At 42.4% G+C, this 141958-nt stretch overlaps 4 protein-coding genes and 1 long non-coding RNA gene across 55 annotated transcripts; 3 read left to right on the forward strand and 2 right to left on the reverse strand.

The window, feature by feature from the left end:
• The first annotated feature begins 10723 nt into the window (after positions 1-10723).
• Positions 10724-85581, forward strand: cast (calpastatin). 44 transcript variants are annotated; one of them, XM_071336451.1, is made up of 50 exons: positions 10724-10863; positions 13021-13110; positions 53973-54038; positions 58907-59056; positions 59480-59563; positions 62420-62548; positions 63381-63503; positions 64281-64325; positions 64431-64532; positions 64649-64729; positions 65285-65320; positions 66185-66271; positions 66465-66545; positions 66951-67028; positions 67711-67791; positions 68190-68267; positions 68541-68609; positions 68919-69041; positions 69640-69684; positions 69888-70016; positions 70851-70973; positions 71751-71795; positions 71901-72002; positions 72119-72199; positions 72755-72790; positions 73658-73744; positions 73938-74018; positions 74424-74501; positions 74775-74843; positions 75153-75275; positions 75874-75918; positions 76122-76250; positions 77192-77314; positions 77913-77957; positions 78161-78289; positions 79152-79265; positions 80131-80208; positions 80482-80550; positions 80799-80903; positions 81079-81195; positions 81324-81437; positions 81648-81737; positions 81842-81946; positions 82197-82289; positions 82589-82633; positions 82788-82904; positions 83144-83230; positions 83727-83756; positions 83875-83981; positions 84418-85581. In XM_071336451.1, exons 1-49 carry the CDS (start codon positions 10816-10818, stop codon positions 83971-83973), a joined length of 4284 nt encoding a protein of 1427 aa, XP_071192552.1. In that variant the 5' UTR covers positions 10724-10815; the 3' UTR covers positions 83974-83981; positions 84418-85581. The 44 variants fall into 44 exon arrangements, with proteins under 44 accessions (XP_071192552.1, XP_071192582.1, XP_071192571.1 ...); XM_071336470.1 differs by lacking the exon at positions 10724-10863 and adding an exon at positions 11313-11431; XM_071336452.1 differs by lacking the exon at positions 10724-10863 and adding an exon at positions 11510-11657.
• A 2778-nt stretch (positions 85582-88359) lies between these two features.
• LOC139536186 (putative nuclease HARBI1) lies at positions 88360-92080 on the reverse strand. Of its 7 annotated transcripts, XM_071336503.1 has the most exons (11): positions 91704-92080; positions 91338-91408; positions 91074-91250; positions 90922-90983; positions 90753-90839; positions 90624-90665; positions 90382-90555; positions 90267-90302; positions 89614-90168; positions 89221-89332; positions 88360-89126 (listed from the first exon to the last, which is right to left on the reverse strand). In XM_071336503.1, exons 1-8 carry the CDS (start codon positions 91859-91861, stop codon positions 90267-90269), a joined length of 807 nt encoding a protein of 268 aa, XP_071192604.1. In that variant the 5' UTR covers positions 91862-92080; the 3' UTR covers positions 88360-89126; positions 89221-89332; positions 89614-90168. The 7 variants fall into 7 exon arrangements, with proteins under 7 accessions (XP_071192604.1, XP_071192603.1, XP_071192599.1 ...); XM_071336502.1 differs by having other exon boundaries at positions 90267-90555; XM_071336498.1 differs by adding an exon at positions 89429-89544 and having other exon boundaries at positions 90382-90665; positions 91338-92080.
• A 2617-nt stretch (positions 92081-94697) lies between these two features.
• Positions 94698-96762, forward strand: LOC139536189 (progonadoliberin-2-like). The gene is made up of 4 exons (XM_071336506.1): positions 94698-94896; positions 95828-95973; positions 96078-96161; positions 96488-96762. Exons 2-4 carry the CDS (start codon positions 95836-95838, stop codon positions 96524-96526), a joined length of 261 nt encoding a protein of 86 aa, XP_071192607.1. The 5' UTR covers positions 94698-94896; positions 95828-95835; the 3' UTR covers positions 96527-96762.
• A 939-nt stretch (positions 96763-97701) lies between these two features.
• zmat1 (zinc finger matrin-type 1) lies at positions 97702-106132 on the forward strand. 2 transcript variants are annotated; one of them, XM_071336504.1, is made up of 7 exons: positions 97702-97865; positions 100335-100438; positions 100992-101066; positions 101692-101839; positions 103712-103981; positions 104195-104285; positions 104434-106132. In XM_071336504.1, exons 1-7 carry the CDS (start codon positions 97724-97726, stop codon positions 105452-105454), a joined length of 1851 nt encoding a protein of 616 aa, XP_071192605.1. In that variant the 5' UTR covers positions 97702-97723; the 3' UTR covers positions 105455-106132. The 2 variants fall into 2 exon arrangements, with proteins under 2 accessions (XP_071192605.1, XP_071192606.1); XM_071336505.1 differs by having other exon boundaries at positions 100338-100438.
• Positions 106133-134439: 28307 nt separating this feature from the next.
• On the reverse strand, positions 134440-135636 carry LOC139535247 (uncharacterized). Its single transcript, XR_011667093.1, has 3 exons — positions 135547-135636; positions 135037-135070; positions 134440-134718 (listed from the first exon to the last, which is right to left on the reverse strand). It is a non-coding gene; the product is annotated as an uncharacterized lncRNA (long non-coding RNA).
• Positions 135637-141958: the final 6322 nt, after the last annotated feature.

Genomic DNA, 141958 nt, shown 5'->3' on the forward strand with positions numbered 1-141958 from the left:
ATACGCCGTCTGAACTGCCCGTCTGCCCAGCGGCGCCTGAACTGCCCGTCTGCCCAGCGGCGCCTGAACTGCCCGTCTGCCCAGCGGCGCCTGAACTGCCCGTCTGCCCAGCGGCGCCTGAACTGCCCGTCTGCCCAGCAGCGCCTGAACTGCCCGTCTGCCATACGCCGTCTGAACTGTCCGTCTGCCATGAGCCTGTAAAGCCGCCCGTCTGCCATGAGCCTGCAAAGCCGCCCGTCTGCCATGAGCCTACAGAGCCGTCCGCCAGACAGGAGCCGCTAGAGCCGTCCGCCAGACAGGAGCCGCTAGAGCCTTCCGCCAGACCGGATCAGCCAGAGCCTTCCGCCAGACCGGATCAGCCAGAGCCTGCCGCCAGACCGGACCGTCCAGAGCCGTCAGCGAGCCATGACCGTCCAGAGCCGTCAGCGAGCCATGACCGTCCAGAGCCGTCAGCGAGCCATGACCGTCCAGAGCCGTCAGCGAGCCATGACCGTCCAGAGCCGTCAGCCAGCCATGACCGTCCAGAGCCGTCAGCCAGCCATGACCGTCCAGAGCCGTCAGCCAGCCAAGAGCGTACAGAGCCAGCCAGCCAGGATCCGCCAGTCATTCTGGTGTTGCCCCTCATTCTGGTGTTGCCCCTCATTCTGGTGTTGCCCCTCATTCCGGTGTTGCCCCTCATTCCGGTGCTGCTCCTTATCCTGATGATTCCCCTTAATTTAGGTGGGGTTATTTGGAGGGTGGGCATTGTGAGGGGGATAAAGAAGCGGGGATTGATTATGGTGGGGTGGGGCCCTCAGCCTGAGCCACCACCGTGGTCAGATGCCCACCCAGACCCTCCCCTGAACTTTGTGCTGGTGCGCCCGGAGTTCGCACCTTAGGGGGGGGGGGTTATGTCACGTTCCTGACCTATTTCTGTTAGTTTGTTGTATGTGTTAGTTGGTCAGGACGTGAGTTTGGGTGGGCATTCTATGTTGTCTGTTTCTATGTTGGTTTAAGGGTTGCCTGGTATGGCTCTCAATTAGAGGCAGGTGTTTGGCGTTCCTCTAATTGAGAGTCATATTTAGGTAGGTTGTTTCACAGTGTTCGTTGTGGGTGGTTGTCTTCCGTGTCAGTGTTTTGTCGCACCATACGGGACTGTTCGGTTTGTTTGTTCATGTCATTTATGTGTAGGCTATTTTCCCTGTTCGTGCGTTCTTCGTGTTTATGTGAGTTCGTCGTCCAGGTCTGTCTACACCGTTTGTTGTTTTGTTAGTTTTAGTCAAGTTCGTGTTTTCGTGTTTTCTTTAATAAATTATGTGTTCACAACCCGCTGCGCCTTGGTTCCATCACTACTCCTCCTTTTCGATTGAAGAGGAGGAGGACCGCCGTTACACACACAGGACTGTTTTGAGGTATGTCACGTTTGTTGTTTTGTAGTTTGTAGTGTTTTCTTGTTATTTACATTAAACATGTACAATTACCAATCCGCATCTTGGTCCGATCCATGCTCCTCCTCGTCTGAGGAGGAGAACGACTTTGACAGCCATTACACCCTCACTGGCCAATCAGAACGTGCTCCATGGCTAAATATGTGGTTGCTTCAAGTTGTGTATTTCTAGTTTTTATGTGTTGCCTTGGAATCAACTCCAATTCCAATGTTAGTCCTTTATAGTTTGTTAAACAATTTGCAAAATGTACACCCATCCCATCTTGGCTAAATATGTTAACTTGAACCAGTTTGAAGTCAACATTGTTCTAAGTATTTGCATGGCTTCAATGTAGAAATATATACAGTACTAGACAAAAGTTTGGACACACCTACTCATTCAAGGGTTTTTCTTTATTTTTACTATTTTCTAGATTGTAGAATAATAGTGAAATAACACATATGGAATCATGTAGTAAGCAAAAAAGTGTTAAACGAATCAAAAATATTTGTTATATTTTAGATTCTTCAAGGTAGCCAATATCTGCCTTGATGACAGCTTTGCACACTCTTGGCATTCTCTCAACCAGATTCCCCTGGAATGCTTTTCCAACAGTCTTGAAGGAGTTCCCACATATGCTGAGCACTTGTTGGCTGCTTTTCCTTCACCTTGCAGTCCAACTCATCCCAAACCATCTCAATTGGTTTGAGGTCAGGTGATTGGGGAAACCAGGTCATCTGATGCAGCACTCCATCACTCTCCTTCTTGATCAAATAGCCCTTACATAGCCTGGAGGTGGGTTGGGTCATTGTCCTGTCGAAAAACAAATGATAGTACCACAAAGCGCAAAGCAGATGGGATGGCGTATCACTGCAGAATGATGTGGTAGCCATGCTGGTTAAGTGTGCCTTGAATTCTAAATAAATCACAGACAGTGTCACCAGCAAAGCACCCCCACACATCACACCTCCTCCTCCATGCTTCACGGTGGGAACCACACATGCGGAGATCATCCGTTCACCTACTCTGCGTCTCACAAAGACACAACGGATGGAACCAAAAATCAAAAATTTGGACTCATCAGACCAAAGGACAGATTTCCTGTGACCAGGCTATAGACATAGTTTCAGGCTTTTATTTTGAAAAATGAGCGAGATTTTTCAAAAGTAGTCAGGTGTCCTCTGATTAGTTCCTGCGCGCGAGAGGGTAGCTCTCCATTTTCTTTTTCTCTCTTATTGAATAGGTTACGGTCCGGTTGAAATATTATCGATTATGTTTGTTAAAAACAACCTGAGGATTGATTATAAAAAACATTTGACATGTTTCTACGAGCATTACGGATACTTTTTGGAATTTTTGTCGAACGGAACGAGGCTTTGGTTTTCTGAACATAACACGCAACCCAAATGGCGTTTTTTTTGTTATAAAAGTAATATTTATCGAACAAAAAGAACATTTGTTGGTAAACTGGGAGTCTCGTGAGTGCAAACATCTGAAGATTATCAAAGGTAAGCGATTCATTTTATTGCTTTTCTGACTTTCGTGACCAAGCTAACCAAGCTAATATAAGGCTAACTGTTCTAGCATTGATTGATACACTCACAAAAGCTTAGATTTCTTTCGCTGCAAAGCATATTTTCAAAATCTGACACGATAGGTGGATTAACAACAAGCTAAGCTGTGTTTTGGTATATTTCACTTGTGATTGCATGATTATAAATATTTTTTGTAATATTTTTGAATCTGATACGTTTGGGAATTTTCTTCTGCCTTTCAGGACCGGAACGAGGCTGTAGTTTTCTGAACATAACTCGCAACCCAAATGGCGTTTTTTTGTTATAAAAGTAATATTTATCGAACAAAAATAACATTTATTGTGTAACTGGGAGTCTCGTGAGTGCAAACATCCGAAGATTATCAAAGGTAAGCGATTCATTTTATTGCTTTTCTAACTTTCGTGACCATGCTAATTTGGGGCTAGCTGTTCTAGCATTGATTGATACACTCACAAAAGCTTGGATTTCTTTCTCTGTAAAGCACATTTTCAAAATCTGACATGATAGGTGGATTAACAACAAGCTAAGCTGTGTTTTGGTATATTTCACTTGTGATTGCATGATTATAAATATTTTTAGTAATATTTTGCGCCCTGCAATTCAGCGGTTGTTTAGGAAAATGATCCCGTAAAAGGGATCCGTAGCGCAGCGAAGTTAACCAATTTAATTATAACAAAGCAAACACTCTGTCCGTTTCTAAGAATTTGTAAGATCCTTATTTGCATAAAATAGACAAAGACCAGCCACCAAATTAATCAATAGTGTTTAGAGAGAGAGCTCTGACGTGCATGTACAAAACCGTTATTTTTATCCCTTCTATTACTAACGCACATACATACACACTAATCTGGATTATCTCCTGAAGTCTCACCACAGTTTATTACCACTTAGCTGACAGTTCCAGTCCCCCCACAGATACGGAAAACCTAGAGGGGCTTTTGCTGTCTTCCCTTATCTCCACAGAGTTATAGCTTAGTCGGTTCAAACATAGGTTAATGATCCACTTAGTTTTCTTTAGGTACACACAGACATTCCTTTCTCCCCCTGTACATGCTACATAACCTCTAATCCTAATGGTTAAGTTTCTGGGTAGAATTATTTAATCATTTATCTTAAACCTTGATAAAATATCTTAACAAGCATTTATTTGGGCTGCAATTTCTGAGGCTGGTAACTCTAATTAACTTATCCTCTGCAGCAGAGATAATTCTGGTTCTTCCTTTCCTGTGGCGGCCCTCATGAGAGCCAGTTTCATCATAGCGCTTGATTGTTTTTGCGAGTGTTTTAGGGAGCGTTTGACAGTGATGAGGAGTGGTCGTTTGACCGCAGACCCATTACGGACGCAGGCAATGAGGCAGTGATCACTGAGATTCTGGTTGAAGTCAGCAGAGGTGTATTTAGAGGGCAGGTTGGTCAGGATGATATCTATGAGTGCCCGTGTTTATGGATTTGGGGTTGTACCTGGTAGGTTCATTGATAATTTGTGTGAGATTGAGGGCATCTAGCTTAGATTGTAGGACTGCCGGGATGTTAAGCATGTCCCAGTTTAGGTCACCTAACAGTACGAGCTCTGAAGATAGATGGGGTGCAATCAAATCACATAGTGTGTCCAGGGCACAGCTATATCATAAAATCACCAGGATAAAAAGAAAACCCATTACTGTTGAACCAGCCTTCTTTATAGTAGGCCTAGGGTAAGGGTAGCCTATGGAGGGATTTTGTTTTTAAAAATGGGAAATGGGAAACAAGCAATTGTTACAGGAAAAGAACTTCTAAATACGAGGTTTACCGGTATTCACCGAGGTTCTCATCTCGTTTCATGATGGGCATGGAAACATGTAGCCGACATCATGGAGGGGGTTTTCAGGTCCTCCAATGCATGTAATATAGGCCTGCCAACAATACATACTGTAGATAAAAAGTGCTAAAAAAATGACATTCATTTGTGTTAAAAAAATTAAGAAATAAAAGTAACAAATAATTAAAAAGCAGCAGTAAAATAACAATAGCGAGGCTATATACAGGGGGTACTGGTACAGAGTCAATATGCGGGGGCACCGTTTAGTCGAGGTAATTAAGGTAATATGTACATGTAGGAAGAGTTATTAAAGTGACTATGCATAGATAATAATAGAGAGTAAAATCAGTGTAAGTGGGGTGGGGGGGGGCAATGCAAATAGTCTGGGTAGCCATTTGATTAGATGTTCAGGAATCTTATGGCTTGGGGTTAGAAGCTGTTTAGAAGCCTCTTGGACCTAGACCTGGCTTAATTCTATAATTGAGAATGTCAATAAGCATTTTTCTACGGCTGGCCATGCTTTCCACCTGGCTACCCCTACCCCGGTCAACAGCCCTGCACTCCCCACAGCAACTTGCCCAAGCCTCCCCCATTTCTCCTTCACCCAAATCCAGATAGCTGATGTTCTTAAGAAATATTATTTGTCCAGTTCAAGGTGAATAATCCCTGTTCTGATGTCCAGAAGCTCTTTTCGGTCATAACAGACGGTAGCAGCAACATTATGTACAAGATAAGTTATAAACAATGCGAGAAAAACTAACATCATAACACTGTTGGTTAAGAGCCCATAAAACGGCAGCCATCTTTTTAAATAATATAGGCTATAGGTGTCACGCTCTGGCCATAGAGAGGCTTTTATTCTCTATTTTGGTTAGGCCAGGGTGTGACTAGGGTGGGCATTCTAGTTTCTTTATTTCTATGTTTTCTGTTTCTATGTTTTGGCCGGGTATGGTTCTCAATCAGGGACAGCTGCCTATCGTTGTCTCTGATTGGGAATCATACTTAGGCAGCCTGTTTTGCCACCTTAGTTGTGGGTAGTTGTCTGTGTTAGTGGCCTGTATAGCCCTAGTCAGCTTCACGGTCGTTTCCTTTGTTATTTGTTTTGTTGGCGACATTTATTTAATAAAGAAATGATATTCGACATAGCACCACATGGTTTAACAGATACATTGACATATGAAGACAAGCCTGACCTCTCCCCTCTCTGGGCCCCAAGTGACTAAGCCCTAGCTGAGAAGGGAAAATGCACTGCCAACCCTATAGTCCAAAGGGAACCATTCTAATGGCAAGTATCTCACAAGCATATGATGAAAATAACATCTTATCTATCTATGTTACCTAACTAATTATGATTCTGCCACGACACAGGGTCCATCTGTAACTGTCCCTGTGCAATGATGTAACCCAGGAAGGACAGAGGAAGCATGAAACTCACATTTCAGCCGTTGGACAGCCGATGGAGAACGTGTTGCTGGTGAGCCTCAGGGTCCTTTTAAAGAAATCAGAATGTCATCCACATAGACAAAAAAAAAAGTCCAATCACATCCCTCAGAATTTCATTAACCAGGCTCTGGAAAACAGCAGGATCGTTAGTGAGACCAAAAGGCATGACCAAATACACAAGAGCAGACTCAGACGAGGAGATTGGGATAAGGTATCCAAGGTTATTGATTGAAAAGCAGGGGAAAGATTGGGTGCAGGCCAGGGGAAGCTTGGGCGGGTTGCAGGAAGCCAGGTTCTGAGGCTGATGCTGGAGCAAGGGGAGTTGGGGCTGGGTAAGTTCGTCTGTAGCGGAATCCAAGGAAGCAGTGGAGTGGGTGTTCTGGGCAGGGTGGCAGAACTGAAGAGACATGGGGCTGGACACAGGGACCAGAGTGGACGGAACTGTAGCGGAGCGAAACCAGCGTCAGGCAAAGGCAACCAGGCTCTATGCATGAGCCAATGGCTAAAACGCAGACTAACTGAGCAGAGGCTACAATCTGGCAGCGTGGAAGTGGCAGTATTTGTAGAGGTCTTGATTATGGAACAGGTTGCAGCTGGTGGAGATCTGCTCTGACTCCAGTACACCTGTCTCCGCCCACAAAATCACACACACAGAGAGAGGGAGAGAGCACTGGAGGAGTGTCGGCAGGTCAAGGAGACACAGGATGAGCAGTAGAGGGCGTGGCAGGAGCAGATGTAAATGAGAATGTGTATATTATTTCATGCCTTAAGAAATAGGCCTATTAATTGATGATTGGTTGTAAATGGTATGGTCCAGGTGGGATGTTCCGAGCTATTTAAACATAGTAATTTCTGTCTTGATGAGATAGGTGTAATGCCGCGTTCACATGCTAGTTGGAACAAGGAAACTCTAACATTTTCGACTTGGAAACTCATTGTAGAAACATGAGCTCAGAGTTTTCCACTTGAAAGTACCAGAATCAACAAATAGGAAGCTCTACGCAAATAACTTACGTTAATTTTAGTTCTGAGGTTCTAAATTTCCGATAGCACATGAATGCAGCATAATGCTGTGTTCAAGACAATTCAGAAACTCTGAAATTTCTGACTTGGAAATTTGTTGTAGCAAGATTAACTTTACCACTTGGAAAATATCAGAATCGACCAACAGGAAGCTCTACACAAAATAACGTACACACATTTTTACTCAGAGGTTCCGAGTTTCCGACTTGTCTTGAAAGCACCATAAGGTTGGCATACTGCTGGTTTAGTTTAGTCATTATTGAGGCCTGGTTATTATGAGCTTAACTTATTATTTGCTTTACTTTCAGTTTACCTGTACAGTCCATATCATGTTTGTTGTGAACTACTGTTCACTGTAAATATACAGTGAACACTTTACCATCTTTTCTGCTTCTCACAGAAACCATCTACGCTAAGAGCAACTCCCTGCTTATCACTGAAACCTTCTCCGCTAAGAGCACCTCCCTGCTTATCACTGAAACTTTCTCCGCTAAGAGCACCTCCCTGTTTATCACTGAAACCTTCTCCGCTAAGAGCACCTCCCTGCTTATCACTGAAACCTTCTCCGCTAAGAGCACTTCCTTCACAGCCAGAAAGCTCACCACACATAAGCTATCACAGAGGTGGGGAGTGAATCATGCCAGTAAGGAAGCAGTGGATGGTTAGATGGTCAAGATAGAGGTTGCGTTCCTGGCCGACTACACGCATTGCATCAACCAATGGTTATGTGCCACGTTATTGAATGGGTAGTCGGGCCTCAGATTGCTATATCATATGTGATTATCTGATATGTTAAACACCTATCTGGCATGTGTCAGAAACAAATACAAATGTGTCTGTAATGTAGTCAGCTAAGAACGTGACCAGAAAAAGGGGCATGTTGGGGATTTAGCCAGGACACTTCATACTCTGTAATACCTCGGTTGAACATTTCATCTGAAGGATGTGTACAGCCACAAGTAATTTATGTGTTGTCATTAACTTGTTATGTTTGTTCCTTATATAATGACAAACCGGGGCGTAGGTTTAACTACTTTTAATGAACATATACTTCAGCTAGAACACTCCATGTTTAGCCATGCAAGACATTCTTTAACCATCTCACCCGCCCGCATAGCCTGCTGGGTAACGTAGTCTAAATGTTATTAACACATAACAACACAAACTGACACAATATTATAACAAGTTATGTTATAACAGAGGTTGTGCAATTCTTATGACAGGACTGTGAAGGAACAGTGGGTTCTGAAGAGCGACCATATCTCACAGACGGTATCCCTCAGGTGAAAAGAAATTTGAGGCGGCAGGTAGCCTAGTGTTGAGTGTTGGGCCATTAACCGAAAGGTTGGTGGATTGAATCCCTGCGCTGGCAAGGTCAAAATATGTCTTTCTGCCACTGAACAAGGCAGTTAACCCACTGTTCCTAGGCCATCATTGTAAATAAGAATTTGTTCTTAAACTGACTTGCCTAGTTAAATAAAAGTTAAATAAAAAATAAAAAAGAGATTCATCGTCATAATTTCTCCTGCAAGCTCACGTGCACACACAGACACACACATCTGATCCCTGGGTCACACATTGATGTTCACACACTCGCTGGTGACGCATGTTTCTCTCTCTTGTCTGAACACCAGGGGGTCGGGCGGTATAAATGTTGTTTTATATTGAGCACCATATGCTCATGTGATTTTTCACGTTTTACTGATATTATATAGACATTTATAAGCAATTTTTCCATGTTCCAAATGAGGAGCATTTAAGCAAATGGACAAACGCTATGAAATGTCTGTAGGGTTAAATCAGTAACACCATTGCAGTAATTGGCCAAATTAAGACCTAAACAGTGTTTTGGGTGAAAATGGTAAGAATATTAGCATTGAAACAAATAAAAGTAGAACAGTTAAATGGTCAAATTGCACCACCCCCTGGACAAAACTCCCATGCTGCTACCTGTGGAAGCATCGCTATACCTGCAGCCAATTACTGTCTTTTATCCGTATACCTAGGACTATCAGTCTAACATCTTAGCCATTACACCAAGGGTGTTATTGAGTTGTGAATTCAAAGTTATATTTGTGAAAAGGCTTTTGTAGGCTACCCAAATGAAGTCGTACGTAAGACACAACACCCCTTACGGAAGCTTTATCGTAGGTGTTTGGGTTGAGAATATAACGATTAATTTGTGAATTTAGATCAAATGTGTGGGAATATCCATGATGAGACATCCCCGCGCCAACCAGTATCATTGAATACCACCAGGTGGCATAACCGATAGAACTCCTACTGGGAGCGTCATCAAAACAATCGTGGTGGTGACTACGTACGGGGTGTGGCTTCTCACTCTGGTCTGAAAGACTGTAAAAGCTCCAAGAGTATGTTTACAACCGAGAGAACTTCTCTTTCCATTTAGTAGCCTAAGCGAAAGAAAGAAAAATCCACAATCTAGATAAAAGACAACTGACTATTAGACCAACAATACACTAGTGAAGCTGTCAACATGTGATTGCATGAAGAGCATATATGTAGAGCCACATCAGTTGTTTGATAGATCAGATATATGTTCCCATATAAATGTTTTATTTTATTTATTTATTTAACCTGGCAAGTCAGTTAAGAACAAATTCGTATTTACAATGACGGCCTACACCGGCCAAACCCAGACGACGCTGGGCCAATTGTGTACCGCCCAATTACAGCCAGTTGTAATACAGCCTGGATTCGAACCAGGGTGTCTGTAGTGACAACTCAAGCACTGAGATGCAGTGCCTTATACCGCTGCGCCACTCGGGACCCCAAATGTAACCCATGCTTGAGGATTTGGCTTTGACCCTTCCCTGTCTTACTTTTTTACTCCACCAAATACATGATTGGGATGTGGTTTCAAATTAGGCTACTGTGTATGTGTTATGGGTGGTTTGTTGAGCTATTACAGTTACTGGGGAACTACAGCAAGGAAGGGTCATATTTGATAAGAAACTAAAGACAAAAGCCTCAGTTTCGTAAAGCATTAATGAGCAGTTGAAGCCTGTTTCGGTAAAAAGCTGGGGAATGGGGCCGGAGAAATGTAACTACTCTCAAATTCATAGACAGAGCTATGGATGCAATGACTGACCATCCATGATAGCAAACTTATAGTTCTACCATGTTTTGAGGCTATATAGTGTTTGTTTACATTTACTTTGTTTACAAACATTGAAGTAAAACAAGCGTATATTTGGGGTTTTGATGGAGTACTACAGTTGAACTAAGCTCATGAGGCATTTATATTCTTCAAGAATCAATGGGTCATATCATTACTTTATAAGTAAAAAAATGGATGTAATAAATGGATATTGCCCCTTTAAGCACTTAAACCCCCTGATTTACTCTCACACACACACACACACACACACACACTGATTTAATTTGAGCAAATAGATTTTGTCATAGGCAACGTAGCAAAAACATTGGTGAAGAAATAGTTCTTGGCGGGAGGGGCAAGTACTTTCCCACCAGAGGGGAAGATTTGACTCATTCTGTTCACAGAAGTATATCTGTTGGGCCACCGTTAACCTTTGGCAATAAAAAATAAGATATTTGCGTTCCAGCAATGCCGCACAAAAAGAGAAGCCATGCCCATCATAAAAAGTCACAGGAGGTGAGTTTTCCGTTTAAAATTATTGTTGCAGGTTAGGCTACTTTTTGAGTCAACTTTTTAAAATGAAGAGACCTAGACCTAGAGGTTACCATAACTGTGCAATCGACAAAGCAACGTTCCAACACATGCATGCGTTTGGATGCAGGAATGTCCGACGATTAAGCGCGAGTTTTGCCTCAATTGGCGTCATCTAACTCGTAGCCAGGTAGAGGTCATTGTTACAAAAACTTACTTTGAGAAACGATTTACTGATATCTTTATGGAAAATGGAATAGGCTATATTACAAGAATCTGGCTTTGTTTGAGGCTTTTTAAAAAACGCGCTTTTGCATTACGCACGAATTGCGCAACCCCAAACACGTATTGTGGTTTTGGATGAAAGGCTGTGAATGCAGTTCAACACTCGACTGTCAATTGGTTATGCGGAAACGCTAGACTCTTTGGTTTAACTTATCTAAAAAGACAAAGCTATATGCCGTAGAATGCAAACCAGCTATATGCCGTAGAATGCAAACCTAGCAGTCTCTTGACATCACCACAACCGCCCCATATAGACACTTCGTTTAGGGTAAGATCGTTATCAGTCTACTGTAACATTGTTTGAACATAAGGGAGTGGTTATGTTCCTGAAACGCATGGGAAATAATTATTCTTAAAAAAGACACGGAAAACAGGCTAGACTAGAGGCTACACATGTTGGGACAGAGGTATCCGTAGGCTATAGTCGATTCTTCTCATCTTAACTGCTTCTCACCGTTTTTCCCATGGCGTATGCTGCCTATTGGATGAGCCTTGTGAGTATATGGCTATTAGCCAGCTATTTCTCATTCAACGTCTAAATTAACATAACATCCTTCAGGCAGTAAGATATCTGGGCATGTGCATCACCATCTGAGGCAGCATTATTTTAGACACTTAAAATAGTTCCACTGTTGGAAACAAAACAGACATTCCAACTATTGTCTTGGTAAAGTTGATGTATTAGTTTACAATGAGTAGTAGAATACACAAGAAGCCTATTGATGTGAAATGAATGACATGTTATGTAGCATAAAAAAGGGTTGGGACACATTTCTTGGCAGGCTAAAACATTATTTAATAGGGTGTGTGACTGTTTAAACATTAGATATGATCAAATACACATTCAGCTGCTGGCACCATTGCTTGGACTTTTACAGGTATGGAGAGACATTGGTGTTGATCACTCGATTACCTTTAACTCTTATTTGGATAAAGCATTACAGTATATCCAGTCTCTGAACATCTCCTGAGTGTGCAAGGTCAAGTTGAGACAGATTCATTATTGGTTATTTACATCTTCACTTGCGTATATTGGCACATAAGGAGATAATTTGTGTTAATAAAGGTTAAATAAAAAATAATTTGTGACACCAATATGGCAGTTACATACCACCATCTGAATTTTGATTGAACTTTTTACAGTATAATTTGACAGGGCTATGTTAGTTGGTTTGAAGTTGGCTGTTATGACAGGTCTCACTCTCAGAATATAATAAATGGGTATAATAATAATAACAATAATAATATTAATAATAAATGGCATTTAGCAGATGCTTTTATGCGAAGAGACTTAGTCATGCATGCATAGATTTTTTGTATGGGTGGCCCCAGCAGGAATCAAACCGACGATCCTGGCTTTCAAAGAAAATGGAGCATTACTTCATTGGCTTCATAACAATTATGGCTTTACTAAAAGTTAGGGACTTTACTGTAATACCAAAACAATGCTAGTAACCTATCAGACAACAATAGGTGGAGATGACCACTTCCTTCCCAGACCCAGGTGGTTTTCTGTGGCTGTAACGGAATGCTTGGGTAGATAGCCAACAACAACAGCAGACCGTAGAACTTTCCAATGGTGCAGTTAGTTATTGTATTTCAATTTGAATTTCAACAATCTTCATATAATTGGAATTTAATTGGAATTAAACTGTTTGGACTGTTTGAATGGAATTGTAAAAACATTTAATCTGTGAAATTCAATTGAATTCAATATTTGTACAATTCCCAGTTAATAGAATTAATGCACTTCGTATCAAAAATGTATTTCAGGGATTTGTTTTAAATCATTTCAACTTGTATTTATATATTTCCAGTATAGCTTTCTGAACAGGGACATGTGTGTGTCTTTTGCAGCAGAGAACAGCTCCTAGTACCACACATGGAGAGCAGCAGGTGGATGACAGGCCCTATAATACTCGAGCTGCTGCAGCCTCTAAGGCTCAGGTAAGACCCTTCTAAACAATGTTCACATCATGGTGCGGATACACATGCCAATTACCACTGTTAGTGCAGATGTGGTGCACTCAACTACACTAATGTGATGAATAACTGACTGAGAACTAAAGACCTACAGTGTTGTGAAAAAGTTGTCACACGGAGCGGAACAGGTGAACCCAACAGCAGACTCAGACGAGGAGACTGGGATGAGGTAACCAAGGTATTTATTGAAACACAGGGGAAAGATTGAGTGCAGGCCAGGGGAAGCTCAGGCGGGTTGCCGGAAACCAGGTGCGAAGGCTGAGGCTGGAGCGAGAGGTGTTGGACCACGGTAAGCAGGTCCGGAGTGGAAGGACTGACGACAAGTCGGACTGGAGACAGGGACCAATGTCAGAGCGGGCAGAACTGTAGCGGAGCGGAAAACAGCATCAGGCAAGGAAAACCAGGAACAACCGGCTAGAAACATGGACTGACTGAGCAGAGATTACGATCTGGCAGTATGGAAGAGGCAGGACTATGTAGTATATGTAGAGGTCTTGATTAGGGAACAGGTTGCAGCTGGTGGGGATCTGCTCTGACTCCAGCACGCCTGTCTCCGCACGCACGCACGCACGCACGCACGCACGCACACACACACACACACACACACACACACACACACACACACACACACACACACACACACACACACACACACACACACACACACACACACACACACACACACACACACAGAGAGCGGCAGAGGGAGAGAGCACTGGGGGAGTGGCGGCAGGTCAAGGAGACACAGGATAAGCAGTAGAGGGCATTGCAGGAGCAGATGTGACAGGACAGTGAAGCATTTTTTGTTCTTTTGGCTGTAAACTTATGGGACCAAATACTACATTTTTTACTACTTTAATACACATAGGTTAATTTGTCCCAATACTTTTGCTCCTATAAAATGGGGGACCATGAACAAAAAGAGCAACAAATTTGAAGTTTTGGAATGGCCTAGTCAAAGACAAGACCTAATCCCGATTGAGATGTTGTGGCAGGACTTGAAACGAGTATTTCATGCTTGGAAACTCACAAATATCACTGAGTTAAAGCAGTTCTGCATGGATGAGTCAGACAAAATCCTCCACAGCGACGTGAGAGACGGATCAACAACTACAGGAAGAGTTTGGTGGGAGTTAAAAGTGGCACAACCAGTTAGTTATTGAGTGTAAGGGGGCAATTACTTTTTCACACAGGGGCATTGGGTGTTGCATAACTTTGTTTATGAAATAAATGAAATAATTATGCAATTGTTGTGTTATTTGTTCACTCAGGCTCCCTTTATATTAGGTTTTGGTTGAAGATCTGAATTTCAGTATCAAAAATATGCAAAAGTAGAGAAAATTAGAAAAGGGGCAAATACTTTTTCACAGACCTGTACAGTATGTTAGCCTGGGAGTCAACAGCCAGACTTTAACTCTGGAGACTTTATCGCCCTCGAGTGGGGTAAAGAAGCATGTTCTCAGTTACAAGAATGAGTGGGGCAACAGGTGGTCATGCAGGCTGCTAATTTCACCATCCACTTGACTGGATCCCTTTCTTTAGCCATCTCAGTGATTTGGTTTCACAAGGCTCTCTGGGACTTGTTTTTTTGGATGTTACTTCTGTAAAAGTTGTTAGTCTAAAGTTGTTATCAAAAACTATTATACTGAACACAAATATAAACGCAACATGCAACAATTTTAAAGATTTTGTTGAGTTACAGTTCATATAAGGAAATCAGTCAATCTAAATAAATAAATTAGGCCCTAATCTATGGATTTCACATGACTGGGCATGGGCGCAACCATGGGTGGGCCTGGGAGGGCATAGGACGACCGACTGGGGAGCCAGGCCCAGCCAATCAGAATGAGTTTTCCCCTACAAAAGGGCTTTATTACAGACAGAAATAATCCTGTATACATCTGTATTCATTTCTAGCTGAAGGGACTAATGAGGGGACCAGGGGACTTATGACATAGCGTTTGGCAGTGGTTCCAGGTCTGGTGACACGAGCAGTATGGGACTGTGATGAACGACATGTATCTAAATATAGTGAGGAGCCCCACTTCACCCGGGACTCCAGTTACACAGACAGAAACACAAAGCCCAGGCCAAGGGAACACAGCCCAGTACAGATGTTGGGTCTTAATTTGATCACTCTTTTGTCACAGATATTTTTCTGCGCATCAGGAAATTCAAATGAGCTTGAAAACCTACTGTTTTCTTTCCGTGCAGGGGCAGTCGAGTCACTCGGACAAGTGCCAGCTGGTTAAAAAAAGCACAAGACAGATTATTAATACATGTTCTACTGCTATTGCTGGCCTATAGGTCATGTTACAACAACATTCCAATCTACACAAATGTATCTGAAATGCATCCATACACATTAATATGTGGTGTTTTATATAGCTAAATAACACAAGATAGATATTGGTCTCCACTACGACATACAGATGTCAAGTTTATCCAAAATGCAGCCGTACAGCAGGCTACACCGAAACTATAGCCTACCGTAGCCTATCAAAACAAATTACACACAGGCCTATAATATCAGATGTTAGACAAGATGACATTGAGAATAGTGAGGTAGCCTATGGAATGGAGCGCAATGCCGCATGAAAGAGTTGCTTTGAAAAATAACAAAATTGACTTGACTTAGTTACACATTTAAAATATGGACAGTACAAGGATATTTTACCCCGATCTTGATAAGAAATTACCATACCAGACACTTTTATTTTAAAGACAGTTGTATTTAATGGATAACATATATAGGAAACAAATAAAATAATAACAGTAGGCTACACCAACATTAGTTTCATTCATACAATGTGTTGGGTAAATTGCCACAGTGGATTTGCCCTGGTAAACAAGGAAATACTTTATTTATATTGTAAGGAATGCTTGTCAAATAGATAAATCATCCTTAGTCTGTTCCAAAATAACTAAGTTGTTCCGATGATAATACCAACCAGAGGGCGAACATATCGACCGATCTAAGATAGCGTATGTTATTACGCTAATGTCGGGAAGGAAGCTCTCCTGGGTTACGGCAGTTTGGGAGCAACAATCCGCCATTTGTTGTCATCTAGAGAATTTCATGGCAGAAGTGACGAAGGTATTCGAGTATCCGGGAGAGAGGCGGCCAGTAAACTTCTTGAATTACATCAACTCCCGTAGTGTGGCAGACTACGAGGTTGATTTTCGCACGTTGGCCGTCGAGAGTGCCTGGAATCCGGAGTCTCTTTTCCATACCTTTCTTCACGGATTATCTGAGGTGGTAAAAGATGAGCTAGCTGCTCGGAACTACCGGTGGACCTCGATTCCCTCATTGCCCTCACCATTAGAATTGATGGACGCCTAAGGGAACGCAGGAGTGAGAGGTCTGGTCTCGGGCACACTAGTTAATCCGCAGTGGCTCGCTCACCTCTGAGGGAACCCGGAAGTCCCCGAGGATGGGTGTTTCCGAGAGGATCCGAAGCCACCCATGCTCCCTCGAGAATCATCGACGACGGGTGAGTCGGATACACCAGAACCTATGCAACTGGGAGGAGCTAGATTATCGCCTAGGGAACGTTCACGTAGGCTAAGCTCCAGCAGTTGTCTGTTCTGCGGGGCATTTCATTGCTACCTGTCCAGTGAGGAGACCTAGATCATTAGTAGGTACAAGTACTCTGGTGAGTCAGACTGGGAATTCCCCAATGAATCACCCCCCCCTTTTGCTGTTCTGCTGTGGGGAGACGAGTCAAAATCTTTTCGGGTGATCATTGACTCTGGGGCTGATGAGAGTTTCATGGATGCTACCCTGATATCTGAGCTAGGTATTCCCACTCAACCCCTTTCCGTTCCCATGGGTGCCAGAGCACTGGACGGCCGTTCCATTGGCAGAGTCATGCCGTTTGGACTCACTAACGCTCCTGCTGTCTTCCAGGCATGTTGAATCGGTTTGTTTTTGTATACCTCGATGACATCCTGGTTTTCTCCCATTCTGCCCAGGAACATGTTCTTCAGTGCCTTCTGGAGAACCAGTTGTTTGTTAAAATGGAGAAGTGTGAGTTCCACCGCTCCACAATCACTTTTCTGGGAACATCTCTGAATGGAATGTTCAGATGGATCTGGAAAAAGTGAGCTGTGGTGGATTGGCCCCAACCCACGGCCAGGGTACAGCAACAGCGGTTTCTGGCGTTTCTCATTTTTACCGCCATTTCATTCGGGGCTACAGCAACCTTGCGGCTCCCCTCTCTGCACTCACCTCTCCCAAGGTACCGTTCACATGGTCCCCAGCAGCAAACAAGGCTTTTGTCTATTTGAAGCAACGATCCACCACTGCCCTCATCCATCCGGATCCGACCAGTCAGTTTGTGGTGGAGGTTGACGCTTCCGACGTGGGAGTAGGGCCCGTTCTTTCCCAGCGATCTGTCCAGGACCAAAAGCTTCATGTCCTATCGTCTCAACTCGGCGGAGAGGAACTATGACGTTGACAACTGGGAACTCCTAGCAGTAAAGATGGCCCTGGAGGAGTGGAGGTATTGGGTGGAAGGGAACATCCATTTTTGGTTTGGACTGACCACAAGAATTTGGAATATCGCAGCCAAGCGCATTAACTCTAGGCAGGCCTGGTGGGCTCTGTTATTCACTAAGTTTAATTTCACCATCTCCTACCGCCCAGGGTCCAAAAATGTGAAGCCGGACGCCCTTTCCCGCCTGTACAGTTCCGCTGCCACACCCTCGGAATCAGAGACCAATCTCCCTGCCTCATGTTTGGCGGCTGCGGTTGTCTGGGGTATTAAGGCTCTGTTTCGCAAAGCACAACATTCCCAGCCGGACTCTGGGGAGGCCCGGCTAACCGGATGTTCGTTCCTGATTCGGTCCCAAGTCCTGGAATGGGCTCACTCCTCCAGGCTTACCTGTCATCCTGGTGCTTGTCGTACCCTGGCTTTTCTCCGACAGCGCTTCTGGTGGCCCACCATGGCTTCTGATGTCTCGGCCTTTGTCGCCGCATGCATGGTGTGTGCCCAAAGCAAGACTCTGCGGCAAGCTCCGTCTGGTCTCCGTCAGACACTTCCTGTTCCTCATCACCCCTGGTCCCATATTTCCCTGGATTTTGTCACCGGGCTTCCTCCGTCAGATGGCAACACCCCAATCCTGATGGTGGTTGACAGGTTCTCCAAGGCCGCCCATTTTATCCCTCTTCCTAAATTACCTTCCGCCAAGGAGACGGCCCAGCTCATGGTGCAGCACGTCTTCCGAATCCATGGACTCCCGGTCGACATTGTCTCAGATCGGGGTCCTCAGTTTTCGTCCCGATTCTGGAAGGCGTTCTGCACCCTTATCAGGTTGTCGGCCAGCAAGTCCTCCGGGTTTCATCCCCAGTCCAACGGCCAATCGGTGCGAGCTAATCAAGATATGGAGATGACACTCCGGTGTCTTGTTGCCAGTAACCCCACCGCCTCAAGTCAGCAACTGGTCTGGGTGGAATATGCCAGGAACACTCTCCCCTGCTCGGCTACTGGACTGTCCCCCTTCGAATGCTCCATGGGATATCAGCCCCTGCTCTTCCCAGAGCAATAAGCGGAGGTCAACATACCTTCAGCCCAGATGTTCGTCTGTCGCTGTCGGCGTACCTGGAAAAGAGCTTGGGTGGCTCTTATCAAGACAACCTCCAGGTATCGTCGACAAGCAGACCGCCACCGGACTCTGGCTCCTCGCTGTCGGGCAGAGGGTATGGTTGTCTTGTTCAGTTATGGGTAAGTGGACTGGAGGCAGGGCATGAAAGGGATAACAAATCCAGTTGTTTGTGTCATCCGTTTTGGGAAAGTACCTGCGTAATTGCGCACACAACTCACTAAGGTGCTTCGCTTTATCACAATTGACATTGTCCATAAGGTTGAGTTCATTTGCACACAAAAAATCATACAATGATGGAAAGACCTGTGTGTTGTCCTTGTTAATGCAGACAGAGAAGAGCTCCAACTTCTTAATCATAGCCTCAATTTTGTCCCGCACATTGAATATAGTTGTGGAAAGTCCCTGTCATCCTAGATTCGGAACATTCAGGCGAGAAAAATCATCACTCAGATAGGCCAGTCGTATGAGAAACTCGTCATCATGCAAGCAGTCAGACAAGTGAAAATTACGGTCAGTAAAAAAAACTTTAAGCCTCTCTCGCAATTCCCAAAAAACGTGTCAATACTTTGCCACTTGATAACCAGCGCACTTCTGTATGTTGTAAAAGCGTTATGTGGTCGCTGCCCATATCATTGCATAGTGCAGAAAATACATGAGAGTTCAGGGGCCTTGCTTTAACAAAGTTAAACCTTTTCACTGTAGTGTCCAAAACGTCTTTCAAGCTGTCAGGCATTCCCTTGGCAGCAAGAGCCTCTCGGTGGATTTGCTTGCACGCACGTTACCACTCCACTATGTCTCCCTGTCTTGGCTTTTGCGCCATCAGTACAGATACTAACATGAGCAGCAGCTACGTTTGACTACATACAGACCGTGAGTGGAATTCCTGCGAAAGAGTAAAGGTTAATGTGATTGGATGTTAATTATTTGACTAGGCTACCTGTATTTGACATTGTGTTGTTATTTCGCTGAACACTAGATGGTTTAATTTTATTTTTGGCAGTGAAATGAGGCTACTCAGGTGAGAAAAAAACCTCACTCAAATGTATAGCCCCGTTGGAAAATATAAATGGACTGTTTGAAAATGTGAAGGAAAAAAAAAATGTTAAAAAAATGTTAGAGCTGCAATCTGACTTTGTTGCCGTACAGAAAGCCCTGGTTGGTTTAGAAGTTGTACTTAATGCGGGCAAGACTAAAAACATGTTGTTCTGTAATTCTTGCAAAAATGTTTCAGATGGACTACATATTTATTCATTAGATGGTTCTCCCATCGATTGGGTTCCCGCCTATAAATATCTCGGCATTTGGATTGACAAAGACTTTATGTAAAAATAAAATACAGATGAGCTAGTTATTAATAAGCTAATAATTCAAGTGGGGATTTTTTTTTTAAAGAGATCTTACCTGTCCCTAAATAGCAGGAAGCAAAATTTACAGTCAACTTTCCTGCTAGTTCTTGACTATAGTGACACCATTTATCAGATTGCAGCAGCCTTAAACCTTTGGAATCCATCTGCCATAGCGCCCTTCACTTTATCACAGGTGAAAGTTTTAATACTCAACACTACATCCTGTATTAAAAGGTTGGCTGGTCCTCATTAAAGTCCCGTAGATCACTTCATTATTCCCTTTTTGTTTACAGAGCTCTACTACACAAGCTTCCGACTTACCTAACTTCTCTGTTAAGATATAAAAGATACCAAACCCGTTCACAAGGTTGGTTAACTCTTGAGGTTCCTCGGGTCTCCACTGAACTAGGTAAATCCGTTTTAAAGCACCTAATTTCTGGAACCAACTAAAAAATACATTTCAATTGGATGTTCTGGTGCCACTCTGACAATTTAAAATATAGATTGGGGACCTTCTAATTGAGGAATGTAATTGTTTTTGTTGAATATTTGTGTTGTCATGTATTTTAATTGTTTTTATATTGTATTTGATTTGACATTTTTTATAAGAAATTGTGTAGGCAAGGCTCCCTTGTGAAAGAGACCCTGGTCTCAATGGTGACTCCCTGCTTAAATGAAAAAAAAAAACAGGTTCCAGTATGGCTATGTTGTTCCCCTAGGTGCAACAGCTGGTTTTACAGGCTTGGTGATCTTACACAACAAATCTTTAAAGGTGTGTCTGAAAGCGTGAGTGTGCTTGATGATGTGTGGATAAGACAAGTCTGGAATGTGTGTTTGTGTGTCTCAGTGTCTATCTATGTATGTTTGAATATGTAAGCTGTAAGAGTAGTGAGGCCACATTTTGATGCAACTGGTGGCAGAAGTGGGATCTGCAATAGCAACAGGTGCCTCCAGGATCTAAAATGGTTACTCTGGCTGCATTTAGACAGGCATCCCAATTCTGATCTTTCTTTCACTAATTGGTCTTTTGACCAATTAGATCAGCTATGAAAAAGACCTGATGTGAAATTATCTGATGTTATTGGTCAAAAGACCAATTATTGGAGGAAAAAAACAATTGTGTATAAAACCCTGGATGACTGACAGGGGGCGCTGTATTGAAGCCACCACGCAGTGATCTTGGCACTCCTCAATTGTAAAAAAATATTTTGGAAGCTATAGAAATGCATTTATTAATGTCTACATTCGTTTTTGACAGTCTTTTTTATATTAGACACCTTAATGCACACTTTTAAATTATATTATGTGAGCTAAAGTATTTTTGTTGTTGAGAGTACTGTTACTGTTCCCACTACAACAACAAAAATACAGGTACATTTATCTTTGAAACATTTAATTTAAATACTGTAGAATTCCATTAATTCCTCTCAATGGCCAATGCATACTATTCAGAGTTTATATACGTCATTGGTCTAAACCCAGCCTATGTGTTTACATACTGTATCTATTGCCTGACCAATGCACTGAAGATATAATTCACTGCTTGGTTCGTTCAATATCATTTTACAGATACCATAGAGTTCTTTCACAATCTCAGTCATCTGGTCTTACTCCGTTTCTCACACTCAGTGTCCTGAGGTATATGGGAGTGGCGTGGGTTCGAGGTACCTATTGACTAAGGTGCCTCGTGGTCAGTATTAGAACTGCTCCTAGTAGTTTAATACTGAGACTACACCTAGCTAGTAGTTTAATACTGAGACTACACCTAGCTAGTAGTTTAATACGGAGACTACACCTAGCTAGTAGTTTAATACGGAGACTACACCTAGCTAGTAGTTTAATACGGAGACTACACCTAGCTAGTAGTTTAATACGGAGACTACACCTAGCTAGTAGTTTAATACTGAGACTACACCTAGATAGTAGTTTAATACGGAGACTACACCTAGCTAGTAGTTTAATACTGAGACTACACCTAGCTAGTAGTTTAATACTGAGACTACACCTAGCTAGTAGTTTAATACTGAGACTACACCTAGCTAGTAGTTTAATATGGAGACTACACCTAGCTAGTAGTTTAATACGGAGACTACACCTAGATAGTAGTTTAATACGGAGACTACACCTAGATAGTAGTTTAATACGGAGACTACACCTAGCTAGTAGTTTAATACGGAGACTACACCTAGCTAGTAGTTTAATACGGAGACTACACCTAGCTAGTAGTTTAATACTGAGACTACACCTAGATAGTAGTTTAATACGGAGACTACACCTAGCTAGTAGTTTAATACGGAGACTACACCTAGCTAGCAGTTTAATACGGAGACTACACCTAGCTAGTAGTTTAATACGGAGACTACACCTAGCTAGTAGTTTAATACGGAGACTACACCTAGCTAGTAGTTTAATACTGAGACTACACCTAGCTAGTAGTTTAATACGGAGACTACACCTAGCTAGTAGTTTAATACTGAGACTACACCTAGCTAGTAGTTTAATACTGAGACTACACCTAGCTAGTAGTTTAATACTGAGACTACACCTAGCTAGTAGTTTAATACGGAGACTACACCTAGATAGTAGTTTAATACGGAGACTACACCTAGCTAGTAGTTTAATACGGAGACTACACCTAGCTAGTAGTTTAATACGGAGACTACACCTAGATAGTAGTTTAATACGGAGACTACACCTAGCTAGTAGTTTAATACGGAGACTACACCTAGCTAGTAGTTTAATACGGAGACTACACCTAGCTAGCAGTTTAATACGGAGACTACACCTAGCTAGTAGTTTAATACGGAGACTACACCTAGCTAGTAGTTTAATACGGAGACTACACCTAGCTAGTAGTTTAATACGGAGACTACACCTAGCTAGTAGTTTAATACGGAGACTACACCTAGCTAGTAGTTTAATACGGAGACTACACCTAGCTAGTAGTTTAATACTGAGACTACACCTAACTAGTAGTTTAATACTGAGACTACACCTAGCTAGTAGTTTAATACGGAGACTACACCTAGCTAGTAGTTTAATACGGAGACTACACCTAGCTAGTAGTTTAATACAGAGACTACACCTGGTAGTTCACTTCTGAGGGACGAAGGACACAGATCAAGTCTTTGACCACAGACTCATTCTGTCACAGTGACTCACTCAAAGACTGCATTGTCTACCCATCTCCCCCAAAGATTACCCACAGGAACATAGTGAGGTCATGGATTAGGTATATTTCTCTGCGATAAAATGGAGTGAGGGGATTGTTCTGTGCACTATCAGCAGTTTATAATTACACCAAAATCTTGTCTTGCATTCTGTTTTTGGCATGAGTGAAAGATAATAGATACTAGAACGGATGCCTTCACGTGCAATACCTGCATGCAAGACAGGTGGATATTTACATTTATGTCGAACTTGTTTGCGTTCCCTTTATCTACAGTCCACTCAAAGCACATTGCATTGTATCCAGATGTGTAAGGTGAAAAGGTTCTCTATCTTAACCAGGACTAATCATTGTAGGCAGATGTGTTAGTTAGGTCAAACAGTTCTCTACCTTAACCAAGACTAATCATTGCTGGACTATGGACCAGGACTATGGACCAACACCATGTTGCTGACATACGAACTATTAAAATTTTGTGAATAGGCGTCACATTGAGGACTCACATCAAATTAAAAGTTGTTTGCTTAAGACAAGCGAGTCGAATGAAGGCAGGTAAAGGTAACACCCAGTCCTCACAGAGCTATTTGTCGCAGATCTTTGCACACGCAAGAACTAAGCATAGCTACTGAGAAACTGCAATAGAAGCTATGTGACTTCTTTGTTTTGATTCTCCTCCATGTGATTTCAGTGCTAGTCTCCCGACAGTGGAATGCTATCCTCTTCCAGGAGCCTCTAACCATTGGTGGTTATGATAACACAATCTAGAAAGTCCAAGTTGAACTTGGCCACACTTTGATAGAAAAAATGCCCCTGCCTCCTCCTCCTTCACGTAATGAGCTTGTCCTGTTGTTTGCACAACTTATCTCTTGTTGCTCAGTGATTGTGTGAGTTGTATTCCATGTAGAAGAGGTGGTGTGCTTTTCCTCTGTGGATAAGGCTGTTTGCTGTATAGGTTTATGTGTGAATTTATGGTTTTATGGGTTTCTTTCCTGTCAGTGCAGCACATTTGTGTGTTCATGTATGTGCATTTTTATTTATTGGTGTATGTGTGTGCTCACACATGTCGGTCTTCTCTGAGAAGGTACTCACACATGTCGGTCTTCTCTGAGAAGGTTCTCACACATGTCGGTCTTCTCTGAGAAGGTACTCACACATGTCGGTCTTCTCTGAGAAGGTACTCACACATGTCGGTCTTCTCTGAAGAAGGTACTCACACATGTCGGTCTTCTCTGAGAAGGTACTCACACATGTCGGTCTTCTCTGAGAAGGTACTCAGATGTGGCCGGTCGTCAGGCGGTGTCACTCCTCTATCAGAGTCTTTCCCTTTATAGCTCAAGCTCTACTGAATGCAGACCTGGGTTCAAATACTATCTGTCATCTTTTAAATACTTTTGGGCGTTTTACTTTTGTCTACCTGAGTGCCAGATGCGCAGGGTTTGCAGTCTTTGACTTTTTTCATTGGTTCTTTAAGCCATGCAAGCTAAAAAAAAAAAGGATAGAAAAACGATTTGAAATTATTTGAACCCAGGTCTTACTGACTGCTATGTGTGCCTTCCCTTTACCCCTGCTCTGCTCCCTGTCCCTCCCCTTTTCTCCCTGTTCCCTCCCCTTCCCCTTACCCCTGTCCCTGCCCCTTCTCCCTGTTCCCTCCCCTTCCCTGATCAAGGCTGGGAACCATGCTGCAGCTCACAGAGTAGGTACAGAGTAGGAACAGTCAGACACATACACTCACACAGACAGACGGTGAACATGGGCCAGTTACTCAGCTGGATCCGAGCTACTCGGGACAATCAGGCCTTACAGGATGTGGCCGTGGAACAACAGGTGAGCTTTCATAACGCAACTCTGCTCACAGGTTAGAGAGGAGTGTGTGTCTGTGTGTCTTAGCACAAGTTGGAGCGAGTGTGTTTTATGCATAAAGAACTCTGCGTCTGTGAAAAGGTGTCCATGGATGCGTGCGTGTCTGTATTTGTGAATGAGAGCTCTTTAGTGTGTGTGTGTGTGTGTGTATTGTTTTGTATGTTTAGTAGCGAGCTTATAAGGGAAGGCAAGTCAGAAAAAAAAGTTTTGCTGGCATTAATCCAAGTCAGACGTCTTTCTCTGGGGTGTATTCATTATGCCAATTCTGTTGCAACAGAAACAGTTTACAGTTTCTATTGGATACATTTGGGTAAGTCCCTCCCCGTTTTGTTACGTTTTCTCTATTTGCTTCCATTTGGTTCTTAAAACGGTAAAAGGTTTCGTTGCAAGACGTAATGAATACACCCTGCTCGAGCTTAGAGGAGGAGGAGGAGGAGGGAACAGAAGTGGCGTTGGAATACAGAACAGTCTGTATTATATTAAACTGAGACAAAGACAAAAGCTTTGCTGTGCTCTTCACATAGCACCAGCAAAAGTATGTGTTGCTTCCAGTTGTGTCAGTGTGTCTATGTCTGAAGCATTGAAAGTCATGGTAGTTGAAGTCTGTCAACCTCTGCAAACAGAAGAACAGTACAGTCTGTACTGTTGTCATGGATAGAGGATATTGCACCAAGGCGAAGACAAGGTCTGTGCTCTTCACATGGCCCAGCAAAGTGTGTTGCTTCCAGTTATGTCAATGCGTCAGTCTCTGTAGTTTATTAATTTGCCAAGTTGTGTGTGTGTGTATGTGTGTGTGTGTGTTGGTTAGGGTATGATACAATCAACCAATCAAATATATTTAACTATTTTTACCATCATTATTATTATTATTACCTGGTCATACACTATTACCTGATCATACATTATTACCTGGTCATACACCATTATCTGGACATACATTATTATCTGGACATACATTATTACCTGGCCATACACCATTATCTGGACATACATTATTATCTGGACATACATTATTACCTGGACATACATTATTATCTGGACATACATTATTATCTGGACATACATTATTACCTGGACATACATTATTATCTGGACATACATTATTACCTGGACATACACTATTACCTGGACATACACTATTACCTGATCATACATTATTATCTGGTCATACATTATTACCTGGACATACATTATTACCTGATCATACACCATTATCTGGACATACATTATTACCTGGTCATACATTATTATTATTATTGGGGTGGCAGGTAGCCTAGTGGTGGGCGTTGGACTAGTAACCGGAAGGTTGCTAGATCGAATCCCCGAGCTGACAAGGTAAAAATCTGTTGTTCTGCCCCTGAACAAGGCAGTTAACCCACCGTTCCTAGGCCGTCATTGCAAATAAGAATTTGTTCTTAACTGACTTGCCTAGTTAAATAAAGGTAAAATAAAAAATATAAATAAATTACCTGGTCATGCATTATGGGTTTACCTTGTGACTTAAGGGCCAGTATGAGCAGCTAATGTTATATTCCTTAATGTTTGTTTATTTGTCATGGTGAAACATTTAATAGGTGTTGTACCTGACGATAGACACATTAACCAATAGTAATACATGAACATTGAATACATATTTCTGCAGTGGGAAGTGGAAACATAACCAACCCTGTTACATGTGTATAATTCTAAAAGTGGAATATGTTCAGGCATGTTTTTGATAATAGTTCCCATGAGTTACAGTTGGGTATGTTTGTATTTGTGCATGTATTCTGGTAGTATCTGGTAGTATTTGTATGATAACACAAGTATCAGTTTTGTGTTATAAATTTGCACTTGTGACTGAGTAGGCTGCAGTCTTTTATCTCTGTTTCTTGTGTTTTGGGGGGGATTCTTGGCTCTGCTTTGGGCGAGTTGGGGTACTTTCCCAGGCTTCTGTTGTCAACATACCGACTGTGCACTCTGACATTCAGGCTCAGAATCTTCTGCTGCTTTCATCACACACACAGGAAACAGCCACAGGGGAAACGCATCTGTGATACACATATACATACCCAATACATTTCCTAATCACACATTCAGCATGTAACTATAAAACTTTAAGCTGTACAAAACATGCTTTTCACAATATATGCTGTATGTATTTAAATCTGTTGCGTCTCTAACATCGAATATGTCATAATATATCGACACGGTATTGTTTACATGGATCTCAAGTCATGTTACACAATGAATATAGGAACATATCCACACCAAAAGTGTAAAGGCCTATTATAGATACAGTTAAGTAAAGGCCCGTTTTGTGGCAATGTGTGGATGTGTCTGTTGTATTGACCAGAGCTCTACTGTGTGGATGTCTGTGGTATTGACCAGAGCTCTAATGTGTGGATGTGTCTGTTGTATTGACCAGAGCTCTAATGTGTGGAATGTGTCTGTTGTATTGACCAGAGCTCTAATGTGTGGATGTGTCTGTTGTGTTGACCAGAGCTCTAATGTGTGGATGTGTCTGTTGTGTTGACCAGAGCTGTAAAGAGGGGAGGGATCTGTATTCCAGCATGTGGAAATGTCTGTGATGTCCTGAGGTGTGTGTGTGTGTGTGTTTTTGTATTTCCCTTTGAATACATTCAGTACTATGTGTTTCTGTGTGCATCAGAAAGATAGTCCAGCCATTAGATTTCTCGTTTCACTGTCAGTTTGGCTTGAGCCTGACTGATGATCCAATAATGACATGCTCAGTGGCTCTCTCATGCTCTGGTTGTATAAAAGCACCTCTGGGAGGGTTTCCAAGCCTTTGGGCTTACCTGAGAATGTGCTGTTTACCAGGGCGTTGAACAACATGGCATTTGACTATTCGCTTGCTCGTTTGTTCTCCTGTCTATTTCCATCTATTATGGTTGAGGCAAACCCTGGCTCTGTCCCAATACTCTAAGATAACTTCCTTTCGCATCCTTCCCTTGTTCCTTTCCTTCATTGCCACTGATAGGTGATCTTGGCAAAAGGACAGCTCTATTTGCTGGTACCAGATATATTTTAGTTTAACAGGAATGGACAGGCAATGTCCTGAGTAATCACACACCCTGTAAAGTGTTGAGGTAATGCAGGTTGGCATTTATTGAAATTACTCATGTACTGGAGGCAGCTCTGTGGAGTGGTCACTAGCTGGCACAGCCACAAAGTTATAAAACCTGATTTTAAACTTAACCACACTACTAACCGTGAATTAAATTAAGACAGCCACACAGACAGACAGACAGACATAGAGAGAGAGAGACATACATACATACATACATATGTCATGAGTATAGCGAGTACCATCCCCCTCTCTCTCACCACCTCTCTTCCCCCTACACCCAGGTTCTGTTATCTCAGGTCGTAAATTCCTAGAGGAGACTCTCTCCTCACGGCCAGGCAGTATATAGAGAGAGAGTTTCACAGTAGAACAAAGGAACTTCTTCTAAATCACATAACTTGAGAACTGAACAATATCCATGTTTTGGAGAATGTGTAAACGGTCGGTGGAGAAGCCAGCTTCGACCCGGTCCATTTTGTTTCATGTTGTGACCTCATTGAGAGACAATACAGCCACATTACCATAACTCTGTTTATACAGGAGCCTCCGTTATGAGGTTTGCATCTAATTATTGTATAAAATGAATGAGTAAAGATGAAACTATTTGTGAAATTATGTATGGTGATGTTGAACCATTAATGTGAGAGAATTGTATTCCCTTCTAAGTTTAACTAAGTCATTGGCCCACCCCCGTGAGCACAGCCATGATCTGGCTCATGGGACAGCCCTTTTCTACTGTTCCAAATAAAACCCCCACCTGAAGAAATCCTCTTTAGACCATGCATACCCTCGGTCAGCTGAGGGAGCGAAGGTTTGAGTAGAGACCACCAAAAACCTCAGTATAAGCTAAGGTTGTAATGGTTGTTGAATTCCTAACTAAACCACGTGGAGCATTGGCTACACGGTTGGAAATGGTTAAACTCTGAGACTATCGAAATCACGAGAGACTTCATGGGAGCAGAGACGATCAGATTAACTTTCCAACAGAAAGACGGACGATTCCAACAGAGATCACGACGACACACTGAGCGTAAATATATATTGATTGCAATTATTCCCGAATGAGTGAACGTTCATGTGCAAAGGATTAGCATTTCAATTAATAATTATGAACTGTGTAGTGACTCTTGTAATTCCCGTGCTTCTCAGTCCATACCCACTTCCCTTTGTCCACCAAGCTGCCATATCGTCTGAGCCCACTGGGGAACCTTCCCTATCATTTCCTTGTAACCATATCTACTGTTTGTTTGTTTATGCATGCATTTCTGTGATTATTTAGTTAGTAAGTAAATTATTAAGACAATTGATGTATGGATGATTCATAGTAAAGGCTGGGTTCGTGCAGATAACTGTCACGGCCGTTAACAGAAGAGGACCAAGGTGCAGCGTGGTGATTGTACATTTTCTTTATTTAATCAAAATGACATCAAACAAAAACAATAAACACTACAAAAACAAACCGTGAAGCTCAAAGGCTATGTGCCCTAAACAAAGTCAACTTCCCACAAAGACAGGTGGAAAAAGGGCTACCTAAGTATGGTTCTCAATCAGAGACAACGATAGACAGCTGCCTCTGATTGAGAACCACACCCGGCCAAACACAAAGAAATAGAAAACATAGAAATAAAGAAACTAGAATGCCCACCCTAGTCACACCCTTGCCTACGTATGGGCAGTCTGGTACATGGAGCTGCCACAGGGCTCACCAGGCTGGGGAGACACACAGGAGGATTAATTCTAGGCGCAGGCACAGGACTCACCAGGCTGGAGAGACATACAGGAGGCCCTGTCCTAGGCAGAGGCACCGGATACACTGGGCCGTGGAGGCGCACTGGAGGTCTCGAGCTAGGAGCCTGCACAACCCGTCTTGGCTGGATGGTTACTTTCGCACTGCAAATGCGGGGCGCAGGCACAGGACGCACTGGGCTGTGCAGACGCACCGGAGACACAGTGCGCAGAGCCGGCGCAGGATATCCTGTGACGAGGAGACGCACTGGAGGTCTGGAGAGCCTTCCTGGCTGGATGCTCACCCTAGCCCGGTAGATGCGGGGAGCTGGAATGTAGCGCACCGGGCTATGCACGCGCACTGGAGACACCGTGCGTTCCACCGCATAACACGGTGCCTGACCAGTACGACGCTCGCCACTGTAAGCACGGGGAGTTGGCTCAGGTCTCCAACCTGACTCAGCCACACTCCCCGTGTTACCCCCCCCCCCCCCATTTTTTGGGCGGGCTGCCTCTCGGGCTTCCTTGCCAGCCATGTTCCCTTGTAACGCTGCCGCTCTGCTTTCGTCACTGCCTCCGCCTTCCTCAATGCTTCCACCTGTTCCCATGGAAGGCGATCCCTTCCGGCCAGGATCTCCTCCCATGTCCAGGATCCCTTGCCGTTCAGGATGTCCTCCCATGTCCATTCCTCCTTTTTACCACGCTGCTTGGTCCGTTTGTGGTGGGAGGTTCTGTCACGGCCGTTAACAGAAGAGGACCAAGGTGCAGCGTGGTCAGCGTACATTTTCTTTATTTACTCAAAATGACGCCGAACAAAAACAATAAACACTACAAAAACAAACCGTGAAGCTCAAAGGCTATATGCCCTAAACAAAGTCAACTTCCCACAAAGACAGGTGGAAAAAGGGATACCTAAGTTTCGTTCTCAATCAGAGACAACGATAGACAGCTGCCTCTGATTGAGAACCACACCCGGCCAAACACAAAGAAATACACAACATAGAAATAAAGAAACTAGAATGGCCACCCTAGTCATACCCTGGCCTAACCAAAATAGAGAATCAAAGCCTCTCTATGGCCAGGGCGTGACAATAACCAACAATTTATGACGTTTGGAATGAAATGGAATAATTCATTAATTAGAAGACTAATTGATCAGATATTAAAATATCTGAAAAGTTATATTAAGAAAATTATAACTTTGTAATCTGAAGATTTTCCTTGGTGCCCCGACTTCCTACTTAATTACATATACATGATTAGTTTAATCACGTAATGATAGTTACAGAGAATTGATTTGATAAAAATAACGGTCTTCAATTTAATGATTCCAAAGACACGACACTTACATACATGCATACATACATACATACAGAGGGACAGACAGACAGACAGAAAGAGAGACAGACGTAGTGTAACGGCTGTCGTAGTCGTTCTCCTCCTCAGACGAGGAGGAGCATGGATCGGACCAAGATGCAGAGTAGTTAGTGTTCATATTTTAATGAAAAATCAACAAAACACTTCAAAATACAAAACCAACAAACGTGACAAACCCGAAACAGTCCTGTGTGGCCCAAACACAGTCACAGGAACAAACACCCACAAAACACAAGTGAAACCCAGCCTGCCTAAGTATGATTCTCAATCAGGGACAACGATTGACAGCTGTCTCTGATTGAGAATCATACCAGGCCGAACACCAAATCCCAACATAGAAAATCAACCATAGACCAACCCACCCAACTCACGCCCTGACCAACTAAAATAAATACAAGACAAAGGAAAACAGGTCAGGAACGTGACAGAACCCCCCCCCTTAAGGTGCGAACTCCGGGCGCTCCAGTACAAAGTCTAGGGGAGGGTCTGGGTGGGCGTCTGTCCACGGTGGCGGCTCTGGCGCTGGTCGTGGTCCCCACCCCACCATAGTCAACCCCCGCTTCCGTGGCCTCCTCCCAATATCCACCCTCCATGTCAATCCCACTATTCCAAAGGGCAGTAACAGACTGAGGGGCAGCACCGGACTGAGGGGCAGCACCGGATTGAGGGGCAGCACCGGATTGAGGGGCAGCACCGGACTGAGGGGCAGCACCGGACTGAGGGGCAGCACCGGACTGAGGGGCGGATCCTGGCTGGCTGGCTCTGGCGGATCCTGGCTGATCCTGGCTGGCGGAAGGCTCTGGCGGATCCTGGCTGGCGGAAGGCTCTGGCGGATCCTGGCTGGCGGAAGGCTCTGGCGGATCCTGGCTGGCGGAAGGCTCTGGCGGATCCTGGCTGGCGGAAGGCTCTGGCGGATCCTGGCTGGCGGAAGGCTCTGGCGGATCCTGGCTGGCGGAAGGCTCTGGCGGATCCTGGCTGGCGGAAGGCTCTGGCGGATTCTGGCTGGCGGAAGGCTCTGGCGGGTCCTGGCTGGACGGCTCTGGCTGGTCCTGGCTGGACGGCTCTGGCTGGTCCTGGCTGGACGGCTCTGGCTGGACGGCTCTGGCTGGTCCTGGCTGGACGGCTCTGGCTGGACGGCTCTGGCTGGTCCTGGCTGGACGGCTCTGGCTGGTCCTGGCTGGACGGCTCTGGCTGGTCCTGGCTGGACGGCTCTGGCTGGTCCTGGCTGGACGGCTCTGGCTGGTCCTGGCTGGACGGCTCTGACTGGTCCTGGCTGGACGGCTCTGGCTGGTCCTGGCTGGATGGCTCTGAATGCTCGGGACAGACGGGCAGCTCAGGACAGACGGGCAGCTCTGACGGCTCGGGACAGACGGCCAGCGCTGGGCAGGCAGATAGTTCAGACAACGCTGGGCAGGCAGACAGTTCAGGCAGCGCTGAGCAGGCAAGCAGCGCAGGCGGCGTTGGGCAGACGGCCGACTCTGACCTGCTGAGGCGCACAGTAGGCCTGGTGCGTGGTGCCGGAACTGATGGTACTGGGCTGGGTTGGGAAGGTGGCGCCGGATATACCGGACCGTGAAGGAGGACACGCGCTCTTGAGCACCGAGCCTCCCCAACCTTACCAGGTTGAATGGTCCCCGTAGCCCTGCCAGTGCGGCGAGGTGGAATAGCCCGCACTGGGCTATGCTGGCGAACCGGGGACACCCTCTGTAAGGCTGGTGCCATGTACGCCGGCCCGAGGACACGTACTGGAGGCCAGATATGTTGGGCCGGCTTCATGGCACCCGGCTCGATGCCCAACCTAGCCCTACTAGTGCGGCAAGGTGGAATAGCCCGCACTGGGCTAAGCACGCGTACTGGGGACACCGTGCGCTTTACCGCATAACACGGTGTCTGACCAGTACGACGCCCTCTCACTCCACGGTAAGCCCGGGGAGTTGGCTCAGGTATCCTACCCGGCTTCGCCACACTCCCCTTTAGCCCCCCCCAAGAAATTTTTGGGTGAGCCTCTCGGGCTTCCAGCCGCTCTGCCTTGCTTTCGCCTCATAATACCTCCTCTCCGCTTTCGCTGCCTCCAGCTCCGCTTTGGGGCGGCGACACTCCTCTGGCTCTGCCCAGGGTCCTTTTCCGTCTAGGATTTCCTCCCATGTCCATTCCTCTTTTCCCCATTGCTGTTGTTCTTGCCGTCCTTCTCCACTCCGCTTGGTCCTTTTATGGAGGGTGTTTCTGTAACGGCTGTCGTAGTCGTTCTCCTCCTCAGACGAGGAGGAGCATGGATCGGACCAAGATGCAGAGTAGTTAGTGTTCATATTTTAATGAAAAATCAACAAAACACTTCAAAATACAAAACCAACAAACGTGACAAACCCGAAACAGTCCTGTGTGGCCCAAACACAGTCACAGGAACAAACACCCACAAAACACAAGTGAAACCCAGCCTGCCTAAGTATGATTCTCAATCAGGGACAACGATTGACAGCTGTCTCTGATTGAGAATCATACCAGGCCGAACACCAAATCCCAACATAGAAAATCAACCATAGACCAACCCACCCAACTCACGCCCTGACCAACTAAAATAAATACAAGACAAAGGAAAACAGGTCAGGAACGTGACAGAACCCCCCCCCCTTAAGGTGCGAACTCCGGGCGCTCCAGTACAAAGTCTAGGGGAGGGTCTGGGTGGGCGTCTGTCCACGGTGGCGGCTCTGGCGCTGGTCGTGGTCCCCACCCCACCATAGTCAACCCCCGCTTCCGTGGCCTCCTCCCAATATCCACCCTCCATGTCAATCCCACTATTCCAAAGGGCAGTAACAGACTGAGGGGCAGCACCGGACTGAGGGGCAGCACCGGATTGAGGGGCAGCACCGGACTGAGGGGCAGCACCGGACTGAGGGGCAGCACCGGACTGAGGGGCGGATCCTGGCTGGCTGGCTCTGGCGGATCCTGGCTGATCCTGGCTGGCGGAAGGCTCTGGCGGATCCTGGCTGGCGGAAGGCTCTGGCGGATCCTGGCTGGCGGAAGGCTCTGGCGGATCCTGGCTGGCGGAAGGCTCTGGCGGATCCTGGCTGGCGGAAGGCTCTGGCGGATCCTGGCTGGCGGAAGGCTCTGGCGGATCCTGGCTGGCGGAAGACTCTGGCGGATCCTGGCTGGCGGAAGGCTCTGGCGGATCCTGGCTGGCGGAAGGCTCTGGCGGATCCTGGCTGGCGGAAGGCTCTGGCGGATTCTGGCTGGCGGAAGGCTCTGGCGGGTCCTGGCTGGACGGCTCTGGCTGGTCCTGGCTGGACGGCTCTGGCTGGTCCTGGCTGGACGGCTCTGGCTGGACGGCTCTGGCTGGTCCTGGCTGGACGGCTCTGGCTGGACGGCTCTGGCTGGTCCTGGCTGGACGGCTCTGGCTGGTCCTGGCTGGACGGCTCTGGCTGGTCCTGGCTGGACGGCTCTGGCTGGTCCTGGCTGGACGGCTCTGGCTGGTCCTGGCTGGACGGCTCTGACTGGTCCTGGCTGGACGGCTCTGGCTGGTCCTGGCTGGATGGCTCTGAAGGCTCGGGACAGACGGGCAGCTCAGGACAGACGGGCAGCTCTGACGGCTCGGGACAGACGGCCAGCGCTGGGCAGGCAGATAGTTCAGGCAGCGCTGAGCAGGCAAGCAGCGCAGGCGGCGTTGGGCAGACGGCCGACTCTGACCTGCTGAGGCGCACAGTAGGCCTGGTGCGTGGTGCCGGAACTGATGGTACTGGGCTGGGTTGGGAAGGTGGCGCCGGATATACCGGACCGTGAAGGAGGACACGCGCTCTTGAGCACCGAGCCTCCCCAACCTTACCAGGTTGAATGGTCCCCGTAGCCCTGCCAGTGCGGCGAGGTGGAATAGCCCGCACTGGGCTATGCTGGCGAACCGGGGACACCCTCTGTAAGGCTGGTGCCATGTACGCCGGCCCGAGGACACGTACTGGAGGCCAGATATGTTGGGCCGGCTTCATGGCACCCGGCTCGATGCCCAACCTAGCCCTACTAGTGCGGCAAGGTGGAATAGCCCGCACTGGGCTAAGCACGCGTACTGGGGACACCGTGCGCTTTACCGCATAACACGGTGTCTGACCAGTACGACGCCCTCTCACTCCACGGTAAGCCCGGGGAGTTGGCTCAGGTATCCTACCCGGCTTCGCCACACTCCCCTTTAGCCCCCCCCAAGAAATTTTTGGGTGAGCCTCTCGGGCTTCCAGCCGCTCTGCCTTGCTTTCGCCTCATAATACCTCCTCTCCGCTTTCGCTGCCTCCAGCTCCGCTTTGGGGCGGCGACACTCCTCTGGCTCTGCCCAGGGTCCTTTTCCGTCTAGGATTTCCTCCCATGTCCATTCCTCTTTTCCCCATTGCTGTTGTTCTTGCCGTCCTTCTCCACTCCGCTTGGTCCTTTTATGGTGGGTGTTTCTGTAACGGCTGTCGTAGTCGTTCTCCTCCTCAGACGAGGAGGAGCATGGATCGGACCAAGATGCAGAGTAGTTAGTGTTCATATTTTAATGAAAAATCAACAAAACACTTCAAAATACAAAACCAACAAACGTGACAAACCCGAAACAGTCCTGTGTGGCCCAAACACAGTCACAGGAACAAACACCCACAAAACACAAGTGAAACCCAGGCTGCCTAAGTATGATTCTCAATCAGGGACAACGATTGACAGCTGTCTCTGATTGAGAATCATACCAGGCCGAACACCAAATCCCAACATAGAAAATCAACCATAGACCAACCCACCCAACTCACGCCCTGACCAACTAAAATAAATACAAGACAAAGGAAAACAGGTCAGGAACGTGACACGTAGAGACAGAGACATTGACACTTATGTAGCCAGTCAGTCTGCTGTCATATCAGTCAATGCATGTTCAACAGAAGGGGATTTTTCAAGACAATTGACTTTTGAGTATTCACCTGCATGACAGAACCACACATCTGTGTTTTATTTACTTATCAGAGATAAATGACTCTACAGCTGTGGCAACATGTGAAGACTGACTAGTGTGTGTAAAAATGTTTAACCTTTATTAACTAGGCAAGTCAGTTAAGAACAAATTCTTATTTACAATGATGGCCTAGGAACAGTGGGTTTACTGCTTTGTTCAGGGGCAGAACAACAGATTTGTACCTTGTCAGCTCAGGGATTCAATCTAGCAACCTTTCGGTTACTGGCCCAACACTCTAACCACTAGGCTACCTGCCGCCCCAACACACATTTGTGTGTTTACATGTGTGTATTTTGTGTTATTATTCAATACAAAATATAAAAAGTATACTTATGTGTACTTATGTGTTTGAAAGTATATGTGTGTCCATCGTGAAATTGGGATTCTTTGTGTGTATTTAGGGTGGCACTACCTGACAGGCAACATACTTATTGTTATTTATGGTGTTGCACGTACATGAGCCACATATAGTGGTCTGACTGGCTGTACTCTGTACTGTAGGAGAGGGATATAGGACAGCTTGTATCTATTGTTGAACAAGGCTGGTCTCCTGAACAGATTGAGTAACTTCCAGTTTTCTCTATGAGAAGAAGGCTCATCCCTTTGTTCCAAATAAAACACACATTTTGACCTGTAGAGATACATATATTAGATATATTATACATATGTTGTATTTTATTCTGTGTTTTGTTGTATTTTATTCTGTTTTGTTGTATTTTATTCTGTGTTTAGACCCTCATTGACTGTGCTTTGTTCCAGCCCATGATTGTTATGCTAGGGTATAACGTTGCTGAGTTCACTCTGCCTAGTGTCTCCCAAGAAACAAAACCTTATCGACTGGACCCTCTCACCTGCACTGATTTGTTCCTCATGCAGGCCAAGTAATCTGATTTGTCTACTACCCTGGGATGGGTGGGCCATGCTTTGGCTAACCACTCAGTTGTCAACAGAGATAAGGGGTGCATTGGAGAGCATCAATATTGGGCAGTCGCTAATCAGCAACTTTCAATGTGTGTTGCATTATGGGGATAAAAGTTATTGAACTACATCTGCATGAGCGTTACAAGAACCACATGATCGAGGGTCATGCAGTTTTTGATGTTTGCTGCAAGTTTCTGCAATTGTTCCTCATCAACAGCACCTTGCATCCATCGCCTACATAATGGCCGTGATCGAGGTCGAGGTCGACTGCAGACTGATTCATGTATCCATCATGAATTTTATGCTCTCGAACACAGTCAATGAGAGGCACAATTGTCTACCAATAACTAGGGGGTTTGCTCGACCCATGTGGATGTGACTGAAACAGAGCAAACTTTCTTGCGAGATTTACAAGCTATGACAGATTCAAATAAGAAATCTCTCTCGCCAACCATTGTGATTTCCCGTTTGTGAGTGTGTAAGGATAATATGAAGGTTAGAGAAGAGTTTATTTTGACATTCTAACAAAAAACTCTTAGAAACAATGGAAGCATATTACCACTGTGAGCCTTGCTGTTAGAATACAACTAACCAGCAACTTTTTGTTTCTCCCTTGACTGCAACAGCCTGCTTTTGACTGCTGTCAATGCTTTAAGAAAGCGCCCAAAGGTTACCAAGAGTTACCGAGTGAGTCGTTCCCACCCGAGTTGTTCCACCCCAGTGTAAGCATGCCACGCCTACACACATGCACGCATGCACACACACTAGTGGAAACGCACGGACTGTGTACAACGCTAGTCAGTAGGGAAGATAAAGATGGAGGCGATTTTTCCTCAAATGCCTCAACACAAATAAATGCTAAGGGCAGCGGTGGTTCGTTCGGTTTTCCTTTTAAGGAAGTTTTTTTTAGATCCAATCCGGTTGGAGGACTATAGACACAATGCAGAGCCTTCAGATCCAGGACAAACGTCTGGGGAACACTGCATAGATATTACATTATTACATTATTACATTACATAAAACAAGTGAAAGGCATGGCAACAGCAAACAACTCACCAGGGTGTGAGCTTTACTTGAGTGGAACCTTTCATTAGCTCCCCTGTCTGTAGCTGCGTCATCATAAAACCTCCCAGAGCAACGTGGACCACCCAAAACAAGTTCTGCCTGATCTGTCCATTTTCATCTAGCCCTTTCTATCTTCCATGCCTCATTGTCAACAAACGTTGGCTGAGAACATTCCATGTATTGTACTTTAGATTATATCTTTAAGTGAAAATGCCAGAGAAGCTGGTGTTTGGAGGATATATTGGTCAGATGGAACAGAGTAAATAGGCATTTTAACAATATAGATTTTTTTAGCTGGTGGTAACTTGTGGAATAGACTCTGTCTGGAATGTGGTTTTAACCAATCAGCATTTAGGATTAGACCCACCCGTTGTATAATTGTCATTAAAACACCTTCACAGATACAAAGTAACAATCACAAATTAAACTTGAAGGGATGTCACACTACAATGGTTCTGAGGATTTCCCCTTAGAAAGAAATAGAATTTGTTCACTTTAAAACACACTCATATCTGTAGTTTACAATAACTTATACTCATTTTGCCCAGGTGCCATACTGTGTCTGGACACTAGGGAGAGCCACCCTGCTAGACAGGCTCTACTCAGTTTAACACTTTTACATATAGTGGTTCCTCATCTTAGAAAATACATTGTTTAAGAAGTTGTCTTCTATCTGAGGAGTCAAGCAAACAAGTTTTGCAATATGGAAGTAGTAAACTGTTTATTAATCAATTAAATCAAAGCTCATATGACCTGGTAGTGTGTAAACATGTTGTTCCACGCTCTTACATAAGGCTTGGCTAATGTCCCATCGCTACATTTTCCTGTGTGTTTTCATAGTAGCTACAACAAGGTCTTTGACAATTGTTTTGCATAGAGAGACAGCGTGGCTGTGCTTGTGTTTGGGTCTCCATTATTTTCTATAATTTCCTCTCCCTCATCCCCCCCTCCAGTTCCCTTGCTCTCTTTCCCCTTCCTCCCTCCCTCTTTTCCTTAGCATACGCTTAGCTCTGCTCTTTCTCTCTCCCCCCAACTATTGCTCCTCTGTAAAGAGGGTGCAGTTTGTGCTAGAGGCTGCATACGACGCTCCCTCTCTCTCATTTTGTCTCGTTCTTTATATCTTTGTCTGTATTTATATGCCTCTCTTTTCTCCCTCATCATGTTCTCTCACTTTCTCCCACTTTTCTCGCTCTCACTGTTTTTTAGTCACTGCAGTTCAGATTCCTAAGCAGTGAGTGTATCAGACACACCCTACTGCTGCCAGACAGACAGACCTTGCAGTAAACCACCTCCGCCCAGACTGCTTTGGCTACACCAATCTCTATTACCATCAATTATATGTCGATTACCTTCACTCCACATAGGATTTGGTCCTCTGTAGCTTAGTTGGTAGAGCATGGCCTGGCAACACCAGGGTCGTCGGTTCAGTTCCTGCTTAGGCAACCTATATGAAATATGTATGCATGTAAGTCTGCTTTGGATAAAAGCGTAAGCTAAATAGCATATAATATTTTATTACTTTATCATCATGGGCAATTCCACAGTAACAGTTCAGATGTTTCACTTTAAAATGTATACCAAACAAAAAACATTGATTTTAAAGTTTAACAAAGCATACAACTCAACACACAATGACTACTTTTAACAATACACAGAACATTTTACAAAAGCACATTTACTGGAATAAGTGTTTAGGTGCAAAGTTTGGTAACAGAATTTCGTTCAAATCTCCCTCAGTTTTTTTGTGTCCACGTTTTCCAAAAACTTAAATATCTGCTCCGAACTAAGATTCAACGATGTCTGCAGATAGAATGGTGTCAGCTATGACATGACAAATGGACTTTGAAAAAATATATATTAGTCATTGAACTACAGTAAGTGAATTGGATTTACACCCGGTAACAGAATTGCTGTAACGAAATGACATCATGGGTCCTTGATCTGTACTACGCAGAAATGCATAAGTATGGATATGAATGTCATTCTCTTCATGGTGATGTATCCTAAATAGGTACACAAAGGTGTAAATATGCAATATCCTACTTTGTGCATATTTCAGTATTATTCTAAACACTGGCTATTATTTTAATGAACTCTGTTCCAAACAAGACCAAATTTGGTTGGTCCGGACCGGACCAAATCGTAACCAAGTTTCACAAGTTTGGACATCAAAGTACAGCATAGTAGAATACAGCACAGCACATAACAGTAAAGTAGATTAGAGTTCAGTACAGTACAATACAGTAAAGTAGAGCATAGTTCAGTACAATACAGTACCTTATCGTGTACTCAAACCTTTTAAATCTGACCCAAAATCAAAGCCTTTGCTGTTCCTTATTTTTAGGAAGGAAAATTGTTTATATATATATATATATATATATAGTGTAACAACCCTGGGTTTATAAGCGCGGAAATCGAATCTGCCGCACGAGCATGCTTTTGCGGTACAGTCGATAGCGCGCCGGACCTCGGGCTAGAAGGTCGAGGGTTCGAGACCTGCTCCCTGCTGTTTCATTACAATATATATGCCTTAATTATAAATAAATAAATAAATAGACTCTTAGCTCTCATTTGACACCCAATTTGACATGCTCCCATGAACTTCACGTTGCTGCTCATGGGACCTTTTACCTGGAAGTGACCTCATTACTTGTTTCTACATCTAGGCTGTTGTATCTGTATTTTTGTGCTGCCGCGCCTACCGCCATATCAGCACTAACACCCAGTCAGAAGACCCAGCCCAAACTTTCCCTTACAAATGGAAACTGACGGGTCTTGCTTGTTTTTCCTGGCTATCCTTGTGAAAGGAGGGCAGTGTCCTCTTTCGACCAATCAGGTCCAGGCTGCGTCACTTCCAGGCTGCGTCACTTCCTTGTTGGAAAAGGGGGTGGGGATTGAACAGAATTGACCTGTTTTGTGTGTCAGTCGTATACTTCATCCAAAGTGAATCAAAAATAACCTGGCCTCGGGACAGTTTGGGATTACCCAGATAAATACAGGATACACTCAAATCTATGGTATGTACCTAAACACAGTTTTTCAGTGTGTGTGTGTGTTGTAGTTTTCTCTCTTGGTGCCAGCCCTATCGATTTAGTTTGTGGCAGACACTTCTGATGAGTGACGTTCTGTTTTATCTTTCATGAGCAGACATATCCACCACATATGTTACTTAAATCACTCAGATGAGACCATGGGCTTCTGATCTGTACATGTCCTTTACATGTTATCGAAGAAACTTGGCAAAGAGCTCAATACAGCTGGACGTCACTTAGGGGAAAATACAGAGATGGATATGCATTGCTTGGAGGCAAATTGCTTAGTCATTCAATTAAACTCTAGCAGACTTGCTGTCATCAGAGTGCTACTGAAGGTGTACATATTGTGATCTGTTAGTGAGATTTTATTTACACATTTACACTCAAAAACATTCTCAACATTCACAGAAATTCAGACAGGGCAGAGACAACTGGAGCCTTTGAAACTAAGAGCGAGCATAATTGTATTTACACACACACACACACACAAATTCTGACTGTGAGCCAGTTACCTTATTGCTGATGTGACATTTTGAAGTACGAGACGATCCATTGTGAATAATAATATTAATATTAATTATGCTTATGACAACAGGAAGTAGGGTGGTTATAATCTGTGAAACGTTCTAACCGGAATCTGTTCCAAAAACTTCGTAAAATAACAAGGTTGCCAACAAACAACGCATACAAAGTTGTATAGCGGCAGAATAAAATACTGGGTAGGGAGTGGGCAATTTTGTTAAGTTTTCACTCACCACGTTTATTCCGAAAATTGTCTGTCCTCACTCTGGTAGCCTATGGACAAACATTAAGAATAAGCAACGTGGTGAGTTGATGCCTATTCGGCAGCTAGTTAGCTAGGTGAATTGATCATGCTACTTTTGTATGCGTTGTTTGTTGGCATACTTGTTCTTTTTTGGAACATTCTTGTTGGAACGTAACACAAATTATACCCACACCAGGAAGTATACTGTGTTTGACAGAGTCAAATATTACTGAATGACATCTTTGCAAGACAAAGCATACGTCCAGGCAGTCATGGGCCGTGTCATGAGCTCTCTCATGTTGAATGCATGTGACCATAGGAGTGCATTCTAGCCATTGATGTCTATTTTCCAATTTACTCCACTATTTACATTAGCGTAGCTATAACACCAACCAACTAGTATATGACACAACAAGACATCATTGTCCCTAAATAGTTTAGCTAGGCCAGGACTTTGTAGCCTACGCTGGTTAGCCAACTCCTTTGAAATCACTGTAGCAGCTAGCCATGTTGTGATTAGGTTTTGGGTCAATTTCAAAGTAATGACGTACATTGTGCCCAGGTTAGCCAACTGCTTTGGAATTGTAAATGTAACCTATATTTAACTAGGGAAGTCAGTTAAGAACAAATTCTTATTTACAATGACGTCCTACCCCGGACGACGCTGGGCCAATTGTGGGCCGCCCTATGGGACTCCCAAACACGGCCGGATGAGATACAGCCTGGTTTCGTACCAGGGACTGTAGTGACGCTTCTTGCACTGAGATGCAGTGCCTTAGACCGCTGCGCTTATTGTTTCTAGCTACAGCTTATTTGGAAAGCATTGTGTCAATTCACACCGGTTCACACTGACCGTGGCTTGTGCAGAAAGTAGCCCATCACAACTTTTTCCAACTGATTTGTTGTGTCGATAGCACCTGCTAAATTCAGGGCATTCAGAAAAGTAGTAAAACCTTTTGTAGTTCTAGATGGCTAACGTTATATCTTTCAAAAAAGCTGTGGTAGAAAGGATTATCAATACATACTGAGCAGCTCACATTATTGACAAAAGCATGCTACATGGCAGACCAATCCAAACTCAGCTCCCTGGATGTCCAGCTCATCCATTATCTCAGCCAATCATGGCTAGCGGGAAGGTTCCTGACTTTTTCCGTGGCTAAACCAACTGGGCTTGTAATTTAACAATTGTATTCGTATTTACAGATTAAATACAAGTTGAAAGTGAAAGTTCAGAGAAGACATTTCTGCCCAAAAATGCCTCTCCTGTGAAGTAGTGACGTGCGACATATGCCTAGCTTCCTGAAATGGTTCACAAATATTTTCAGTTTTGAGTAAATAGTTTCCGTTGCAAACATTTGACTTATGACTACACACCAGGTGGCAGTATGCACCCTTTCAGTTTGTTTACCAAGACCATAGAAGTAGAAGAAGAAGAAAATGTACTACTTTAAAATGGAGATGGCCTCAATGTCGCTGCCCAGGCTCTCACACACGCCATAATGGGACCGATACAATGTTACGTCCTATAACTATCTCTATGGAACAACCCTATTTCCTACCAGTTACAGACTGACGTGACTATATTATTAACGAGGGCCAGGACAACACCAGTATCGCAATAGTTTTTCCATGGCAAAAATGAAAACACGAAGCAGATCACATTCTTTGCTCCTTTAATAACCTGCTGTATATAAAACATTGTGTGCTATAGCTTGGAAAATAATTCAATGTGACTGGATGACAAGATAATGATGATTGTTTCCAACATTAGGGCTGTTTTCCTAAGGATGTTAAATCCACTTCGAGTTTTGTTTCCTTGCCATGATACTAACGAGTATCTCTACTGGTATCGTCCCGGCCCTAATATTACTCTCAGCAGCCCATTGGCTCCTGAGCAGCCCATTGGCTCTTGTGTCATGCTGGCTGCCCCTGTATTCAGCAGTGGTGCCCTCTTAAACGTTGCTCTGACGTTTCTGTGCCACCATTTCATATACACTCTCCTCGGGTGTGGCTATGACTCTGACATTGTTTTGAATGGAGGGGTGTGTGTGTGTGTGTGTGTACGTGCGTATAGATAGGCAACGGTTTAAACTGGTTTCAGGGTAACTGGTCCTTAACACAGCCCCATGTCTATTTTGGCCCATGGTCACTTTTTGGTTGCGGGTGCCGGTAGCTCCCTGGCTTCCCAGAAGCAGTGTCACTGTCACGCTGATATTGGTGTCTAGTTATCAGCTGGAACTGTATGCTTGTTGTTCACTGGTTGCTATCCACAGTAACTATAACCCTTAGCTTTACACTGCGGTTCACTACTGTGTGTGTGTGTATGTGTGTGTGTGTGTGTGTGTGTGTGTGTGTACTTGTTCATCTGTTCGTTCACCCGCACCCGCCCGCAATTGCTAATCACCCTTCAGCAATCGCCCGACTACATGTGATTTAAAGTGAAAATTTGAGGCTGCTAAAATAGAAAATGAGCTGTACAGTCAGATGCCGGAACAATTTTTTGACAGGGGGTGTGGGATTATTTCTTTTTTAAGCCTAATTTAGATAAGACTATGTTTCTGCTCATAATTTCCGACATTTGGTAGACTATTTGTTAGTAAACTTGTCTATAATTCGATCACAGGTGGCCGGTGGCACCAGAATTGGGGAGGATGGGTGGTTGGAACTAGAGGTCGACCGATTATGATTTTTCAACGCCGATACCGATACCGATTATTGGAGGACCAAAAAAGCCGATACCGATTAATCGTCCGATTTAAAAAAAAATAATAATAAAAAAAAATTATTTGTAATAATGACAATTACAACAATACTGAATGAACACTTATTTTAACTTAATATAATACATCAATAAAATCAATTTAGCCTCAAGTAAATAATGAAACATGTTCAATTTGGTTTAAATAATGAAAAAACAAAGTGTTGGAGAAGAAAGTAAAAGTGCAATATGTGCTATGTAAGAAAGCTAACGTTTCAGTTCCTTGCTCAGAACATGAGAACATATGAAAGCTGGTGGTTCCTTTTAACACGAGTCTTCAATATTCCCAGGTAAGAAGTTTTAGGTTGTAGTTATTATAGGAATTATAGGACTATTTCCCTCTATACCATTTGTATTTCATTAACCTTTGACTATTAGATGTTCTTATAGGCACTTTAGTATTGCCAGTGTAACAGTATAGCTTCCGTCCCTCTCCTCGCTCCTCCCTGGGCTCAAACCAGCAACACAACGACAACAGCCACCATCGAAGCAGCGTTACCCATGCAGAGCAAGGGGAACACCTACTAGAAGGCTCAGAGCGAGTGACGTTTGAAACGCTATTAGCGCGCGCTAACTAGCTAGCTATTTCACATCGGTTACACCAGCCTCATCTCGGGAGTTGATAGGCTTGAAGTCATAAACAGCGCAATGCTTGACGCACAACGAAGAGCTGCTGACAAAACGCACGAAAGTGCTGTTTGAATGAATGTTTACGCGCCTGCTTCTGCCTACCACCGCTCAGTCAGATACTTAGATACTTGTATGCTCAGTCAGATTATATGTAACGCAGGACACGCTAGATAATATCTAGTAATATCATCAACCATGTGTAATTAACTAGTGATTATGATTGATTGTTTTTTATAAGATAAGTTTAATGCTAGCTAGCAACTTACCTTGGCTTACTGCATTCGTGTAACAGGCAGTCTTCTTGTGGAGTGCAACGAGAGAGAGGCAGGTCGTTATTGCGTTGGACTAGTTAACTGTAAGGTTGCAAGATTGGATCCCCCGAGCTGACATGGTGAGAATCTGTCGTTCTGCCCCTGAAGGAGGCAGTTAACCCACCGTTCCTAGGCCGTCCTTGAAAATAAGAATGTGTTCTTAACTGACTTGCCTAGTTAAATAAAGGTATATATAAAAATAAAAAAAATCTGCAAATCGTCGCCCAAAAATACCGATTTCTGATTGTTATGAAAACTTGAAATCGGCCCTAATTAATCGGCCATTCCGATTAATCGGTCGACCTCTAGTTGTAACAGAATAAATGGAATGGTATTGAACACATCAAACACATGGTTTCCAAGTGTTTTTTTACCATTCCATTAACTCTATTCCAGCCAATATTATGAGCCGTCCTCCCCTCAGCAGCCTCCTGTGAATTACATGCATGCAGCTTCTCTTCTGTTATTAGCCTACTTATTGCCATAGAAGACAAAATAAATCCTTGCCCACCAGAAAAATAGGTACATCAATGTACATACATCAATATAATTATTGTTTGAATTTAGTTGACATCAATGAAGTTCTCTTTCATCTCTGCTTCTCTCACACAGCAAAGATGTTTAGGGACCAGGGAGAAAATGCAATAACAAACGGAAAGGTTTTCTGTGCAAAAATTCCAGATGGCAGTTTTAAGGGAATTAAAAGCTGTGAAAACGACCCAACATGTTTCTGATAAGATTTCCATTCGGCCTGGATGCATATTTTATGTGGTTGAAATACTATCAGCTTTTATGATGCTGATAAAGATAGCACCGCGATCTTTACATTTGGTCCCTAACCGCGCATTCATTCTCTCATTGATGCTGAAAAAATGTATTATATTTCTCCACTCCTGTTCCCGAGTCAATGTACATTTGGTGTATAATTTTACTGCAAGAAATGCTTAATTCTGCAGGAGTTAATATTAAGGCTACGTTATAGACCTACAGTCAGTGTGCATTTGTTAGTTACTGTTCCATTTAACCAATCTGAACATTAGTGTACCATTGACGTCCCATCTTGTGACTGTCAAATTTGTACAGCGCCTCACAATCATCACACAACATCTTTATCCAACATTAGGCTACTGTTCTGGCCACCTTTTCTTTATTTTCAACTCCATTTAGCAGATTTTCTCGTATTGAATTAAACTCCGACATTGTACTTTTTTGCCTCAGTGGATCAACGTAATTTTTTTCTGCCCAAGTTCCCAAAAGCATTTGGCGTGTATTTGCCGCGCGTACAGTTAGGCCCTAAAGCTTAGGCTTACACACTGACGCCAGATAAAAATAATGAAAGAAAATCTTCAAAGTAGCCTATAGATATGAATGATACACTTATGGATTTTCAATGCATTGTTTTCTCTTTATTCAAGTCTGCCCTTCATTCACACAATATTTCATGACCCTAAACCCGCCCGCGGAGACTCCAGGTTATGAGTCAACCTGCGCATCACTAGTATGTACGTATGTATGTACAGTGGGGCAAAAAAGTATTTAGTCAGCCACCAATTGTGCAAGTTCTCCCACTTAAAAAGATGAGAGAGGCCTGTAACTTTCATCATAGGTACACTTCAACTATGACAGACAAAATGAGGAAAAAAAATCCAGAAAATCACATTGTAGGATTTTTTATGAATTTATTTGCAAATGATGGTGGAAAATAAGTATTTGGTCAATAACAAAAGTTTATCTCAATACTTTGTTATATACCCTTTGTTGGCAATGACAGAGGTCAAACGTTTTCTATAAGTCTTCACAAGGTTTTCACACACTGTTGCTGGTATTTTGGCACATTCCTCCATGCAGATCTCCTCTAGAGCAGTGATGTTTTGGGGCTGATGCTGGGCAACACAGACTTTCAACTCCCTCCAAAGATGTTCTATGGGGTTGAGATCTGGAGACTGGCTAGGCCACTCCAGGACCTTGAAATGCTTCTTACGAAGCCACTCCTTCGTTGCCCGGGCGGTGTGTTTGGGATCATTGTCATGCTGAAAGACCCAGCCACGTTTTATCTTCAATGCCCTTGCTGATGGAAGGAGGTTTTCACTCAAAATCTCACGATACATGCCCCCATTCATTATTTCCTTTACACGGATCAGTCGTCCTGGTCCCTTTGCAGAAAAACAGCCCCAAAGCATGATGTTTCCACCCCCATGCTTCACAGTAGGTATGGTGTCCTTTGGATGCAACTCAGCATTCGTTGTCCTCCAAACACGACGAGTTGAGTTTTTACCAAAAAGTTATATTTTGGTTTCATCTGACCATATGACATTCTCCCAATCTTCTTCTGGATCATCCAAATGCTCTCTAGCAAACTTCAGACGGGCCTGGACATGCACTGGCTTAAGCAGGGGGACACGTCTGGCACTGCAGGATTTGAGTCCCTGGCGGCGTAGTGTGTTACTGATGGTAGGCTTTGTTACTTTGGTCCCAGCTCTCTGCAGGTCATTCACTAGGTCCCCCCGTGTGGTTCTGGGATTTTTGCTCACCGTTCTTGTGATCATTTTGACCCCACGGGGTGAGATCTTGCGTGGAGCCCCAGATCGAGGGAGATTATCAGTGGTCTTGTATGTCTTCCATTTCCTAATAATTGCTCCCACAGTTGATTTCTTCAAACCAAGCTGCTTACCTATTGCAGATTCAGTCTTCCCAGCCTGGTGCAGGTCTACAATTTTGTTTCTGGTGTCCTTTGACAGCTCTTTGGTCTTGGCCATAGTGGAGTTTGGAGTGTGACTGTTTGAGGTTGTGGACAGGTGTCTTTTATACTGATAACAAGTTCAAACAGGTGCCATTAATACAGGTAACGAGTGGAGGACAGAGGAGCCTCTTAAAGACGAAGTTACAGGTCTGTGAGAGCCAGAAATCTTGCTTGTTTGTAGGTGACCAAATACTTATTTTCCACCATAATTTGCAAATAAATTCATTAAAAATCCTACAATGTGATTTTCTGGATTGTTTTTTCTCATTTTGTCTGTCATAGTTGAAGTGTACCTATGATGAAAATTACAGGCCTTTCTCATCTTTTTAAGTGGGAGAACTTGCACAATTGGTGGCTGACTAAATACTTTTTTGCCCCACTGTATGTACTTACACAGTAATTATACATTACCCCCCTGCCCTCAGAACAGCCTCAATTCATTGGGGCATGGACTCTACAACTGTGGTTCTCAGCTGGTGTTGCCTCGGTACCCAAATTTAACCAGGTTGTCTCAGTCGTGATCCAATATTCAAGATTGTTTTTATTTGCCAAAATGGAATCTGGAAAATTATTTTTAATGCTATGTTGATAGTAAATTTACCAATCATATGACAAGGGAACAACAGTCCCACCTTATCATTGTCAATAATAATTAAATTTTTCCCATATTCTTGATGAAGAATGTGAAGCGCACTGGTTTGATACCAGAAAATCAACCAAATCCACTAAACAACACTGCTAATAATTCTAAATTGAAAATACTGTGATTGAAAAAATATATATATTATTAAAAAATATAGGTTCATTAACATGTCTACACACGTTCTACCTGAACGTGGAGAATTTTTCATTAAAATATATATTTTTTTACTCAGACACACGCAGCCCAGTAAAAACCTCCCGTGACCCACCAGTTGAGTATTGCTGCTCTGCAAAGTGTCGAAAGTATTCCACAGGGTTACTGGCCCATGTTGACTCCAGTGCTTCCCACAGTTGTCAAGTTGGCTGGATTTCATTTAGGTGGTGGACCATTCTTGATCTACACGCTGTTGAGTGTGAAAAACCCAGCAGCGTAGCAGTTCTTGAGAAGAAATCATGGTAAGACTTGAGCATCCAGGTATAATGCATTATGACTTGTCATGACCCCTTTATAATGTCATATAAGCATCTCATAATGACCCGGACAAAATAACAGCCAGTTTGAGACATTTGATCAATTATAATAACATATACAACCTTGTTATAACACATTACTAAGGCTCATACACAAGTTATAAAGCATTAGACCTGGATTTTGTGTTACTGAAATGATTCTATCTGTCATGTACTGAGTGTGTACAAGAACAGTTTATTGACTGTAAACAGTGGCCTGTCATGGAGGCTAGCATTTAACATGTTAGTCTTGGTTACCTCAGACCTGGTGACTTTGGAATGAGGAATGTAGGAATGTTGCAATTACGTTGGATGCAGATTACAGAACGACCAATATGGATTTTTTTAGGGCCGATGTCAATAACGATTTTTGGGGGTCAAGGAGGCCAATGGATGATATTTTAGGCTGATATTCAACATCATAATATATATATATATATATATATATATATATATATATATATATATTTTAATTACACTTTTCCAGCGACAGCCATGTATGCATTAATGCACCAATTTTAAAATCAAACAATGTTTTTATCAAAGTAGAATGTAATCTAACTTCATAACATAATGTTAGTACTTTTATTTGAATGGTAAACTCTTGATTAACTGGGTCAATAAAGATGGCATAGGCCTACTCACAATACAGGTGGATGTATATTCAATAGGAGTGTGTGCATGCATTGAGGTATTGAGTCTATGGTGCTACAGGTGATAAACAATCTGTTTGCCTTCCATTGGGACTTATATTAGCCTACTGATCAATACATTTGCATAGAAACGTCACTCCAACATGTCATGCCTGTATGACATCATACTGATTAGAATTACAACCAATCCAAAACTACATAACCTTATCTGAGGGTAAAACATGGTTTATTTTGCTCACCAGATTCTGATCAAGTGTTCCTCCAGCTCACCTGAGACTCACCAAAAGTCTCAGTGTTAATCTATCTATCTGCGTCAGAGAACGACCAAGCTCCATTTCGGGCTGATGTTGGCCTTTTCTAATCTATCAGCCCACTACATAGCAAAACTACTGGTATGCCAGCCACCACTCACCGCCTGAGCACTACACAATGCAGAATGTCTAGCTTGGAAAATCAGCAGCAAACTAGCTCATTCTCAAAAAGAAAGTTGCAGTATTGCACCACATGCACCAATTTTGGCAACGAGCCATTTGACTTGAGGTGTAACGCTAGATATTATACTGGAGTGCTGATCTGGCCAGCAGCAACTGTATCTGTAAATTGAAAGTTTATTGTCGAAATATATATATATAGCATATAAGTAAAGACCGGCAATAGGTTTAGCTATCTAAGAATCTTCCTGTATGTTTATGGACCAAGAAAGCTATAGATCAGCGTGAATGTGTCGTGAATCGTCGTTTCATCTTTTTTAGAATAAAAAAAATATACGATCACGGAAAACAAAAACTACTACTTTCAGAAGCATCCGTGATCACAAGTCATGTAGTTATGTTGGACTCCTTTGCATTGAATTGGTGTTCTTTTATATTCTCAAACTAACAGCAGTGCTTACACAGTAACAGTGTTTTGGTACTGTCTGATTAGCAACGATAGCGGTTTTGCTACTATTTGTTTTGATGGAATAATGTCTGGTTAGCTAATTGCTAATCAATAGTCGTGTTTTTCTACTTTCTGATATGCAGTAGTACAGACGTTTTGTCACTTTGGTTATGGTAACAATGTTTGGCCTTTAACATCAGTAGTGTTTTAGCAGCAGTAACAACAATGTCTAGTCAATAAAAAATGTGAATACTGGGTTAGACTAATGAAGTATGCCTACCTTCAATAGTTGAGACTCAGTCTCCTATCACAATCAGCAGTAAAAGTGCCTGCTACTGGCATTTTATGACACTGTTTAGGTTGGAATCTGATAGTTGCATTGATGTGGTTGGCTGGTTTCACCTGTACTGTCACGGTTGTCACGGAGACGATGCCTGAGTGCATGCTCTTATGCTGACTGGTTACCTGCCCTGTATTCTCTACCCTCCCAATGCATTGCGTGGTTCTTCATGGGTGTGTGTTGTAAGATTGATTGTTGTTAATCTATCTGCCTCTAATATAGTGTCTGGGTAGTTAGGTGAGCTAGCCTAACCTGTCTAGCTAGTAGTTACCCCTCAGAGCCTGGTACCTCTCTAGGTTTCTTCCTAGGTTCCTAGTTTTTCCTAGCCACTGTGCTTCTACATCTGCATTGCTTGCTGTTTGGGGTTATAGACTGGGTTTCTGTATAGCACTTTGTGACATCTGCTGATGTAAAAAGGGCTTTATAAATGCATTTCATTGATTGATAGTTAGCTCACCAGAGGTGAAAATGCATGGATATTGGCCAAGTGTGCAATGTAAATAATAATAATAATCTTGTTTTGTCTTGGGGGAATAAATAAAACCTAAATGCTGTTCATCATTACCGTTGTGTAGTGAGTCCAACTGATCTTTCACTTGACTTGACAAATACGTCTTTTGAGCGTGTACTTTTTGACACTGAATAAAGGGTTTGTGTTACATTAGAAATGAGAAGTGTGGTTTGTTTTTACACACACAAAAAAAACACTTCCTGTGTTGTGTGCTGTTGGTTGAAAGACAAGATGAGAAAGCTGGCAGTGAGACTGCCATGTTCCTTGGCTGCCATGATCAAATGACTTCAAGTGCAGCCAAATAAATGCCTTTCATAAAAAATCTTTGTTTTGTGTTTGTTTTCCACCTCAACAAAGTATTTGTTTTTATCAACCATAGTCTGCAATTCAATTTAAAGTAAACATGGGTAATATTTCAACAGCATTTAAATAGAGGTCTCTGGGATATTTTGTCAACATAGAGATAGACACAGATAGAATTAGTATTATCTCTTTGGTTTCCAAAAGATGAGCCAGTCAGTATGCCCCTGTGCCACGCCAAGACACCGCCCTTTCTTTGTCTATCCTGTAATTTGCCTGCAGATTCTGGTGTGTTGCCTAGCGCCCAAATATTTATCCAAAAGGAGGGCATCGTGACTCGTCAGCCTACTTTCCACCCCTCCCTTGCTACTTCCTCCAAACCCGAGTGGGGACTTGTTCCAATATTTTAAAGATGCATCCTTCCTTCTTTCTTTCCTTCCCTTCCTTCTTTGATGTTCATTACTGATCATCACTAACTGATCAACACACGATTGGGCTGGTGAAAAACAGCAGGCTGTTAACCATGATTTCACTTATCTAATCTTGAACAAATCAGTGATTGCCTCAAGGAAAGGAGGGAGGAAAGCATTTATAAGGTATTTGAACGTGGCCTAGGCCAAATTTGTCTTAGTATTGGCTGAAGGGCAAGGTCACTGCCTTGCTAAAGCTCTTAACCATGTTTCAACAAGGTTTTTGTCAAGTGTGTCAACACCACTGTCCTCCCACTGGACATAGTTTAAGTAATATCGTCAGAGTGAACAACAGTAATCGTCTCCAAGTAGTGTAGTATGGCAAAATAGTTTGTCTGAATACTATAGTACAGTATTACACTAGTAAGAATTTAGTATGCAGTTTGACTAGTAAGACCACAACCTCTCTGTCACACGAACTCGCTCTCTCAATCTGTCTCTCTGTCTGACTGTCTTTATCTCCCAGCCATCTCTCTGTAACATGTAGAATTATTCTGAGCCGGCATGACTGGTTGGTTCGCTCTGAAACTTAAAGATACAGTACTTTTCAGGGCATGACACACTCACACACATTCTTGGGAATAAGAAATACATTCTGCTAGCCAGTATGGGTGGAGAGGGTGTAAGCATCTTGCCCTGTGGCTCAACACCACTGAAAGGGCACTGTTTAACATACTCCACCTTGTTTCTGCGTTTCTCAAACCTGCAATGTTTGTAACTAACTATCACTGCTTCAGTCACAATGTGTACATTCCATATACAAAACACAGTGGGAAATGAGATCCACCTGGTTATGTAATATTATGAGAAACGGCGGTATAGAAGTCCTTAGACAAACTGTTTTGATCAAATTATATGGCACATACACACACACACACCAGTGTTTCCCCTATATTCATTTAGCAGCAGTGGCCCACCGCTAGTGAATATACGTAGAATCATTGGTCATTTTATCAATGGAACAGGATTGCTACATGTGATGTTTCTCTTGTCATGGAGAATGTGTTTGAGGAAATGGTACTGCATCATTCATTATTTTCTCTAGACATTTGAGCAGCATGGAATGTTTTTTTTTCAAGACAGGATTATGCATTATGGTATCAATGATTCTGACAATGATCAAGTCTGTGTTTTCTACTATGAGTGATAACGATTCCTGTTATTTATTTATTTTTCTCTCTCTCCAGTCGCAGCCTAGACAGTACTCACCCACTTCAGTGGCACAGGTTGCTGTGAATCCAGCACAATTTGAGGTAATGTCAACACACACATACACACCTCTTCCTTTGCTCAGTCCATAGCCTGCAGTCACCTTTTCTTTGGGATAGGTCTTAGTCCAATCTGGCTTCTAGTCTATTTGACCCCTTCTTTGGGCGATATTTGGTACTGTTAGTGTCTTTCCTGTTTCAACAGAGTAGTGTTGTTCAGTGTGGCCTAATCAGGCAAAGGATTGGTCACACCCAAATCTGCAGGGAGTGGAACTAGTGATGCACCGATATTACATTTTTGGCCGATACCAATATCCAATATTTTCCTTGCCAAAAAACAATACTGATAACAGATATTACATTTTTTGTGTGGCCTTTTAAGCTTTCTAGTACGGTTAAATAGTTAACACACACACATGGACGCAACAGTCTAAGGCACTGCATCACAGTGCAAGAGGCGTCACTAATGTCCCTGGTTCGAATCCAGGCTGTATCACATCCGGCCATGATTGGTAGTCACATAGGGTGGCGCACAATTGGACCAGCGTCGTCCGGGTTTGGTCGAGGTAGGCTGTCATTATAAATAAGATTTTGTTCTTAACTGACTTGCCCAGTTAAATAAAAGCTACACACACACCACACTGACCAAAAAGTTATTTTGTTGGCATTTACGTATGTCCCCATTACCAATAAAACAATCAAAACCTATTTATTTCACTTACTTGCTGTGCTGTTTTGTTCATTTGTTTAGTCGTTTCATTCTCAACCAGGATTTCTATGGAACGCCGTTTGGGTCTTTGGATGTCAAAAAAGATACACTTAGATTTTTTTATTTTACCTTTATTTAACTAGGCAGGTCAGTTAAGAACAAATTCTTATTTACAATGACGGCCTAGGAACAGTGGGTTAACTGCCTTGTTCAGGGGCAGTACGACAGATTTTTACCTTGTAGGCTCGGGGATTTGATCCAGCAACCTTTCGGTTACTGGCCCAACGCTCTAACCACTAGGCAAGTAACACTATTTGACGTGCCAAATTAGCTTGTTGACCAATCAGGACCTGAATATGACTGCACGTCACATAATAATTTAACGCGTTCATACATTTTTTACGTAGTTATTACACATTGATTACACTATCACTCGTATTTCATATGTCTCAACGATTCATCGATACGTATGCAATGATAATGGTAAAGTTGTCTCGTGCACCTACAGTGCTGGTCATTTAAAAAAAAAAAAGATAGCTAGCTCATGGTTGCAAACAATGTTCTTCCCCAAAAACATAGCAAAACGACACATGTTTCAGTATCTATAGTTAGCTACTATATAGCTAGGTGTCATCATCTTAAATAACCCTAATTTATAAGACCACTCTTATTTGATTAATGGTGGTCGGACCCATCTATGTGAAGCTAGCCACAATAAGGATTAGCGACGATAGTGGACTTTGCAGTTAGCCTTCAAGATAAAAGTATTGAATAATTCTACTACTTTTATTCATTTGCATCACTGTCAATTACATACTTTTTTTTTGAAGGCAAACCACAAATTCCACTATTGGGCCTAATCCTTATTGTGGCTAGCTTCACAACACAACTTAGTCCGGTCCAGCCTCACTAGCCAGATGAAGCTAGCTGGCTGCGTATAATGTTAGCTTTGGGCAACAGTGTTTAGTTTTATTTATTTATTTACTTCACGTTTATTTAACCAGGTAGGCCAGTTGAGAACAAGTTCTCATTTACAACTGCGACCTGGCCAAGATAAAGCAAAGCAGTGCGACAAAAACAACAACAGAGTTACACATAAACAAACACAGTCAATAACACAAAATAAAAGAAAAATAGAAAAATCTATGTACAGTGTGTGCAAATGTAGAAGAGTAGGGAGGTAGGCAATAAATAGGCCGTAGAGGTCGAAAATAATTACAATTTAGCATGAATGCTGGAGTGATAGATGTGCAGATGATGATGTGCAAGTAGAGATACTGGGGTGCAAAAGAGAAGGAGGATAAGTAATAATATGGGGATGAGGTAGTTGGGTGTGCTATTTACAGATTGGCTGTGTACAGGTACAGTGATAGGTGAACTGCTCTGACAGCTGATGCTTTTCGTTCCATGCAGCTGATGCAATTCATTCCAGTCATTGGCAGCAGAGAACTGGAAGGAAAGGCGGCCAAAGGAGGTGTTGACTTTGGGGATGACCAGTGCAATATACCTGCTGGAGCGTGTGCTACGGATGGGTGTTGCTATGGTGAACAGTGAGCTGAGATAAGGCGGGGCTTTACCTAGCAAAGACTTATAGATGACCTGGAGCTAGTGGGTTTGGCGACAGATATGTAGTGAGGGCCAGCCAACGAGAGCATACAGGTCGCAGTGGTGGGTAGTATATGGTGCTTTGGTTATAAAACGGATGGCACTGTGATAGACTACATCCAGTTTGCTGAGTAGAGTGTTGGAGGCTATTTTGTGAATGACATCGCCGAAGTCAAGGATCGGTAGGATAGTCAGTTTTACGAGGGTATGTTTGGCGGCATGAGTGAAGGAGGCTTTGTTGCGAAGTAGGAAGCCGATTCTAGATTTAATTTTGGATTGGAGATGCTTAATGTGAGTCTGGAAGGAGAGTTTACAGTCTACCCAGACACCTAGGTATTTGTAGTTGTCCACATATTCTAGGTCAGAACCGTCCAGAGTAGTGATGCTAGTCGGGCGGGAGGGTGCGGGCAGCAATCGGTTGAAGAGCATGCACTTAGTTTTACTAGCATTTAAAAGCAGTTGGAGGTCACTGAAGGAGTGTTGTATGGCGTTGAAGCTCGTTTGGAGGTTTGTTAGCACAGTGTCCAAAGAAGGGCCAGATGTATACAGAATGGTGTCGTCTGCGTAGAGGTGGATCATGAACTGAAGTTCAATTTCAATAGGCGAACAACAAGTGCCAACCTAGCTAATACTTACTTACAAGGATTCCTAAATCTTTGCTAAGAATAATGAAAATGACTGCAGTTTCTACTGGTTATTGTTTTCAGGCTGGTTGTATTGATGCTAGTTAGGTACAAGCTAAAGCTAGCTACCCCAGAAGTTGCGGTCAAACAAATTATGCTAGACATCGGCCAATACCGATGTTGGCATTTTTAGCTAATATCGTCCGATTCTGATATGTTCCCCGATATATCGTGCATCCCTAAGTGGAACAATGGTTTAAGAATGAAATGTTCTATATTCTATACGTTCTATGTTGTTTATGTTCTACACCTTCTATACTCTATACGTTCTATACTTTATATATGTTCAGGAGGCTTGGTAATGTGCCTGTAGGGTTGGTATTGTTATGTGCTTGGTTTTATTGAGGGAAAACATGCAGCACTTCCTTGGCTCTATAAAATGTGTTGACCTCCAGACATAGGTTGTTAAGAGATGGGTTGTTAAGAAAAAAATGACATACTATACAAATCACGAGGTTAATTGCTTTCTTAGTTCTATTATTAGGTCCAGCTTAGATAGACACGCACAACAGTCAATCTGATCCCAACTTCTGTCATTGCAAAAGCTCCACTCTAAACACTGTAGAACTTTCTGCTAGTTGGTCTTGCTCCAGAAAATAGAAAGATAGAAGGACAGAGAACGCCTCTAGTCGGCACACATTCAACTGCACCTTCTTTAACTGGTCTCCAGCCCAATATTTATAATAATAATAGTGATAATAATAATAATAACAATATTTATAGGGTCTTAAGGTCTTTTGGTTGAATGTTTTTGTTGTTGTGGTAATTGGGTGGGCTGTGGAAGAACTGAACATATTCTTATAAATGGGTTTTAATCAAAGTGCAACCAACATTTCAACATGGGTTTAGGTGTTCGTTGTGTCGTTGACCACTCAGGACAAAGGGATTGCACAACTGGTTTCCCCAGAGATGTTGTCAGTTGCCTGAATCTCTTCCCTGAATTTATTCCAAAAGTCCTCTCTTCTATGCCCAGACAATGCCATGGTGACGGCACAGGGCAGAGATGCCAACATGTGGTGGCGTATTCATGTGTCGCTCAGCTACCCCTTTGGGCCTTTTCCATGACAATGCAACATAAAATGTCACTTATTCTGGTTTCTGCCTCTGCGTGTAACCCAGGGAGAGGCTTTGGTTGAACGTGCAAAGCTATTTTTCAAAACAGACTATGTGCTTCAGTGTGGTATGTTATGTCAACATAGTCACATTTAACCATGATAGTTACGTCACCTAAGCTGACATACAGTATTGAGTGTATGGGATAATGCTGATTGAATAGGGTGTTTTAAGGTTATTTGAGTCGAAGACCGTACCCCTAGACTAGAGCTTTTATAGTTACCCTTTATAAGAACTTGACCTTGAGGTGCCCTCCTTCCGGTTAAAATTCCTTTGGCTTTTGAAGCAGTGACAGACAGTTTGCTACACAGGAGAGCTACTCAGGTTTCACTTGTATCATACACAGGCATGCACTGCATACATATCTACAGATGTAGGATCTTAACCTGCAACAGGGTGATCACATTAACTTTCCTGCAATGCAGAACATTTAAGACTTGTAGTGTATTTGAGGTTTAAAAAGGGTTCTGAAGTTTGTAATTTCTACTTTTACATTTCTGACTTGATTTTCCCTAACATTTTTCGTATCAACCCCTCCAAAAATGTATTGGAATCCACATTATAATAAAAATGTCCTGTTGCCGCAGGATTATTATCCTGCTGTAGCAAACTGGCTCAAATTAAGATCCTACATCTGTACACACACGATTATGTATAGTACCGTATGCATCTGTACAGACTTGATGATCAGTCGTTTGTTGTTCGATCACTAGGCACAGAATGAAATCGGGAAGCAATTGGATAAGGCAAGCTGAAAGTAATCAAATGTAACCGAGCCAATCACAATCTTTGTTGCATTACAGAGTGCATCTGCCGCCTCCACCATGGCTACAAAGCCAGGGGCGGTGTCCGTGACAATGGGTGGTGCCACAGCAAGTGGTGCCACAGCGGGAGGAAGTCCTACTACAGCAGGGACAACACAAAGAGGAACGGCCAAAGTGGCGATGCCAGAGGTAGACTGACTTAGCTGGGTCTTTTGAGATTCCTGTGGGACAACCTTGGCATATTCTGATGTTCTTAACCCCCTTCCCTCATTAACATGGGTGTAGTGTACTCTGTTACATGGAATCTCTCTTATCCCTCTCTTCTCTTCATGCTCACTTTCATCCTCTGAAACACTTAATTCACAGTCTACAGCTGCTTGGGCTCTCTACCATTGACTTCTTCTCAGCTTTACCTATGGTGCATTCAGATATGCTTACTTCAACCTTCACCATGACCGCAAAGAGCTTATTGATTGATTGTGCTATTTTACATGCTGGAGAATAGGATTAGGGCTCTTCACTGTCCATTGGAATGGTGCATAAGTGTGTTGTTGCCTCACTTTCTCAACCACATTTCCATAATATGTTCTGCGCCTGCTTCTTGGTTTGTAGACGGTACTCGTCTCTCCAGCAGGTGCTACTATTATTGACATACCAACACCTGGGACCAAAGGCAGTCCTAAAGACACCCCAAAGGTAACTCAAAACACCCCTCCCCTAAATATAGTTCATGGTTTCATCCTCTGAATCTTGTTGTGTATGTGACTTCTGAATCACGAACACAGAGAGGCTGCTGCCTACATACAGACTCGAATCATTGGCCACTTTAATAAATGGATCACTAGTCGCTTTAAATAATGGTACTTAATTAATGTTTACATATCTTACATTACTCATCTTATATGTATATACTGTATTTTATACCATCTATTGCATCTTGCCTATGCCGCTCGGTCATCACTCATCCATATATTTATATGTACATATTCTTATTTCATCCCTTTAGATTTGTGTGCATTTGGTAGTTGGTGTGGAATTGTTAGATTACTTGTTCGGATTAGTGGCCCACTACTTGAAAGCGGCAGCTCTAGCCTTTAGCTAAATTTGAATGTTGCCTGTAATCCATGGCTTCCGGCTGAGATATGTACGTACGATCACTGTGGGGATGACATTGTTGATGCGCTTATTAGTGAAGCCAGTGACTGATGTGGTAAATTTCTCAATGCCATCTGATGAATACCGGAATATATTCCAGTCTGCTAGTGAAACAGTCCTGTAGTTTAACATCTGCCTCATCGGTCCACTTCCGTATTGAGTGTGTGACTGGTACTTCATGTTTTGAGTTTTTGCTTGTCAACAGGAATCCAGAGGATAGAGTTATTTTCAGATTTGACAAATGGAGGCGATGGAGGGCTTTGTATGCATCTCTGTGTGTGGAGTAAAGTTGATCTAAAGTTTTTATTCGCCTCTAGTTGCACAGGTGACATGCTGGTAGAAATTTTGAAGACAGATTTCAGTTTCCCTGCATTAAAATCACTGGCCACTAAGAGCGCTTCCTCTGGGTGAGAATGTTCTTGTTTTCTTATGGCCCAATACAGCTCGTTGATTGCAGACTTAGTACCAGCATTGGTTTGTGGTGGTAAATAGACAGCTAAGAAAAATATAGATAAAAACTCTTGGTAAATACCATGGTCTACAGCTTATCATGAGGTATTCTAACTCAGGCGAGCAGAACCTTGAGACTTCCTTAATATTAGAGATTGCACACCAGCTGTTGTTAACCACCCCCGAGCTTACCCGGCGCTGCTGTTCTGTCCTGCCGATGTATAGAAAAACCAGCTAGATTTATATTTTCCATGTCCTTGTTCAGCCATGACTCAGTGAAACGTAGGATATTACAGTTCTTCAGATTATTGATAGGATAGTCTCGAACAGAGCTCATCCAGTTTATTCTCCAGTGATTGCTTGTTCGCCAATAGAACGGATGGTAGAAGCGGTTTAACCAGTCGCCAACGTAGTCTCGTCAAGTATCCCGCACGCCGGCCTCTCACCTCTTCCTCTTCCGAGTGTCGGGGATTTGGGCCTGGTCTGGGATGAGCAGTATATTCTTTTACCTCCTTTTTTTTTTTTTTTTTTTTTTTACCTTTATTTAACCAGGTAGGCTAGTTGAGAACAAGTTCTCATTTACAACTGCGACCTGGCCAAGATAAAGCATAGCAGTGTGAACAGACAACAACACAGAGTTACACATGGAGTAAACAATAAACAAGTCAATAACACAGTAGGGGAAAAAAGAAAAAAAGAGTCTATGTACATTGTGTGCAAAAGGCATGAGGAGGTAGGCAATAAATAGGCCATAGGAGCGAATAATTACAATTTAGCAGATTAACACTGGAGTGATAAATCATCAGATGATCATGTGCAAGTAGAGATACTGGTGTGCAAAAGAGCAGAAAAATAAATAAATAAAAACAGTAAGGGGATGAGGTAGGTAAATTGGGTGCGCTGTTTACAGATGGACTATGTACAGCTGCAGCGATCGGTTAGCTGCTCAGATAGCAGCTATTAATTGAAGTAAAAAGCCTCATCCAAATCGAGGTTAGTGATCGCTGTTTTGATGTCCAGAAGCTCTTTTTTGGTAATTGGAAACGATAGTGGAAACATTATGTACAAAAAAAAGAAAGATAAGCTAAAAAAAAAAAAAAAAACGCACAATTGGTCAGGAGCCTGTAAAACGGCTGCTATTCCCTCCAGCGCCATTCTTTTGAGGAAAAAGAAACTGTATTTGTATGTATGTGTGTCTTTTGGAGGGGTAGGGTTAAAAGCAGAAGTCAAATTTCAATTAGACCCTGTGTGCAATTGACCAAAAAAGTAATCTTAATCTTAGGAGAAGGAAATGCTAAACTGATCCTAGATCAGTGTCCAGGGCCAACTTGACCCTACTTTACATTTTTACAACCCCTGCACCTCACCCTCACTGGACCCCTTTCACCTTTACATAATTGAATTTAAGGAATGTGTAACAACGGTTAATGTAAGTAATAACACCGGTTAATGATTTATTTTCATGTAATGAAGCATGTAATGAATGTAATGAAGCCGGTTAATAACTTGCTGGATAACGTTAAAAAAAAGAAGACGTTTTTTCATCTAATAAATGATTAGGTTATACGGTGGTTATTACACTGTCAGGTGAGTCAACTTTTTTAATGAATACCTTCAATAATCATGTAATAACATACCAAAATCAATTTTGATTGACTTCCCTGAATTCGATGCACAAACCACCAACCACCGGCAATTACAAACATCGACAAACTCATGCACATCATACAGTCACCCTCACAAGCACACATTGAAATGTGCCCACACCACATAGACATATACACACACACTACAGGGTGTGACAGTATAAAAAAAACTTGTTCTATGTGATATACTGAACGTGAAGTTATTACATTAATCAGTGTTTTTACGTTAACCGTTGTTCCAGTGTGTCAATACATTGAATTCTGTTGAATATATTGAGTTTTAACTCATCCTTGATTGTAGCCGGCACCCATGCACCCAGCCAAAGCTACACCTCCTACCACGGGAGGAGGCAATATTGTAGGGGAGGCGACAACTCCATGGAAAGCTGAAGTACCAAAGCTTCAAGAGTCTCTGAAACAGACAGCCAAGGTAGATGGCAGACAGTCGAGAAGTGCGGGGCCTCTCTTTGGATCTTTATTCTTTACCTGACCTGGCTCTCTTTACGCTCACTTCCCCATTCAACACACTCTTCCTGGGTCATTATTCCATGTGTTATGTCTTCCTCATCTCTCCCGTGATCTTGAGGTTTTAGTCATTCTTCCACCCCTTGGTATTCTATCTTCCTCTTCTCTCTGCCGATATATTTCAACACATATCTCTGCTTTGGACTTCCTTACTTCTGGCCTAGAGGTGTCTGTGTGTCTAAGTGGGAAGTGGACAGACACTCTTACTCTTAAGCTTACTCTTACGAGTCTTCCCAGCATGCCCACATTTGTGGTACGCTCACCATGTCTAGACAAACCATGTCTGCCTTGTCTGTCACATCTGTTGTCACCACAGAAAAGCCACAATATATTTCCACTTTTTCTTCTGGTTGCATCACACCATATATAGTATTGCTTCTGGGTTTGTTTACCTGGTTTAGGTTGACAGGGTTTGTTTACCTGGTTTAGGTTGACGGGGTTTGTTTACCTGGTTTAGGTTGATGGGGTTTGTTTACCTGGTTTAGGTTGACAGGGTTTGTTTACCTGGTTTAGGTTGATTGGGTTTGTTTACCTTCCTATTACTCTACTAAACTGTGACAACAAATTCTGGTCAGGTACTTCTCTTCTCACAGCGCCTTTCCTTTCCATTACCAATGACAGACAAGCTGCTAACTATCATCCTATCACTCTACTAGACTGTGACTGTGAGATTATGCACAGCACTCTGAACTCTTCTCTGCACCTAGTCTAATGGCTTGAACCATATGCGTTTATAGAGTGTGCCCACCACATCAAGCAAAGTTGACATGGCTAAAAAGGATCCTGCTAAGTTGGTTACGGCTGTTGCTGCACCAGCTGCCGCGGCTGTAGATGCCTCTCTGAAGTGGCCACAGACTAAGGTAGACTCCAGTTTACGTTGGTGTATTAACCACGCTACAGTACAAGGCTCTTGAGGGTGGGGCTATCCCTGGGGTTAAGGGGCTATCATTGATCACTAGTTTGTGTCATTGTCATTCTTTCACTGTTTTCACACAATGTATCCAAGATCATGAATTAACACAGTGGCACAGTAACAGGGACTCGGAAACAGTGAAGGATGTCTATATAACCATTTTACATTTTAGCCATTTAGCAGACGCTCTTATCCAGAGCGACTTACAGGAGCAATTAGAATTAAGTGCCTTGCTCAAGGGCACATCGACAGATGTTTCACCTAGTCGGCTCAGGGATTCGAATTAGCAACCTTTTGTTACTGGCTCAACGTTATTAACCGCTAGGCTACCTGCCACCTGCTTTACCATTCTGCAATTTTATTTGACTACAGGAGAATAAAGAAGAAACCTGCATACTGCTCTGACGAAGGCCTTGAGGCTGATGCGTAAAAGCTTAATAAAGAGCAGTGATACTATGAAGAGCAGTGTGCGGGTTTCTTCTTTTTTCTCATGTTATTCAATTGTTACAATGCACCTGCAACAAAGATAGCTCAGATGTGCAAGTGCCTTTTGAAATGTAACTACATGAGGAAGAGGGTGCTCTTGTTAATGCATGAGTACTACCTATGTGGGTTTGGTTGAATTGAGCCCACAGCCATCCAGAAGCTCAGTTGGGTATAGGAGCTGAGCAGTATCACAGATACTAGTGTTGTATTCACTAACCTCTCCTGCTCTGGGTTACAGGTACAGGTGGAAGTAGTTCCCCCAGGAGCTAAGGCAGCCAAAGAGGTAAATCATCCATATATCTTTTCTCTATGTGGGTTTGATATTGCACTAAAATGATTGGCATGGAGTTGCATTGCTCGTGTTTGAGTTTTGTTGCATCATGTGTAGGAGCTTGCTGTGGACCCGTTCGATGCCCTGGCTGATTCCTTACCCTCATCAGAGTCTTTCGCCCCTGCAGCCCATGTATACACCGGGCCAGAGGTGATAGAGGTACAGATCCTTCACAGAGTGTGTGTGTGTGTGTGCACAGTGCAAGTTAGATTGGGTTGTGTGTGTGTACCCGGTCACCATATAAAACACTGTGTGTTGTTGTATATGTCACACAGCATGGATTGACCTCAAAGAAGGGAGTGATATGTGGGGGGAAAGACTGCCCACTGCCCCCAGGATACCGATTTGAAGACATGGTCAGTCTTTAAATCACCCTCCTCCTCCATTGTTCTTCCTCATCATCATCATCACTTCTGCAACTTAATCCAACCCTCAGCCTTCTGCTGTTAGAGCGCTTTGAGTTTGCATGTATCTTTAGCTTTGTGTTGCAGTACTCCCTTTGACATGACACATTTGACTGGAACCCCTTGGTTATCAGTAATTCCAACAGAGAGATACACCCCATCCAGAAACAACCCCTAGACCCTGTCCTATCCCCTGGACACTTGTGTTAATCTGAGAGGAATGGATAGGTGTTAGCAATATGGACACATTTTCACCAAGCTGATCAGATGACAAGATGGAGTTACTACCATATCTATCTTTTTTTCCAGATTTATATGATGGACTAGGGTTTGTTTCTGGACAATGCCAAAAAAGCCTGTATATAGTTACCACACTTTAATATTCTTTTGTCATTCTTTTGTCAGAACATGATCAGATTTTATTTAAACCTAGGCTTACTCAATTAGAATATATAATTAATGCATTTTTATTACATTGAATTACAATGTTAAATTACATTTTCATAGGCCCCAGTTGCAGATGTCAAGCCAAAAGATGTCCCGGTAAGTCATTGTATTTACTGCTAGGGAGTATGCTGGGGAGAAATGTTGAGATATTGACTTTCTCCTCTCAATCTTTCTCAAATACCCACATACTAATGCATGTGCATCCACACACACACACTAAAGGAACTAAACAAACCATAGGTCATCCCATGGTCTCTGCTGACAGTTTTGGGTACCTCTACAATGTGGAATGTTGCTTTGCACTGTGGGGTGTTGGCTCTGCAAGTAACATTAGACCCACCTCAATCAGCTGGCTCTAGTTCTGCTAAACCCATCCTTTATAAACACACCCACACACTAACAACAGATAAATAGTCAACACACAATCACTCATTACTCCACACCTATTCACTTATACACACCTAAACACACATTATCCCTCTGGGCCACACCTTGTTTTGTACTGCAGTTCTCTGTGTAGTCTACCTCTGCTTCTAAGAGCTTGTTAGGACAGGAGGCAAACTCTTTTACCCCTGAAGTATGTTGTCAAATGTGAGTTGTCTAAAGTTGCACATTTGGTTATAAAGCGTGTTTTTATTACATTTACATTTTAGTCCGCTTCAGGGATTTGAACCAGCAACCAGCAACCTGGCCCAATGCTCTTAACCACTAGGCTTCCTGCCAAATCTGATGTTTTGTAAAGAGATTCTGCTCGGAGTCCTTTGCGGAGTTCTTTGTTGTGATTTAAATTCTAGGAAATGTGATTGGTGGGTGTGTCGGTTCTTTTTCTCCTGGTCTCTTTTAAATGGTTGGAGTTATTTTGACACGCCCTCTAGTGGTGCAGTTGAAGACAAACCTGTTACTGTAATGCTTTGTGTATAACTGAGGTTATTTGTTTGCTTGTTTGTTTACTTGTATCAGAAACCCATGAGCACAGATGAGGCTCTGGACTCCCTGTCCTTTGGGTTCACAACCTCTATGGCTCCCATCCCTCAGAAACAGGAGAAGGTGAGACTTTGCACTATTAACAGGTTATAATCACTTATAAATCAATTTGAGCCCTGTTCCCTAAAACATGCATAACGTTACAGAATGATTATTAGTCCCATAGTCTTTTGGGTGAGATTGAGGTCCTGACCAGTGATACTGTAATTAAGAAGTGAGATGTCATTATAACCCAATGTATTTCATCTGTTGACAGAAAGTGGAAGACTTGGGTGCCATTGATGCCTTGTCTGCTGGCTTCTCAAACTTTGCTCCACCTCCACCTGCTCCCATCAAGGTAAACAAAGACTGATAATATTGTTCTTCATCCCTTCATCGTAAAACTGTCATTAGCATGAGATGGTAAACTGTTATGAGAACCAATGTCAAGTTGTGTCAACTGACATCACACAGTCATAATGACACATAGCACAATGTAGGCTACCTTGTGGGACAGCTAACTTCCTAGCCACCTACTGCTTATCATGTCATGACATATTTATGATGCTTACAAGATGACCATGACATATAATTTTAACACAGTGTCAGCTGTAATAGCTTTTGACAACTGATGTGTCATACTAACGTTCTGTAAAGACAGCTTTCTAGTGAAGGCTTGAAATTAGCTTTCCCCTGTTCCTCTCAACTAGAACCTAAGAAACAGTATTTAACAAACCAAATAATCTTTCTCTTCTTCTTCCAGAAATCTGAAGAGTTTAAGTCTGCGCCTGTGACCAAGTCTCCTGCTCCCCCCGTTGACAAGAAAGCTAAGGTGGAAAAGGTAAATAACACCAAAGAAAGCAGGTCCTACAACCTGCATGACTACATAACATAAGCCATGCATAAAATGAAATAAACAGTGACAAACGCTTATGTCCAGTGTTAAACTGGGATATCGTTAGAAAAGTTTACTTATCCCCTATTACTGTAAAATAATGTTTCAATGTGTTTTGGTGTCCATATGACCGATTCTGTTGCACCAAAACTAAAATGCAAATAGCGAGTTGAAACCGCTTGTCAGAGAGGAAGATGTGATCTCTCAACTTTGTTGGCGTGAGAGGGCAGGTGTGTAAATCATAGAGGGAGAGGCAAAGCGAAAGGTTTCACTCTCGCTGAAATCTGTCCAAAATAAGCCCAATCAATGCGTTTCTATGGGTTTATTTTGGACCTAAGCTTGTTAGGACGGAGACGTGTATCTCTTCATTATATCTAGACCTCTCGTGTAAATGGGGAGGTGCACACCGCACAGAAGGAGCGAAAGAGACGAGACCAAAAATACAACACGAGAACAAGCGGAAGTAAACGCTCTTAAAAACGATAAATAACAACCTCGATCCTTGCGGTACAGGCATTTGGAATATCGCGCAAGAACATCAATTCGAAATAATCGAATGAATTCAATATATCGCCCAGCCCTAAAGTGAGATGTCATTATAACCCGATAATATTTAATCTGTTGACAGAAAGTTGAGGATTTCGCTTCTGTTGATGCCTTGTCTGCTGGCTTTTCCAACTTTGCTCCACCACCACCCGCTCCCATCAAGGTAAACAAAGACTGATAATATTGTTCTTCAACCCTTCATCGTAGAACTGTCATTAGCATGAGATGGTAAACTGTTATGAGAACCAATGTCAACTGACATAGCACAGTCATAATGACACAGCGCAATGTAGCCTAGCTTGTTGGACAGCTAACTTGCTAGCCACCTACTGCTAATGCTAATGACATGTTGTATTTATGATACATACAGGATGACCATGACATATATAATTTTAACACAGTGTCAGCTGTAATAGCTTTTGACAACTGATGTGTCATACTAACGTTCTGTAAAGACAGCTTTCTAGTGAAGGCTTGAAATTAGCTTTCCCCTGTTCCTCTCAACTAGAACCTAAGAAACAGTATTTAACAAACCAAATAATCTTTCTCTTCTTCTTCCAGAAATCTGAAGAGTTTAAGTCTGCGCCTGTGACCAAGTCTCCTGCTCCCCCCGTTGACAAGACAGCTAAGGTGGAAAAGGTAAATAACACCAAAGAAAGCAGGTCCTACATCCTGCATGACTACATAACATAAGCCATGCATAAAACGAAATAAACAGTGACAAACGCTTATGTCCAGTGTTAAACTGGGATGTCCAATGTTGCAGCTGACGCTGTGCTACTGTTGTGTTGAGTAATTTGTCATCAAAAAAGCTATATTCATGCAAATAGACAACAAACTCTTCAGCTATTCTATGTTATATTTATGTCGGGTTGTGAAGCTGTTATCTATTGACTTGTGTTTGTGTTTCAGTTTGCTGATGACTTCTCTCTGATGTCAGGATTGGACTCCCCACTGGACACCAAGCCCAAGACAGATGAGGTTTGTCATATGAGGGCTACAGTATCTAGGTTGAAGGGGTTTGTTTATCTGGTTTAGGATGATGGGGTTTGTTTACCTGGCTTAGTTTGATGGGGTTTGTTTACCTTCCTATTACTCTACTAAACTGTGACAACAAATTCTGGTCAGGTACTTCTCTTCTCACAGCGCCTTTCCTTTCCATTACCAATGACAGACAAGCTGCTAACAATCATCCTATCACTCTACTAGACTGTGACTGTAAGATTATGCGCAGCACTCTGAACTCTTCTCTGCACCTCGTCTAATGGCTTGAACCATATGCGTTTATAGACTGTGCCCACCACATCAATCAAAGTTGACATGGCTAAAAAGGATCCTGCTCAGTTGGTTACGGCCGTTGCTGCACCAGCTTCCGCGGCTGTAGATGCCTCTCTGAAGGGGCCACAGACTAAGGTAGACTCCAGTTTACGTTGGTGTATTAACCACGCTACAGTACAAGGCTCTTGAGGGTGGGGCTATCCCTGGGGTTAAGGGGCTATCATTGATCACTAGTTTGTGTCATCGTCATTCTTTCACTGTTTTCACACAATGTATCCAAGATCATGAATTAACAGACTTTCACAGTAACAGAGACTCACAGATCATTGGAAAAAGTGAAGGATGTCTACTGAACCATTTTACATTTTAGCCATTTAGCAGACGCTCTTATCCAGAGCGACTTACAGGAGCAATTAGAGTTAAGTACCTTGCTCAAGGGCACGTCGACAGATTGCTCACCTAGTCGGCTCAGGGATTCGAATCAGCAACCTTTCGGTTACTGGCCCAAAGCTCTTAACCGCTCGGCTACCTGCCACCTGCTTTACCATTCTGCAATTTTATTTGACGACATGAGGAAGAGGGTGCTCTTGTTCCTGCATGAGTACTACCTATGTGGGTTTGGTTGAATTGAGCCCACAGCCATCCAGAAGCTCAGTTGTGTATAGGAGCTGAGCAGTATCACAGATAGTAGCCTAGTGTTGTATTCACTAACCTCTCCTGCTCTGGGTTACAGGTACAGGTGGAAGTAGTTCCCCCAGGAGCTATGGCAGCCAAAGAGGTAAATCATCTCTCTCTTTTCTCTCTATTATTAGTTATTACATTTACCAATTTTATTACATTAAACATCTACATTTATTACATTTAGATACGTTTTTACATTAACCAGTGTTATTGCATTAACCGTTGTTACAGGGTGTCAGTACATTGAATTTGCTCTGTTTCTGTTGTATACATTGAGTATTATCTCATCCTTGATTGTAGCCGGCACCCATGCACCCAGCCAAAGCTACACCTCCTACCACGGGAGGAGGCAATATTGTAGGGGAGGCGACAACTCCATGGAAAGCTGAAGTACCAAAGCTTCAAGAGTCTCTGAAACAGACAGCCAAGGTAGATTGCAGACAGTCGAGAAGTGTGGGGCCTCTCTCTTTGGATCTTTATTCTTTACCTGACCTGGCTCTCTTTACGCTCACTTCCCCATTCAACACACTCTTCCTGGGTCATTATTCCATGTGTTATGTCTTCCTCATCTCTCCCGTGATCTTGAGGTTTTAGTCATTCTTCCACCCCTTGGTATTCTATCTTCCTCTTCTCTCTGCCGATATATTTCAACACATATCTCTGCTTTGGACTCCCTTACTTCTGGCCTAGAGGTGTCTGTGTGTCTAAGTGGGAAGTGGACAGACACTCTTACTCTTAAGCTTACTCTTACGAGTCTTCCCAGCATGCCCACATTTGTGGTACGCTCACCACGTCTAGACAAACCATGTCTGCCTTGTCTGTCACATCTGTTGTCACCACAGAAAAGCCACAATATATTTCCACTTTTTCTTCTGGTTGCATCACACCATATATAGTATTGCTTCTGGGTTTGTTTACCTGGTTTAGGTTGACAGGGTTTGTTTACCTGGTTTAGGTTGACGGGGTTTGTTTACCTGGTTTAGGTTGATGGGGTTTGTTTACCTGGTTTAGGTTGACAGGGTTTGTTTACCTGGTTTAGGTTGATTGGGTTTGTTTACCTTCCTATTACTCTACTAAACTGTGACAACAAATTCTGGTCAGGTACTTCTCTTCTCACGGCGCCTTTCCTTTCCATTACCAATGACAGACAAGCTGCTAACTATCATCCTATCACTCTACTAGACTGTGACTGTGAGATTATGCGCAGCACTCTGAACTCTTCTCTGCACCTCGTCTAATGGCTTGAACCATATGCGTTTATAGACTGTGCCCACCACATCAAGCAAAGTTGACATGGCTAAAAAGGATCCTGCTAAGTTGGTTACGGCTGTTGCTGCACCAGCTGCCGCGGCTGTAGATGCCTCTCTGAAGGGGCCACAGACTAAGGTAGACTCCAGTTTACTTTGGTGTATTAACCACGCTATAGTACAAGGCTCTTGAGGGTGGGGCTATCCCTGGGGTTAAGGGGCTATCATTGATCACTAGTTTGTGTCATTGTCATTCTTTCACTGTTTTCACACAATGTATCCAAGATCATGAATTAACACAGTGGCACAGTAACAGGGACTCGGAAACAGTGAAGGATGTCTATATAACCATTTTACATTTTAGCCATTTAGCAGACGCTCTTATCCAGAGCGACTTACAGGAGCAATTAGAATTAAGTGCCTTGCTCAAGGGCACATCGACAGATGTTTCACCTAGTCGGCTCAGGGATTCGAATTAGCAACCTTTTGTTACTGGCTCAACGTTATTAACCGCTAGGTTACCTGCCACCTGCTTTACCATTCTGCAATTGTATTTGACTACAGGAAAATTAAGAAGAAACCTGCATACTGCTCTGACGAAGGCCTTGAGGCTGATGCGTAAAAGCTTAATGAAGAGCAGTGATACTATGAAGAGCAGTGTGCGGGTTTCTTCTTTTTTCTCATGTTATTCAATTGTTACAATGCACCTGCAACAAAGATAGCTCAGATGTGCAAGTGCCTTTTGAAATGTAACTACATGAGGAAGAGGGTGCTCTTGTTAATGCATGAGTACTACCTATGTGGGTTTGGTTGAATTGAGCCCACAGCCATCCAGAAGCTCAGTTGGGTATAGGAGCTGAGCAGTATCACAGATACTAGTGTTGTATTCACTAACCTCTCCTGCTCTGGGTTACAGGTACAGGTGGAAGTAGTTCCCCCAGGAGCTAAGGCAGCCAAAGAGGTAAATCATCCATATATCTTTTCTCTATGTGGGTTTGATATTGCACTAAAATGATTGGCATGGAGTTGCATTGCTCGTGTTTGAGTTTTGTTGCATCATGTGTAGGAGCTTGCTGTGGACCCGTTCGATGCCCTGGCTGATTCCTTACCCTCATCAGAGTCTTTCGCCCCTGCAGCCCATGTATACACCGGGCCAGAGGTGATAGAGGTACAGATCCTTCACAGAGTGTGTGTGTGTGTGTGCACAGTGCAAGTTAGATTGGGTTGTGTGTGTGTACCCGGTCACCATATAAAACACTGTGTGTTGTTGTATATGTCACACAGCATGGATTGACCTCAAAGAAGGGAGTGATATGTGGGGGGAAAGACTGCCCACTGCCCCCAGGATACCGATTTGAAGACATGGTCAGTCTTTAAATCACCCTCCTCCTCCATTGTTCTTCCTCATCATCATCATCACTTCTGCAACTTAATCCAACCCTCAGCCTTCTGCTGTTAGAGCGCTTTGAGTTTGCATGTATCTTTAGCTTTGTGTTGCAGTACTCCCTTTGACATGACACATTTGACTGGAACCCCTTGGTTATCAGTAATTCCAACAGAGAGATACACCCCATCCAGAAACAACCCCTAGACCCTGTCCTATCCCCTGGACACTTGTGTTAATCTGAGAGGAATGGATAGGTGTTAGCAATATGGACACATTTTCACCAAGCTGATCAGATGACAAGATGGAGTTACTACCATATCTATCTTTTTTTCCAGATTTATATGATGGACTAGGGTTTGTTTCTGGACAATGCCAAAAAAGCCTGTATATAGTTACCACACTTTAATATTCTTTTGTCATTCTTTTGTCAGAACATGATCAGATTTTATTTAAACCTAGGCTTACTCAATTAGAATATATAATTAATGCATTTTTATTACATTGAATTACAATGTTAAATTACATTTTCATAGGCCCCAGTTGCAGATGTCAAGCCAAAAGATGTCCCGGTAAGTCATTGTATTTACTGCTAGGGAGTATGCTGGGGAGAAATGTTGAGATATTGACTTTCTCCTCTCAATCTTTCTCACATACCCACATACTAATGCATGTGCATCCACACACACACACTAAAGGAACTAAACAAACCATAGGTCATCCCATGGTCTCTGCTGACAGTTTTGGGTACCTCTACAATGTGGAATGTTGCTTTGCACTGTGGGGTGTTGGCTCTGCAAGTAACATTAGACCCACCTCAACCAGCTGGCTCTAGTTCTGCTAAACCCATCCTTTATAAACACACCCACACACTAACAACAGATAAATAGTCAACACACAATCACTCATTACTCCACACCTATTCACTTATACACACCTACACACACATTCACCCTCTGGGCCACACCTTGTTTTGTACTGCAGTTCTCTGTGTAGTATACCTCTGCTTCTAAGAGCTTGTTAGGACAGGAGGCAAACTCTTTTACCCCTGAAGTATGTTGTCAAATGTGAGTTGTCTAAAGTTGCACATTTGGTTATAAAGCGTGTTTTTATTACATTTACATTTTAGTCCACTTCAGGGATTTGAACCAGCAACCTTTAAGTTACTGGCCCAATGCTCTTAACCACTAGGCTTCCTGCCAAATCTGATGTTTTGTAAAGAGATTCTGCTCGGAGTCCTTTGCGGAGTTCTTTGTTGTGATTTAGATTCTAGGAAATGTGATTGGTGGGTGTGTCGGTTCTTTTTCTCCTGGTCTCTTTTAAATGGTTGGAGTTATTTTGACACGCCCTCTAGTGGTGCAGTTGAAGACAAACCTATTACTGTAATGCTTTGTGTATAACTGAGGTTATTTGTTTGCTTGTTTGTTTACTTGTATCAGAAACCCATGAGCACAGATGAGGCTCTGGACTCCCTGTCCTTTGGGTTCACAACCTCTATGGCTCCCATCCCTCAGAAACAGGAGAAGGTGAGACTTTGCACTATTAACAGGTTATAATCACTTATAAATCAATTTGAGCCCTGTTCCCTAAAACATGCATAACGTTACAGAATGATTATTAGTCCCATAGTCTTTTGGGTGAGATTGAGGTCCTGACCAGTGATACTGTAATTAAGAAGTGAGATGTCATTATAACCCAATGTATTTCATCTGTTGACAGAAAGTGGAAGACTTGGGTGCCATTGATGCCTTGTCTGCTGGCTTCTCAAACTTTGCTCCACCTCCACCTGCTCCCATCAAGGTAAACAAAGACTGATAATATTGTTCTTCATCCCTTCATCGTAAAACTGTCATTAGCATGAGATGGTAAACTGTTATGAGAACCAATGTCAAGTTGTGTCAACTGACATCACACAGTCATAATGACACATAGCACAATGTAGGCTACCTTGTGGGACAGCTAACTTCCTAGCCACCTACTGCTTATCATGTCATGACATATTTATGATGCTTACAAGATGACCATGACATATAATTTTAACACAGTGTCAGCTGTAATAGCTTTTGACAACTGATGTGTCATACTAACGTTCTGTAAAGACAGCTTTCTAGTGAAGGCTTGAAATTAGCTTTCCCCTGTTCCTCTCAACTAGAACCTAAGAAACAGTATTTAACAAACCAAATAATCTTTCTCTTCTTCTTCCAGAAATCTGAAGAGTTTAAGTCTGCGCCTGTGACCAAGTCTCCTGCTCCCCCCGTTGACAAGAAAGCTAAGGTGGAAAAGGTAAATAACACCAAAGAAAGCAGGTCCTACATCCTGCATGACTACATAACATAAGCCATGCATAAAACGAAATAAACAGTGACAAACGCTTATGTCCAGTGTTAAACTGGGATGTCCAATGTTGCAGCTGACGCTGTGCTACTGTTGTGTTGAGTAATTTGTCATCAAAAAAGCTATATTCATGCAAATAGACAACAAACTCTTCAGCTATTCTATGTTATATTTATGTCGGGTTGTGAAGCTGTTATCTATTGACTTGTGTTTGTGTTTCAGTTTGCTGATGACTTCTCTCTGATGTCAGGATTGGACTCCCCACTGGACACCAAGCCCAAGACAGATGAGGTTTGTCATATGAGGGCTACAGTATCTAGGTTGAAGGGGTTTGTTTATCTGGTTTAGGATGATGGGGTTTGTTTACCTGGCTTAGTTTGATGGGGTTTGTTTACCTTCCTATTACTCAACTAAACTGTGACAACAAATTCTGGTCAGGTACTTCTCTTCTCACAGCGCCTTTCCTTTCCATTACCAATGACAGACAAGCTGCTAACAATCATCCTATCACTCTACTAGACTGTGACTGTAAGATTATGCGCAGCACTCTGAACTCTTCTCTGCACCTCGTCTAATGGCTTGAACCATATGCGTTTATAGACTGTGCCCACCACATCAATCAAAGTTGACATGGCTAAAAAGGATCCTGCTCAGTTGGTTACGGCCGTTGCTGCACCAGCTTCCGCGGCTGTAGATGCCTCTCTGAAGGGGCCACAGACTAAGGTAGACTCCAGTTTACGTTGGTGTATTAACCACGCTACAGTACAAGGCTCTTGAGGGTGGGGCTATCCCTGGGGTTAAGGGGCTATCATTGATCACTAGTTTGTGTCATCGTCATTCTTTCACTGTTTTCACACAATGTATCCAAGATCATGAATTAACAGACTTTCACAGTAACAGAGACTCACAGATCATTGGAAAAAGTGAAGGATGTCTACTGAACCATTTTACATTTTAGCCATTTAGCAGACGCTCTTATCCAGAGCGACTTACAGGAGCAATTAGAGTTAAGTACCTTGCTCAAGGGCACGTCGACAGATTGCTCACCTAGTCGGCTCAGGGATTCGAATCAGCAACCTTTCGGTTACTGGCCCAAAGCTCTTAACCGCTCGGCTACCTGCCACCTGCTTTACCATTCTGCAATTTTATTTGACGACATGAGGAAGAGGGTGCTCTTGTTCCTGCATGAGTACTACCTATGTGGGTTTGGTTGAATTGAGCCCACAGCCATCCAGAAGCTCAGTTGTGTATAGGAGCTGAGCAGTATCACAGATAGTTGCCTAGTGTTGTATTCACTAACCTCTCCTGCTCTGGGTTACAGGTACAGGTGGAAGTAGTTCCCCCAGGAGCTATGGCAGCCAAAGAGGTAAATCATCTCTCTCTTTTCTCTCTATTATTAGTTATTACATTTACCAATTTTATTACATTAATTATCTACATTTATTACATTTAGATACGTTTTTACATTAACCAGTGTTATTGCATTAACCGTTGTTACAGGGTGTCAGTACATTGAATTTGCTCTGTTTCTGTTGTATACATTGAGTATTATCTCATCCTTGATTGTAGCCGGCACCCATGCACCCAGCCAAAGCTACACCTCCTACCACGGGAGGAGGCAATATTGTAGGGGAGGCGACAACTCCATGGAAAGCTGAAGTACCAAAGCTTCAAGAGTCTCTGAAACAGACAGCCAAGGTAGCTGGCAGACAGTCGAGAAGTGCGGGGCCTCTCTCTTTGGATCTTTATTCTTTACCCGACCTGGCTCTCTTTACGCTCACTTCCCCATTCAACACACTCTTCCTGGGTCATTATTCCATGTGTTATGTCTTCCTCATCTCTCCCGTGATCTTGAGGTTTTAGTCATTCTTCCACCCCTTGGTATTCTATCTTCCTCTTCTCTCTGCCGATATATTTCAACACATATCTCTGCTTTGGACTTCCTTACTTCTGGCCTAGAGGTGTCTGTGTGTCTAAGTGGGAAGTGAACAGGCACTCTTACTTTTAAGCTCTATGACTGAGTCTTCCCAGCATGCCCACACTTTATTGCGCTCAACACGCCAAGACAAACCATGTCTGACACATCTGTTGTCACCACAGAGAAGCCACAATATATTTCCACTTTTACTTTTTCTTCTGGTTGCATCACACCATATCTAGTATTGCTTCTGGGTTTGTTTACCTGGTTTAGGTTGACGGGGTTTGTTTACCTGGTTTAGGTTGACGGGGTTTGTTTACCTGGTTTAGGTTGACGGGGTTTGTTTACCTGGTTTAGGTTGACGGGGTTTGTTTACCTGGTTTAGGTTGACGGGGTTTGCTTACCTGGTTTAGGTTGACGGGGTTTGCTTACCTGGTTTAGGTTGATGGGGTGTGCTTACCTGGTTTAGGTTGATGGGGTTTGTTTACCTGGTTTAGGTTGATGGGGTTTGTTTACCTTCCTATTACTCTACTAAACTGCGACAAGAAATTCTGGTCAGGTACTTCTCTTCTCACAGCGCCTTTCCTTTCCATTACCAATGACAGACAAGCTGCTAACTATCATCCTATCACTCTACTAGACTGTGACTGTGAGATTATGCGCAGCACTCTGAACTCTTCTCTGCACCTCGTCTAATGGCTTGAACCATATGCGTTTATAGACTGTGCCCACCACATCAATCAAAGTTGACATGGCTAAAAAGGATCCTGCTCAGTTGGTTACGGCCGTTTCTGCACCAGCTTCCGCGGCTGTAGATGCCTCTCTGAAGGGGCCACAGACTAAGGTAGACTCCAGTTTACTTTGGTGTATTAACCACGCTACAGTACAAGGCTCTTGAGGGTGGGGCTATCCCTGGGGTTAAGGGGCTATCATTGATCACTTGTTTGTTTCCTTGTCATTCTTTCACTGTTTTCACACAATGTATCCAAGATCATGAATTAACACAGTGACACAGTAACAGAGACTCACAGTGCATTGGATGCAGTGAAGGATGTTTACTGTACCATTTTACATTTTAGCCATTTAGCAGACGCTCTTATCCAGAGCGACTTACAGGAGCAATTAGAGTTAAGTACCTTGCTCAAGGGCACGTCGACAGATTGCTCACCTAGTCGGCTCAGGGATTCGAATCAGCAACCTTTCGGTTACTGGCCCAAAGCTCTTAACCGCTCGGCTACCTGCCACCTGCTTTACCATTCTGCAATTTTATTTGACGACATGAGGAAGAGGGTGCTCTTGTTCCTGCATGAGTACTACATATGTGGGTTTGGTTGAATTGAGCCCACAGCCATCCAGAAGCTCAGTTGGGTATAGGAGCTGAGCAGTATCACAGATAGTAGCCTAGTGTTGTATTCACTAACCTCTCCTGCTCTGGGTTACAGGTACAGGTGGAAGTAGTTCCCCCAGGAGCTATGGCAGCCAAAGAGGTAAATCATCTCTCTCTTTTCTCTCTATTATTAGTTATTACATTTACCAATTTTATTACATTAAACATCTATATTTATTACATTTAGATAAGTTATTACATTAACCAGTGTTATTGTATTAACCGTTGTTACATTGTGTCAATACATTGAATTTGCTCTGTTTCTGTTGTATACATTGAGTATTAACTCATCCTTGATTGTAGCCGGCACCCATGCACCCAGCCAAAGCTACACCTCCTACCACGGGAGGAGGCAATATTGTAGGGGAGGCGACAACTCCATGGAAAGCTGAAGTACCAAAGCTTCAAGAGTCTCTGAAACAGACAGCCAAGGTAGATTGCAGACAGTCGAGAAGTGTGGGGCCTCTCTCTTTGGATCTTTATTCTTTACCTGACCTGGCTCTCTTTACGCTCACTTCCCCATTCAACACACTCTTCCTGGGTCATTATTCCATGTGTTATGTCTTCCTCATCTCTCCCGTGATCTTGAGGTTTTAGTCATTCTTCCACCCCTTGGTATTCTATCTTCCTCTTCTCTCTGCCGATATATTTCAACACATATCTCTGCTTTGGACTTCCTTACTTCTGGCCTAGAAGTGTCTGTGTGTCTAAGTGGGAAGTGGACAGACACTCTTACTCTTAAGCTTACTCTTATGAGTCTTCCCAGCATGCCCACATTTGTGGTACGCTCTACACGTCAAGACAAACCATGTCTGCCTTGTCTGTCACATCTGTTGTCACCACAGAAAAGCCACAATATATTTCCACTTTTTCTTCTGGTTGCATCACACCATATATAGTATTGCTTCTGGGTTTGTTTACCTGGTTTAGGTTGATGGGGTTTGTTTACCTGGTTTAGGTTGACGGGGTTTGTTTACCTGGTTTAAGTTGACAGGGTTTGTTTACCTGGTTTAGGTTGATGGGGTTTGTTTACCTGGTTTAGGTTGATGGGGTTTGTTTACCTGGTTTAGGTTGACTGGGTTTATTTACCTTCCTATTACTCTACTAAACTGTGACAACAAATTCTGGTCAGGTACTTCTCTTCTCACGGCGCCTTTCCTTTCCATTACCAATGACAGACAAGCTGCTAACAATGATCCTATCACTCTACTAGACTGTGACTGTAAGATTATGCGCAGCACTCTGAACTCTTCTCTGCACCTCGTCTAATGGCTTGAACCATATGCGTTTATAGAGTGTGCCCACCACATCAATCAAAGTTGACATGGCTAAAAAGGATCCTGCTCAGTTGGTTACGGCCGTTGCTGCCGCAGCTGGAGATGCCTCTCTGAAGGGGCCACAGACTAAGGTAGACTCCAGTTTACGTTGGTGTATTAACCACGCTACAGTACAAGGCTCTTGAGGGTGGGGCTATCCCTGGGGTTAAGGGGCTATCATTGATCACTAGTTTGTGTCATCGTCATTCTTTCATTGTTTTCACACAATGTATCCAAGATCATGAATTAACAGAGTGACACAGTAACAGAGACTCACAGTGCATTGGATGCAGTGAAGAATGTCTACTGTACCATTTTACATTTTTATGTAAATTAGGTATTTCTGTTTTATTTTTTAGAAATTAGCAAAAAAATATATACCTGTTTTCACTTTGTCATTATGGGGTATTGTGTGTAGATTGATAAGGGGGGGGGGGAATTATGTAATCCATTTTAGAATAAGGCTGTAACGTAACAAAATGTGGAAGAAGGGAAGGGGTCTGAATACTTTCCGAATGCACTGTATATAGTGTATAAGCCTTCCACAACCATAAGACCATCTAATATTTGAATTATTTTTTCAAAATAGTTTAACCTGCTTTTTTGCTATAATTACTGATCTGGCTTTCAAGTCTGTCTGTGAAAATGCCCTTTTTTGTTACAAATGTAACTAGAACCAAGCATAATGCACATTCACTAATAATGACTAACTTCTTGTAGTAGGCATTAGCTAATGCTAATGACATGTTGTATTTATGATACATACAAGATGACCATGACATATAATTTTAACACAGTGTCAGCTGTAATAGCTTTTGACAACTGATGTGTCATACTAACGTTCTGTAAAGACAGCTTTCTAGTGAAGGCTTGAAATGAGCTTTCCCCTGTTCCTCTCAACTAGAACCTAAGAAACAGTATTTAACAAACCAAATAATCTTTCTCTTCTTCTTCCAGAAATCTGAAGAGTTTAAGTCTGCGCCTGTGACCAAGTCTCCTGCTCCCCCCGTTGACAAGACAGCTAAGGTGGAAAAGGTAAATAACACCAAAGAAAGCAGGTCCTACAACCTGCATGACTACATAACATAAGCCATGCATAAAACGAAATAAACAGTGACAAACGCTTATGTCCAGTGTTAAACTGGGATGTCCAATGTTGCAGCTGACGCTGTGCTACTGTTGTGTTGAGTAATTTGTCATCAAAAAAGCTATATTCATGCAAATAGACAACAAACTCTTCAACTATTCTATGTTATATTTATGTTGGGTTGTGAAGCTGTTATCTATTGACTTGTGTTTGTGTTTCAGTTTGCTGATGACTTCTCTCTGATGTCAGGATTGGACTCCCCACTGGACACCAAGCCCAAGACAGATGAGGTTTGTCATATGAGGGCTACAGTTTCTATCTAACAACCAATGAAATACTAGTATTTTACGGAAGACCAGTAGAGATGTATTGTAGTTGTTCTTGTTCTATGCACCATCTAATGTGCTGTTGATCACATGATCTAATCTCCCTCCTTATGTCCCACTTCCCCCCTCTCTGCCTCTGTGTTCCTTTCTCTGTCTGTATCTCCCTCTCTGTGTGTCCCTCTCTCTGCCCCCCTCTGTCTGTGTGTCTCCAGGGTGGCTCCATGTCCCTGGATGCTCTCAGTGCTCTGGGAGACTCTCTGCCTGCTCTAGAACCAGCACCTGAACCTCCCAAGATCAGACATGAGGACATAGTCACGGTATACTCACACTGACTTGTATTCCCTTTCTTTATTTATGGGGCTCATAGCTGAATTGTTTAGGCTGAAGATGACAGCAACTCCTGCCTTGACGGATTGAGTTAATGTGGTATTTCGTATGGCCACAGGTGCGAAACTTGTGTGACATTATTTTGTGTTAATTTCTGCTCTTCAGGAGGGCAAACTCACATCGAAGAAGGGAGTGTTTGTGGGTGAGCGAGATGACACACTCCCACCAAAGTACAGGTTAACAGAAAACAAAGTCAAAGACCTGCCTCCTCTGAAGCCAGAGGTGAGTCTCATATAGGCAAAACGCAAGTCATTGGGAGATAAGAGGATAAATTCTGTATCACTTTTAGAAGAACCAGGAGGAACCAGGAATTATTGAAGCGAGGGAATCTCTCTCTCTCTCCCCGCCAGCCCTCCATGGACTCTGGTGAGGCTCTGGAGATCTTGTCAGGTGACTTCATGTCTTCCTGTGTGGCTCCAGCTGTCCAGGCTCCTGTCCTCTGCCCCCCAGCTCCTCCCAGACAGGTGAACAACACTCTCTACGATTGATCGTTCACTTATCAAACCATCCACTGATTGGTCTGCTCTGTATAGATCTATGATCATCCAATATGTCTTTTTATGTCTAGCTGCTGACTTCTCTTCGTTTTTTCATTATCAGTAGTATAACAGCTTAATTAACATGTACATGCCTTGTTTTTGTTTTTTCCTTTCTTTCCTCTCTTTTGACTCCAGGCCTCAGATGACTTTGCCTTGGATGCTCTGGCAGGGGACTTTGTAGCCCCAGCTGTTGCTCCTGCAGTCAAATCTGCTGTTGACCGCCAGGTACTGAGACACACTTCATGTGATATCATTGTTGTCTTATGCTTCATTCACATCCAAAATATCGGGTCAGTCAGATTCCCATTGTAACTTGCCTGTGTGTGTAGCTATCTAGAGGGACAGTAGATGCTTTGGATACCTTGTCAGACTCCCTGATGGACAAGACTCCTATCCCAGAGCCTGCTCCTGTCTCAGTCAGAGACATCGTCAAGGTACTTAGGTTTTATAAAGGGTTTATGCATGCTTCATTAAGCCTACATAAGATATACTTAGTTTAAAGTGTGACGGAAAATTCCCTTAGGCAGTTTTGTTGCACAAAGGCTAAATAATCTGCATTTTCGAGATTATCATCTCCATTCCTTGGTCAAAATAGAAGCTTTACCGCAATGCAACTAAACCTGTAACAGATAGCATTAGCTCATATTGGCTATTTGATATCAGTCTGCTCTCTGCTCATCCTAGGAGAAAAAGATTATGGAGGAGAAGCTTACCAAAGTGGGGGAGAGGGATGACAGCCTTCCAGCTGAGTACCGGCCCACAGAGAAAGACCGAAAGGTAACATGTCCATAGTTGTAGTAGGAAATAAAACGGGGAATCCTGAAGATGCTAATCTAATGTGCTAATGTTAACGTGAATGCTAATAGGTGTGTAAATAAATGGGTAAACAACCTTTGTGTATTTACACTCCACTACACACCCAGAACATTTAGCAATAAACCATAAATAATACTGTACCATTCTGATCACTTTTGGACTAAATAATATAAAACAGTTTACCCTGTGCCAATAAATTATGTGAGGTGGATATAGGGTGTAAGCAAGGCTGTATAAGGTTGTGTCTTTTCTTCTCAAAGGCAATGGCAGAGGCCAAAGTCCAGGCTGATGTTAGACCCAAGCAGGTGAGGTTTCTGTCCAATTGTATCTATAAACGCACACATAAGTCATATTCAATGTCGTACTGTGTTGAACACAGTGCAACTCATAAAGGTCATGTTTAAGTCAAGTAAACCAGATGTACAGTACATAAGTGACCGTCTTCCTCTCTCTTTACAGCCATCGATGGATGACAGTGAGGCCCTTGACCTCTTGTCTAGAGACTTGTCTTTCTCAGCTGGTCCAGCTGCAGCCTCAGTAGCCGTGACAACAGAGCAGAGACAGCCCAGACTGGAGGTACTTACCTACTGCAGACTAACAATCTAACAGACCGCTAAAGTGAGTCTCAGAGTAGGAGGGCTGATTTAGGATCAGTTTAGCCTTTCAGATCACAATGAATAAGATTATATAGACGGGTGAGACCTAATCCTAAATTAGCACTCCTACGCTGAGACGCTTTTTGAATACAGGCCCTGAGATGTTCTGTTGGTTGGCAGGTTAATGAATTGAATGGCTATTTGTGTTTCTCTGTCCAGCCCATGTCTGCCCCTGTCCTGGATGACCTGGCAGGCACCCTGCTCCCAGACACCCCCGAGTTCAAATCCAAGGGAGACAAGCCAAAGGTGAGGAGGGTATCTAGCAGCAACATGGTCTCATTAGAATAATTATGTCAAAATAGTAACATTTTACCATTGTAGTTGTATGTCTCCGTGGCTTTCATATTAGTTATGTCTCAAAACATTCATACATTTTTCTAATGTAGACTTCTAGTTTAGGAAAAGCTAACGAAGGCCGGGATTTAATACAATTGCAGGTTATAGGTAATTCAGCTTTAAAAGGCAATGTTCCTGCGGTCGCGGAGATTGCATTCACAGTAAACGCTGCTTATGTCAGCTCAATCAGACATTGCATTTAAAAGACATTGCTTAAAACCCTTGATTTAATTGAATCCCAGTCTAACCATTGATTCTCTGGTTATAGAGACAGTCGTTGTTGATTGTCTTACAGCGCCCTCTAGTGTTAACCAGACTTCTTACAAGTCTCCCATATCACATATGACCATGGTGCCCCCTGAAGTTAAATCCACTCTGACCAAGGTCTCAACTTTGTTTGTTGCAGAGCAAGAGCAAGTCAAGGTCAAAGTCAAAGGTAAGGATACTATAGAAAACATGAATGAAATTAGATCCTAATAATCATTTGAGATACATGCCCATATTCATGTGATTTGGTATCAATGTCCTCTAATTGACTTGAACTTTTGCCTCAGAAACAAAGGGAGGAGGATCCGTCATCCATAGACCACCTGTCTGGACAGCTGAGTTCAGACGTAGTGTCAGCATCCACAAATAAGGGTGGCAAGAGCTAGACATCTATGTAAGGACTACAAGACTCAACCATCTTTATTGAAACCATTTTTATTTTATTTTTTACCTGTATTTAACTAGGCAAGTCAGTTAAGAACACATTCTTATTTACAATGACGGCCTACACCGGCCAAACTCAGACGATGCTTGGTCAATTGTGTGCCGCCCTATGGGACTCCCAATCACGGCCGGTTGTGATACAGTCTGTATTCGAACCAGGTTGTCTGTAGTGACGCCTCTAGCTGAGATGCTGTGCCTTAGACCACTGCGCCACTAGGGAGACAATGTGACTGTAATGCATGTTTGCATGTCTCTTATTCCCTAAAGTACTAGCATACATACTTTTTAGTTTGAATCTACTGGCCTGGCACTTATTAGTATCTTCTAACAGGTTTTTGAGTCTTCTCCTGTGACATTGACTGATGTATGTTTCTGATATATTGCAGGTTTCTAGCGCACTACATGTCCCCTGCCACACGGTGGCGTCACCTGAGGGAGCTGCTATGAATGATTCTATTTTTCTAAATGGTGGAGAACATATACTGGATAAAAAACAAACATGACCACACACTTACACACATGCGCATGTGCACACACACACCACAGTGTGCAATGACTTTCCTGCTTGCTTTCGCAAATGACAGAAGATTGTACTAGTTTTGGTTTCTTTCATTTGAGATGAGGAGAGCAAAATAAAGAGAGAGCGAGCGAGGGAGGGAGTTTGTCCTGACTTATTTCCCAGGATTGACAGAGAATCTGTCCAATCCTGTAAGGAAAATTAAATCTGGGCTTTGCCCACAAGTGGCCTGACTGACTGTCCATCCTAGCTAACTGTCTGCATTGCCCCAACATTGCAGTGACGTTGCTGCAGCATTGGGGGTAATAGTGAGTGTCATGTGTTTAGGAACAGTATATAGGGGTTATGTAGGTTTGGGATGTCTGTCCAATCTTGATGTACACAGAAAAGTGAGTTTTCTCTTAACTGGACACCCACCATAATACACTAGTGTACAGCATAGTCTGCTCAATATTGAAACGTATAAAAGGATTTACAGGAAATGATCTGCTTGATACGGATGCATCTGAGAGCAATTCTATATTTTTACTTTCTGTAAAGCAATATCTATTAAGAAGGGTTTATATATGTGTGTACTTTGCCTTATAAAAGCATTTATTGGTTTCAGAAGGTGGACACAGAAGTTAACTTAGGCAGTCACTACGTCTGTAAACTGTCTTTGTTTGTATACTGTAAAGACTTGCTCTAGATATAAGGACACTGTGTAATTTACACAGTTTAAAGGGCTATCACTTCTAGTCAAAAAGACCAAAGCTTTGTAGATTATTTCCCCAAGATGGTATCACAGAATTCTACATATTTAGGTGCAGGTCTCAAACTTGAAACTTGAGAGATATTTTGGAAATGGGAATTCTAATGAAATAAATACAAATATGTGAATAATAATTGTGTTGTGTGTATTCAGCATTCATGTGTCTGAAGTAACTCCTTGTGCCACCCTCAACAACCGAAAACAGAAACATACTTTTTGTAGCTAACATGGGGTAACCTAAAATGTACATTGCCAATAAATAAATGACTGCCTATAACAAGACACGACAGTAGTATAATACATTTGTGTAAAAGGGTCTTTCGGTATAGGGAACTTACTGTATATCTGTGTTGCAGTTAAGGGGAAGAAAGTCATAATATTTTAGAAACATTTTCACATGTAATATTAGGACAATCTTTCTCTTGTACAAAGCAGCGCAGGTGTTTTTTATTTTATTTTGCAAAGCTTTACAAAGCTCCTTCCGCCTCTCAGTTTTGGAACGTGTGTTCAACCTCGACTCAAGGTCTTGTCTTGTTTTTTACAGAGAAAATTGTATTTACTTTATTATAAACACTAACCAGGCTTAGAAAAGTCTGTTGTTGGCTATAGGATGGTGCTGCCATTCTCGACCTGAATATAAGAGAAGCTTGTCTTTCTAACTACAAACTCAGTTGGACTTTTAGGGGAGAAAACTCCCAAAAGTGTGGACATTCTCTTTTTTCAACTACTGATTTTCTAGGCTGCATACATCATAACAAGACTCATGTTTGACATATTAAAGAAGGAAAATGTCCTGTCTTTTGTAATGTGGGCATTGCTTCTTTCTAAAGCAAAATAATTGTAACGTTTTAAATGAACAAATAAAAATATTGATTTAATATTTTTTATAATTAATTTAATATGGAAATGTATATGAAAATGTTAATACACTATATATACAAAGGTATGTGAACACCCCTTCAAATTAGTGGATTTGGCTATTTCAGCCACACCCGTTGCTGACAGGTGTATTAAACCGAGCACACAGCCATGCAATATAATTTGACCAACATTGGCAGTAGAATGGCCTTAAGAGCTCAGTGACTTTCACCGTGGCACTGTCATAGGATGCCACCTTTCCAAAAAGTAAGTTTGTCACATTTCTGCCCTGGTCAAATTTAAGTGCTGTTATTGTGAAGTGGAAACGTCTAGGAGCAACAATGGCTCAGCCGTAAAGTGGTAGGCCACACAAGCTCATGGAACGGGACCGCCGAGTGCTGAAGCGCATACCCCGTATGTCCTCGGTTGCAACACTCACTACCGAGTTCCAAACGGCCTCTGGAAGCAACGTCAGCACAATAAATGCTCGTGGGGAGCTTCCTAAAATGGGTTCCCATGGCCGAGCAGCCCCACACAAGCCTAAGATCACCATGCCCAATGCCAAGCATCGGCTGGAGTGGTGGAAATTATATGAAAGCTCGCCACCGCCGGACTTTGGAGCCGTGGAAACGCCTGAATCGCGTTTAATCATCTGGCAGTCTGCCGGACTAAACTGGGTTTGTCAGATGCCAGGAGAACGCTACCTTCCCAAATGCAAAGTGCCAACTGTAATGTTTGGTGTTGGAGAAATTATGATCTGGGGCTGTTTTTCATGGTTCGGACTAGGCCCCTTAGTTCCAGTGTAGGGAAATCTTAACGTTACAGCCAGGCCTAATCGCACAACATCAGTGCCCAACCTCACTAATGCTCTTGTGGCTGAATGGAAGCAAGTCCCCGCAGCGATGTTCCAACATCTAGTGGAAAGCCTTCTCAGAAGAGTAGCAGCAAAGGGGGGGACCAACTCCATATTAATCCCCATGATTTTGGAATGAGATGTTCGACGAGCAGGTGTCCACATTCTTTTGGTTATGTAGTGTACATTCTAACAGAAAAATGAAGGCAGCATATTTATATGAGTTGGTTCAATACTCTTGTTTTGTTTGGTGGGTGGGTGTTTCATGTGTACATGGGGGTATATTGGTGAGTGAATGCAGGACTCATGGTTGCAATGGGATACGGTGATGTTGAAGAGGAAGAGGAGGCCACAGCCAGCAGCCAATGGGGCCCAAACAATCAAATCACAGGAGCACTAGGGTCCACCTTTCCCACTGCAAAAACACAAGTCAAACACAGAAGACATTTGGGATAAATGTTTTACAATGTTCAACCCCATTCAATAATGGAAAATCCTACTTTGATTATCCAAATCAACCCTATCAAAGATATGAGGGCATTTATATAATGAAAAGAATAATTGTGATGTTGATGATGTCAATAAATATTCTACCTTTGCACGACTTGGCAGTTGTAGAGCTGGGGCCTGTTGCACAAAACTAGGATAAGGGATTAAGCCAGGATATCTTGGTGATCCTGGCTCAATTGATCCGTAATCCGGTTGCACTAAAGATGGATAGGGGGCAGGAGGATATGTTATGGTATAAATTACCATGGAGATTTATTCTGTGGAGCTAGCCTGCTCCAGACCAGGCTAAATTCCAGGATCTATTTAATCTCATCCCTAATGTCAGTCAGCAGTCACCACAAATGGAAACCAATAGTTATTTCACTGCTCACTATACATTGTTATCACATATAACTAGACCCACTGTTATTATTTAAACGTTTGTGATCATTAATTTCAATGATTTTGGATAAAAAATGATTTTTAGATGATGTTGCTATCATTAGATAATTTACAGTTTCCCATAGACTATAAGGCTATATATAAAATGATAGAATATTAGGGCCACAGAGGGGAAAAAAACACAAGTCATAATATTGTAACCAGTTGTTTTAAAGGAGGACAGTTGTTAAAATGACAGATGTGGGGCATTTCGTGAAATTGTACTTCAGTATGGTTTCATAAACAAAGACATGCTGATGTGCCAGAATATTAAGTATCACATTGTCATAAGTATCAAAACTGTAAAAACAATATGTAGCTTTTCTGCAGAAAGAACCAGCCTCATAAATGTATGACTTTATCCTTTTTCTTCAGTGTGGCCCTAGTACTCTGTCATATAAACAAATACACATTCCATATGAATATAAAAACACAATGTGTAACATTATGTTCCTTTATTGAATAAGGACAAAACAAAGCAGGTAAACCATCAGCTCCTTTCGAAACTGAAGTCACAGTGACTCTACAAGATGGAAAGCACAGAATCCAAGCATATTATACAAAATGATACATACACATTCAAAGGTCTGTATATAACACACCCTGCATGTCTGCACACTAAAATAAATGCAGGACAAATCCATACACATCAACTGAACAGACAAATGAATGGATGCAGTAGCCTCCCTGCAGCCTTGTATTACACACAGTATACCGCACAAACATCATAAGAGGCCAAATTCGTCAAAAAACGAACCCAAAAAACCCCAAATTCCTCTGCCACCGCAGGACATATTTAACCAAAATTGAAAGCACACATACTAACTAAAATAATTCAACACATATTGGTCCCTCAGCAGCCGACCACTGTCGTCATCAGGGAAGATTGCCGGATTGTCCCAGTCCATGGCTGGTGGCACTCTGGGGGCCCTCTCCTTCCTCAGGCAGGCCACATTGTGGAGGACAGCACAAGCCACAGTAATATCACATGCCCTAACAGGGCTGACCCTTAATTTGTGAAGGCAGTGAAAGCGTGCCTTCAGGAGGCCAAAGGTCATTTCAACTCTGGTCCTGGCATGGGCATGGTTGTAGGCCTGCTGTGCTTCCTGGGGGTCTGTGAAAGGTGTCAGGAGAAAAGGCTGGCAGCCATACCCCCTGTCTCCCAGCAACACACCAGAGAATTCACCTGTCAACACAAAATCTCATCATTACTACCTCATAAACACAGTGATATTCTTGACACAGCCATGATGGTTATAAATAGGGGTTGTGTGGCTTACCTTGTGATAGGCACTGATAGATTTCAGAGGCCCGAAAGATTCTGGAGTCATGGACTGAGCCAGGCCATTTTGCCACAACATTGCTGATCACACAGTCAGCATTGCAGACCATCTGAAATCATAAGATGAGGAATATTACACCAATCAATGCACATCACTGGCAATGCAGAGTGTTCGTCAATGGACAATATCAAAAAGTTATGTTCACCTGAACATTAATGCTGTGAAAGGATTTCCTATTCACAAAATCGGCCTCATGGGCACCTGAGGGGGCTTTTATCCTTATGTGTGTGCAGTCCACTGCACCAATGACATTGGGGAAACCTGTCACACAAAGTAATGAGTATCCTACTATGTGTTAACAGTTGTCCTGTAATTTGTAGATCCTCTTACCTGCAATCCTATAGAACTCCTCTTTGATGTCACAGAGTCTTCTGTGGCCAGGGAAGGAGATGAAGACATCTGCTAATGCTTTGATAGCCAGACACACACTCCTTATTGTGCGGCAAATTGTGGCCTTGTTCAGCTGTTCTGCATCCCCCACTGAGTACAGGAAGGCTCCACTAGCAAAAAAGCGCAAGGCCACACAAACCATTTGCTCCACACTCAGTGCATGGCTCCGTGCAGTGCGGTGCTTAATCCTGGGACCCAGTAGTCTGCATAGATACCTGATGCCATCTGCAGAAAACCTGTATCTTTCATATAGATGGTCATCAGGGAAGGCCAGTGGGTCCAACCGGTCCCTGAAGACCCTTTCTCGCCTGAAGGCTCTCCTCAGCACAAGTGCTTCTTCATCCACCACATCTCGCACGAATGGGCATGCCATTGTCAGAGCAGAAAGGAACACACAATTTTGGGCCTTCATATAGGCTAGTGGCCACACCTGGTGCTGGGGGGGTGGGCAAAAGAGGGCGATGCCTTATAACGATGACTTGGTTGTACTGATTGCTGGGAAAATAAAAAAAACCTTAGAAAGATGCCACCGTCCTGTGTGCTCACAATAAGAGCTCATATGTCATGGCTCACTTGACTTTACGAGAATATACCTAATTTTTATTTTGAGCTGTGTCATCTTCTTGGAGCTGGGGGAGGAAAGAAAAATAATGATTAATACATTTGTGTTACAGTTAGCATACAGTGTACATTGAAGGCATATCTCACATCCCTCTCAAGTTTTTTTATTTCAAGGTCCAGTTTCCTAATTGTCCTCTTTTTTATTTCGGACTCCAGTGCAAGATTTTCCATCTTTTTCTTCTTGTACTGAATGTCTATGTCTGCCAGTTCTATTTGGCGCCGGAGGTGGTTGCCATACAACTTTCTGATAGCTTGTGAGCTCTGTGAACACAATACAATTAGCGCAGCTGGAATTTGGCAGGATGTGGTGTCCTTTTATTAATACGCACTATGTTGCCAGGCTGGTTTTCCCACTGTATAGCATCTGGGTCCTGTAAAAGAAATTAGATTTTTTGATTTTGATGAGGACTCCTCACCATTGTAGAGTAAATAGTACTTTCACAGTCTTAACATGATACCTCATGCCTTCTGGAATCCAGAGAGATGGTCTCCTCCTCATCATCGTCTCCATCATGTGCTGTTGCTGCTGCACTGGGGCCTTCACCCTATCACATTTAATCGGATTCATATTGAAGCTAGTAGACAAGACATGCCAGGCCTACAGTATGCCTTTGATGGAGTACTCACTGGATCAGCATCGTCTGGTGCTTGTGCTGGTGGCTCTAACAGGAACACAGTGCTGCCAGACACTGCAAGGCAATAGGTAAACCAAAGTCAGACAGTCCAAATTGATTCAATATGAATGTGGTTGTATCCCATGTAGAGATGGAAGGACATACCTTGAATGAAGCGGGTGGCATCTTGGGAGGAACCTATGCTCGTCTCTTTCCCCCCAGGGATACCCTCTAAGACGGGCCTGCCTTTATTTAGCTCCAAGGCCATGTCCTCTGCTGGGGTAAGGTCAGCCTTTGGTGACCCACCACCCGTGCCTTGTCTGTGGGTATTCTTTTTCACTGCTAAAACAGTACAGACAATGTGTGAGCAGGCACCTTCTGGGTACAATATATGCTTGTGCTTTGTTAAATATTAGTCAGGGACCATACCATTCTGCAGAATGTTCTTGTATTTGATTTTGACCTGCTGCCATGTCCGTTTTGGCCCGTTCATGTTTAATCTACACACACACACACACACACACACACACACATTTAATGGAGTCACACTGCAAAAAATTACTTGGTATTTTTGTCTTGTTTTCAGTAAAAATATCAAAAAAATTATCATAGCTTTATACAGTGTGATGGAGTTACTTTACACAATTTCACTCATATCTGCAGTGCATTTCAATTAAAAATTTAACCGTTTCATAATTACAGTACAACTGCATTTTTGGAGATGTGAATTAAATATTTGAATTGTAATTGTGATGTTTCAGCGGAGCGGTGAGTGTGTAATTGTGCACTACTTACGCATTCAGGCGGTCTGCAATACTTTGCCACGCTTTTTCTCTTTGCTTTATCACTGTGGCGGTGTTGCCTTTCTTCTTAATTATATCTTTTACCTCCTCGTATGCCTCCATGAGGATTTGTGCTTCCGACTGGGAAAAGTACGCGGCTCTAGTTGCCATGGTAAATCAGTTAATCTGTGATCTGTGGCGGGGTCTATTTGAGTGAGCCGTGAGCGCGCACCTATCCAGGATTGGTTTCACCTGGCTTAATGAATCCGTGTCTGCTCATCCTGGCTTGGTCTTTGTGCAACCAATTAAGCCTGGACGCACATGTTTTGGCTTCATTGAGCTCAGCTGAGTCATTTATCCCGGATGTCTTAATTCTACTTTTGTGCAACAGGCCCCAGGTCATGCACTGTTATTGAGTTTGTCTGGACTGGCTTTTCAGTTAAGAGTTTAACCCTTACCCTCAAATTTCTCTTTTCTTTTTTTATATCTTTTTTTAACTAGGCAAGTCAGTTAAGAACAAATTCTTATTTACAATGACGGCCTACTAAAAGGCCAAAGGCCTCCTGCGGGGACGGGGGCTGGGATTAAAAATATAGGACAAAACACACTGCAGCAGGGGTTGTGGTGGAATGTGTGTGAAGCAATATGTTTATTTTTATTTGAATGTTATAGTAGTCTATTATAGTTGAGGCTGCTGAGGGGAAGACTTCACCTAATAATAGCTGGAACAGAGTGAATAGAATAGCATCAAACACATGGACACCATGTGTTTTGTGTATTTGATACCATTCCACTAATTCCGCTCAAGCCATTACCACGAGCCCATCCTCCCAAATTAAGATGCCACCAACCTCCTGTGGTCCATAACCAGATAATACATTATCTAGAATCTACAGCTTGGAGTAAGCACTTGATTGAAGCTACTCCTGCAGGAATGGGAGGATTCTGGACCTGGAAGCAGAGGCGTCATGCCCACAGGGGCAGGTGCCCCCTCATATTTTTAAACAGAACAAATCTATGTTTTGATTTTGTTTCTATAATACAACTAGCCACCTAGCAATTTTATGATGTTGGCTTTGGGAACCTATCTGGACTCGCTAATCTCCTAACCTCATAACTAGCTACCAAGCAGCCATTTCATGCTATCAAGTTAGAGTAGCTAGCTTGTCTATTTTAGCTTGCATGCCTGCTGGCAAGCAATTACTAAATGTATTGAATAAGACTCGCATTCCTTTCCATCTTTTACCCAGATTTTAGCAGAGATGCAAAGAATCATATTTATTTTCTTTAAAAAAAGAACCACCAGTCAGTAGGATAGACAGCTTTAGGTATGCTTAGATATGCAGAAAAATAAACATAAGCATAATGATTATGGCTCTAGTTTGCAGGAAGAAAAAAATGCAGGTGTTTACAAATTCTCCAACTTCCACCACCCAGCTATCCTTACGTACTTTGTGCCCCCACAGATTTTTGGGGTGCATGACACCCCTTCCTGGAAGGCCACTCTCAGTGCAGGATTTTGTTCCAGCACTAACACACCTGATCCAACTAATCATGGTCTAATCTGAAGATCAGGATTAGTGATTAGCTAAATCAGGTGTGTTAGCGCTGGGCTGGAACAAAAGCCTGCACACCCTGCAATAGCTCTCTCCGGGACTGGAATTGTCCATCTCTGCGAGATCCAACTTGACGGTCCCACACCCTTGATAAGGTCCAAGGCCCCTATTCACATCGTCTAAGAGTAGGAGTGCTGATCTAGGATCAGGTCCCCCCTCTTCATTATGGTTTAAAAGGCAAAACTGATCCTAGATTAACTGATCCTACATTCTACTCTCAGACGTTTTGTGAATAAGTTATCCGCTTCCGCTGGCGGGCCGTGTCTCAGGAAGGTTTGGCAGGCGAGATGAATTCTCCTCTGTGACTCATGCAGCGCTCCGTCATGTCCTCCTGCGCCCTCCTCGCATTGGCAGCCCCGTGTCAGTCAGCAGATTAACTAAGTCAACGGCGAGAAGACATGCTGTCAATCAACCGCCAGATAGGAACTCCCCCTATGCATTTTAAACATGAATTTGCCAGTCCCCAATTGATACCCCCTCACCCAAGCCAAAAGGCCTGTCAGACTGGAATTAAGAGAGATGGTGGCGGCTGGTGTGTTTGCCCGTGCTCGTGTTTGCTTGTCATCCGGTGTCCCCATGGTCAAAGTGTTCTGGCGGTCACTCGGGTGTGATGGAGGGTGCGAGACAGGCCACTGCACCACTTTAAGCAGGGGCAAATACAGAGGAAATTAGATTTGGCCTAGGTCAGTGATCCTCAACCCCCAGTCTGCAGACCAACACTGGATCCTGGAATGTTGTTGACCGTTCCCACAGACTGTTAGCGAAATTACAGTTCTCGAGTGCTAGTTGTAGGTGTCCCTCTAAGCAGGAAGGACAACCGGTTGCCAGTCCCTGGTAAAGTAAGGACGGTAGCTTGCCGGTCCCTGATATAACAAGGTTGAGAAACATTGAAGATTCAATGTGTTCAATCTTTGTTAGTTTCAGGTTTTGTCAGGTTGTCTATGTGTCCTCCACAGTTCTGAAATCTCAACGCAACTGACAAAATCTGAACCAGTCCAGTTGAAATTTGTCTTCCAATACATTTTTCCATGAACGTGATGTGTGAAGAAATGTAAGAACATCATGAAGTGACCGAACTTGATTCATCCAGCCACATGATGTTTATAGTAAACCATGTCAACCTATTGATTTTGTTGGCTGGGAGCAGGTTGGCTGGGGAGTGTAATGGAAGGGGGTGGGTATTAGGTACAGACAGGATGAACATCCCAGGGGAGGTCAGGACTATTTAGAGATGATAATTGGAATTGAGTGGATCTTACGCACACCCCGCGTCGCTAAACACCTCTGAGCTGACCACTGGGAGGGAAAGGAGCAATGGGGGCGAGGAGGGGTAGAGTGAGGGAGGGAGGTGGCGGGGGGCATTTGAGGTGGGGACATAAATTGAGGAGGAAGAAGAGACTTCAGAGATATCATCAGAGAGCAGCTCTACAACACTCATCGTCGCCTTGGGAAAGTGATTTGATACTGAGTTGCTGTATACCAACAGCTTAGAAAGTAATAGAAGTGAACAGCGCACATAGACAGACTTGGTGGACATCAACAGTGATAACCGATCCCATAGAACAAGTATTATCAGACTGAGGATCTAAGGTAAGGATTGCTACGATTTTTGCTATTGGGTATCAATGGGTTAAAAAGTGAGCTCTGAGAGAATTTTTGCATTTGCTTTAGGTTTTACGCTTTCTATGAAGTATACATTAAACCCATAGACAGCTAAATGTTTTGGTTCCATTGTATGGTGAATGAATGGTGGCAGTACCAGTATATATTTTGGAATTAGATGTTTTAAAAAAGAAACTAAAATTAAGCTTAACATGCTCTTTATTTTCAATCCTGCCTTTCTAAGTGGAATCCTGAGAAGAAATTCCCACAACAATTGCCTATGAGAAACGGATCTTTGAAACCCACTGTAAACGTACTGTTTTTGTTTGTGGAGATTTTTTTCCCTGTGTATAAATATTAATAATGTATTGTATTAAATATTTATCCTGCATAAAATTAAGTTATGAGCTGCACACCCAAAAAACTTTAAGGCTTGTTGTTAAGGCTTGTTGCTTTTTGCTCTTTGCTTCTCCAATCGTGCCTCTTCACCAAGATTTGAATAATTATCCTAATTTGCCTGGCAGATCAGACGCCGCCATCACACTTCTAACAACAATGTAGCGACCATGTAGCAGTAGGTACGGCCACAGGAGATGTTCAACCCCAGTTGTCTAACCCCAAGGCAAGCATAGTCTCCCTAGGCAGTCGGTTGCCTCCCACAATGTATCCAATGCTACTGTTGCCTAGGGTCGGGTTTATGAGACTAAGGCAAGCATGCAGTCCCAAGACAATTAACTCCCTTGAGAGCTCTAGGGTCATCACAGTATTCTCCCCCTTCTCGCACATTCTCTCGTTCCCGTGGCGTGAATTGTATAACGATCCCCCATCCCTCCCTTTCTTTCCTTGTGAAAGGTGTGCAAGCCTGACAGGTGTCTCATGCTCTCTTACCCACACCCTCCCTCTCCTTACATCTCTCCAGCTCCAGTGATGGTGAGTGTGGCTAGGCTGGTGTTGATGATGGGGCTGCTGCTGTGTCTGGGAGCCCAGCTGTCCTCCTCCCAACACTGGTCCCATGGCTGGTACCCAGGAGGCAAGCGGGAACTGGACTCATTTACCACCTCTGAGGTGGGTCACAGTACTACAATCACAATGACTCAAATGGATATTATGCATGTGTAAAATACACAGTAGCCATTTGTGTCACCATCATTCTATTATCTCTCTCTCAGATTTCAGAGGAGATTAAACTCTGTGAGGCAGGAGAATGCAGCTACCTGAGACCACAGCGAAGGAACATCCTTAGGAACATTCTTGTGAGTGCAGGGGCACTCTTACGAAAAAAAATTGCAATCAGAGTGCAGTATAACTGCAGTATGCAGCAAATACTACATCCAAAATAACACCGTTTTTTTACTGCAGTCATTTTGCAGTGTAACTGCAGTTAGAGTGCAATATAATACTGCAGTTATTCTGCATCCAAAATAACACAGTCGACTGCAGTTACTGCACTTTTACTGCAATTTCAAAACTGCAATCTATTTGTGTAAGGGCAGGAAGGCAGTAGTACATTAATGTAATGATAATGTATCAGGGGGGGTATAGTGCACCTGTAATTCATATGGTGTTACTCTCTTTGCAGTTGGATGCCCTGGCCAGAGAATTCGAGAAGATAAAGTAACCTATCAACTGAAGCTGACTTAAATCCTTCCTTGTCTATCTGTTTATTTCAAATGACCTCTATTCTAATCTTATGTCCTTTGATCCAATTTTATGGTTTATCAATTTTGATAATAATGTCGCATCCCTCCTTTACCCTTGCACCCTCTTTATTGTCCCTTTAGACTCAATTACAGATGTAACATCATGCACATGCCATTTCCTGTAATAAAGTATCTATTTTGTTATTAATGTCTTCATCTTTGTCCTCTTCATTTAATTTGATCCAAAGAAAGAATAGGTATAGAAATATACTGAACAAAAATATAAACGTATAATGCAAAGTGTTGGTCCCATGTTTCATGAGCTGAAATGCCATACATTTTCCACACGCACACAAATGTTATTTCTCTAAAATGTTGTGCACAAATTTGTTTACATCCCTGTTAGTGAGAATTTCTCCTTTGCCAAGATAATCCATCCACCTGACAGGTGTGGCATATCAAGAAGCTGATTAAACAGTGTTACACAGGTGCACCTTGTGCTTGGGAAAATAAAAGTCCACTCTAAAATATGCCGTTTTGTCACACAACACAATGCTAGAGATGTAATTGGCATGCTGAAGGTCCATCAGAGCTGTTCCCAGAAATGTAATGTTCATATCTCCACTATTTTGAGGTGCTGAGGAGTATTTCTGTCTGTAATAAAGCCCTTTTGTGGGGAAAAACTCATCCTGATTGGCTGGGCCTGGCTCCCCGTGGATCGACCTGGCTGCCATGTGGGTGGGCCTATGCCTTCCCAGGCCCACCCATGGCTGCGCCACCACCCAGTCATGTGAAATCCATAGACTAGGCCTTAATGAATTTATTTAAATTGACTGATTTCCTTATATGAACTATAACTCAGTAAACATTTGGAAATTGTTGCATGTTGCCTTTATATTTTTGTTCAGATTTGAAAATACAATTGAGCAGAAAAACATAAACAATACAGTAAAAGGTTTTCAGTTATTATATGCAAGTTGAGCACACAGAATTCCCAACCAAGTCAAAACAAAACTCTAACTTTACAGAGAGTAAATAATGTTATGTTTCACTATATTGGATTGGAGTGATCCATATAAACTCACATAACCATGGTTACATATGTAACCTTAGTTATCATGTTCCGCAAACATGTATGGACACATTGCGCCTGCGTTGCTCAGATAGGAAGAAAGATGGAGGAGGGAAGTATCTGTGCTCCGCTGCTAGCGGAGTCAGATACTGAAAATAACATTATTTCTACTCATAACGTGGCTTCTGTATCAGATGCTGACACAGTAATAAACACTAATAATACCAATAGTTCACAGATTGAAGGTGAGTTCATTAAGAACGCGAAATTACAGCGTCTGGTGAATGGATGCCCAGTTTGTAGCAAGCTAGCTAGCAATGCTGACGTTAGCCAAGGGCGTTCTCAAATTTAGCGAGTTAGCTAACTGTTAAATGTCGAATTAGACACTTTAGCCTATGATAGGATCAACTTTAGCGAGCTAGTTATCCTATATGACCACTTTCTGTCGGTTAACAATCGTGTCTTTCCCATGTGAACGTCGTTTTACGCATATCCTTGTAATCACTGCCAGCTAGCTAACTATTAGCTATACGTTAGTTAATACGTATAAACACTTGACTGGGAGGCCCTACAGTAGCTGCCATTGCATTGAAGCCAATTTGCTAGCACAATCCCCACACTACAGTTGCTGTCACATTGGATGGGTTAGCACGAAATTATTGACTAGTCCTATTCAATCAGAACCGGTGCCTGGGTTAAGAAACTAGCTATACACAGCAAGGCACATTGTTTTTGTCTTGCCTGGGTCACCAGTCTTGAAATAGGGTCTTGGCTAATTTATTCAAAACTGCTGCCTAACTAGTTCAACATTGTTACAATGTATATTACCTCTTGTGAAACTTTTTGACTTGTCTAGTATTACATTCAATTCCATTATTAGGCATAGGCTATCTCTACACAGTGCTCACATGACTATCTGGAGAGAGTTTGCAATACCAATAGGTTGTCAACATCAACAAACAGTTGTTTTCAGTTCATTGCTATACTTAATATAACTATATAACTTGTGCAGTAGTAAGGGACTTGTATGCCATTTTTGTCAATTCACATCAGCCATATTGAAAATCCCACACACTGGTGTTCAAACCTTCTGAACATCAAGTTCAGTTCTATTTCTGCTATCTTGTTTACCATCACTAAAGGGTGCGGTTAACAGTTGGTAAGTACTGTACTTTAAAGTAGTATATGTGTGTAGAAATCCAGTCTCTTTATGGGACATTTTGAAAGTAAAGGTTGTGGAAGCAATAGCCATTTTGAGTTCTAGCAATAGCACTAAGTGCATTCTCAATTGTAGATGGTTTTGAAACGATGAAAGATTCAAGCATGGGCATGCGTCAATGAACCTAGTATGTAGCCTGCCGGTGAATTATTCTCCATGGAGTCCTCTCAAAATTAGGAGAGCAAACAAGTGGGAAAGGAAACAGTTGATTTCTAAATGAATATTACAGGGTGTAGTCAAGGCAAAATATGGGCACTTTATAAGCAAGACAGATAAGTTATCAGTAACATTGAGTAGTGTTTTTAAGGCATTCTTTACGGTTTATGATTGGGGTACAGTTAAAATTATTTGTGACTAGGCAGAGGAACAGTACATTGTCCTCACCCAAAGTTTCAGCTACATCTGTGAATTCAATTTTAGTCCTTCCTTCTACAGAAAGATGGTAGTGTACATGATACACAGTCTGCATGCAAGAGACTACAGTATGTGTTGCTTTCTGTTATTATATTTCAGAATGAGCCTTGACAGCATTTGGAATGATCAATTCAGTAAAAGTGATAGTAAGAGTGTTTTGGCTTCAGACATCTGATACTCGGAATACATTTTGTAGTGAAGTATATAGTGTACATGTAATGAACTGAGTTTTCACCCTACACAATCGACACAGTAGGTTAGACTCACTGATTTTCATACCAGTTCATCACATTAAAGGGGCACTTTCTAACCTCACATTCATGATCTCCAGCACCATATCAGTGTCTACATTATGTGCGAACAGTGATTTGTCTATGTTCTGTTGTCAAAATGATCAGTAGAAAATGTCCTAATGACCCCCAAATTAGATGACATCTTATCAATCTAATATGAATCAAAATAGTGCATGAGTGTTACTGTAGGTCACATATAAACATTTAAACATCAGTGGGGAAATTCACTTGCAACAAAGACTGACATTGATTTATTGCAAGACTCAGGTTTGGCAGTCATTGGGTCGAGAAAATTGAATCTGAGTAGTGAGGTTGGTTCTTCATATTGTGTCTTCCAACGAAATGGTCACATATCCTTACTCTTACAACTTGCCCTCTCCATTCTGTCAAATGTTCAAACATTTTCTCATTCATCTGCACACATGGACAAAGATGTTGACTTGAGTGAAGACCTATGGTTGCTCTTAACTCAGATGCTGCTTTCAATAAGCTCAATGTTTCATAGTTATTTTATTTTTGTCTTGGTTATGTACAGTACACATGTGGGTCGATGTCCCAAGTTTTCTCTTTTGTGTTTTCTTTCAACTTTATTATCCATTTCACACAGTGATTCATGCAATCACAACAACAACAGATGTACTCTATTTTTCACAGCATGGTGCAAATATTTATCTTCTGTTTTGAGGATTTCATTTGTATTGTGTATTTTGTCTTTCATCCAGGCATTCTTTTGTTCAGAACGTTCTCTGAACATTCAAAAATGTTAAAGGATCGTTCCTTGTTCCCAGCAGACTTGGGAGAAAGTGACCTGAAGGGTCTCTTCACCGACAGCCACTGCCATGTGTGTGAGGCTTCTCTGCTGTTCGAGTCCCAGAGGATCGCACACTACGAGGTATGTGAGTGTGTGTCCGTCTTCCACGTCTCAACACTTAGCCCTGCCCCCTGGTAAATAGTGTATGATCGCTGGATGATTCGTTTTAAGTAATACTGCGGGTAATGGAGTAGCCAATGACTAGGGTTTTCAATTTGTCAGAGCTAATGGTGGGAGCCTTCGGCGTCTCAGACCCCGTAACGGGAGGAGTAGAGACCAGAGAAGGCTCGGCCTCTGACTCCGACTCGCTGCTTAATGGGGAGAACCGGTTGAAAGTTTCTGTCGGCTGAATGAGCGACACCGGTTGAGTGTTGTAATTATGATAACCAATAACGTTTAAACAGTACATTCCTTTAGGTCTCAACGCACTTGTCATTGGGGGTAACTCGCTCCACCCACCACCAATGTGTCTGTCTACCCACCAACCCAAGTTTAATTCAACAGAAACCATCTTCATCATATTTTAGTGTGTTCATTTTACGAGCTGAATGTCTTAATGTTAGCCAACTGTACAGTTTGAGCTCCTCTGCAAAGAAGCTAGAGAAAAAATGATAATGTCCTCCTCTGACTGCAGGGAAAGAAGCATGCTCAGAAAGTGAGACTCTACGTGCAGACCAAGAAAGATGAGAAACGAAGTAAAGACTTCCAGGTAAGACTTTGATGGAACAGATGCCTGGACAAAATGTTATTTGCATTTTTATTTTTATTTAACTAGGCAAGTCATTTGTGTGTGTGTGTAAATCCAGCTTCTGGTAGCAATTGTATGAACCCAATCCTGATGAAATCAAAATTAGGCATTGTGTTGACGTTCCAACCATCAGAAGGGGAAAGGGGGGTACCTAGTCAGTTGTACAACTGAATGCCTTCAACTGAAATGTGTCTTCCGCATTTAACCCAACCCCTCTGAGTCAGAGAGGTGCGGAGGGCTGCCTTAATCGACATCCACGTCTTCGGCGCCCGGGGAACAGTGGGTTAACTGGCTTGCTCAGGGGCAGAACGACAGATTTTTACCTTGTCAGCTCGGGGATTTGATCCAGCAACCTTTCGGTTACTGGCAAAACGCTCTAAACACTAGGCTACCTGCCGTGAATGCCATGATCGCAACCCTAAAGTGTTATTGTAATGGGTCCGACATGGTCCAATGCGTTCCAACCCGATCCAGGTGAAATCAATAAGCTTCTAGAGAGCATTATTGTTACTTCCTCTGAAAGGTTGTAGAATATCATGTTATTGTTACCGTTATGAGTGTGGGTGTCTGATGTTGTGTTGAGCAGAGAGGAATCACTATGGACAAGGACCGCTTCTGTGAGCTGTGCAGCATGGTGTTCAGTTCTCCGGTGGTGGCCCGCTCCCACTACGACGGCAAGGTCCATGCCAAGAACCTGAGAAAACAGGCCCTTTATCCCACCACCCAGCCAGCAGGTTAGTACTGCCTATATCACACTGTCTAATAGACAGGTTAGTACAGCCTATATCACACTGTAATAGACAGGTTAGTACAGCCTATATCACACTGTCTAATAAACAGGTTAATGCTGCCTATATCACACTGTCTTATACACAGGTTACTATAGCCTATATCACACTGTCTAATAAACAGGTTAGTATAGCCTATATCACACTGTCTAATAGACAGGTTAGTACTGCCTATATCACACTGTCTAATAAACAGGTTAGTACAGCCTATATCACACTGTAATAGACAGGTTAGTACAGCCTATATCACACTGTCTAATAGACAGGTTAGTACTGCCTATATCACACTGTCTAATAAACAGGTTAGTACAGCCTATATCACACTGTCTAATAGACAGGTTAGTGCAGCCTATATCACACTGTCTAATAGACAGGTTAGTACTGCCTATATCACACTGTCTAATAGAAAGGTTAATACAGCCTATATCACACTGTCTAATAGACAGGTTAGTACTGCCTATATCACACTGTAATAGACAGGTTAGTGCAGCCTATATCACACTGTAATAGACAGGTTAGTACAACCTATATCACTCTGTCTAATAGACAGGTTAGTACAGCCTATCACACTGTCTAATAGACAGGTTAGTACTGCCTGTATCACACTGTCTAATAGACAGGTTAGTACAGCCTATATCACACTGTCTAATAGACAGGTTAGTATAGCCTATATCATACTGTCTAATAGACAGGTTAGTACTGCCTAATCACACTGTCTAATAGACAGGTTAGTACTGCCTATATCACTCTGTCTAATAGACAGGTTAGTACTGCCTATTTCCCTCTGTCTAATAGACAGGTTAGTACTGCCTATATCACACTGTCTTATAGACCGGTTAGTACAGCCTATATCACACTGTCTTATAGACAGGTTAGTACTGCCTATATCACACTGTCTTATAGACAGGTTAGTACAGCCTATATCACACTGTCTAATAGACAGGTTAGTACTGCCTATATCACACTGTCTAATAGACAGGTTAGTACTGCCTATATCACACTGTCTTATAGACCGGTTAGTACAGCCTATATCACACTGTCTTATAGACAGGTTAGTACTGCCTATATCACACTGTCTTATAGACAGGTTAGTACAGCCTATATCACACTGTCTAATAGACAGGTTAGTACTGCCTTTATCACACTGTCTAATAGACAGGTTAGTACTGCCTATATCACACGGTCTAATAGACAGGTTAGTACAGCCTATATCACACGTTCTAATAGACAGGTTAGTACTGCCTATATCACTGTCTAATAGACAGGTTAGTATAGCCTATATCACTCTGTCTAATTGACAGGTTAGTATAGCCTATATCACACTGTCTAATAGAATGGTTAGTACAGCCTATATCACACGGTCTAATAGACAGGTAATTACAGCCTATATCACACTGTCTAATTGACAGGTAAATTCTGCCTATATCACACTGTTTAATAGAATGGTAAGTTCTATCTAATAGACAGGTAAGTACTGCCTATATCACTCTGTCTAATAGACAGGTAAGTACTGCCTATATCACTCTGTCTAACCTATATCACTCTGTCTAATAGGCAGGTAAGTACTGCCTATATCACTCTGTCTAACTGACAGGTAAGTACTGCCTGTATCACACTGTTTAATAGACTTGTAAGTTCTGTCTAATAGACAGCCTATATCACTCTAATTGACAGGTAAGTACTGCTTATATGACTGTAGTGTGTTCATTGTGTTAAAGTTTATTTCACGCTGCCTAATAGGCAGGTTAGTACAAGTAATCTAATAATATTATAGTCAGTGGTTAAAACTGAACCCACACATCTCTCTTTCGCTATCAGACACTCTCCCTCAAAGGGGCCCCGGGTTGGCCATACCAGGCCCACTCCAGGCCTCTGGCATTGACCAGGGAATGGTCGAGGAGGGGGGGAAGGGACCCCAGAACACCTCAGAGACTGTGGACCTGAGTGACCCTAACAAGCACTGCCGCCTGTGTGCCGCCTCCTTCAACAACCCCCACATGGCCCAGCAGCACTACGCCGGCCGCAAGCACCATAGGAACCACTCCCGCCAGCAGCTGCTCAAAGACCTGGGAGAGGACCCTGCACAAGGTACCCATGCCCTACACTGTCTATCTGTCTGTGGTCATAGACCGGTCAGTGAAATGGGTGGAAAGGAAAGCATGCCTGGAGAGGAAAGGAAGCAATTGGCCAAGGCTTTTAATCCCTCAAATAGCTCCATCTTCTCCCAAAATGCAAAAACAAGGTTTCTGTCTCCTCTGAGGAGTAATTATAATATTCTGTCCACTATTCCTCTGTTTTCAGCCAACTCCTTCACATGTCCGGTGTGTAACATTAAGCTTGACTCTGTGGAGATGTACCATGCTCACATGCAAGGAAACAAGCACCAGATCAAGTAAGAGGACAGCCACATTCATTTTGACCTCATACATTTCATGAAGAACACACTTTGTTTCCCCAAAACAGATCATTTTCACTAAGTTCCCAGCTCTGCACTATGTCAAAGTATGTAACCCTTTGGCTCTCACCCTGTGTCCCATCAGAGAGAAGAAGGTTGTTGACCTATGCAAGTCTCAGAAGAAGGTGTATGATTCGTTCGCAGATGAATTGGCCGACTACATCTACGTGCAGAAGGCCCGCGGTATAGCCCCAAAAACCAGCTTCGGGGTTACCGGGGAAGAGGAGGAGGAAGAAGCGAACCTCGGCAAGGTTGACAGCCAAAATAAAATCACCTTGGGCCTTCCTCCTTCTTCCCGCCCTTCTCTTCCTCTCACCTCTCTTCCTCTGCATCCTGCTGCTGCCTTTTATCCTCCTCCCCTTTGGTGCCCGCCCTATCAGGCTCCTCCCACTCACTTTGGGTTCAAGGGAGGCACCTATGAGCAAACAGCCTGGGGCCACACTTTCCCTCAGCCCTTCCCCCCAGGATCTGCTCCGGCAGGCTTTATTGGCTGGCCTAAAGCCAGGGGGAGGGGCAAGGAATGTTCAAGCTCCTCCTCTTCCTACACAAGCTCCTCCTCTTCCTACAGCAGCAGCAGTGACAGCAGTGACAGCAGTGACAGCAGTGACAGCAGTGACAGTGACTACAGGCACAGAGAGAGGAAGAGGAGGAAGAGGAAGATGAAGGAGAGAGGGAGGAGGGCGAGAGAGGAGGACTCGGAGGAGAGGAAGAGGAGGAGGAGAGGGAAAAGTCTAAGAGATGACGACACAGAAGTGAGAAGAGGAAGAGAGCATGACGAAGAAGCGGAGGAAGAGAGTAAGAGGAAGAGAAAAAGACTGCACTATAGTAGCAGGAGTCACAGGGAGGGACACAGGGTAAAGAAACGCCGGGAAGAGGATGAAGAAAAAGAAGGAAGGAAGGAGGAGAAAGAAGAGTGTACAGAGGAAAGGGTGGGAGGGGAGGAGAAGGAGGTGCATATTCAGGCTGAGATTCAGGAAGAGAGGGAGAGGGAGCAGGCCAAGGAGACCAAGGCCAAACACAGGAAAGACAAGAAGAAGACCAAGGAGAAAGTGGACACCAGGACAGAGGAGGAAAAGCTATGGGATGAGTCCATCATAGGCTTGTGATGCAGAGACCCTCCTGGATCCCACCATCTGAAGGCTAAAGCCAGGAACATACTCAATGCAAATATGTCTAGTGACATGATAAAAAGTATACAGTTGGTGAACATGAACAAAAGCAACCAAGTTCTACGTGCTTCCCAAACTTTGTTAAGCAAAGTAGGCTCGCATGAAGAAATGTTACCGATCCATTTGGCATCACAATTTGCAGCAAACAAGCTCCCATGTTCTTGTTTTTTTTATGTTCACCAACTGTCAGCTCTTGATGATGTCACTAGACGTCTTAACGCGTTAAGTATGTTCCAAGTTTTACAGCTGTCACGCCGGACATTACAGACGTCAACAACGACAACAACATTGGCTTACGACGACTGACTTTACACAGTCATGACACAAGCAGTAGTGTAGTAATGCTAGCTGGCTAGCCATATGCTTAGTGTAAAATACGGGTTTGTGTCATGAATGTAATATAGTTTATTCACATCAGCTGCCATGACTGTTTATTACGTCTGCTATAACGTGCTTCTGACAGCGAGATGATGGGCGTACAAGGAATATGTCATGTTGTCGGCAACCTCGACACGCAACTCTATTGCACATCCATTTTGAAGTAACATAGCTCACTTCACGGCGTAAAATAATATGATGTTGCAATGACATTAAAGGCCCAGTGCAGTCAAAAATGTGATTTCCTGTGTTTTATATAGGGTTACAAAGGGAGGGTATATTACTAGAAACTTTTTAAGTTTACCAGTTAAATACCATAGTTTTGGTACTGTATCTTTCAAGGGTTTTATGTAATCTGTCACAAAACATCAGTGGCCCATTTTGGATCTTCAGATTATCACAGGTGTCTGTAATCATCTCTGGCCCTCTGTGTGGCCTTAACACATGTCGAATATATGAAATAATTAAATAAGATTTAAAAATAGACTGACAAACCATTAAAACATTATCCTACATATCAACTTAGTTAATACGGTTGAGTTTTTACTCTGAGAATTAGAACCTAACAGACACTATGAAAGCTTAAACCAAGTTTATTCTTCCCAGAGGGTCAATACAGCTACATTAGACAAAAACATGTTTACAATAGTGGTGGTATATGTACCCCACTTTGGGTGGAGTCTCCTCACTAAACATTGTATCTTTATTGCTAGGCAGAAAACTAAGTGATGTGGGTAATAAACTTTTCTTCTCCCTTAACGTGACCTGACCTGTCCTCGACCCCCTTCATCACTAATCCATGTCTCTCTCCCCCCATATCAATGCCTGCCACATGTGATCGCTTTCCTTACACTCAGTACATTCCAAGCTTAATTGCACCCCCCATATACCTTCTTCCTACAGATAACCATTAACCTCTGGTGTAGCCCCTCGGCTATGGCACCCCTCAGGTCTCTGTTACAACTAATGATTAATAACATTTAAAGTTCAGAAATCCAAACCTATCCAAACCTGTCTGGTCCATTTCTCTCACCAGTACACGGCTGAGCATGGTCACTGCGGCTGAGACTTTCACCCTCTCGTTTCAGGTTTAGCAGAGAACCAACCCCACCCTGGTTCTTACCCCCTAGGACTTACCCTTTGCAGGTACCAGCTAGCTCGGGCTTACCTTCCAGGACTCACCCTGTTTCCTATAGTACTCACAGGAACCAACCCCCTGGGGATCTACCCCCTAGGACTTACCCTTTGCAGGTACCAGCTAGTTCGGGCTTACCTTCCAGGACTCACCCTGTTTCCTATAGTACTCACAGGAACCAACCCCCTGGGGATCTACCCCCTAGGACTTACCCTCTGCAGGTACCAGCCTGCTCGAGCTTACATTCCGGGACTTACCATATACTTTATAGTACTAGGAGGAACCAACCTACCACCCCCTAGAACTTACCCTCTACAGGTACCAATCTGTTCGGGTTTACCTTCCGGGACTTACCCTATACTTTATGGTACTAGCAGGAACCAACCTACAATGGGATTTACCCGATAGGACTTACCTTCTACAGGTACCAACCTGTTTGGGTTTACCTCCCGGGACTTACCCTATACTTTATGGTACTAGCAGGAACCAACCTACAATGGGATTTACCCGATAGGACTTACCCTCTACAGGTACCAACCTGTTCGGGTTTACCTTCCGGGACTTACCCTATACTTTATGGTACTAGCAGGAACCAACCTACAATGGGATTTACCCGATAGGACTTACCTTCTACAGGTACCAACCTGTTTGGGTTTACCTTCCAGGACTTACCCTATACTTTATGGTACTAGCAGGAACCAACCTACAATGGGATTTACCCGATAGGACTTACCCTCTACAGGTACCAACCTGTTTGGGTTTACCTTCCAGGACTTACCCTATACTTTATGGTACTAGCAGGAACCAACCTACAATGGGATTTACCCGATAGGACTTACCCTCTACAGGTACCAACCTGTTTGGGTTTACCTTCCGGGACTTACCCTATACTTTATGGTACTAGCAGGAACCAACCTACAATGGGATTTACTCGCTAGGACTTACCCTCTACAGGTACCAACCTGTTCGGGTTTACCTTCCGGGACTTCCCATATACCACAAAACTACGACCGGTCGTAATACAATGGGACTACTGAATAAGCTCAGGCTTTCTAGGTCCGTATCTTTTAATTGGTTCAGACTTCGACTCTCATCTCCCCAAGATGTCAGAACTAGTGATAACAGGTGTAGGAACTGTGCCTACTGTTGTGACGTTGTATTGATTAATATGACGACTGCTGCTCGACGAATGATTAACGGTTTATAATTACGTGATTAAATGAATCAGGCAACTGTTAACTAATTAACCTGGGGCACCATGGGAAAGTTTTAGCTTTATTGAGTTTCTATTTCCCAAATTAACTCAAAGAATATCGATTTTACACCAGTCGTTAATTAATTAATTTCCTCTACAGTCTCATTCTGAACAATCGCATAATCCGGGAATCCGCACAAACCCGAGTCCCACTAAATATGTACGAACCACACCAATTGAGTTGATTATTTATTTGCTAACAAGCTTAAATGGTAATATAAGATACACATACACAAACACACAGTCTAGGCTATTGATTAGAACTTAGTACGATAAAACAGGTCCCTAGCGGGCCAACACAATATGACACGTTACACAAAATGGGGATTTCAAAAGAGAGAGAGAGAGAGAAAAAAAAACACTTGGGTGCATTTGTCAGCTATGCTTATTTTAACCCTAACCTTGCCCTGAACTGCCGCTCTTATGGGTCAGAATATAATGATGTAATTACGTGTTGAATGTCTCCGATGGGTTGTCTCTGCGTGGACCGGATTCCGACTTCTCTGATGGCGGTCCGTCTTCGGTTACCGGGTGTAACTCTCTGTTTCTCCTCACAATGTCAGTGTCCTTTCTCTTAGTGGTCTGTTTCCTCACCCTTGTTCTGAAAAAGGGTCTTCTGAGGAGGACTAATCAGCCGTGTGGATGGTTCCAGCGTGGGAAGGGAAACAGTGTAGACACACGATTCCTTGGAGAGCGGTGACCAGGTGGTCCTGCTTGAATTCACCCCCTTTAGATACAGCTACTCGTCCGTAGCATAGGTTATTAAAAGGTTCCTTTGTCTTCTTCAACATCGTTTTGGGTTTGCTGACCACTCAGACCTTGGCTGCAGCTCAGGGTCACTTATTCTGGTATGTTAATTCATAACTCACATGTTTTATACCCTCGGGTCAGAAATGGGCATTTCCGCCTTTATGGCAATTCTCTGGGCGTACTAAGTTACGAGGCAAGGTCTGGATTTTACTCATATCCAATTTAGACAACTAACTTCACATTTCATCTTTACAAAAAAAATATTTTGGTCTGGACATTTTCCACACACCGTACAATAGGCAAACATCGGGCACATATTAGGAAAACTCTTAAAGTTACAATGTTTTTGTTATAACGTCATCCTTTAACTTTTAATAACATAACAAAAATGACATACATTTTCATATTCCATCTATTGTCATTACCACCATTGTGGCTGACGAAACCTATTGTCCCAAAGTCCATTTATTGCATGTTAATGTACTGAGGCCGGTTCTCCATACTGAGAGGACAAAGGAATTTTGTTTGCTGCCTTAAGATTTACAAATGGGCGTCAGGTGTCATTAAAAAAAACATCTCCATACCTCTCGATCTCCTCCCCTCTGGCGGGTGTGAGAGATCTCTCTGTAGGATTGTGGTCCACAGTAACCTGACCCGAACAGGCCAGTCATGACACAACCTTATTTCTGATGCCATCTCCTGTTTTACTGATTTGGAATCTCTAGTTCGACTGAAAATCGTGGTGAACCCTGCTCGCAGTGCCGACTCTTAGGTTCTAATTCTCAGAGTAAAAACTCAACAGACACTATGAAAGCTCAAACCAAGTTTATTTTTCCCAGAGGGTCAAAACAGCTGCATTAGACAAAAATATGTTTATAATAGTTGTGGTATACAGTTGAAGTCGGAAGTTTACATACACCTTAGCCAAATACATTTAAACTAAATTCCCTGTTTTAGGTCAGTTAGGATCACCACTTTATTTTAAGAATGTGAAATGTCAGAATAATAGTAGAGAGAATTATTTATTTCAGCTTTTATTTATTTCATCACATTCCCAGTGGGTCAGAAGTTTACATACACTCAATTAGTATTTGGTAGCATTGCCGTTAAACAATTTAATGGGTCAAACGTTTCAGGTAGCCTTCCGCAAGCTTCCCACAATAAGTTGGGTGAATTTTGGCCCATTTCTCCTGACAGAGCTGGTGTAACCTAGTCAGGTTTGTAGGCCTCCTTGCTCGCACACGCTTTTTCAGTTCTGCCCAAAAATGTTCTATGGGATTGAGGTCAGGGCTTTGTGATGGCCACTCCAATACCTTGACTTTGTTGTCTTTTAGCCATTTTGCCACAACTTTGGAATTATGCTTGGGGTCATTGTCCATTTGGAAGACCCATTTGCGACCAAGCTTTAACTTCCTGACTGACGTCTTGAGATGTTGCTTCAATATATCCACATAATTTTCCCGCCTCATGATGCCATCTATTTTGTGAAGTGCACCAGTCCCTCCTGCTGCCACCCCCGTGCTTCACGGTTGGGATGGTGTACTTCAGCTTGCAAGCCTCCCCCTTTTTCCTCCAAACAATTACAATGGTCATTATGGCCAAACAGTTCTATTTTTGTTTCATCAGACCAGAGGACATTTCTCCAAAAACTACGATCTTTGTCCCCATGTGCAGTTGCAAACCGTAGACTGGCTTCTTTATGGCTGTTTTGGAGCAGTGGCTTCTTCCTTGCTGAGCAGCCTTTCAGGTTATGTCGATATAGGACTCGTTTTACTGTGGATATAGATACTTTTGTACATGTTTCCTCCAGCATCTTCACAAGGTCCTTTGCTGTTGTTTTGGGTTTGATTTGCACTTTTCGCACCAAAGTATGTTCATCTCTAAGAGACAGAACGCGTCTCCTTCCTGGGCGGTATGCAGGCTGCGTAGTCCCATGGTGTTTATACTTGTGTACTATTGTTTGTACAGATGAACGTGGTACCTTCAGGCGTTTGGAAATTGCTCCCAAGGATGAACCAGACTTGTGGAGGTCTACAATTTTTTTCTGAGGTCTTGGCTGATTTCTTTTGATTTTCCCATGTTGTCAAGCAAAGAGGCATGGAGTTTGAAGGTAGGCATTGAAATACATTCACAGGTACACCTCCAATTGACTCAAATTATGTAAATTAGCTAAAGCCATGACATACTTTTCTGGAATTTTCCAAGCTGTTTAAAGGCACAGTCAACTTAGTGTATGTAAACTTCTGACCCACTGGAATTGTGATACAGTGAATTATAAGTTAAATAATCTGCCTGTAAACAATTGTTGGAAAATGACTTGTGTCATGTACAAAGTAGATGTCCTAACTGACTTACCAAAACTATAGTTTGTTATCAAGAAATTTGTGGAGTGGTTGAAAAACGAGTTTTAATGACACCAACCTAAGTGTATATAAAATTCCAACTTCAACTGTATGTACCCCACTTTGGGTGGAGTCTCCTCCTTCTTGCTAAACTGTCACGCCCTGGCCTTAGTTATCTTTGTTTTCTTTGTTATTTTAGTTAGGTCAGGGTGTGACATGGGGGATGTATGTGTTTTGTATTGTCTAGGGGTTTTTGTATGTTTATGGGGCAGTGTTCAGTCTAGGTGTATGTGTGTTTATGGTTGCCTAGATTGGTTCTCAATTAGAGACAGCTGTCTATCGTTGTCTCTGATTGGGAACCATATTTAGGCAGCCATATTCATTAGATAGGTCGTGGGTGATTGTCTATGTCTTTACGTTAGTTGCTTGTGTCTGCACTTTCGTTTTATAGCTTCACGGTCGTTTGTTGTTTTGTTTAGTTTGTATAGTGTTTGTTTCGTTTTCGTCTTCAAATAAAGAAGATGTATTGTTATCACGCTGCGCCTTGGTCCTCCTCTCTTCCACGTTACGACGATCGTGACATAAACATTGTATCTTTATTGCTAGGCAGGAAACTAAGTGATACGGGTAATAAACTTTTCTTCTCCCTTAACGTGACCTGACCTGTCCTCGACTATGTCAATATGTATTTGTTGTAAATGTTTTGGCATCAAACTGGTAGCAGTTGTGAAAAAAGTAAATAGTTGGAAGATTTGCAGAGTTAATTGAAAATAATACCATGTTGATTAGATGCTTTTTTAATATTTATTAATTAGGCTATTTTCTCTTGAAACATATGGTCAATGTACTAGAAACTCATGGACAATATGCTAACAGATATTTAAAAAAATAATACACTTAAGTTATTCAAGTATAAATAAAACATTTAAGTTAATTTCCAAAATTACTGAAGATTCCAAATTACCGGTAGCTTTGCAACCTTATATATATTTCCACACTATCAAGTTGGAATAATACTGTGAAATTGTGTAAATGATAATTCCCTTTTAGTGTAAGAGCTGTTTGAAAAGACCGCCTAAAATTTCAGCCTGTTTTGGTGGGATGGAGTTTTGACATCACCAGGCAATAAATTAGTTGATTGACCAATAAGAAAGAGTTCAAAACCTCTCTGCCAATAACAGCTAGTTTTCAGTTTTCCCCACCCCACCCAGACCACTTCTAATTGAAAACAATCACAGTAAGGTACATAATTGTTACCCAGAAATGGTTTGATAATGAGATAAAAACGGCTGCATTGGGCCTTTAATCACATGTACTTTGAAGACACTTTGTAGGTTAGAATTCTGAACAGGTGTTTCAGCTGGGGTATATTCATTACACAGATTCTGTTGCAAAACATGTTTGCAACAGAAACAGTTTACTCCAAATGGTAAACATTTTGCAAAGAAAACAGAGTTTATTTTGGACAAATTCAGATAGGTCCCATTTCATTTTGTTTGGTTCTTAAACGGTTTATGTTGCAAGACATAATGAATGCACCTCAGATCTGAGTCTGAATGGCACATGACCTCCCTATACCCAGCATGTGTATAGCCTTCAGAAAGTGTTCATACCCCTTTGACATTCTACATTTTGTTGTCTTACGGCCTGAATTTAAAATGTATAAAATGTTTTTCTCACCCAGCTACACCCAACACCCCATAATGACGAATTGAAACCATGTTTAGACATTTTCGATTTTTATGAAATATCTAATTTACGTAAGTATTCACACCTCTTTGCTATGGCAGTCCAAATTGAGCTCAGGTGCATCCAATTTCTTTTGATCATCATTGAGATGTCACTACAAGGGGAGAGAGCTTGGCTTTCGGTTGGTTGGAGAGAGTCCTCTGAGACATGCAGCCCCGGGGGGGAAAAGTTATAACGATAGAATAGAAGCATGGAGAGGCCAGAGATAGCCAGACTTAGAAATTGGGCTAAGGAACAGAAGTTGGGTTTTGGCAAAACACATCAGTGCGTGCTCTGCAAGCAATACAGCGGATGAAGGCACGGCAAGAGCGTGGTGAACGGATAGACGTGGTTATGGACAGAGAGGAGGAAGGAGAAGAGACGGTTGCAGTGGGAAGATGTGTGTTGTGGAAGAAAGACGCCAAGTACAAACCGTGTTCTGCTGTCTCTGATCGCTCAGAAATTGAACCTGATGAGTGAGGATGAATTGCCTCTGGTGGAAGGTGTGGTGAAGACCTCCAAGTCCGAGCCTCACCTCAATGGTGATGCAAATGATGATTCCGGCCCAGTGGGAGTGACATTTTTGGAGAAAGTGGATCTCTGCCTTTTGGCTGACCCATATGTAGTCTAAGGCTGGGTAGAAAAAAAGTTTGGTACTGTTAAATCGGTGAAGGTAGCTCGAAGTGGACTTGTGATGATTTTCTGGGTTTCTTCCATCCAGAGGGAGTGGGCGCGTCACGTCACGTGACTCGGGTCAAGACCTGTGACTTGCTTTGCTCTCTTGAGCAGAGCGCCTTTGAAAGGAGTGATTACAGGGGTGGTTGATGTGGAGCAACTGAAATGGAAAATGCTATTATTTAAAAACATATTTCATAGTTGTATATACAGTGAGCTCCAAAAGTATTGGGACAGTGACATATTTTTGGTTGGGACAAAAGAATTGGAACAAAAGCACTTATGTGTATCAAAGTAGTAAAAGTTATCAAATCAAATGTAATTTGTCACATACACATGGTTAGCAGATGTTAATGCGAGTGTAGCGAAATGCTTGTGCTTCTAGTTCCGACAATGCAGTAATAACCAACGAGTAATCTAACCTAACAATTTCACAACAACTACCTTATACACAAGTGTAAGGGGATGAAGAATATGTACATACAAATATATGCATGATTGATGGTACAGAACGGCATAGGCAAGATGCAGTAGATGGTATAGAGTACAGTATATATATATATGAGATGAGTAATGAAGGGTATGTAAACATTATAATAAGTGGCATTGTTAAAGTGGCTAGTGATACATTTTTACATCAATTTTTCCATTATTAAAGTGGCTGGAGTTGAGTCAGTATGTTGGCAGCAGCCACTCAATGTTAGTGATGGCTGTTTAACAGTCTGATGGCCTTGAGATAGAAGCTGTTTTTCAGTCTCTCGGTCCCTGCTTTGATGCACCTGTACTGACCTCGCCTTCTGGATGATAGCGGGGTGAACAGGCAGTGGCTCGGGTGGTTGTTGTCCTTGATGATCTTTATGGCCTTCCTGTGATATCGGGTGGTGTAGGTGTCCTGGAGGGCAGGTAGTTTGCCCCCGGTGATGTGTTGTGCAGACCTCACTACCCTCTGGAGAGCCTTACGGTTGTGGGCGGAGCAGTTGCCGTACCAGGCGGTGATACAGCCCAACGGGATGCTCTCGATTGTGCATCTGTAAAAGTTTGTGAGTGCTTTTGGTGACAAGCTGAATTTCTTCAGCCTCCTGAGGTTGAAGAGGCGCTGCTGTGCCTTCTTCACCACACTGTCTGTGTGGGTGGACAATTTCAGTTTGTCCGTGGTGTGTACGCCGAGGAACTTAAAACTTACTACCCTCTCCACTACTGTCCCGTCGATGTGGATAGGGGGGTGCTCCCTCTGCTGTTTCCTGAAGTCCACGATCATCTCCTTTGTTTTGTTGACGTTGAGTGTGAGGTTATTTTCCTGACACCACACTCCGAGGGCCCTCACCTCCTCCCTGTAGGCAGTCTCGTCGTTGTTGGTAATCAAGCCTACCACTGTAGTGTCGTCTGCAAACTTGTTAAGTATTTGGTCCCATATTCCTAGCGCACAGACTACATCAAGTTTGTGACGACACATTTGTTGGATGTATTTGCTATTTGTTTTGGTTGTGGTTCAGATTATTTTGTTACAGTAGAATTGAATGGTGAATAAGTTATTTATGCCTCTAACTTTCTCACTCATCATTATTCATGATTCATTCAGGATTATCCGTAATCATGGTAGCATCCATACTAATGTAGAAGTTTTTATAAACATATTCTATTCTTACTTACAATAAAAGTGAATCCAAACTGACACGATACATTATTTACTATTAATTTCTATCGGGCGTGTCGTGGAAATTCTATACAGGGACACTCGAAGTCAATCTTAAATGAGTCATTGTTTATTAACAGCAAGCTGGAGAGGTCACAGTCAAACTGAGATGCATAAAGTACCGGTCTGAAGTGAGCTTCATTGGGGCAGTCCCGTTAGTTCTCTGATACACTACTTACACAGACATATATTTGCATGATTTAGCTTATTCATTATTCATCATTAATTCATCATTAACGTTTTATTCATGCATGTGACCGACCAACATCTCACGAGGATTCTTCTCTCCAAGCTGAGACGTTGAAACTGAGATATGCCTTTCAAAACAAGGTTCTGGGCGTACTGCCAAATTGCAGATACTGATAGTGAAGATTCCTTCCAGGCACATTCATTCGTCACTTGCATGAACACAGAAATTGGTTATTAGAAAAGCACAAACATAAAAATGTTCCATCACAGGCGCAACTGCATCCAAAAAATGTGTACAGTCACAAGCATAAGTAGTCATTGCGTGCTAGGAATATTGGGCCAAATACTTAACATTTTTCACTACTTTAGTACACATATAAGTTAATTTGTCCCAATACTTTGGTCCACTAAAATGGGGGGGGGGGGCTATATACAAAAAGACCTGTAATTTCTAAACGGCTCACCCGATATGGATGAAAATACCCTCAAATTAAAGCTGACAGTTTGCACTTTAACCTCACAGTCATTGTATCATTTCAAATCCTGGAATACAGAGCCAAAACAACAACAAAAAATTGTCACTGTCCCAATAATTGTTGAGCTCACTGTAGGTGTAGGGTTAGTTGGTAGTACAATTTCTGGTAACACTTTACTTGACACTCAGTGTTGTCATAATATGTCGTAATAGCTGACATCATTTGTCATAGCCTGTCATAATATAGTCATAACAATGTCATGACCCATATATTTACACTTGATGTGACATATATTGTGTTATTTTGTGGCTGGTTATTACACCTACATGTGTCAAAACCCACATTTTTTCAAATTAGTTTTTCCCCTACAAAGAAGTTTACTTACATTTAAAAGTTTCTCTTAAATCCTTTGTTTTTGTTGTAATTAATTCTTAACAGTCATGTTTTTTTCTTCTCATATTTAAAATAACTTGTAGAAAATTAACTTTATGACACTGTCAAGAAGCATTATGACCATCATAATCATATAAACCAGAAAGGCCTATCACGTACATGCCCTTATATCAGTCACCAGTCAAAAAGAGGGTGTCTTGTCCTGGTACTGAAATCTGATCCTGCATTCATCTCAGTCATCAGCAACAGAGCATTGGGTTAGATCAGTGCATGACTGACATCATTGTATGCGCAATTACAATGATAATTTAACATGATCAATTTCAAAAAACGTTAGCTATATCATAAACATACTGTTGACATGTAGGCTATGGTGTGATGGAATGTTTTGCTTTGTGTGATAGGTTTTGTGGGTTTTTACACTCTTGTGTAGGTGTCATAACCAGCCATAAAACAACGCGATATATGTCACAACAGGTCTAAATATATGTCATGACAGTGTTATGACCATATTATAACAGGTTATGACAAGTTAAGTCAGCTGTTATGACATGGTTATGACTGTGTCATAACGTGTTATGACGCTGGGTGTCAAGTAAAGTGTTAAACAAATGTTGACATTTTCCCCCTTCCTTTTTTATTTTCGTATCACAAAGTGTAACGTGATTGACCACATACTACCGCACAGTAGGTGGCAGCATGCACAAACAAAATGTGCGAATGCCGTGATAACTAAGACGAACAAGAAGACATTACTACAACTTGATTGGAGTCCACCTGTGGTCAATTCAATTGTTTGGACATGATTTAGAAAGAAACACACCTGTCTATATATAGAGCCCACAGTTGACAGTGTATGTCACAGCAGAAACTATACCATGAAGTCCAAGGAACTGTCTGTAGATCTCAGAGATACAGTGGAATTGTGATGAGGCATATATCTGGGGAAGGGTAGAAAACTATTTCTAGAGTGTTGAAAGTTTCCAAGAGCACAGTTGTCTCCATCATTGGGAAAATGAAAAAATATGGAACTACCCAGATTGACTAAAGCTGGCTATCCGAACAAACTGTGCAACCGGGCAAGAAGGAACTTGGTCAGGGAGGTGACCAAGAACCCAATGACCACTCTGACAGAACTATAGAGTTCCTTGGCTGAGATGGGAGAACCTGCCAGAAGGATAACAGTCTCTACAGCACGTCTGTAGACTGTGCACAGCTGTAGACAATGACTGAGATCATAAGGCAAAAGATTCTGTGGTCTGATGAGACAAATTAAATAATCTGTCCTGAATGCAAAGTGCTATGTCTGGAGAAAACCAGGCACAGCGCATCACCTGTCTAACACCATCCCTACCGTGAAGCATGCTGGTGGCAGCATCATGCTATCGTTTCAGCGGCAAGGACTGGGAGACTGGTAAGGATAGAGGGAACAATGAATGGAGCCAAATACAGGAAAATCCTTGATGAGAACCTGCTTCAGAGTGCAAACAACCTTGGACTGGGACAGAGATTTATGTTCCAACAGGACAATGACCCTAAGCATACAAACAAAGCAATGCTGGAATGGCTTTTGAACAAGAATGTGAAAGTCCTTGAGTGGCCCAGCCAAAGCCCAGACTTGAATTCCATTTAAAATCTGTGGAAAGACTTGATGGTTGCTGTTCACCGCCGCTCTCCATCTAACTTAACAGAGCTTGACAAAATCTGCAAGGAAGAATGGGAGAAAATCCCCAAATCCAGATGTGCAAAGCTGGTAGACATACCCAAAAGTGCTTCTACAAAATATTGACTCAGGGGTGTGAATACTTATGTAAATTAGACATTTCTCTATTCAATTTTCAAGAAATTTGCAAACATGTTTTTACTCATAATGGGCTATTGTGTGTCGATGAGAGAATTTTTTTTTTGAATCAATTTTGAATTCAGGCTGTAACAACAAAATGTGTAATAAGTCAAGAGGTATGAATACTTTCTGAATGCACTGTAGTATTGAATCTCTCAAAAGTCCTCTGTATACATTTTCTTACCAATGATGAATGATTTTACTGTTATTCTTTGTTCCACTTTCATTACTCAGTAATGTCCAGTAGAACAGGGATCAAACATCCCTCCTCCTGGAGAGCAACTGGGTATGCAGGCTTTTGCTCCAGCCCTGCTCCAATACACCTGTTTCAGCTAATAGAGCAGGGCTGGAGCAAAAGCCTGAAAGTGATTGTTCTACTATTTTGTTTGCAAAGGAGGTCTGGCAATCTGGTGGTGAATGGATTAGATGAATAGTGTTAGGTGAAATCTTAAATAATTATGGACGTGTTTGGGCAGACTATAAACTTGTTGTGATGGATAAAAACCAACTGGTTATTCAAGCTGATTCCAAGACCACATTAATGCATTTTCAGTTCTCTTTCTGCCTTGTGAGAATAAAAATTGTGAAAAGTAATTTTTCCTGCATAATCAACCTATTCTGAGAACAATTTTGACGTGTCGTTTGAGAGATTGAGTTTTGAAGAGCCAAATGCGGCATGTGTATACAACCAGTTGGCAAGTTGTAAATTTCAGTGTCCTAGTTCAAATTAAATTGTATTAGTCACATACAGATGTTTTTTACTGATCTTTACAGGAAACCTACTGATCGTAACAGTTTGTTGAGGGCTGATAGTTGTCACCCGCTTTCCTTGAAAAACAGTTTGCCCTACAGCCAATTCGGTTGAATCAAAAGATTGACAGAAATATGGCTGAGATGCAAAAAATTCAAGGAGAGGGGGTACAAAAATGGTCAGATTAATACTGCCATTGAGAAAATTCAAAACAAACCGAGACATGATCTTTTTCAAGGTCAGTCTCGCAAAAAGAAGCGTTATTGTGTTCTAACTAACCGCTATTCAAAGTGCTCTGAACAAATTAAGGGAATCGTTCACAAACATTGACACATTCTAAGATCCAGTATCCGTAATGTGTTTTCGGACCCTCCCTTGATCGTATTCTCGCGGGGCAGAAATCTCCGAGATTAATTGGTAAACTCTGATTTACCGCCCCAAAATATCCCTGCACAACGTCTATTTACGCCCCTACTGGATGGAAACTAAGTGTAATGGCTGTGCTCAATGCAATGGCACTTATAAATGTAGATCTTTCAAACATCCCTTAAACAGGGAAACAGATCCCAATCAAAGGTGTTATTACGTGTTCCACTACGGCAGTTATTTTATAACTTGTCTTTGTGTGTAATGACTCTCGTGGGTTGAAGAAGGAGACCAAGGTGCAGCGTGGTAGGCATTCATGATTTTTAATAAACTGAACACCGCAACAAAATAACAAAGTAGAAAAAACGAAAGCGCACAGTTCTGTCAGGCAACAAAACAGCTAAACAGAAAATAACTCCCCACAAAACCAAAACGGAAAATCACAACTTATATATGATCCCCAATCAGAGACAACGATAGACAGCTGCCTCTGATTGGGATCCACACATGGCAAAAACAACAAAGAAATAGAAAACATAGAATCTCCCACCAGAGTCACACCCTGACCTAACCAAACATAGAGAATAAATAAGGATCTCTAAGGTCAGGGCGTGACATTGTGGTAAAAACTGTGGGTAAAACAAAGCGCAAATTAAAAGTACGAATCCCTGCATTATATCGGCATCGAACATGTCATCCTCCCTAGGAGAGGGGGTGACCTCGACAATTTTTTAAAACAAGAGGCTGGCTGGATCTTTATTTTAAAGACCCTTGTTCCCGTCGGTCTCAACGTAGACTGATCTGAAGCAATTGTTGTCATATTGCTAAATATTTGGAGGCCTAAGTAGCCAAATTGAATGGATAGCGTATGATCATAGATACATGTTTTTGGTATGTTATTTTTATATCTGAAATTTAACCAATGAAATCTCTCAAAACGCAGACTGTGTTGAAGTAACAATGTTAGAGAGAATACAGTAGACGGCACACGTCAAACGTGTGATTTATGACCCTATGTCATGGATCACGTGTGTATGCCCATATATGGGCATCCTGTCAGGACATCCTGGCGGGATGTTCTCGTGTTCTAGGGAGTGGGCATTCTGTTCCCACGCTTTAGAGTGTGTGTTAATTTATGCATATATTGCATCTATTACTTAGAAGTTGTCATGATTGATGTGTAGGGAATATATATATATATTTTTTTTTCCGCCGTCAGTCTGCACTTTCTTAACGTAATACTTGATGTTTGCAAAAAAAAAAATCTAAATGAAAATGAAATGTCGTTATTTGAGAGGCTCATTAACATTATTGTACATCAGAGGCAAGAAGGACTGTGGAGCAGATGTTGAAAAACATTTATTATACCCCCTCTGTTACGTACGCCTCTGAGAAGAGGGAACGCAACACCCTGCTGCAACTCAACTCCCTGTGAAGCAAAAGTAGGTGCGAGAAAGGACGACCAAAAGGCAGAATTGACCACTTACTAGGATTAATTTCCTTACACGGTAATATGGGGAAAAAGAAAAGAAAAGAAAGTAAATATCAAAGCTCCCCCTCTCCTATCTAACCTGCCTACCCACTACTTACCTAACTTAGCACCACCTGGTGCACTAACCAAAATACAGGGGGTGGTCCGCCCAGGTCTTACCTAGTGTGCCTAGACATTGAATATACTACAGGTATATGTATGCCCGCGGGCCTCTTGCCTAAGCACTCCCTAGGTGCCTTCCCCTTCACACCTGGGAACAAATGAAACAGGATGTCAAACAATACTCAAACAAACAAAGGACATCAAATAAGTTCTAGCTGAGCCAACAATCTCACACAGAACATACCAACTGCTCCAAGCAACAACTAACACAGTACATACCAACGCTTTCTGATAAACAACCAACGCTATATCACAATCAAATTCTCCAGCAATGATCTCAGCCTGCCTAGGATCTCTCCCTTCTGAACAACAGAACACTGGCTTTTATAGCTTCAGGTGGCAATGGTAATTAGAGACAGCTGTATCTTGACGAGGGGACGGGGTCAGCTCTCCAATCATCAATTGGGGCCGACCAATCAGCTGCTTGGGGAGAATTTCAGGAAGCCATCTCCTGAAACACACGCTCAAATACACAAACTACAACACAGAAACTGGGGAACGTAACACCCTCTAACCAAGGGTCTTATGGGGGTAAGGAGCAGTTACAGAGAGCTATAGCCAAAGAAACAGGTAGCCGGTTAGGCGCTGCTCAAGTGAATGAATGGTTGGCAGAGCAGGATGCTTATACTCTGCATAAACCTGTGCAAAAACAATTTCCACAAAATAGAGTTTTTTCTACTCATCCCATGTCCCAGTTTCAGGCGGATCTATGTGACATGCAGGCCCTTGCAGATAAAAATGATGGAAATCGCTACATGATAGCGGTTATAGATATTTTCTCTAAAATAGCATTTGTAAGGGTCTTAAAAAATAAGAGTGGGGCAGAGGTGACCCGGGCCTTTGACACTATCTTGAAGGAAGGAGGCGCACCCAAGAAAGTGCAGACTGACGGCGTAAAATAATTTTTTAATAATACTTTTCAGAAACTCATGAAGAAGCACAATATCGTACATTTTGCTACAGGTTCGGATTTGAAAGCTTCAGTTGTTGAACGCTTTAACAGAACTTTGAAGGAGAGGATGTGGAAATATTTTACAGCTCACAACACACATAGATATATCGATATAGTTCAAGATTTAGTAAAGGTTTACAACTACAGCTACCATAAGAGTATACGGATGAAGCCCTCCGAGGTCTCTTCTGAAAACTCTTTCCAAGTCTTTAAAAATCTGTATGGTTTGTATCCCCTTCGCCGTAAGTAAAAACTTGGTACGTATATCCAAGTTGAGGGGTGTTTTCAACAAAAAATATGAGCAAGGTTACAGCGATGAGTTGTTCACAGTTACCGGATGTCTACCACGTATACCCCCCTGTCTACAAGTTAAAAGATTATGATGGGGAGCTTATAGAGGGTTCCTTTTATGAGAAGGAACTCCAGAAGGTACAGCTGGGTAAAGACAAAGTATTTCACATGGAGGAGATTCTGGATCAAAAGAGAGAAAAGGGTAGAAAATGGGTGTTGGTCCGTTGGAAAAACTGGCCCCAAAGTTCAACAGCTGGGTTAACTTAAACCCTCATGCATGATAAATACAACATCATTCGCGTGTACACAGGAGTGCATCATGGAACACCACGGCTTCTACCTGACTCTCCCCAGTAGTGCGTCTGCACATATACAGTGGGGAGAACAAGTATTTGATACACTGCCGATTTTGCAGGTTTTCCTACTTACAAAGCATGTAGAGGTCTGTCATTTTTATCATAGGTACACTTCAACTGTGAGAGGCGGAATCTAAAACAAAAATCCAGAAAATCACATTGTATGATTTTTAAGTAATTAATTTGCATTTTATTGCATGACATAAGTATTTGATCACCTACCAACCAGTAAGAATTCCGGCTCTCACAGACCTGTTAGTTTTACTTTAAGAAGCCCTCCTGTTCTCCACTCATTACCTGTATTAACTGCACCTGTTTGAACTCATTACCTGTATAAAAGACACCTGTCCACACACTCAATCAAACAGACTCCAACCTCTCCACAATGGCCAAGACCAGAAAGCTGTGTAAGGACATCAGGGATAAAATTGTAGACCTGCACAAGGCTGGGATGGGCTACAGGACAATAGGCAAGCAGCTTGGTGAGAAGGCAACAACTTTTGGCGCAATTATTAGAAAATGGAAGAAGTTCAAGATGACGGTCAATCACCCTCGGTCTGGGGCTCCATGCAAGATCTCACCTCGTGGGGCATCAATGATCATGAGGAAGGTGAGGGATCAGCCCAGAACTACACGACAGGACCTGGTCAATGACCTGAAGAGAGCTGGGACCACAGTCTCAAAGAAAACCATTAGTAACACATTACGCCGTCATGGATTAAAATACTGCAGCGCACGCAAGGTCCCCCTGCTCAAGCCAGCGAATGTCCAGGCCCGTCTGAAGTTTGCCAATGACCATCTGGATGATCCAGAGGAGGAATGGGAGAAGGTCATGTGGTCTGATGAGACAAAAATAGAGCTTTTTGGTCTAAACTCCACTTGCCGTGTTTGGAGGAAGAAGAAGGATGAGTACAGCCCCAAGAACACCATCCCAATCGTGAAGCATGGAGGTGGAAACATCATTCTTTGGGGATGCTTTTCTGCAAAGGGGACAGGACGACTGCACCGTATTGAGGGGAGGATGGATGGGGCCATGTATCGCGAGATCTTGGCCAACAACCTCCTTCCCTCAGTAAGAGCATTGAATATGGGTCGTGGCTGGGTCTTCCAGCATGACAACGACCCGCAACACACAGCCAGGGCAACTAAGGAGTGGCTCCGTAAGAAGCATCTCAAGGTCCCGGAATGGCCTAGCCAGTCTCCAGACCTGAACCCAATAGAAAATCTTTGGAGGGAGCTGAAAGTCCGTATTGCCCAGCGACAGCCCCGAAACCTGAAGGATCTGGAGAAGGTCTGTATGGAGGAGTGGGCCAAAATCCCTGCTGCAGTGTGTGCAAACCTGGTCAAGAACTACAGGAAACGTATGATCTCTGTAATTGCAAACAAAGGTTTCTGTACTAAATATTAAGTTCTGCTTTTCTGATGTATCAAATACTTATGTCATGCAATAAAATGCTAATTAATTACTTAAAAATCATACAATGTGATTTTCTGGATTTTTGTTTTAGATTCCGTCTCTCACAGTTGAAGTGTACCTATGATAAAAATGACAGACATCTACATGCTTTGTAAGTAGGAAAACCTGCAAAATCGGCAGTGTATCAAATACTTGTTCTCCCCACTGTATATATGAATAACCAAAGTTCAAATTATACAACCAATTTTCCAAAGCCTATAGAGTTATCAGAGGCCTGGGAAGTAGGTCTCAGCGAGATTACATACCTCCATAGTTGGTATAATATCGAGGATAAGGACCGGGATTTTTATTGCAAAATGATATCGGAACCCCCGAAACTTATAAAGCTTAAAAAAGGGTTCTATAGAACCGTCGACAGGATCATCTCAGAGTTGAACGAATTCCTAACCCTGAACAATATGGAAATACTCTTGATCTACAACCCTATTCATAAACGTGTACAAATCTCAGGGGCTGCTGATTGGGGTATAAAGACCAGTGGTAATTTAGCCTACATGTTGGGGATGGGTCCCAATAAATGGACGTATGTGAAAGATAAATGATTCCCATTCCCTGCGGATATACATGTAGGGTTTTACAACATATTTGTGTATACCGACATCATATCCTATCAAAGGGTAGGAGGCAGTTATGTGCCCCTCCTGAGAACAGTTCATATAGAGGGAAATGATGGTGATGTAGTCACTGTTAACTATGACAAGCCACACTATGTACCTGTAAGCAAGAAATATATTGAAAACATTCTGGTTCAGCTTAAAACGGATCAGAACGAAAACATAGAATTTACTTATCGTAAAACGATTGTAAAACTCCACTTTAGACCCACCAAAACCTCTCTACATATCTAATATATTATTAGTATTATATATATATATATTTTTTTTAATAAACATAATACAAATAAATTAAAATGGTTATGGTGCACAACCACCATCTCGACCCAAACCGATATGTCTCATACTAGGTTGATCAAGTGGGTAATGGATTACCCGGCTATCATGGATCCCCTACCATGTATGGTTCGGGGATAGGACGTCTTTTTTCGTAACCTCTTTAGGATGGTTTTACCATTTATGAAGAGAGGCCTCAGCATACCCAAACCACATTTAAAATCAGCGGCAAAAAATATTGTAAGTGAGGTTGTAGCCAATGCTATGACCCGAAGGGCGTCACCAGATGCCGAGCATCAAGAAGGCTCGGTGCTTATGCTGTTGTCTCGAAGACCAAAAAAGAAACCTCCGGGTATAAGGTGCAGGCCGGCCCCTAAAAAGCAGAGGTTAACCGTTAAAAGAAACTCAGTAAGTCAAAGACGAGGTAAGGCGAGGAGGTCTGGACCAAAAACGGCAAAAAGAATACTCGGAAGTATTTTCTAAAAGAACAAGCAACATGGCTCTTTTACACAGCATGTCCTCTGAAGCTATAAAGACAGAACTCGATCTTTTCACGGCCCCCTTAACCCAATTTTCAATAGATAGGTCCTGTTATGTGGAGATAGCCACACTCTCTGCCATTACAGACAACGGTCCTATAGAATTTTTCGTACCAGGCCACGGTGACAACTACCTGGACCTCAACAACACCTTATTGCATTTACGTCTCAAAGTGACCAAAAGAGATCTTTAGGGGTGCTGTAGCTCGTTGAAGGTTTTGGTTTTAAAGTTTGAATCTGTTGACGAAGCTTATAGTTGGGTACACCCAATGGGGGAATGTTGAGGATTGCCAGGGCCTTAATCTTGTCAATAGGGGGGCGCTGTTTTTACTTTGGAAAAAATCGTGCCCAAATTAAACTGCCTCGTACTCTATTCTAGATCGTACAATATGCATATTATTATTACTATTGGATAGAAAACACTCTCAAGTTTCTAAAACGGTTTGAATTATATCTGTGAGTAAAACAGAACTCATTTGGCAGCAAACTTCCATATAGGAAGTGAAAAATCTGAAAAAGAGGCTCTGTTTCAGGGCCTGCCTATTCAACTGGCTTTTATTTATCGATATGCATGCACTTCATACGCCTTCCACTAGATGTCAACAGGCAGTGGTAGGTGGAATGGGGTGTCTAGCTTGACCTGAGGCCGAATAAGAGCTTTTGGAGTGACAGGTCCGGTATTTTCTTTGTCTTCGACGGCACGCAGGGGACCACGACATTGTCTTCTGAAAAGCGTTCGGTATACACGCCGAATATCTCCGGCTCTGATTTTATTTGATACATATGATAATAACATCATAAAGTAGATTTTTTCAACCGAGTTTTATCCGTTTATTCAACGTTTATTGGGACTTTTGGAGTTTTCCGTTCTTTGCGCCAAGAGAGGATGGGAATGTTAGCAACCTTGGCTAGCATTGTGGCGCGAATTCGACAGAAGAAATGGACATTCTAAAACCAAACAACGATTCATTCTGGACCAAGGACTCCTTGTACAACATTCTGATGGAAACTCAGCAAAAGTAAGAAAACATTTATGATGTTATTTTGTATTTCTGTGTAAAATGTTGACTCCTATTCTCTGCCGTGTTGGTGAGTGCTGTCTCACAATAACGCAAGCTGTATGTTATGGTAAAGTTATTTTTTTTAAATCTAACACAGCGGTTGCATTAAGAACCAGTGTATCTTTCATTTGCCATACAACAAGTATTTTTATGTAAAGTTTATGATGAGTTCTTTGGTCAGATTAGGTGAGTGTCCAAAATATCTCCGGAGATTCTGGTGAATCGTTGCTACGTATTCACAATGTATAACCAGGATTTGTAGCTATAAATATGCACATTTTCGAACAAAACATAAATGTATTGTATAACATGATGTTATAAGACTGTCATCTGATGAAGTTGTCCAAAGGTTAGTGATTCATTTTATATCTTATGCTGGTTTTTGCGAAAGCTACCTTTGCGGTGAATAAATGCCTTTGTGTGTTTGGCTATTGTGGTAAGCTAATATAATTCTATATTGTGTTTTCGCTGTAAAACACTTAAAAAATCGGAAATATTGGCTGGATTCACAAGATGTTTATCTTTCATTTGCTGTACACCATGTATTTTTCATAAATGTTTTATGATGAGTATTTATGTATTTCACGTTGCTCTCTGTAATTATTCTGGCTGCTTTGGTGCTATTTTTGATGGTGGCTGCAATGTAAAACTATGATTTATACCTCAAATATGCACATTTTCGAACAAAACATAAATGTATTGTATAACATGTTATAAGACTGTCATCTGATGAAGTTGTTTCTTGGTTAGTGACTAATTTTATCTCTATTTTGTCGGTTTTGTGAAAGCTACCTATGCGGTGGAAACATGGTGAAAATATGCGGTTGTGTGTTTGGCTATTGTGGTTAGCTAATAGAAATACATATTGTGTTTTCGCTGTAAAACATTTTAAAAATCGGAAATGATGGCTGGATTCACAAGATGTTTATCTTTCATTTGCTGTATTGGACTTGTGATTTCATGAAAATTATATTATATGATATCCCTGTCCCGTTAGGCTAGGCTATGCTAGTCAGCTTTTTTGATGAGGAGGATCCCGGATCCGGGAGGGTGATGAAGTAGAGGTTTTTAATACATATTTCTGTGACGCGTTACATATAAAGAAGCCAAGTGAAACAGTTCAGCAGTGTTTCGCACAATGTTTGCTTCATAATGTCGCCTTTATAGATAAGTCTCTCCACTAACCTTTTATTTGTGTTTCATGGTTCCAAGGCGCTGTCATTTAACATTTCCACTCTTGCAAAACGACTGGTTTGATGATAGTGTTGGTTTGTACCTGTTCAGGTTATTTGCTTTATTTTACATGGAGCAGTTTCAAACCTTCTGGTTTCTTTTCTAACTTACTTTATGTATTTCAGGTATCATTTATCTGATTTAAATAAACACAACACTGGTGAAAGCATATTTATTTAATTACATTACAAGCAGATAATGTTTCAATCTTTTACGGATCTTTGTCAGGTGAAAACATTGTAGGACAGCGTACGTGTCACGGACATCCATCATGTCTTATTATTTTGATCTCTGTCCAGCATACACTTTTATTTTAATTTTATTTCATCTTTATTTAACCAGGTAGGCTAGTTGAGAACAAGTTCTCACACAAATGGCAATATGACCTCATTCCAACAGTATTGTTTATATACTGTATGTCTCCTTTGATGTGGTGGCAGTTTGTTTAGCCAAACTAAACCTCCATTCACTTCTCCTATCCCAGTGTCCCACCATACAGTTTCAGAGTCCGACTTCGTCCGCTACCCCGGGATCAACGACACAGAGGTCCTCACCTGTGAGTGTTCCAACCACGCCTGTCAACCACGCCTGGTTCCGCACTCTCCACAACAACCTCGACATCCAGTTCCTTCTCAGCCTCAACAATGCTGGCCGGACCAGCCACGAAGCCAGTGTGGACGAACACCGGTTCCAGGCCAGTAAGCGTGATACGGGAAGCAAGATGACTTTCACACTGCGCCTCATTAACATAAGGTCAGAGGACGCAGGGCTTTACACCTGTATGCTCCAGAACCAGAAAGAGAACAAGTTGTGGAGGCCAGGAGTTCTTCTCAGACCTGGAGGTGAGAGGAACCCATTCCCCTGCATGGCACTGACGCTTCCCATTCTTCTTATGGCTGATTAGAGATGAGAAGATTCCTGAATGAATCCAGAATTCCTACATTTCTGACCTAAAACTAGTTACACAACAATGGAATGCACTCTCTTACACTATACTACATTATTAATATTTTAATTGCCCGAGAACAGACCAATTTCTTGATATTCAATATTCTCCCGAAACAGTTTAATTCAGATTTCGCTTTGTATCTCTTCACAGAGTTGGGTTGGAATTAATTTAATTTCTAGTGAAGTCAGGACGTCAGTGGGCAATTCAGCCTTGTTATCAAAAAGAAAAAGCAATTAGAAGGTAATATTCCTCTGTGCCAGTTGAGTTAACGTCTAAGTTTCTTCATCTGTCCAAATCTCTCCATTATCTTTTGTGCATTTTGTGTCTCTCACAGTGTTTCTTATATCCATCACATTGTGTATTTTTGTGACCCACTAGAAACTCGGCCAACATTACTCCCCGTCACAAAGCCCCAGCCCCAAGGCATCCCAAACCGCACCCCAAACGGCCGCTGCACCAAAGGCAACTATCAAACCCCAAAAGGTAAGATTCATAAGTTTAACAAGTCTGTCCAATAAGTTGTTTATTTTAACAAGTTGAATGTTTTTTATTTTTTACATTTTTTATTTCACCTTTATTTAACCAGGTAGGCTAGTTGAGAACAAGTTCTCATTTGCAACTGCGACCTGGCCAAGATAAAGCAAAGCAGTGTGACACAGACAACAACACAGAGTTACACATGGAGTAAACAATAAACAAGCCAATAACACAATAAACAAGTCAATGACACAGCAGAAAAAAGAAAGTCTATATACAGTGTGTGCAAAAGGCATGAGGAGGTAGGCAATAAATAAGCCATAGGAGCGAATAATTACAATTTAGCAGATTGATAAATGAGCAGATGATGATGTGCAAGTAGAGATACTGGTGTGCAAAAGAGCAGAAAAGTAAATGAAATAAAAACAGTATGGGGATGAGATAGGTAGATTGGGTGGGCTACTTACAGATGGACTATGTACAGCTGCAGCGATCGGTTAGCTGCTCAGACAGTTGATGTTTAAAGTTGGTGAGGGAAATAAAAGTCTCCAACTTCATCGATTTTTGCAATTTGTTCCAGTCACTGGCAGCAGAGAACTGGAAGGAAAGGCGGCCAAATGAGGTGTTGGCTTTGGGGATGATCAGTGAGATATACCTGCTGGAACGTGTGCTACGGGTGGATGTTGTTATCGTGACCAGTGAACTGAGATAAGACTTATAGATGACCTGGAGCCAGTGGGTCTGGCGACAAATATGTAGCGAGGGCCAGCCGACTAGAGCATACAGGTCGCAATGATGGGTGGTATAAGGTGATTTGGTAACAAAACGGATGGCACTGTGATAGACTGCATCCAGTTTGCTGAGTAGAGTGTTGGAAGCTATTTTGTAGATGACATTGCCGAAGTCGAGGATCGGTAGGATAGTCAGTTTTACCTGAGTGAAGGAGGCTTTGTTGCGAATTAGAAAGCCGATTCTAGATTTGATTTTGGATTGGAGATGTTTAATTTGAGTCTGGAAGGAGAGTTTAAAGTCTAGCCAGACACCTAGGTATTTATAGTTGTCCACATATTCTAGGTCGGAACCGTCCAGGGTGGTGATGCTAGTCGGGCGGGCGGGTGCGGGCAGCGAACGGTTGAAAAGTATGCATTTGGTTTTACTAGCGTTTAAGAGCAGTTGGAGGCCACGGAAGGAGTGTTGTATGGCATTGAAGCTTGTTTGGAGGTTAGTTAGCACAGTGTCCAAGGAAGGGCCAGAAGTATACAGAATGGTGTCATCTGCGTAGAGGTGGATCAGGGAATCGCCCGCAGCAAGAGCGACATCATTGATATATACAGAGAAAAGAGTCGGCCCGAGAATTGAACCCTGTGGTACCCCCATAGAGACTGCCAGAGGTCCGGACAACATGCCCTCAGATTTGACACACTGAACTCTGTCTGCAAAGTAGTTGGTGAACCAGGCGAGGCAGTCATTAGAAAGACCAAGGCTATTGAGTCTGCCGATAAGAATACGGTGATTGACAGAGTCGAAAGCCTTTGCCAGGTCGATGAAGACGGCTGCACAGTATTGTCTTTTATCGATGGCGGTTATGATATCGTTTAGTACCTTGAGCGTGGCTGAGGTGCACCCGTGACCGGCTCGGAAGCCGGATTGCACAGCGTAGAAGGTACGGTGGGATTCGAAATGGTCAGTGATCTGTTTATTATTGGCTTTCGAAGACTTTAGATAGGCAGGGCAGGATGGATATAGGTCTGTAACAGTTTGGGTCTAGGGTGTCACCCCCTTTGAAGAGGGGGATGACCGCGGCAGCTTTCCAATCTTTAGGGATCTCGGACGGTACGAAAGAGAGATTGAACAGGCTGGTAATAGGGGTTGCAACAATGGCGGCGGATAGTTTTAGAAAGAGACGGTCCAGATTGTCTAGCCCAGCTGATTTGTACGGGTCCAGGTTTTGGATCTGCTGTCTGGATTTGGGTGAAGGAGAAGCTGGGGAGGCTTGGGCGAGTAGCTGCGGGGGAGGCGGAGCTGTTGGCCGGGGTTGGAGTAGCCAGGAGGAAGGCATCGCCAGCCGTTGAGAAATGAAATTTTCGATTATCATGGATTTATCAGTGGTGACCGTGTTACCTAGTCTCAGTGCAGTGGGCAGCTGGGGGGAGGTGCTCTTGTTCTCCATGGACTTTACAGTGTCCCAAAACTTTTGGGAGTTAGAGCTACAGGATGAGAATTTCTGCTTGAAAAAGCTAGCCTTTGCTTTCCTGAGTGTATTGGTTCCTGACTTCCCTGAACAGTTGCATATCGTGGGGACTATTCGATGCTATTGCAGTCCGCCACAGGAGGTTTTTGTGCTGGTCAAGGGCAGTCAGGTCTGGAGTGAACCAAGGTCTATATCTGTTCTTAGTTCTGCATTTTTTGAACGGTGCATGCTTATCTAAGATGGTGAGGAAATTACTTTTAAAGAATGACCAGGCATCCTCGACTGACGGGATGAGGTCGATATCCTTCCAGGATACCCGGGCCAGGTCGATAAGAAAGGCCTGCTCCCAGAAGTGTTTTAGGGAGCGTTTGACAGTGATGAGGGGTGGTCGTTGGACCGCGGACCCATAGTGGATACAGGCAATGAGGCAGTGATCGCTGAGATCCTGATTGAAAAGAGCGGAGGTGTATTTGGAGGGCAAGTTGGTCAGGATAATGTCTATGAGGGTGCCCATGTTTATGGATTTAGGGTTGTACCTGGTGGGTTCCTTGATGATTTGTGTGAGATTGAGGGCATCTAGCTTAAATTGTAGGACTGCCGGGGTGTTAAGCATATCCCAGTTTAGGTCACCTAACAGAACAAACTCTGAAGCTAGATGGGGGGCAATCAATTCACAAATGGTGTCCAGGGCACAGCTGGGAGCAGAGGGGGGTCGATAACAGGCGGCAACAGTGAGAGACTTATTCCTGGAGAGGTTACTTTTTAAAATTAGAAGTTCAAACTGTTTGGGTATAGACCTGGAAAGTTTGACAGAACTTTGCAGGCTATCTCTGCAGTAGATTGCAACTCCTCCCCCTTTGGCAGTTCTATCTTGATGGAAAATGTTGTAGCTGGGTATGGAAATCTCAGAATTGTTGGTGGCCTTCCTAAGCCAGGATTCAGACACGGCAAGGACATCAGGGTTTGCGCAGTGTGCTAAAGCAGTGAGTAAAACAAACTTAGGGAGGAGGCTTCTGATGTTGACATGCATGAAACCAAGGCTTTTTCTATCACAGAAGTCAACAAATGAGGGTGCCTGGGGACACGCAGGGCCTGGGTTTACCTCCACATCACCCGAGGAACAGAGGAGGAGTAGGATGAGGGTACGGCTAAAGGCTATCAAAACTGGTCGCCTAGAGCGTTGGGGACAAAGAATAAAAGGAGCAGATTTCTGGGCGTGGTAGAATAGATTCAGGGCATAATGTACAGACAGGGATATGGTGGGGTGCGGGTACAGCGGAGGTAAGCCCAGGCACTGAGTGATGATAAGAGAGGTTGTATCTCTGGATAAGCTGGTTATAATGGGTGAGGTCACCGCATGAGTGGGAGGTGGGACAAAGGAGGTATCAGAGGTATAATGAGTGGAACTAGGGGCTCCATTGTAAACTAAAACAATGATAACTAACCTAAACAACCGTATACAAGGCATATTGACATATGAGAGAGACATAAAGCGAGGCATCAAGTAATCACAGGTGTTGATATGGAGAGCTAGCTAAGACAACAACGGGTGAGACAACAACCGCTAATCAGCTAAAACAACAACAGGTAAAATGGTGATGAATGGGCAGAGAGGGTCGGTTAACTACACACAGAGCCTGAGTTCGCGGCTGGGGGCGACAGATAAACAAAATAAATAAATAAATAAACAGAATGGAGTACCATGATTAAAACCACTTAGCATTCCAGATAGATGCAATGGCTTAGGACTGTTGTGAACGTGTGCTCTACTCGTGTTTAGGGGACTGTAAAATAAAGTGTTACCCAAGAGTGTAAATTAAAGTGTTTCCTATTTATTTAATAGGAAATAATATGATAGCAATGCCAATGAAACATAGTTTGTCAGCTACTATATCAAATACGAGTGATGATTTTTTCAATTAATCCCAAAGAAACCAAATTGTAATTATTACAAAGTGATTAGGTAATAACCACTGTAAAATAAAGTGTAGCTATGAACAAAAATTCTATGTACACTTTTCTGATGCCCAATTCCACCATCAACCACTGCAGTCAACTTTGCCCATTTCTTTTGTTAGGACACAACATCAAAAATAAACAATGTGACAGACATTCAATGCAATGACAGGAGTTGAAATAAAGTTAAGGGTTTTGTATTGTCTGACGACAATGTACACATGCCTTCTCTCTCTCTCTCTCTCTCCTTTTTCTCTTTCTCCTTTTTTTCTCTCTCTCTCTCTGCCTGTGGCGTGGTCTGTGGTCGCTCTGCGGTTGTTTTGTTTCAGCGTCAAGATGAGGGACTCAAAGTTTAAAGAACAACGAGATAGAGAGAGCAAAAGCATCTCAATGTGCGCAGTGCGCTCTCTCTCTCTTTCTCTGTCACACAGGAAATGGTCTTGTTCACTCGTCGAGACCCAAAGAACCACTGACGACAGATGTTTTTATCACACCATTCAAATGCTACAGGTGTGCATGCTGTTTTATACAATCGTTATCTTTGTGTGTTTATCATGTAGACTAATATTGTGGTTGACATCAACAAAGACTGTTTATATACAGTGTTACAGAATGTCCCTGCTCTCCGCAATGTGAAGTGAAATAGTGGAGAGCAGGCTTGATTATGTTTCTGTGTTTAAACACACACAGTGAGATTAAAAGTCTCCTACTCAACAGCTAACCAAGGAAATACCACACACACGTCTGGTCCCTGTGATAAGATGACAGTATGTAGACATTAAGTCATTCTATTTTTTTTGTTTTTTACAGCTTTTATTTATCATCAATACATGTTGCACAAATCCAATAATCATAACATTAGGCTACCGCAGCAGAATGTATAGCATTGGTGCAATACTAGCACATACCAGAGTAATACTGCTTCAATATAAAGGTTTTATATATGATACATCCCCTTAATTACAAATCCATAGCCAGAGACGTTAACATTGTGAACAGAATCCTAAATGTTTTCTTTTAGACAGTTGGAACTTCAGGTTGGTTCATCGTTGTAATGAACAAAGAATAGAAAAGTAAGATGATAAAACAGTCTTCAGATTCATAAAGTGGAAGGAGATCCCTGTAAGGACACACACAGTAAATACAGCCCTGTCTCTGCGTCTGCAGTGTGGGCGCTCTGAATTACTCCAATGGTCCTTTCCTGTGAGGCAGATACAAACAATCAAAGAAAGTCAAATACACAGAGATGAATACAGAGACAAAGACAGTGTCAATTATAGAGAAAGTGATCAATCACATGTAATCGTATTCATTGTGATCTAAAAGGCCAAACTGATCCTATTCTGAGACACTTTATGAATACAGGCTCAGATCTACTTCTGAGAAAAAGATTAAGTCCCCGAGATTGATACAGCAGCAGGAAGATATATTTCATCGTGTTGTGAGAAAAGGGGAGAGGAGAAGAGGAGGAGAGGAAGATGTCATCACAGATTTGTGAAGTTTACACATGAGAACTTACTTGGCAAACTGATGTCGACACTTTTTGGGTAGTCCTGTAGCACATGCAAAAAACGAATTCAGAACAACAGCAGAGTAACTATAATATATATTATTTTTTATGTGCTACATACAAAAACTGTAATAAACATGAATACATTACTGCCTCCTCCATGTATATCGATATCCCATACAGAATATATACATTTGGATATTGTTGTGCACTTTATTGCCTTTACTTTGTCAAACATGTGAAATGTTGTTTGTGTCTGTTAAGGCCTCTGAGCCTGGGTTCCTAATTTGTTATCCATACTTGTAACTCAAGTTTTGACAAAAATATTCCTTTGACAACAATGCACATTTTATGCAAAAGTCCAAGTTAAGCATCCGCATCTCAAGTATGTCTTTGGCCCTGTATGACCAGCATCTTTGATAATTGACTATGCTAATTAGAAACAGCACTGGAGCTCATTCCTTGTTGGCTATTCTATATTACTTTATCGGCAGGTAAGGAAGGAGAGAAGAGACTCACTGCTGAAGTAGTACAGTGTGGAGATCAAAGCCACAGCCAGGGCCAGCAGCACTCCAACCAACGGCCGGACAACCTTGGAGCCACAGCCTGAAACACAACAGAAAACCTGTTAAATAATGTTTAAACTGCTGGGACGTATATTGTGTCAACGTAACTAGTTACATAACATTGGGGTTACAGACATAGCCTTGGTTCTCCAAAAGAGAGAACGAGACATCACTAATTGGGATGGGATAATCTTAGTGTGGATTTAGTTTAACACATTGCCTGGTAACTGTCTGTAAATTACTACAACTACAATACCTCTTTCGCCATCTGGCTTGCATCCTTAGTCGACACGGCGCCCCGCCGCACCACCACGACAGGTCTGCCGACGAATACTCCATCCGCTGTGCCTTCAACCGGCCTCCTTCGGACGTCGGAGCAGACGCTTCTACTAGCCCCGGGCTACTAACTTTAAACGCCGTGTCGCCCGCGTACTAGCGTAATAACGACTACTCCGCGGCTTCCCTGTTCCTTCTATTGCTGCCCCCTGGACCCTATGATCACTTGGCTACATAGATGATGCCCGCTGGACTGTCCATTATCCTGAAGAGAGACGTGCTGAACATTTCATAGAATCTGAAGATATTCTAAGAATACTAATAACTTTACAAGAAATATGAATGCTTGTTGCCGGAGCATAATATTACTTGACAGTGAAAACTATAACTGAAAAGTAATCCTGTCATTTAATCCATGATTTCTGTTTGAGCATAGTACAAATAATGTATATCACACATAAATATACACTTGAACAAACACTCAATGTAATATTTATCAATGTAATATTAGAATTACATTTAGCACAATAGCGCTCCTAAAATGTTTCTCTTTTATTTGCTTTGAAAGTTATTTGAAAAGAGAATGAAACAATGAAACAATGATATTGTGATCAGAACAATAGTACTATATTTACTTAAACACATATATAATATATAGTATAGTTAATCCTGTGTACAGAATCTAATGTAACTATGGTTGAAGATATAATTTTTTATATTTCTGCTATTCTCATCATTTGTAGTATTTGTAGTCTCATACTTGTATTTCTTTATATTTCCCTCTGACAATATAATTGTTAACTTGGGCTTGTAACGCTCCTCCTCTTCGTCTGATGAAGAGTAGTCAAGATCGGACCAACACGCAGCGTGGTAAGTGTCCATGTTAATATTTTAATATAACAGAACACGAAACAAAAATAACAAGGAGAATGTAAGAAACGAACCAGTCCTGTCAGGTGAAACAACACAAAACAGAAAACAACTACCCACCAATACAGGTGGGAACAGGCTACCTAAGTATGGTTCTCAATCAGAGACAACGATTGACAGCTGCCTCTGATTGGGAACCATACCAGGCCAAACACATAGAAAAGGACAACATAGAACAAAACATAGAATGCCCACCCCAACTCACGCCCTGACCAAACCAAAATAGAGACATAAAAAGGATCTCTAAGGTCAGGGCGTGACTGTAACGTCTGGAGAGAGATGGGTGTGGAGTCAGACGCAGAGAGCAGAAGGTAGACGGGAAAAACGCTTTAATGTCTTTTCGGCTAGTAAAAACATGGGTGAAGCCCAAAACACAGGTGCAACAAACCCAAAACCATAGTTACTAAAAAACCCGGACAGCGAAAACCCAACAGAACACAAAATAACAACAAGCCCGCACAAACACCAGCGGGCTAAACAAACTTAAATAACACCCATCCCAAAACCCCAACAAGGAACAGGTGAAAACAATTAGACAAAAACAAACGAAAAGGAAAAAGGGATCGGTGGCAGCTAGTAGACCGGTGACGACGACCGCCGAGCGCCACCCGAACAGGAAGGGGAGCCACCTTCGGTGGTATTCGTGACAGTGACAGGGCTCATCCATTTCTGTTACTATTGTTACACCAAAAGGCAATCAACAGCAGTGGCAAGAACCACTTTTATTTAGATTTGTCATTCTTTTATTTTCTCCATACTTAACATTGATACAAATAGCTTTTCGAAAAAAAGCAATTATTAAAAGCCAATCATATACTGTACACAGCAATCCCTTATATCACACATTTGGTTAAATACTTTAACAATTTTTTTTTTTAAACATTTAGCAGACACTCTAATACAAAGTGATTTACAGGAGCAATTTGCTTAAGGGCACATCGACAGATTTTTCACGTAGTCGGCTCAGGGATTCAAACCAGTGGCATTTCGGTTAATGGCCCAACACTCTTTTTTTTAAAGGGTGGATCAGCTTTAATATTGCGGATAGATTGTTGCTTCCATCAATGTAATTGTCTGCATCATTTCCAATCCCCCATATATTTTTGGGGTAAATATATATATCTATATAGTACTTTAAATACACATACCCACATACATACATATATATATATACTGTTCTCCCCACTGTATATATATATATATATATGTGGTCCCGTGTGGCTCAGTTGGTAGAGCATGGCGCTTGCAACGCCAGGGTTGTGGGTTCATTCCCCACGGGGGGACCAGGATGAATATGTATGAACTTTCCAATTTGTAAGTCGCTCTGGATAAGAGCGTCTGCTAAATGACTTAAATGTAAATGTAAATGTATATATATACATATATATACATATATATACATATATATATGTGTATATGTATGAATATTTATGTATATATATATATACATACATAAATATTCATACATATACACATATATACATGCATACATATACACACTTTTTTTTTGAATATACCCTTTATTATTCCCCGCAAACCCTACCACCCCTCCCCAATTGGAGTAAGCTAATAAACAATAACACTTAGGCTTCTACCTTCAGCTCATACATATTATACACACTTACAGACACAATCCATTTTACAATAGTTATATTTTGCTTGTTTTTAGTCCTTCCTCTATTTCTGATGTCCATCCAGTTTGATTTCTATTTGTAACTGTGCTATTTCACCAAATGTCTGAACCTATATACATTTTACAGTCCCCGTTTGTTTTACATTGTTTATCTTGTTATTAGTCCCACCCTTCAGCTCCATTCAACCCTTCCCATCTCATTCCTGGACCTGTGAAAAAAAACGAGCTACATATTTGATACCAAAATAAATTATCTAATGACTCTGCCTCCTCGCAGCAAAATCTGCAGAGCTGGGAAGATTGTATCCCCCATATATATAACATTCTATTTGTTGCAAGAATTTTGAATAATAATTTTAATTGAAAAATGAGAAGTTTTGAATCCGGCGTCGTTTTGCGTGTCAATTCATAAACAATGTTCCATGGAGTCAGTTCATCGAACATCTCTTCCCAACTATTTTGCAATTTATATGTCACATCTGTACATTTTTGGTCCTTAAATTAAATTGGTATATATTTTTATTCATCACAATTGTCTTTAACCATTTTTGGTATTTAATGCAGGGCCAACAGACAAGTTCCTTACTTTTCCCCCCTTCCACTTGCCTATCCCATTTTTGTGGTAATGCTGCAATTAGTTGGTTGTAATTTTGGGTAGAGCAGACATTTCCATATGTCTGTATTAGCTGCATGTGTGACATAACTCCACCAGTCCAACTTATGATCTAATTTACAAAAATTATACCTTTTTAAACATTTGAGCAATTAGCATATTTGAGTCTTTTCAGGTTGATTAAACTGAGATTGCAACCAACTTTCTAAGGCTTGTTTAAAAAATAACGATATATTGTTTTCAAATAACAAAATGTTAAGGCCCAACACTCTTAACCATTAGGCTACTAGCTGCCCTATGATTGGTTAAGTACTGTAAGAAACATTGAAATATAGTTCACCTTACACAAGTAATTCATTAAACAATGCTAGACGAAACATTAGGCAAAACATGTGTGTGTGTGTGTTCTGTGTCTCTGTCTGTCTGTGTCAGTCTGTGTCGATTATCTAGCTCTAATGATGACAGACAAGGCAAGCTATATCACAGCTTGTCAGCCATTTCTACTTACTGTATGCTTAGTTCACCCAACTGTAGCTTCTCTGTCTCTTTCCTTCCCACAATGCATAGAGCCCCTATAAGGGCAGGGGAAATGATCCTAATACTGCTGCTGTTCCATCTCAAATGAGAGGAGCCTTCTTCTAACTACATTTGAATGGCAAGTAACTCACACACTCTGTTTGTCTAATGTAGTGCTAAATGTTCAATGAACTCTCTCTCTCTCACACAGGCATCCCCCGGTCATCACACACACACACACACACACACACACACACACACACACACACACACACACACACACACACACACACACACACACACACACACACACACACACACACACACACACACACACACACACACACACACACACACACACACACACACACACACACACACACACACACACACACACACACACACACACACTCACTCTGTTTGGGGTTGGAGAGCCCTCATTGTGAGTAAAACAGGGAAGCCCAGGTAGGATTAGAGAAAAAGCACCATGGAGGGTTAGGTGAGTCAACACAGATACAAAGGGATGGAAACTGGCTAACTGTCAGAGCCCCTATATCTCTGTCTGACTGGCTCTTCCTGGACACCCACCTTCTAACTACAGAACACACCAACACAATGCACAATCCCCCTGTGGTTATGAGTTATTGCGTCACTTATAGTCCTACAGTATTAGGCAATGACATTCAACATGACATTCAGATCTTTTGTTACTTTAGGCTACTTTAAAGCAAGTAAAAGTGCTCTTTCCTTTTCCAATGTCAAGGAAGAGCATGAGGTGACGCAAGACATGATTGCAACATGAACAAGGTGAGAGGAGCACTTAATTGCATTTCTCAAATGGAAACGCAAATGGAACAGTTGTTATGCCCACAGCCACCCCAGCTAGCAAATGTGGTTCCTTGGAAGTTGTGGGAACATATGTTCTTGGTTTCACATTGGTTGAGGGAACAAAGCCTCAGTGGTGGAAAAAATACCCAATTGTCATACTTGAGTAAAAGTAAAGATACCTTCATAGAAAATGACTAAAGTAAAAGTGAAAGTCACCTAGTAAAATACTACTTGAGTAAAAGTCTGAAAGTATTTGGATTGAAATATACTTAAGTATCAAATATAAATGTAATTGCTAAAATATACTTAAGTATCAATAGTAAAAGTAAAAGTATAAATCATTTCAAATTCCTTATATTAAGCAAACCAGACTGAAACATTTTATTGTTTTTTAAATTTACGGATAGCTAGGGGAACACTTCAACACTCAGACATAATTTACAAATGAAGCATTTGTGTTTAGTGAGTCCACCAGATCAGAGGCAGTAGGATGACCAGGTAAGTTATCTTGATAAGTGAGTGAATTGGACCATTTTCCTGCCCTGCTAATCATTCAAAATGTAACAAGTACTTTTTGGGTGTCAGGGAAAATGTATGGAGTAAAAGGTACATCATTTACTTCAGGAATGTAGTGACGTAAAAGTTGTCAAGAATATAAATAGTCAAGTAAAGTACAGATACCCCAAAAAACTACTTAAGTAGTACTTTAAAGTATTTTCACTTAAGTACCGGTAAAACGGAACGTTTTTTAAAAGTCCTGAGAAATGACTATTTCGCCTGTTCTGGGAATGTTTATTTTTAGGTTGCAGGTAGGTTCTGAGAACGTTTTACTCTGGTTCCTTGAAAGTTTTCCTGGGAGGTTTTATTAATGCTCTGAGAACAGAAATTATGTTATTTTGAGGTTTTTCAATAACTTCCTTAAAACTTTCACTGAATATTTCAATACGTCTTTTAATAACACTGCTATCTTATTTGGGGTAAAAAAAACAAGTTTTACTCCAAGCACAGACAGGACACAGAGAAATTAACTTCCTTAGGCATTAATCATATAAACGCATCTTTTTTTTTTATTATTGTGACGCGGCATCAGTGAGATTGGAACTTGTAATTTTCGGTTCTTTATCCATGGAATTAGTCCACTGCACTACCAGGATGGAGCTAGCATGCCATATTTTTTTACGCTTGCAAAGCTGATCATTTTAGTCTATTTAAACATAGCCCATGTCAAAGGGAACAAGCACTCATTAAGATCAGGTCTGGCAAATTAGTGGGCGCAGCCAACACACTGAACAAGATAGAGGATAGAGAGAGTTTTGTTGACGCTGAGAAGGGAATTTTTTAAATAACATTCTTAGAATGTTCTCTGAACATTACTAAAGTTTTCTTGTGTTTTTTTATTGAAAGTTTTCATAACGTTCTCTGAACAATTTGAGAACATTACTTTAAATAGAACCATGAGTAAATCTGTTGGAAACATTATGCTGAAGTACTGACATTCCCATAGAAGAACGTTGTTTCTTAACGTTCTTGAAACAATTTGAGAACATGACTTTAAATAGAACCATCACA

Source organism: Salvelinus alpinus, chromosome 12, assembly GCF_045679555.1.
Source record: "Salvelinus alpinus chromosome 12, SLU_Salpinus.1, whole genome shotgun sequence".
Taxonomy (NCBI): domain Eukaryota; kingdom Metazoa; phylum Chordata; class Actinopteri; order Salmoniformes; family Salmonidae; genus Salvelinus; species Salvelinus alpinus.

Bases quoted from the DNA above. Each gene is read 5' to 3' on its own strand.
- cast (XM_071336450.1), top strand. From the start codon at position 25,018: ATGGGCCAGTTACTCAGCTGGATCCGAGCTACTCGGGACAATCAGGCC. The intron at 25,093-37,801 runs GTGAGCTTTCAT...TGACTGCAACAG, and splicing joins ATGTGGCCGTGGAACAACAG to CCTGCTTTTGACTGCTGTCA. The intron at 80,209-80,481 runs GTAAATAACACC...TTTGTGTTTCAG, and splicing joins AGACAGCTAAGGTGGAAAAG to TTTGCTGATGACTTCTCTCT.
- LOC139536186 (XM_071336500.1), bottom strand. From the start codon at position 90,085: ATGAAGGCCCAAAATTGTGTGTTCCTTTCTGCTCTGACAATGGCATGC. The intron at 89,333-89,428 runs GTGAACATAACT...TTATGATTTCAG, and splicing joins TTCACAGCATTAATGTTCAG to ATGGTCTGCAATGCTGACTG. The intron at 89,127-89,220 runs GTAAGCCACACA...TTGTGTTGACAG, and splicing joins CTATCAGTGCCTATCACAAG to GTGAATTCTCTGGTGTGTTG.
- LOC139536189 (XM_071336506.1), top strand. From the start codon at position 95,836: ATGGTGAGTGTGGCTAGGCTGGTGTTGATGATGGGGCTGCTGCTGTGT. The intron at 95,974-96,077 runs GTGGGTCACAGT...TCTCTCTCTCAG, and splicing joins ACTCATTTACCACCTCTGAG to ATTTCAGAGGAGATTAAACT. The intron at 96,162-96,487 runs GTGAGTGCAGGG...CTCTCTTTGCAG, and splicing joins ACATCCTTAGGAACATTCTT to TTGGATGCCCTGGCCAGAGA.
- zmat1 (XM_071336504.1), top strand. From the start codon at position 97,724: ATGGAGGAGGGAAGTATCTGTGCTCCGCTGCTAGCGGAGTCAGATACT. The intron at 100,439-100,991 runs GTATGTGAGTGT...CTCTGACTGCAG, and splicing joins AGAGGATCGCACACTACGAG to GGAAAGAAGCATGCTCAGAA. The intron at 101,067-101,691 runs GTAAGACTTTGA...TGTGTTGAGCAG, and splicing joins AACGAAGTAAAGACTTCCAG to AGAGGAATCACTATGGACAA.